The 120761-nt window shown below is 40.1% G+C and overlaps 23 non-coding genes across 23 annotated transcripts; all 23 read right to left on the reverse strand.

Moving 5' to 3' along the window:
- Window positions 1-306: 306 nt before the first annotated feature.
- On the reverse strand, window positions 307-413 carry LOC149780673 (U6 spliceosomal RNA). Its single transcript, XR_016415220.1, has one exon. It is a non-coding gene; the product is annotated as a U6 spliceosomal RNA (small nuclear RNA).
- Window positions 414-3419: 3006 nt separating this feature from the next.
- On the reverse strand, window positions 3420-3526 carry LOC149780674 (U6 spliceosomal RNA). Its single transcript, XR_016415221.1, has one exon. It is a non-coding gene; the product is annotated as a U6 spliceosomal RNA (small nuclear RNA).
- A 3006-nt stretch (window positions 3527-6532) lies between these two features.
- LOC149780675 (U6 spliceosomal RNA) lies at window positions 6533-6639 on the reverse strand. Its single transcript, XR_016415223.1, has one exon. It is a non-coding gene; the product is annotated as a U6 spliceosomal RNA (small nuclear RNA).
- A 3007-nt stretch (window positions 6640-9646) lies between these two features.
- LOC149780676 (U6 spliceosomal RNA) lies at window positions 9647-9753 on the reverse strand. The gene has a single exon (XR_016415224.1). It is a non-coding gene; the product is annotated as a U6 spliceosomal RNA (small nuclear RNA).
- A 3006-nt stretch (window positions 9754-12759) lies between these two features.
- Window positions 12760-12866, reverse strand: LOC149780677 (U6 spliceosomal RNA). The gene has a single exon (XR_016415225.1). It is a non-coding gene; the product is annotated as a U6 spliceosomal RNA (small nuclear RNA).
- Window positions 12867-15873: 3007 nt separating this feature from the next.
- LOC149780678 (U6 spliceosomal RNA) lies at window positions 15874-15980 on the reverse strand. Its single transcript, XR_016415226.1, has one exon. It is a non-coding gene; the product is annotated as a U6 spliceosomal RNA (small nuclear RNA).
- Window positions 15981-18984: 3004 nt separating this feature from the next.
- Window positions 18985-19091, reverse strand: LOC149780679 (U6 spliceosomal RNA). The gene has a single exon (XR_016415227.1). It is a non-coding gene; the product is annotated as a U6 spliceosomal RNA (small nuclear RNA).
- A 3007-nt stretch (window positions 19092-22098) lies between these two features.
- Window positions 22099-22205, reverse strand: LOC149780680 (U6 spliceosomal RNA). Its single transcript, XR_016415228.1, has one exon. It is a non-coding gene; the product is annotated as a U6 spliceosomal RNA (small nuclear RNA).
- A 3006-nt stretch (window positions 22206-25211) lies between these two features.
- LOC149780681 (U6 spliceosomal RNA) lies at window positions 25212-25318 on the reverse strand. Its single transcript, XR_016415229.1, has one exon. It is a non-coding gene; the product is annotated as a U6 spliceosomal RNA (small nuclear RNA).
- Window positions 25319-28324: 3006 nt separating this feature from the next.
- LOC149780682 (U6 spliceosomal RNA) lies at window positions 28325-28431 on the reverse strand. The gene has a single exon (XR_016415230.1). It is a non-coding gene; the product is annotated as a U6 spliceosomal RNA (small nuclear RNA).
- A 3005-nt stretch (window positions 28432-31436) lies between these two features.
- LOC149780683 (U6 spliceosomal RNA) lies at window positions 31437-31543 on the reverse strand. The gene has a single exon (XR_016415231.1). It is a non-coding gene; the product is annotated as a U6 spliceosomal RNA (small nuclear RNA).
- A 3017-nt stretch (window positions 31544-34560) lies between these two features.
- LOC149780684 (U6 spliceosomal RNA) lies at window positions 34561-34667 on the reverse strand. Its single transcript, XR_016415242.1, has one exon. It is a non-coding gene; the product is annotated as a U6 spliceosomal RNA (small nuclear RNA).
- Window positions 34668-37663: 2996 nt separating this feature from the next.
- On the reverse strand, window positions 37664-37770 carry LOC149780685 (U6 spliceosomal RNA). Its single transcript, XR_016415243.1, has one exon. It is a non-coding gene; the product is annotated as a U6 spliceosomal RNA (small nuclear RNA).
- Window positions 37771-40766: 2996 nt separating this feature from the next.
- LOC149780686 (U6 spliceosomal RNA) lies at window positions 40767-40873 on the reverse strand. The gene has a single exon (XR_016415245.1). It is a non-coding gene; the product is annotated as a U6 spliceosomal RNA (small nuclear RNA).
- A 3029-nt stretch (window positions 40874-43902) lies between these two features.
- Window positions 43903-44009, reverse strand: LOC149780687 (U6 spliceosomal RNA). The gene has a single exon (XR_016415232.1). It is a non-coding gene; the product is annotated as a U6 spliceosomal RNA (small nuclear RNA).
- A 3016-nt stretch (window positions 44010-47025) lies between these two features.
- On the reverse strand, window positions 47026-47132 carry LOC149780688 (U6 spliceosomal RNA). The gene has a single exon (XR_016415234.1). It is a non-coding gene; the product is annotated as a U6 spliceosomal RNA (small nuclear RNA).
- Window positions 47133-50147: 3015 nt separating this feature from the next.
- LOC149780689 (U6 spliceosomal RNA) lies at window positions 50148-50254 on the reverse strand. Its single transcript, XR_016415246.1, has one exon. It is a non-coding gene; the product is annotated as a U6 spliceosomal RNA (small nuclear RNA).
- Window positions 50255-53272: 3018 nt separating this feature from the next.
- Window positions 53273-53379, reverse strand: LOC149780690 (U6 spliceosomal RNA). Its single transcript, XR_016415235.1, has one exon. It is a non-coding gene; the product is annotated as a U6 spliceosomal RNA (small nuclear RNA).
- A 3005-nt stretch (window positions 53380-56384) lies between these two features.
- LOC149780691 (U6 spliceosomal RNA) lies at window positions 56385-56491 on the reverse strand. Its single transcript, XR_016415236.1, has one exon. It is a non-coding gene; the product is annotated as a U6 spliceosomal RNA (small nuclear RNA).
- A 3005-nt stretch (window positions 56492-59496) lies between these two features.
- On the reverse strand, window positions 59497-59603 carry LOC149780692 (U6 spliceosomal RNA). The gene has a single exon (XR_016415237.1). It is a non-coding gene; the product is annotated as a U6 spliceosomal RNA (small nuclear RNA).
- A 3003-nt stretch (window positions 59604-62606) lies between these two features.
- LOC149780693 (U6 spliceosomal RNA) lies at window positions 62607-62713 on the reverse strand. Its single transcript, XR_016415238.1, has one exon. It is a non-coding gene; the product is annotated as a U6 spliceosomal RNA (small nuclear RNA).
- A 3018-nt stretch (window positions 62714-65731) lies between these two features.
- On the reverse strand, window positions 65732-65838 carry LOC149780694 (U6 spliceosomal RNA). The gene has a single exon (XR_016415239.1). It is a non-coding gene; the product is annotated as a U6 spliceosomal RNA (small nuclear RNA).
- A 17722-nt stretch (window positions 65839-83560) lies between these two features.
- Window positions 83561-83667, reverse strand: LOC149780695 (U6 spliceosomal RNA). Its single transcript, XR_016415240.1, has one exon. It is a non-coding gene; the product is annotated as a U6 spliceosomal RNA (small nuclear RNA).
- Window positions 83668-120761: the final 37094 nt, after the last annotated feature.

A 120761-nucleotide genomic window follows, 5' to 3' on the forward strand; every position in this document is an offset into this window, starting at 1 on the left:
GAAAGGGACATTCATTCGGTTTTGGTCGCAATTCACTACTAGTGAACCATGGCATTATGGAGACTCACTAACACTTTACTCCGCGAAGTTTGCTCCTAGTCATTGGCCAATTATTTCGGGCAAAGGAATATTTATATTGCACCAAATTCCAATTATCAGACAAGTAATCACACAAATCTAAGAATTCCTTAAAACGGGGCGCTATAACCAAAGCGCATACTCCAAATTTATTACAATATGATCAAGTCGAAATTAATATGAAACTTACACGTTCCATACTGTTTCGTGAATTTTGATAATGAAATTAAAAATATGGAACGCTTCACGAATTTGCGTGTCATCCTTGCGCAGGGGCCATGCTAATCTTCTCTGTATCGTTCCAATTTTAGTATATGTACTGCCGAAGCAAGTACGATATACCATACCTGTTAATTTCCTTATTAAATGCATTTTCACGTAACATTTAAAGGAGAGGTACATGTACATTTGCATAACCGTGCACAGCGGGAAAACGTTGCAAAACGTTGGAGCAGTTAACTTCCTTTATTGCCGGTGGGGAAATATTCCAGGATGTCAAAAATAAAATAAACATACACATAAAAACCTTATTAAAATTACGTTGCTAGCATGAGTTTCATTTGCCATATAGCCTAATTTGAAACCACACGAACAAAAGAATCATTTACAATATTTTAAACATTCAAACACGGTCGTTAAGGTGACCAAAACGTAGATCTCTTTATTCTCCACTTACATCAATGGTTCTTCGTCTAGATGCATTCTGCGCCACATGCCGTTATATAGGTAGTCCGAATAGAATACGTTTCTTTTCTTGCGGAGACATTTAGGCATAACAAAATGTGTGATTTTACTGCGCCGGCATACATCTGAAGCGTACTTTCGTGACAGAAAAAGTCGAGGCCACTCCAACTGCGCAGTGACCGCAATTTGATTACAATTATATCTCCACTGGCCCACGTGAAGCTCTGAGAAGAACCGCTTAGGGGTCATGTTCCGGTGACATACGTTATTAGCATAATCGCTAATTTTATCAGCCAATCAGATGAAGGCTTTTACCTTGGCGTTTGGGAGACTGATTAGTACGGCAGAAGCTCATCAATGTGTTCCCAACGATTTGGTTTACTTTTTGAAATTGTATGAAAGCGGCATTTCCCTTGGCTAATTCAAAGGTCTCCAGAACATGGCCCCTAAGCGGTCGCTTTCAGAGCTTCACGTAGGACAGTGGAGATCTCATTCACATGAGACTGCAGTGACTGAGAAGCTGCAAATAAAAACAAGTAGTTCGTTGATTCGCATCCGCTCGGTTGATCTAACCTGGTTCACGGCCGCTATGAAGCTACCACCAATATGTGTCATTTTACGTAAAATTACTATAGGCGACCAGTCATCTTCGCTAGCCAAGGTTTCCATATCTTAAGCCTATCTACACCTTGGCGGATGGAGCAGGCATTTGTGTGCTCTGGGCGTGTGAATTTAATTGCATGCAGAGGAAAACCACCGCATCCTACCAAACCTAAATTGTTCAAGTTTGAACCTGTTCCTAGATGATCGAGACAAGAGGAGCACACAACTTAAATCGACCCATACATACGCAGTTTAACACTGTCGGTCTGTGCTTGTACAAATACACATCACTCAAATACACCTGTAATGGCTTTTCTTTGGTACGTTGTCATACCTTCGATGTTAAACTTCCAAAGAATCCTTTTGAAGTAAATTGCCTCCACCCTTTTCGGCCCATCTACAATGTACCACGGTTACACGCTATTGATTAGTTGGCATTACATCCCAAGGGAGGCAACTCACGAAATCCAGTCAATGTCCCTAGGACAAAGCACTAATATATCTGCTCGATCCGCCAAGGTGTAAATTGGGTTAACATATCGGAACCTTGGCTAGCGAAGATGGGGACCAGTTCATGTTGGAAAAAGTCGAGTGGCAGCTAAACGTTGTAAGTTTCGGTGTTTTTGAAAACACGTCACTTCTATTTAGGGGGCGCTCTACAGATATTATGAACTTATAAGAAAACGATTGGTGTATGGTGTAGTTGCTTACATAGGCAACATGCTCAGTGAGAGAATATTGGCATATTTCTGTGTTACGTTAATGTGCTGTGACTGAAATTTCTTTGTATATTGTCTCAAAATACCCCTCCCTCACAAAAACAGCAAAAAAAAAAAAAAAAAAAAAAAAAAAAACCTTACTGGTACTTATTTTCTTTGAAATACATTTCAACCGTATGCGTTGTGAGTTGGGGATATTTCTCTTCTCCCGAACATCGCTGGATTTAAATTTTTTTAATTGTTCTATACGGCAAAGTAACATAATCAAGAACACATTTACGCTAAATTGAAATGCAGAATATATTACAAGCCAGGGGTCATTACTTGACCGAGCGTTGTCAGACACTAGCGTGATACCCGATAGAAGTCATAAGTTTACCCCAAATTTACAAAGACTTCCATACAACTTCAGTTGTAAATTATAAAGCCCAACGTGTCCATTATATGCATAAATTTTACTTTAATCAATGCAAGACCACAGAGCTCACAACCTGCCAAATATATACTGTTACACGCACACGGGTATTTACTTGACCGAGCGGTTGTCAAACCCTGGCGCGATTCTCGCTAGAAGTCATAAGTTTCCCCGACTTTCCAAAGACTTCCATACAACCTCAGTTGTAAATCAGAAAGCCCGACGTGTCCATTCTATACCTAAATTTTCCTCTAATTAAATGCAAGACCACGGATAAACCAAACTGTCAACTATCTATCAACCGTACATCTGCGTGTTTTGGCTTCATTATGTTTCCGCACCACCAACCGTTCACGCCTTAGAACATATATGAGTACTCCCTAACAATGGGAACTATTTTAACTCCGCCACCTTAGGCCAGTCAATGTATGCTTTCCAGGCACATTTCGCCGATATAACTGCACCATATTCGCCCGCATGGCGACATAAACGGTCTCTGCCAAGTCCCTTTTTATTTATGCCCTTGTGTAATTTACCGGTTTAATACCGTAAGTGCTGTCCTTGCAGTCACACTACCAATGTATACCACTAGATTTTAATATGTACTATTTTACGAAAGGGACATTCATTCGGTTTTGGTCGCAATTCACTACTAGTGAACCATGGCATTATGGAGACTCACTAACACTTTACTCCGCGAAGTTTGCTCCTAGTCATTGGCCAATTATTTCGGGCAAAGGAATATTTATATTGCACCAAATTCCAATTATCAGACAAGTAATCACACAAATCTAAGAATTCCTTAAAACGGGGCGCTATAACCAAAGCGCATACTCCAAATTTATTACAATATGATCAAGTCGAAATTAATATGAAACTTACACGTTCCATACTGTTTCGTGAATTTTGATAATGAAATTAAAAATATGGAACGCTTCACGAATTTGCGTGTCATCCTTGCGCAGGGGCCATGCTAATCTTCTCTGTATCGTTCCAATTTTAGTATATGTACTGCCGAAGCAAGTACGATATACCATACCTGTTAATTTCCTTATTAAATGCATTTTCACGTAACATTTAAAGGAGAGGTACATGTACATTTGCATAACCGTGCACAGCGGGAAAACGTTGCAAAACCTTGGAGCAGTTAACTTCCTTTATTGCCGGTGGGGAAATATTCCAGGATGTCAAAAATAAAATAAACATACACATAAAAACCTTATTAAAATTACGTTGCTAGCATGAGTTTCATTTGCCATATAGCCTAATTTGAAACCACACGAACAAAAGAATCATTTACAATATTTTAAACATTCAAACACGGTCGTTAAGGTGACCAAAACGTAGATCTCTTTATTCTCCACTTACATCAATGGTTCTTCGTCTAGATGCATTCTGCGCCACATGCCGTTATATAGGTAGTCCGAATAGAATACGTTTCTTTTCTTGCGGAGACATTTAGGCATAACAAAATGTGTGATTTTACTGCGCCGGCATACATCTGAAGCGTACTTTCGTGACAGAAAAAGTCGAGGCCACTCCAACTGCGCAGTGACCGCAATTTGATTACAATTATATCTCCACTGGCCCACGTGAAGCTCTGAGAAGAACCGCTTAGGGGTCATGTTCCGGTGACATACGTTATTAGCATAATCGCTAATTTTATCAGCCAATCAGATGAAGGCTTTTACCTTGGCGTTTGGGAGACTGATTAGTACGGCAGAAGCTCATCAATGTGTTCCCAACGATTTGGTTTACTTTTTGAAATTGTATGAAAGCGGCATTTCCCTTGGCTAATTCAAAGGTCTCCAGAACATGGCCCCTAAGCGGTCGCTTTCAGAGCTTCACGTAGGACAGTGGAGATCTCATTCACATGAGACTGCAGTGACTGAGAAGCTGCAAATAAAAACAAGTAGTTCGTTGATTCGCATCCGCTCGGTTGATCTAACCTGGTTCACGGCCGCTATGAAGCTACCACCAATATGTGTCATTTTACGTAAAATTACTATAGGCGACCAGTCATCTTCGCTAGCCAAGGTTTCCATATCTTAAGCCTATCTACACCTTGGCGGATGGAGCAGGCATTTGTGTGCTCTGGGCGTGTGAATTTAATTGCATGCAGAGGAAAACCACCGCATCCTACCAAACCTAAATTGTTCAAGTTTGAACCTGTTCCTAGATGATCGAGACAAGAGGAGCACACAACTTAAATCGACCCATACATACGCAGTTTAACACTGTCGGTCTGTGCTTGTACAAATACACATCACTCAAATACACCTGTAATGGCTTTTCTTTGGTACGTTGTCATACCTTCGATGTTAAACTTCCAAAGAATCCTTTTGAAGTAAATTGCCTCCACCCTTTTCGGCCCATCTACAATGTACCACGGTTACACGCTATTGATTAGTTGGCATTACATCCCAAGGGAGGCAACTCACGAAATCCAGTCAATGTCCCTAGGACAAAGCACTAATATATCTGCTCGATCCGCCAAGGTGTAAATTGGGTTAACATATCGGAACCTTGGCTAGCGAAGATGGGGACCAGTTCATGTTGGAAAAAGTCGAGTGGCAGCTAAACGTTGTAAGTTTCGGTGTTTTTGAAAACACGTCACTTCTATTTAGGGGGCGCTCTACAGATATTATGAACTTATAAGAAAACGATTGGTGTATGGTGTAGTTGCTTACATAGGCAACATGCTCAGTGAGAGAATATTGGCATATTTCTGTGTTACGTTAATGTGCTGTGACTGAAATTTCTTTGTATATTGTCTCAAAATACCCCTCCCTCACAAAAACAGCAAAAAAAAAAAAAAAAAAAAAAAAAAAAACCTTACTGGTACTTATTTTCTTTGAAATACATTTCAACCGTATGCGTTGTGAGTTGGGGATATTTCTCTTCTCCCGAACATCGCTGGATTTAAATTTTTTTAATTGTTCTATACGGCAAAGTAACATAATCAAGAACACATTTACGCTAAATTGAAATGCAGAATATATTACAAGCCAGGGGTCATTACTTGACCGAGCGTTGTCAGACACTAGCGTGATACCCGATAGAAGTCATAAGTTTACCCCAAATTTACAAAGACTTCCATACAACTTCAGTTGTAAATTATAAAGCCCAACGTGTCCATTATATGCATAAATTTTACTTTAATCAATGCAAGACCACAGAGCTCACAACCTGCCAAATATATACTGTTACACGCACACGGGTATTTACTTGACCGAGCGGTTGTCAAACCCTGGCGCGATTCTCGCTAGAAGTCATAAGTTTCCCCGACTTTCCAAAGACTTCCATACAACCTCAGTTGTAAATCAGAAAGCCCGACGTGTCCATTCTATACCTAAATTTTCCTCTAATTAAATGCAAGACCACGGATAAACCAAACTGTCAACTATCTATCAACCGTACATCTGCGTGTTTTGGCTTCATTATGTTTCCGCACCACCAACCGTTCACGCCTTAGAACATATATGAGTACTCCCTAACAATGGGAACTATTTTAACTCCGCCACCTTAGGCCAGTCAATGTATGCTTTCCAGGCACATTTCGCCGATATAACTGCACCATATTCGCCCGCATGGCGACATAAACGGTCTCTGCCAAGTCCCTTTTTATTTATGCCCTTGTGTAATTTACCGGTTTAATACCGTAAGTGCTGTCCTTGCAGTCACGCTACCAATGTATACCACTAGATTTTAATATGTACTATTTTACGAAAGGGACATTCATTCGGTTTTGGTCGCAATTCACTACTAGTGAACCATGGCATTATGGAGACTCACTAACACTTTACTCCGCGAAGTTTGCTCCTAGTCATTGGCCAATTATTTCGGGCAAAGGAATATTTATATTGCACCAAATTCCAATTATCAGACAAGTAATCACACAAATCTAAGAATTCCTTAAAACGGGGCGCTATAACCAAAGCGCATACTCCAAATTTATTACAATATGATCAAGTCGAAATTAATATGAAACTTACACGTTCCATACTGTTTCGTGAATTTTGATAATGAAATTAAAAATATGGAACGCTTCACGAATTTGCGTGTCATCCTTGCGCAGGGGCCATGCTAATCTTCTCTGTATCGTTCCAATTTTAGTATATGTACTGCCGAAGCAAGTACGATATACCATACCTGTTAATTTCCTTATTAAATGCATTTTCACGTAACATTTAAAGGAGAGGTACATGTACATTTGCATAACCGTGCACAGCGGGAAAACGTTGCAAAACGTTGGAGCAGTTAACTTCCTTTATTGCCGGTGGGGAAATATTCCAGGATGTCAAAAATAAAATAAACATACACATAAAAACCTTATTAAAATTACGTTGCTAGCATGAGTTTCATTTGCCATATAGCCTAATTTGAAACCACACGAACAAAAGAATCATTTACAATATTTTAAACATTCAAACACGGTCGTTAAGGTGACCAAAACGTAGATCTCTTTATTCTCCACTTACATCAATGGTTCTTCGTCTAGATGCATTCTGCGCCACATGCCGTTATATAGGTAGTCCGAATAGAATACGTTTCTTTTCTTGCGGAGACATTTAGGCATAACAAAATGTGTGATTTTACTGCGCCGGCATACATCTGAAGCGTACTTTCGTGACAGAAAAAGTCGAGGCCACTCCAACTGCGCAGTGACCGCAATTTGATTACAATTATATCTCCACTGGCCCACGTGAAGCTCTGAGAAGAACCGCTTAGGGGTCATGTTCCGGTGACATACGTTATTAGCATAATCGCTAATTTTATCAGCCAATCAGATGAAGGCTTTTACCTTGGCGTTTGGGAGACTGATTAGTACGGCAGAAGCTCATCAATGTGTTCCCAACGATTTGGTTTACTTTTTGAAATTGTATGAAAGCGGCATTTCCCTTGGCTAATTCAAAGGTCTCCAGAACATGGCCCCTAAGCGGTCGCTTTCAGAGCTTCACGTAGGACAGTGGAGATCTCATTCACATGAGACTGCAGTGACTGAGAAGCTGCAAATAAAAACAAGTAGTTCGTTGATTCGCATCCGCTCGGTTGATCTAACCTGGTTCACGGCCGCTATGAAGCTACCACCAATATGTGTCATTTTACGTAAAATTACTATAGGCGACCAGTCATCTTCGCTAGCCAAGGTTTCCATATCTTAAGCCTATCTACACCTTGGCGGATGGAGCAGGCATTTGTGTGCTCTGGGCGTGTGAATTTAATTGCATGCAGAGGAAAACCACCGCATCCTACCAAACCTAAATTGTTCAAGTTTGAACCTGTTCCTAGATGATCGAGACAAGAGGAGCACACAACTTAAATCGACCCATACATACGCAGTTTAACACTGTCGGTCTGTGCTTGTACAAATACACATCACTCAAATACACCTGTAATGGCTTTTCTTTGGTACGTTGTCATACCTTCGATGTTAAACTTCCAAAGAATCCTTTTGAAGTAAATTGCCTCCACCCTTTTCGGCCCATCTACAATGTACCACGGTTACACGCTATTGATTAGTTGGCATTACATCCCAAGGGAGGCAACTCACGAAATCCAGTCAATGTCCCTAGGACAAAGCACTAATATATCTGCTCGATCCGCCAAGGTGTAAATTGGGTTAACATATCGGAACCTTGGCTAGCGAAGATGGGGACCAGTTCATGTTGGAAAAAGTCGAGTGGCAGCTAAACGTTGTAAGTTTCGGTGTTTTTGAAAACACGTCACTTCTATTTAGGGGGCGCTCTACAGATATTATGAACTTATAAGAAAACGATTGGTGTATGGTGTAGTTGCTTACATAGGCAACATGCTCAGTGAGAGAATATTGGCATATTTCTGTGTTACGTTAATGTGCTGTGACTGAAATTTCTTTGTATATTGTCTCAAAATACCCCTCCCTCACAAAAACAGCAAAAAAAAAAAAAAAAAAAAAAAAAAAAAACCTTACTGGTACTTATTTTCTTTGAAATACATTTCAACCGTATGCGTTGTGAGTTGGGGATATTTCTCTTCTCCCGAACATCGCTGGATTTAAATTTTTTTAATTGTTCTATACGGCAAAGTAACATAATCAAGAACACATTTACGCTAAATTGAAATGCAGAATATATTACAAGCCAGGGGTCATTACTTGACCGAGCGTTGTCAGACACTAGCGTGATACCCGATAGAAGTCATAAGTTTACCCCAAATTTACAAAGACTTCCATACAACTTCAGTTGTAAATTATAAAGCCCAACGTGTCCATTATATGCATAAATTTTACTTTAATCAATGCAAGACCACAGAGCTCACAACCTGCCAAATATATACTGTTACACGCACACGGGTATTTACTTGACCGAGCGGTTGTCAAACCCTGGCGCGATTCTCGCTAGAAGTCATAAGTTTCCCCGACTTTCCAAAGACTTCCATACAACCTCAGTTGTAAATCAGAAAGCCCGACGTGTCCATTCTATACCTAAATTTTCCTCTAATTAAATGCAAGACCACGGATAAACCAAACTGTCAACTATCTATCAACCGTACATCTGCGTGTTTTGGCTTCATTATGTTTCCGCACCACCAACCGTTCACGCCTTAGAACATATATGAGTACTCCCTAACAATGGGAACTATTTTAACTCCGCCACCTTAGGCCAGTCAATGTATGCTCTCCAGGCACATTTCGCCGATATAACTGCACCATATTCGCCCGCATGGCGACATAAACGGTCTCTGCCAAGTCCCTTTTTATTTATGCCCTTGTGTAATTTACCGGTTTAATACCGTAAGTGCTGTCCTTGCAGTCACGCTACCAATGTATACCACTAGATTTTAATATGTACTATTTTACGAAAGGGACATTCATTCGGTTTTGGTCGCAATTCACTACTAGTGAACCATGGCATTATGGAGACTCACTAACACTTTACTCCGCGAAGTTTGCTCCTAGTCATTGGCCAATTATTTCGGGCAAAGGAATATTTATATTGCACCAAATTCCAATTATCAGACAAGTAATCACACAAATCTAAGAATTCCTTAAAACGGGGCGCTATAACCAAAGCGCATACTCCAAATTTATTACAATATGATCAAGTCGAAATTAATATGAAACTTACACGTTCCATACTGTTTCGTGAATTTTGATAATGAAATTAAAAATATGGAACGCTTCACGAATTTGCGTGTCATCCTTGCGCAGGGGCCATGCTAATCTTCTCTGTATCGTTCCAATTTTAGTATATGTACTGCCGAAGCAAGTACGATATACCATACCTGTTAATTTCCTTATTAAATGCATTTTCACGTAACATTTAAAGGAGAGGTACATGTACATTTGCATAACCGTGCACAGCGGGAAAACGTTGCAAAACGTTGGAGCAGTTAACTTCCTTTATTGCCGGTGGGGAAATATTCCAGGATGTCAAAAATAAAATAAACATACACATAAAAACCTTATTAAAATTACGTTGCTAGCATGAGTTTCATTTGCCATATAGCCTAATTTGAAACCACACGAACAAAAGAATCATTTACAATATTTTAAACATTCAAACACGGTCGTTAAGGTGACCAAAACGTAGATCTCTTTATTCTCCACTTACATCAATGGTTCTTCGTCTAGATGCATTCTGCGCCACATGCCGTTATATAGGTAGTCCGAATAGAATACGTTTCTTTTCTTGCGGAGACATTTAGGCATAACAAAATGTGTGATTTTACTGCGCCGGCATACATCTGAAGCGTACTTTCGTGACAGAAAAAGTCGAGGCCACTCCAACTGCGCAGTGACCGCAATTTGATTACAATTATATCTCCACTGGCCCACGTGAAGCTCTGAGAAGAACCGCTTAGGGGTCATGTTCCGGTGACATACGTTATTAGCATAATCGCTAATTTTATCAGCCAATCAGATGAAGGCTTTTACCTTGGCGTTTGGGAGACTGATTAGTACGGCAGAAGCTCATCAATGTGTTCCCAACGATTTGGTTTACTTTTTGAAATTGTATGAAAGCGGCATTTCCCTTGGCTAATTCAAAGGTCTCCAGAACATGGCCCCTAAGCGGTCGCTTTCAGAGCTTCACGTAGGACAGTGGAGATCTCATTCACATGAGACTGCAGTGACTGAGAAGCTGCAAATAAAAACAAGTAGTTCGTTGATTCGCATCCGCTCGGTTGATCTAACCTGGTTCACGGCCGCTATGAAGCTACCACCAATATGTGTCATTTTACGTAAAATTACTATAGGCGACCAGTCATCTTCGCTAGCCAAGGTTTCCATATCTTAAGCCTATCTACACCTTGGCGGATGGAGCAGGCATTTGTGTGCTCTGGGCGTGTGAATTTAATTGCATGCAGAGGAAAACCACCGCATCCTACCAAACCTAAATTGTTCAAGTTTGAACCTGTTCCTAGATGATCGAGACAAGAGGAGCACACAACTTAAATCGACCCATACATACGCAGTTTAACACTGTCGGTCTGTGCTTGTACAAATACACATCACTCAAATACACCTGTAATGGCTTTTCTTTGGTACGTTGTCATACCTTCGATGTTAAACTTCCAAAGAATCCTTTTGAAGTAAATTGCCTCCACCCTTTTCGGCCCATCTACAATGTACCACGGTTACACGCTATTGATTAGTTGGCATTACATCCCAAGGGAGGCAACTCACGAAATCCAGTCAATGTCCCTAGGACAAAGCACTAATATATCTGCTCGATCCGCCAAGGTGTAAATTGGGTTAACATATCGGAACCTTGGCTAGCGAAGATGGGGACCAGTTCATGTTGGAAAAAGTCGAGTGGCAGCTAAACGTTGTAAGTTTCGGTGTTTTTGAAAACACGTCACTTCTATTTAGGGGGCGCTCTACAGATATTATGAACTTATAAGAAAACGATTGGTGTATGGTGTAGTTGCTTACATAGGCAACATGCTCAGTGAGAGAATATTGGCATATTTCTGTGTTACGTTAATGTGCTGTGACTGAAATTTCTTTGTATATTGTCTCAAAATACCCCTCCCTCACAAAAACAGCAAAAAAAAAAAAAAAAAAAAAAAAAAAAACCTTACTGGTACTTATTTTCTTTGAAATACATTTCAACCGTATGCGTTGTGAGTTGGGGATATTTCTCTTCTCCCGAACATCGCTGGATTTAAATTTTTTTAATTGTTCTATACGGCAAAGTAACATAATCAAGAACACATTTACGCTAAATTGAAATGCAGAATATATTACAAGCCAGGGGTCATTACTTGACCGAGCGTTGTCAGACACTAGCGTGATACCCGATAGAAGTCATAAGTTTACCCCAAATTTACAAAGACTTCCATACAACTTCAGTTGTAAATTATAAAGCCCAACGTGTCCATTATATGCATAAATTTTACTTTAATCAATGCAAGACCACAGAGCTCACAACCTGCCAAATATATACTGTTACACGCACACGGGTATTTACTTGACCGAGCGGTTGTCAAACCCTGGCGCGATTCTCGCTAGAAGTCATAAGTTTCCCCGACTTTCCAAAGACTTCCATACAACCTCAGTTGTAAATCAGAAAGCCCGACGTGTCCATTCTATACCTAAATTTTCCTCTAATTAAATGCAAGACCACGGATAAACCAAACTGTCAACTATCTATCAACCGTACATCTGCGTGTTTTGGCTTCATTATGTTTCCGCACCACCAACCGTTCACGCCTTAGAACATATATGAGTACTCCCTAACAATGGGAACTATTTTAACTCCGCCACCTTAGGCCAGTCAATGTATGCTCTCCAGGCACATTTCGCCGATATAACTGCACCATATTCGCCCGCATGGCGACATAAACGGTCTCTGCCAAGTCCCTTTTTATTTATGCCCTTGTGTAATTTACCGGTTTAATACCGTAAGTGCTGTCCTTGCAGTCACGCTACCAATGTATACCACTAGATTTTAATATGTACTATTTTACGAAAGGGACATTCATTCGGTTTTGGTCGCAATTCACTACTAGTGAACCATGGCATTATGGAGACTCACTAACACTTTACTCCGCGAAGTTTGCTCCTAGTCATTGGCCAATTATTTCGGGCAAAGGAATATTTATATTGCACCAAATTCCAATTATCAGACAAGTAATCACACAAATCTAAGAATTCCTTAAAACGGGGCGCTATAACCAAAGCGCATACTCCAAATTTATTACAATATGATCAAGTCGAAATTAATATGAAACTTACACGTTCCATACTGTTTCGTGAATTTTGATAATGAAATTAAAAATATGGAACGCTTCACGAATTTGCGTGTCATCCTTGCGCAGGGGCCATGCTAATCTTCTCTGTATCGTTCCAATTTTAGTATATGTACTGCCGAAGCAAGTACGATATACCATACCTGTTAATTTCCTTATTAAATGCATTTTCACGTAACATTTAAAGGAGAGGTACATGTACATTTGCATAACCGTGCACAGCGGGAAAACGTTGCAAAACGTTGGAGCAGTTAACTTCCTTTATTGCCGGTGGGGAAATATTCCAGGATGTCAAAAATAAAATAAACATACACATAAAAACCTTATTAAAATTACGTTGCTAGCATGAGTTTCATTTGCCATATAGCCTAATTTGAAACCACACGAACAAAAGAATCATTTACAATATTTTAAACATTCAAACACGGTCGTTAAGGTGACCAAAACGTAGATCTCTTTATTCTCCACTTACATCAATGGTTCTTCGTCTAGATGCATTCTGCGCCACATGCCGTTATATAGGTAGTCCGAATAGAATACGTTTCTTTTCTTGCGGAGACATTTAGGCATAACAAAATGTGTGATTTTACTGCGCCGGCATACATCTGAAGCGTACTTTCGTGACAGAAAAAGTCGAGGCCACTCCAACTGCGCAGTGACCGCAATTTGATTACAATTATATCTCCACTGGCCCACGTGAAGCTCTGAGAAGAACCGCTTAGGGGTCATGTTCCGGTGACATACGTTATTAGCATAATCGCTAATTTTATCAGCCAATCAGATGAAGGCTTTTACCTTGGCGTTTGGGAGACTGATTAGTACGGCAGAAGCTCATCAATGTGTTCCCAACGATTTGGTTTACTTTTTGAAATTGTATGAAAGCGGCATTTCCCTTGGCTAATTCAAAGGTCTCCAGAACATGGCCCCTAAGCGGTCGCTTTCAGAGCTTCACGTAGGACAGTGGAGATCTCATTCACATGAGACTGCAGTGACTGAGAAGCTGCAAATAAAAACAAGTAGTTCGTTGATTCGCATCCGCTCGGTTGATCTAACCTGGTTCACGGCCGCTATGAAGCTACCACCAATATGTGTCATTTTACGTAAAATTACTATAGGCGACCAGTCATCTTCGCTAGCCAAGGTTTCCATATCTTAAGCCTATCTACACCTTGGCGGATGGAGCAGGCATTTGTGTGCTCTGGGCGTGTGAATTTAATTGCATGCAGAGGAAAACCACCGCATCCTACCAAACCTAAATTGTTCAAGTTTGAACCTGTTCCTAGATGATCGAGACAAGAGGAGCACACAACTTAAATCGACCCATACATACGCAGTTTAACACTGTCGGTCTGTGCTTGTACAAATACACATCACTCAAATACACCTGTAATGGCTTTTCTTTGGTACGTTGTCATACCTTCGATGTTAAACTTCCAAAGAATCCTTTTGAAGTAAATTGCCTCCACCCTTTTCGGCCCATCTACAATGTACCACGGTTACACGCTATTGATTAGTTGGCATTACATCCCAAGGGAGGCAACTCACGAAATCCAGTCAATGTCCCTAGGACAAAGCACTAATATATCTGCTCGATCCGCCAAGGTGTAAATTGGGTTAACATATCGGAACCTTGGCTAGCGAAGATGGGGACCAGTTCATGTTGGAAAAAGTCGAGTGGCAGCTAAACGTTGTAAGTTTCGGTGTTTTTGAAAACACGTCACTTCTATTTAGGGGGCGCTCTACAGATATTATGAACTTATAAGAAAACGATTGGTGTATGGTGTAGTTGCTTACATAGGCAACATGCTCAGTGAGAGAATATTGGCATATTTCTGTGTTACGTTAATGTGCTGTGACTGAAATTTCTTTGTATATTGTCTCAAAATACCCCTCCCTCACAAAAACAGCAAAAAAAAAAAAAAAAAAAAAAAAAAAAAACCTTACTGGTACTTATTTTCTTTGAAATACATTTCAACCGTATGCGTTGTGAGTTGGGGATATTTCTCTTCTCCCGAACATCGCTGGATTTAAATTTTTTTAATTGTTCTATACGGCAAAGTAACATAATCAAGAACACATTTACGCTAAATTGAAATGCAGAATATATTACAAGCCAGGGGTCATTACTTGACCGAGCGTTGTCAGACACTAGCGTGATACCCGATAGAAGTCATAAGTTTACCCCAAATTTACAAAGACTTCCATACAACTTCAGTTGTAAATTATAAAGCCCAACGTGTCCATTATATGCATAAATTTTACTTTAATCAATGCAAGACCACAGAGCTCACAACCTGCCAAATATATACTGTTACACGCACACGGGTATTTACTTGACCGAGCGGTTGTCAAACCCTGGCGCGATTCTCGCTAGAAGTCATAAGTTTCCCCGACTTTCCAAAGACTTCCATACAACCTCAGTTGTAAATCAGAAAGCCCGACGTGTCCATTCTATACCTAAATTTTCCTCTAATTAAATGCAAGACCACGGATAAACCAAACTGTCAACTATCTATCAACCGTACATCTGCGTGTTTTGGCTTCATTATGTTTCCGCACCACCAACCGTTCACGCCTTAGAACATATATGAGTACTCCCTAACAATGGGAACTATTTTAACTCCGCCACCTTAGGCCAGTCAATGTATGCTCTCCAGGCACATTTCGCCGATATAACTGCACCATATTCGCCCGCATGGCGACATAAACGGTCTCTGCCAAGTCCCTTTTTATTTATGCCCTTGTGTAATTTACCGGTTTAATACCGTAAGTGCTGTCCTTGCAGTCACGCTACCAATGTATACCACTAGATTTTAATATGTACTATTTTACGAAAGGGACATTCATTCGGTTTTGGTCGCAATTCACTACTAGTGAACCATGGCATTATGGAGACTCACTAACACTTTACTCCGCGAAGTTTGCTCCTAGTCATTGGCCAATTATTTCGGGCAAAGGAATATTTATATTGCACCAAATTCCAATTATCAGACAAGTAATCACACAAATCTAAGAATTCCTTAAAACGGGGCGCTATAACCAAAGCGCATACTCCAAATTTATTACAATATGATCAAGTCGAAATTAATATGAAACTTACACGTTCCATACTGTTTCGTGAATTTTGATAATGAAATTAAAAATATGGAACGCTTCACGAATTTGCGTGTCATCCTTGCGCAGGGGCCATGCTAATCTTCTCTGTATCGTTCCAATTTTAGTATATGTACTGCCGAAGCAAGTACGATATACCATACCTGTTAATTTCCTTATTAAATGCATTTTCACGTAACATTTAAAGGAGAGGTACATGTACATTTGCATAACCGTGCACAGCGGGAAAACGTTGCAAAACGTTGGAGCAGTTAACTTCCTTTATTGCCGGTGGGGAAATATTCCAGGATGTCAAAAATAAAATAAACATACACATAAAAACCTTATTAAAATTACGTTGCTAGCATGAGTTTCATTTGCCATATAGCCTAATTTGAAACCACACGAACAAAAGAATCATTTACAATATTTTAAACATTCAAACACGGTCGTTAAGGTGACCAAAACGTAGATCTCTTTATTCTCCACTTACATCAATGGTTCTTCGTCTAGATGCATTCTGCGCCACATGCCGTTATATAGGTAGTCCGAATAGAATACGTTTCTTTTCTTGCGGAGACATTTAGGCATAACAAAATGTGTGATTTTACTGCGCCGGCATACATCTGAAGCGTACTTTCGTGACAGAAAAAGTCGAGGCCACTCCAACTGCGCAGTGACCGCAATTTGATTACAATTATATCTCCACTGGCCCACGTGAAGCTCTGAGAAGAACCGCTTAGGGGTCATGTTCCGGTGACATACGTTATTAGCATAATCGCTAATTTTATCAGCCAATCAGATGAAGGCTTTTACCTTGGCGTTTGGGAGACTGATTAGTACGGCAGAAGCTCATCAATGTGTTCCCAACGATTTGGTTTACTTTTTGAAATTGTATGAAAGCGGCATTTCCCTTGGCTAATTCAAAGGTCTCCAGAACATGGCCCCTAAGCGGTCGCTTTCAGAGCTTCACGTAGGACAGTGGAGATCTCATTCACATGAGACTGCAGTGACTGAGAAGCTGCAAATAAAAACAAGTAGTTCGTTGATTCGCATCCGCTCGGTTGATCTAACCTGGTTCACGGCCGCTATGAAGCTACCACCAATATGTGTCATTTTACGTAAAATTACTATAGGCGACCAGTCATCTTCGCTAGCCAAGGTTTCCATATCTTAAGCCTATCTACACCTTGGCGGATGGAGCAGGCATTTGTGTGCTCTGGGCGTGTGAATTTAATTGCATGCAGAGGAAAACCACCGCATCCTACCAAACCTAAATTGTTCAAGTTTGAACCTGTTCCTAGATGATCGAGACAAGAGGAGCACACAACTTAAATCGACCCATACATACGCAGTTTAACACTGTCGGTCTGTGCTTGTACAAATACACATCACTCAAATACACCTGTAATGGCTTTTCTTTGGTACGTTGTCATACCTTCGATGTTAAACTTCCAAAGAATCCTTTTGAAGTAAATTGCCTCCACCCTTTTCGGCCCATCTACAATGTACCACGGTTACACGCTATTGATTAGTTGGCATTACATCCCAAGGGAGGCAACTCACGAAATCCAGTCAATGTCCCTAGGACAAAGCACTAATATATCTGCTCGATCCGCCAAGGTGTAAATTGGGTTAACATATCGGAACCTTGGCTAGCGAAGATGGGGACCAGTTCATGTTGGAAAAAGTCGAGTGGCAGCTAAACGTTGTAAGTTTCGGTGTTTTTGAAAACACGTCACTTCTATTTAGGGGGCGCTCTACAGATATTATGAACTTATAAGAAAACGATTGGTGTATGGTGTAGTTGCTTACATAGGCAACATGCTCAGTGAGAGAATATTGGCATATTTCTGTGTTACGTTAATGTGCTGTGACTGAAATTTCTTTGTATATTGTCTCAAAATACCCCTCCCTCACAAAAACAGCAAAAAAAAAAAAAAAAAAAAAAAAAAACCTTACTGGTACTTATTTTCTTTGAAATACATTTCAACCGTATGCGTTGTGAGTTGGGGATATTTCTCTTCTCCCGAACATCGCTGGATTTAAATTTTTTTAATTGTTCTATACGGCAAAGTAACATAATCAAGAACACATTTACGCTAAATTGAAATGCAGAATATATTACAAGCCAGGGGTCATTACTTGACCGAGCGTTGTCAGACACTAGCGTGATACCCGATAGAAGTCATAAGTTTACCCCAAATTTACAAAGACTTCCATACAACTTCAGTTGTAAATTATAAAGCCCAACGTGTCCATTATATGCATAAATTTTACTTTAATCAATGCAAGACCACAGAGCTCACAACCTGCCAAATATATACTGTTACACGCACACGGGTATTTACTTGACCGAGCGGTTGTCAAACCCTGGCGCGATTCTCGCTAGAAGTCATAAGTTTCCCCGACTTTCCAAAGACTTCCATACAACCTCAGTTGTAAATCAGAAAGCCCGACGTGTCCATTCTATACCTAAATTTTCCTCTAATTAAATGCAAGACCACGGATAAACCAAACTGTCAACTATCTATCAACCGTACATCTGCGTGTTTTGGCTTCATTATGTTTCCGCACCACCAACCGTTCACGCCTTAGAACATATATGAGTACTCCCTAACAATGGGAACTATTTTAACTCCGCCACCTTAGGCCAGTCAATGTATGCTTTCCAGGCACATTTCGCCGATATAACTGCACCATATTCGCCCGCATGGCGACATAAACGGTCTCTGCCAAGTCCCTTTTTATTTATGCCCTTGTGTAATTTACCGGTTTAATACCGTAAGTGCTGTCCTTGCAGTCACGCTACCAATGTATACCACTAGATTTTAATATGTACTATTTTACGAAAGGGACATTCATTCGGTTTTGGTCGCAATTCACTACTAGTGAACCATGGCATTATGGAGACTCACTAACACTTTACTCCGCGAAGTTTGCTCCTAGTCATTGGCCAATTATTTCGGGCAAAGGAATATTTATATTGCACCAAATTCCAATTATCAGACAAGTAATCACACAAATCTAAGAATTCCTTAAAACGGGGCGCTATAACCAAAGCGCATACTCCAAATTTATTACAATATGATCAAGTCGAAATTAATATGAAACTTACACGTTCCATACTGTTTCGTGAATTTTGATAATGAAATTAAAAATATGGAACGCTTCACGAATTTGCGTGTCATCCTTGCGCAGGGGCCATGCTAATCTTCTCTGTATCGTTCCAATTTTAGTATATGTACTGCCGAAGCAAGTACGATATACCATACCTGTTAATTTCCTTATTAAATGCATTTTCACGTAACATTTAAAGGAGAGGTACATGTACATTTGCATAACCGTGCACAGCGGGAAAACGTTGCAAAACGTTGGAGCAGTTAACTTCCTTTATTGCCGGTGGGGAAATATTCCAGGATGTCAAAAATAAAATAAACATACACATAAAAACCTTATTAAAATTACGTTGCTAGCATGAGTTTCATTTGCCATATAGCCTAATTTGAAACCACACGAACAAAAGAATCATTTACAATATTTTAAACATTCAAACACGGTCGTTAAGGTGACCAAAACGTAGATCTCTTTATTCTCCACTTACATCAATGGTTCTTCGTCTAGATGCATTCTGCGCCACATGCCGTTATATAGGTAGTCCGAATAGAATACGTTTCTTTTCTTGCGGAGACATTTAGGCATAACAAAATGTGTGATTTTACTGCGCCGGCATACATCTGAAGCGTACTTTCGTGACAGAAAAAGTCGAGGCCACTCCAACTGCGCAGTGACCGCAATTTGATTACAATTATATCTCCACTGGCCCACGTGAAGCTCTGAGAAGAACCGCTTAGGGGTCATGTTCCGGTGACATACGTTATTAGCATAATCGCTAATTTTATCAGCCAATCAGATGAAGGCTTTTACCTTGGCGTTTGGGAGACTGATTAGTACGGCAGAAGCTCATCAATGTGTTCCCAACGATTTGGTTTACTTTTTGAAATTGTATGAAAGCGGCATTTCCCTTGGCTAATTCAAAGGTCTCCAGAACATGGCCCCTAAGCGGTCGCTTTCAGAGCTTCACGTAGGACAGTGGAGATCTCATTCACATGAGACTGCAGTGACTGAGAAGCTGCAAATAAAAACAAGTAGTTCGTTGATTCGCATCCGCTCGGTTGATCTAACCTGGTTCACGGCCGCTATGAAGCTACCACCAATATGTGTCATTTTACGTAAAATTACTATAGGCGACCAGTCATCTTCGCTAGCCAAGGTTTCCATATCTTAAGCCTATCTACACCTTGGCGGATGGAGCAGGCATTTGTGTGCTCTGGGCGTGTGAATTTAATTGCATGCAGAGGAAAACCACCGCATCCTACCAAACCTAAATTGTTCAAGTTTGAACCTGTTCCTAGATGATCGAGACAAGAGGAGCACACAACTTAAATCGACCCATACATACGCAGTTTAACACTGTCGGTCTGTGCTTGTACAAATACACATCACTCAAATACACCTGTAATGGCTTTTCTTTGGTACGTTGTCATACCTTCGATGTTAAACTTCCAAAGAATCCTTTTGAAGTAAATTGCCTCCACCCTTTTCGGCCCATCTACAATGTACCACGGTTACACGCTATTGATTAGTTGGCATTACATCCCAAGGGAGGCAACTCACGAAATCCAGTCAATGTCCCTAGGACAAAGCACTAATATATCTGCTCGATCCGCCAAGGTGTAAATTGGGTTAACATATCGGAACCTTGGCTAGCGAAGATGGGGACCAGTTCATGTTGGAAAAAGTCGAGTGGCAGCTAAACGTTGTAAGTTTCGGTGTTTTTGAAAACACGTCACTTCTATTTAGGGGGCGCTCTACAGATATTATGAACTTATAAGAAAACGATTGGTGTATGGTGTAGTTGCTTACATAGGCAACATGCTCAGTGAGAGAATATTGGCATATTTCTGTGTTACGTTAATGTGCTGTGACTGAAATTTCTTTGTATATTGTCTCAAAATACCCCTCCCTCACAAAAACAGCAAAAAAAAAAAAAAAAAAAAAAAAAAAAAACCTTACTGGTACTTATTTTCTTTGAAATACATTTCAACCGTATGCGTTGTGAGTTGGGGATATTTCTCTTCTCCCGAACATCGCTGGATTTAAATTTTTTTAATTGTTCTATACGGCAAAGTAACATAATCAAGAACACATTTACGCTAAATTGAAATGCAGAATATATTACAAGCCAGGGGTCATTACTTGACCGAGCGTTGTCAGACACTAGCGTGATACCCGATAGAAGTCATAAGTTTACCCCAAATTTACAAAGACTTCCATACAACTTCAGTTGTAAATTATAAAGCCCAACGTGTCCATTATATGCATAAATTTTACTTTAATCAATGCAAGACCACAGAGCTCACAACCTGCCAAATATATACTGTTACACGCACACGGGTATTTACTTGACCGAGCGGTTGTCAAACCCTGGCGCGATTCTCGCTAGAAGTCATAAGTTTCCCCGACTTTCCAAAGACTTCCATACAACCTCAGTTGTAAATCAGAAAGCCCGACGTGTCCATTCTATACCTAAATTTTCCTCTAATTAAATGCAAGACCACGGATAAACCAAACTGTCAACTATCTATCAACCGTACATCTGCGTGTTTTGGCTTCATTATGTTTCCGCACCACCAACCGTTCACGCCTTAGAACATATATGAGTACTCCCTAACAATGGGAACTATTTTAACTCCGCCACCTTAGGCCAGTCAATGTATGCTCTCCAGGCACATTTCGCCGATATAACTGCACCATATTCGCCCGCATGGCGACATAAACGGTCTCTGCCAAGTCCCTTTTTATTTATGCCCTTGTGTAATTTACCGGTTTAATACCGTAAGTGCTGTCCTTGCAGTCACGCTACCAATGTATACCACTAGATTTTAATATGTACTATTTTACGAAAGGGACATTCATTCGGTTTTGGTCGCAATTCACTACTAGTGAACCATGGCATTATGGAGACTCACTAACACTTTACTCCGCGAAGTTTGCTCCTAGTCATTGGCCAATTATTTCGGGCAAAGGAATATTTATATTGCACCAAATTCCAATTATCAGACAAGTAATCACACAAATCTAAGAATTCCTTAAAACGGGGCGCTATAACCAAAGCGCATACTCCAAATTTATTACAATATGATCAAGTCGAAATTAATATGAAACTTACACGTTCCATACTGTTTCGTGAATTTTGATAATGAAATTAAAAATATGGAACGCTTCACGAATTTGCGTGTCATCCTTGCGCAGGGGCCATGCTAATCTTCTCTGTATCGTTCCAATTTTAGTATATGTACTGCCGAAGCAAGTACGATATACCATACCTGTTAATTTCCTTATTAAATGCATTTTCACGTAACATTTAAAGGAGAGGTACATGTACATTTGCATAACCGTGCACAGCGGGAAAACGTTGCAAAACGTTGGAGCAGTTAACTTCCTTTATTGCCGGTGGGGAAATATTCCAGGATGTCAAAAATAAAATAAACATACACATAAAAACCTTATTAAAATTACGTTGCTAGCATGAGTTTCATTTGCCATATAGCCTAATTTGAAACCACACGAACAAAAGAATCATTTACAATATTTTAAACATTCAAACACGGTCGTTAAGGTGACCAAAACGTAGATCTCTTTATTCTCCACTTACATCAATGGTTCTTCGTCTAGATGCATTCTGCGCCACATGCCGTTATATAGGTAGTCCGAATAGAATACGTTTCTTTTCTTGCGGAGACATTTAGGCATAACAAAATGTGTGATTTTACTGCGCCGGCATACATCTGAAGCGTACTTTCGTGACAGAAAAAGTCGAGGCCACTCCAACTGCGCAGTGACCGCAATTTGATTACAATTATATCTCCACTGGCCCACGTGAAGCTCTGAGAAGAACCGCTTAGGGGTCATGTTCCGGTGACATACGTTATTAGCATAATCGCTAATTTTATCAGCCAATCAGATGAAGGCTTTTACCTTGGCGTTTGGGAGACTGATTAGTACGGCAGAAGCTCATCAATGTGTTCCCAACGATTTGGTTTACTTTTTGAAATTGTATGAAAGCGGCATTTCCCTTGGCTAATTCAAAGGTCTCCAGAACATGGCCCCTAAGCGGTCGCTTTCAGAGCTTCACGTAGGACAGTGGAGATCTCATTCACATGAGACTGCAGTGACTGAGAAGCTGCAAATAAAAACAAGTAGTTCGTTGATTCGCATCCGCTCGGTTGATCTAACCTGGTTCACGGCCGCTATGAAGCTACCACCAATATGTGTCATTTTACGTAAAATTACTATAGGCGACCAGTCATCTTCGCTAGCCAAGGTTTCCATATCTTAAGCCTATCTACACCTTGGCGGATGGAGCAGGCATTTGTGTGCTCTGGGCGTGTGAATTTAATTGCATGCAGAGGAAAACCACCGCATCCTACCAAACCTAAATTGTTCAAGTTTGAACCTGTTCCTAGATGATCGAGACAAGAGGAGCACACAACTTAAATCGACCCATACATACGCAGTTTAACACTGTCGGTCTGTGCTTGTACAAATACACATCACTCAAATACACCTGTAATGGCTTTTCTTTGGTACGTTGTCATACCTTCGATGTTAAACTTCCAAAGAATCCTTTTGAAGTAAATTGCCTCCACCCTTTTCGGCCCATCTACAATGTACCACGGTTACACGCTATTGATTAGTTGGCATTACATCCCAAGGGAGGCAACTCACGAAATCCAGTCAATGTCCCTAGGACAAAGCACTAATATATCTGCTCGATCCGCCAAGGTGTAAATTGGGTTAACATATCGGAACCTTGGCTAGCGAAGATGGGGACCAGTTCATGTTGGAAAAAGTCGAGTGGCAGCTAAACGTTGTAAGTTTCGGTGTTTTTGAAAACACGTCACTTCTATTTAGGGGGCGCTCTACAGATATTATGAACTTATAAGAAAACGATTGGTGTATGGTGTAGTTGCTTACATAGGCAACATGCTCAGTGAGAGAATATTGGCATATTTCTGTGTTACGTTAATGTGCTGTGACTGAAATTTCTTTGTATATTGTCTCAAAATACCCCTCCCTCACAAAAACAGCAAAAAAAAAAAAAAAAAAAAAAAAAAAAACCTTACTGGTACTTATTTTCTTTGAAATACATTTCAACCGTATGCGTTGTGAGTTGGGGATATTTCTCTTCTCCCGAACATCGCTGGATTTAAATTTTTTTAATTGTTCTATACGGCAAAGTAACATAATCAAGAACACATTTACGCTAAATTGAAATGCAGAATATATTACAAGCCAGGGGTCATTACTTGACCGAGCGTTGTCAGACACTAGCGTGATACCCGATAGAAGTCATAAGTTTACCCCAAATTTACAAAGACTTCCATACAACTTCAGTTGTAAATTATAAAGCCCAACGTGTCCATTATATGCATAAATTTTACTTTAATCAATGCAAGACCACAGAGCTCACAACCTGCCAAATATATACTGTTACACGCACACGGGTATTTACTTGACCGAGCGGTTGTCAAACCCTGGCGCGATTCTCGCTAGAAGTCATAAGTTTCCCCGACTTTCCAAAGACTTCCATACAACCTCAGTTGTAAATCAGAAAGCCCGACGTGTCCATTCTATACCTAAATTTTCCTCTAATTAAATGCAAGACCACGGATAAACCAAACTGTCAACTATCTATCAACCGTACATCTGCGTGTTTTGGCTTCATTATGTTTCCGCACCACCAACCGTTCACGCCTTAGAACATATATGAGTACTCCCTAACAATGGGAACTATTTTAACTCCGCCACCTTAGGCCAGTCAATGTATGCTCTCCAGGCACATTTCGCCGATATAACTGCACCATATTCGCCCGCATGGCGACATAAACGGTCTCTGCCAAGTCCCTTTTTATTTATGCCCTTGTGTAATTTACCGGTTTAATACCGTAAGTGCTGTCCTTGCAGTCACGCTACCAATGTATACCACTAGATTTTAATATGTACTATTTTACGAAAGGGACATTCATTCGGTTTTGGTCGCAATTCACTACTAGTGAACCATGGCATTATGGAGACTCACTAACACTTTACTCCGCGAAGTTTGCTCCTAGTCATTGGCCAATTATTTCGGGCAAAGGAATATTTATATTGCACCAAATTCCAATTATCAGACAAGTAATCACACAAATCTAAGAATTCCTTAAAACGGGGCGCTATAACCAAAGCGCATACTCCAAATTTATTACAATATGATCAAGTCGAAATTAATATGAAACTTACACGTTCCATACTGTTTCGTGAATTTTGATAATGAAATTAAAAATATGGAACGCTTCACGAATTTGCGTGTCATCCTTGCGCAGGGGCCATGCTAATCTTCTCTGTATCGTTCCAATTTTAGTATATGTACTGCCGAAGCAAGTACGATATACCATACCTGTTAATTTCCTTATTAAATGCATTTTCACGTAACATTTAAAGGAGAGGTACATGTACATTTGCATAACCGTGCACAGCGGGAAAACGTTGCAAAACGTTGGAGCAGTTAACTTCCTTTATTGCCGGTGGGGAAATATTCCAGGATGTCAAAAATAAAATAAACATACACATAAAAACCTTATTAAAATTACGTTGCTAGCATGAGTTTCATTTGCCATATAGCCTAATTTGAAACCACACGAACAAAAGAATCATTTACAATATTTTAAACATTCAAACACGGTCGTTAAGGTGACCAAAACGTAGATCTCTTTATTCTCCACTTACATCAATGGTTCTTCGTCTAGATGCATTCTGCGCCACATGCCGTTATATAGGTAGTCCGAATAGAATACGTTTCTTTTCTTGCGGAGACATTTAGGCATAACAAAATGTGTGATTTTACTGCGCCGGCATACATCTGAAGCGTACTTTCGTGACAGAAAAAGTCGAGGCCACTCCAACTGCGCAGTGACCGCAATTTGATTACAATTATATCTCCACTGGCCCACGTGAAGCTCTGAGAAGAACCGCTTAGGGGTCATGTTCCGGTGACATACGTTATTAGCATAATCGCTAATTTTATCAGCCAATCAGATGAAGGCTTTTACCTTGGCGTTTGGGAGACTGATTAGTACGGCAGAAGCTCATCAATGTGTTCCCAACGATTTGGTTTACTTTTTGAAATTGTATGAAAGCGGCATTTCCCTTGGCTAATTCAAAGGTCTCCAGAACATGGCCCCTAAGCGGTCGCTTTCAGAGCTTCACGTAGGACAGTGGAGATCTCATTCACATGAGACTGCAGTGACTGAGAAGCTGCAAATAAAAACAAGTAGTTCGTTGATTCGCATCCGCTCGGTTGATCTAACCTGGTTCACGGCCGCTATGAAGCTACCACCAATATGTGTCATTTTACGTAAAATTACTATAGGCGACCAGTCATCTTCGCTAGCCAAGGTTTCCATATCTTAAGCCTATCTACACCTTGGCGGATGGAGCAGGCATTTGTGTGCTCTGGGCGTGTGAATTTAATTGCATGCAGAGGAAAACCACCGCATCCTACCAAACCTAAATTGTTCAAGTTTGAACCTGTTCCTAGATGATCGAGACAAGAGGAGCACACAACTTAAATCGACCCATACATACGCAGTTTAACACTGTCGGTCTGTGCTTGTACAAATACACATCACTCAAATACACCTGTAATGGCTTTTCTTTGGTACGTTGTCATACCTTCGATGTTAAACTTCCAAAGAATCCTTTTGAAGTAAATTGCCTCCACCCTTTTCGGCCCATCTACAATGTACCACGGTTACACGCTATTGATTAGTTGGCATTACATCCCAAGGGAGGCAACTCACGAAATCCAGTCAATGTCCCTAGGACAAAGCACTAATATATCTGCTCGATCCGCCAAGGTGTAAATTGGGTTAACATATCGGAACCTTGGCTAGCGAAGATGGGGACCAGTTCATGTTGGAAAAAGTCGAGTGGCAGCTAAACGTTGTAAGTTTCGGTGTTTTTGAAAACACGTCACTTCTATTTAGGGGGCGCTCTACAGATATTATGAACTTATAAGAAAACGATTGGTGTATGGTGTAGTTGCTTACATAGGCAACATGCTCAGTGAGAGAATATTGGCATATTTCTGTGTTACGTTAATGTGCTGTGACTGAAATTTCTTTGTATATTGTCTCAAAATACCCCTCCCTCACAAAAACAGCAAAAAAAAAAAAAAAAAAAAAAAAAAAAACCTTACTGGTACTTATTTTCTTTGAAATACATTTCAACCGTATGCGTTGTGAGTTGGGGATATTTCTCTTCTCCCGAACATCGCTGGATTTAAATTTTTTTAATTGTTCTATACGGCAAAGTAACATAATCAAGAACACATTTACGCTAAATTGAAATGCAGAATATATTACAAGCCAGGGGTCATTACTTGACCGAGCGTTGTCAGACACTAGCGTGATACCCGATAGAAGTCATAAGTTTACCCCAAATTTACAAAGACTTCCATACAACTTCAGTTGTAAATTATAAAGCCCAACGTGTCCATTATATGCATAAATTTTACTTTAATCAATGCAAGACCACAGAGCTCACAACCTGCCAAATATATACTGTTACACGCACACGGGTATTTACTTGACCGAGCGGTTGTCAAACCCTGGCGCGATTCTCGCTAGAAGTCATAAGTTTCCCCGACTTTCCAAAGACTTCCATACAACCTCAGTTGTAAATCAGAAAGCCCGACGTGTCCATTCTATACCTAAATTTTCCTCTAATTAAATGCAAGACCACGGATAAACCAAACTGTCAACTATCTATCAACCGTACATCTGCGTGTTTTGGCTTCATTATGTTTCCGCACCACCAACCGTTCACGCCTTAGAACATATATGAGTACTCCCTAACAATGGGAACTATTTTAACTCCGCCACCTTAGGCCAGTCAATGTATGCTTTCCAGGCACATTTCGCCGATATAACTGCACCATATTCGCCCGCATGGCGACATAAACGGTCTCTGCCAAGTCCCTTTTTATTTATGCCCTTGTGTAATTTACCGGTTTAATACCGTAAGTGCTGTCCTTGCAGTCACGCTACCAATGTATACCACTAGATTTTAATATGTACTATTTTACGAAAGGGACATTCATTCGGTTTTGGTCGCAATTCACTACTAGTGAACCATGGCATTATGGAGACTCACTAACACTTTACTCCGCGAAGTTTGCTCCTAGTCATTGGCCAATTATTTCGGGCAAAGGAATATTTATATTGCACCAAATTCCAATTATCAGACAAGTAATCACACAAATCTAAGAATTCCTTAAAACGGGGCGCTATAACCAAAGCGCATACTCCAAATTTATTACAATATGATCAAGTCGAAATTAATATGAAACTTACACGTTCCATACTGTTTCGTGAATTTTGATAATGAAATTAAAAATATGGAACGCTTCACGAATTTGCGTGTCATCCTTGCGCAGGGGCCATGCTAATCTTCTCTGTATCGTTCCAATTTTAGTATATGTACTGCCGAAGCAAGTACGATATACCATACCTGTTAATTTCCTTATTAAATGCATTTTCACGTAACATTTAAAGGAGAGGTACATGTACATTTGCATAACCGTGCACAGCGGGAAAACGTTGCAAAACGTTGGAGCAGTTAACTTCCTTTATTGCCGGTGGGGAAATATTCCAGGATGTCAAAAATAAAATAAACATACACATAAAAACCTTATTAAAATTACGTTGCTAGCATGAGTTTCATTTGCCATATAGCCTAATTTGAAACCACACGAACAAAAGAATCATTTACAATATTTTAAACATTCAAACACGGTCGTTAAGGTGACCAAAACGTAGATCTCTTTATTCTCCACTTACATCAATGGTTCTTCGTCTAGATGCATTCTGCGCCACATGCCGTTATATAGGTAGTCCGAATAGAATACGTTTCTTTTCTTGCGGAGACATTTAGGCATAACAAAATGTGTGATTTTACTGCGCCGGCATACATCTGAAGCGTACTTTCGTGACAGAAAAAGTCGAGGCCACTCCAACTGCGCAGTGACCGCAATTTGATTACAATTATATCTCCACTGGCCCACGTGAAGCTCTGAGAAGAACCGCTTAGGGGTCATGTTCCGGTGACATACGTTATTAGCATAATCGCTAATTTTATCAGCCAATCAGATGAAGGCTTTTACCTTGGCGTTTGGGAGACTGATTAGTACGGCAGAAGCTCATCAATGTGTTCCCAACGATTTGGTTTACTTTTTGAAATTGTATGAAAGCGGCATTTCCCTTGGCTAATTCAAAGGTCTCCAGAACATGGCCCCTAAGCGGTCGCTTTCAGAGCTTCACGTAGGACAGTGGAGATCTCATTCACATGAGACTGCAGTGACTGAGAAGCTGCAAATAAAAACAAGTAGTTCGTTGATTCGCATCCGCTCGGTTGATCTAACCTGGTTCACGGCCGCTATGAAGCTACCACCAATATGTGTCATTTTACGTAAAATTACTATAGGCGACCAGTCATCTTCGCTAGCCAAGGTTTCCATATCTTAAGCCTATCTACACCTTGGCGGATGGAGCAGGCATTTGTGTGCTCTGGGCGTGTGAATTTAATTGCATGCAGAGGAAAACCACCGCATCCTACCAAACCTAAATTGTTCAAGTTTGAACCTGTTCCTAGATGATCGAGACAAGAGGAGCACACAACTTAAATCGACCCATACATACGCAGTTTAACACTGTCGGTCTGTGCTTGTACAAATACACATCACTCAAATACACCTGTAATGGCTTTTCTTTGGTACGTTGTCATACCTTCGATGTTAAACTTCCAAAGAATCCTTTTGAAGTAAATTGCCTCCACCCTTTTCGGCCCATCTACAATGTACCACGGTTACACGCTATTGATTAGTTGGCATTACATCCCAAGGGAGGCAACTCACGAAATCCAGTCAATGTCCCTAGGACAAAGCACTAATATATCTGCTCGATCCGCCAAGGTGTAAATTGGGTTAACATATCGGAACCTTGGCTAGCGAAGATGGGGACCAGTTCATGTTGGAAAAAGTCGAGTGGCAGCTAAACGTTGTAAGTTTCGGTGTTTTTGAAAACACGTCACTTCTATTTAGGGGGCGCTCTACAGATATTATGAACTTATAAGAAAACGATTGGTGTATGGTGTAGTTGCTTACATAGGCAACATGCTCAGTGAGAGAATATTGGCATATTTCTGTGTTACGTTAATGTGCTGTGACTGAAATTTCTTTGTATATTGTCTCAAAATACCCCTCCCTCACAAAAACAGCAAAAAAAAAAAAAAAAAAAAAAAAAAAACCTTACTGGTACTTATTTTCTTTGAAATACATTTCAACCGTATGCGTTGTGAGTTGGGGATATTTCTCTTCTCCCGAACATCGCTGGATTTAAATTTTTTTAATTGTTCTATACGGCAAAGTAACATAATCAAGAACACATTTACGCTAAATTGAAATGCAGAATATATTACAAGCCAGGGGTCATTACTTGACCGAGCGTTGTCAGACACTAGCGTGATACCCGATAGAAGTCATAAGTTTACCCCAAATTTACAAAGACTTCCATACAACTTCAGTTGTAAATTATAAAGCCCAACGTGTCCATTATATGCATAAATTTTACTTTAATCAATGCAAGACCACAGAGCTCACAACCTGCCAAATATATACTGTTACACGCACACGGGTATTTACTTGACCGAGCGGTTGTCAAACCCTGGCGCGATTCTCGCTAGAAGTCATAAGTTTCCCCGACTTTCCAAAGACTTCCATACAACCTCAGTTGTAAATCAGAAAGCCCGACGTGTCCATTCTATACCTAAATTTTCCTCTAATTAAATGCAAGACCACGGATAAACCAAACTGTCAACTATCTATCAACCGTACATCTGCGTGTTTTGGCTTCATTATGTTTCCGCACCACCAACCGTTCACGCCTTAGAACATATATGAGTACTCCCTAACAATGGGAACTATTTTAACTCCGCCACCTTAGGCCAGTCAATGTATGCTTTCCAGGCACATTTCGCCGATATAACTGCACCATATTCGCCCGCATGGTGACATAAACGGTCTCTGCCAAGTCCCTTTTTATTTATGCCCTTGTGTAATTTACCGGTTTAATACCGTAAGTGCTGTCCTTGCAGTCACGCTACCAATGTATACCACTAGATTTTAATATGTACTATTTTACGAAAGGGACATTCATTCGGTTTTGGTCGCAATTCACTACTAGTGAACCATGGCATTATGGAGACTCACTAACACTTTACTCCGCGAAGTTTGCTCCTAGTCATTGGCCAATTATTTCGGGCAAAGGAATATTTATATTGCACCAAATTCCAATTATCAGACAAGTAATCACACAAATCTAAGAATTCCTTAAAACGGGGCGCTATAACCAAAGCGCATACTCCAAATTTATTACAATATGATCAAGTCGAAATTAATATGAAACTTACACGTTCCATACTGTTTCGTGAATTTTGATAATGAAATTAAAAATATGGAACGCTTCACGAATTTGCGTGTCATCCTTGCGCAGGGGCCATGCTAATCTTCTCTGTATCGTTCCAATTTTAGTATATGTACTGCCGAAGCAAGTACGATATACCATACCTGTTAATTTCCTTATTAAATGCATTTTCACGTAACATTTAAAGGAGAGGTACATGTACATTTGCATAACCGTGCACAGCGGGAAAACGTTGCAAAACGTTGGAGCAGTTAACTTCCTTTATTGCCGGTGGGGAAATATTCCAGGATGTCAAAAATAAAATAAACATACACATAAAAACCTTATTAAAATTACGTTGCTAGCATGAGTTTCATTTGCCATATAGCCTAATTTGAAACCACACGAACAAAAGAATCATTTACAATATTTTAAACATTCAAACACGGTCGTTAAGGTGACCAAAACGTAGATCTCTTTATTCTCCACTTACATCAATGGTTCTTCGTCTAGATGCATTCTGCGCCACATGCCGTTATATAGGTAGTCCGAATAGAATACGTTTCTTTTCTTGCGGAGACATTTAGGCATAACAAAATGTGTGATTTTACTGCGCCGGCATACATCTGAAGCGTACTTTCGTGACAGAAAAAGTCGAGGCCACTCCAACTGCGCAGTGACCGCAATTTGATTACAATTATATCTCCACTGGCCCACGTGAAGCTCTGAGAAGAACCGCTTAGGGGTCATGTTCCGGTGACATACGTTATTAGCATAATCGCTAATTTTATCAGCCAATCAGATGAAGGCTTTTACCTTGGCGTTTGGGAGGCTGATTAGTACGGCAGAAGCTCATCAATGTGTTCCCAACGATTTGGTTTACTTTTTGAAATTGTATGAAAGCGGCATTTCCCTTGGCTAATTCAAAGGTCTCCAGAACATGGCCCCTAAGCGGTCGCTTTCAGAGCTTCACGTAGGACAGTGGAGATCTCATTCACATGAGACTGCAGTGACTGAGAAGCTGCAAATAAAAACAAGTAGTTCGTTGATTCGCATCCGCTCGGTTGATCTAACCTGGTTCACGGCCGCTATGAAGCTACCACCAATATGTGTCATTTTACGTAAAATTACTATAGGCGACCAGTCATCTTCGCTAGCCAAGGTTTCCATATCTTAAGCCTATCTACACCTTGGCGGATGGAGCAGGCATTTGTGTGCTCTGGGCGTGTGAATTTAATTGCATGCAGAGGAAAACCACCGCATCCTACCAAACCTAAATTGTTCAAGTTTGAACCTGTTCCTAGATGATCGAGACAAGAGGAGCACACAACTTAAATCGACCCATACATACGCAGTTTAACACTGTCGGTCTGTGCTTGTACAAATACACATCACTCAAATACACCTGTAATGGCTTTTCTTTGGTACGTTGTCATACCTTCGATGTTAAACTTCCAAAGAATCCTTTTGAAGTAAATTGCCTCCACCCTTTTCGGCCCATCTACAATGTACCACGGTTACACGCTATTGATTAGTTGGCATTACATCCCAAGGGAGGCAACTCACGAAATCCAGTCAATGTCCCTAGGACAAAGCACTAATATATCTGCTCGATCCGCCAAGGTGTAAATTGGGTTAACATATCGGAACCTTGGCTAGCGAAGATGGGGACCAGTTCATGTTGGAAAAAGTCGAGTGGCAGCTAAACGTTGTAAGTTTCGTTGTTTTTGAAAACACGTCACTTCTATTTAGGGGGCGCTCTACAGATATTATGAACTTATAAGAAAACGATTGGTGTATGGTGTAGTTGCTTACATAGGCAACATGCTCAGTGAGAGAATATTGGCATATTTCTGTGTTACGTTAATGTGCTGTGACTGAAATTTCTTTGTATATTGTCTCAAAATACCCCTCCCTCACAAAAACAGCAAAAAAAAAAAAAAAAAAAAAAAAAAAAAAAAAAAAAAAAACTTACTGGTACTTATTTTCTTTGAAATACATTTCAACCGTATGCGTTGTGAGTTGGGGATATTTCTCTTCTCCCGAACATCGCTGGATTTAAATTTTTTTAATTGTTCTATACGGCAAAGTAACATAATCAAGAACACATTTACGCTAAATTGAAATGCAGAATATATTACAAGCCAGGGGTCATTACTTGACCGAGCGTTGTCAGACACTAGCGTGATACCCGATAGAAGTCATAAGTTTACCCCAAATTTACAAAGACTTCCATACAACTTCAGTTGTAAATTATAAAGCCCAACGTGTCCATTATATGCATAAATTTTACTTTAATCAATGCAAGACCACAGAGCTCACAACCTGCCAAATATATACTGTTACACGCACACGGGTATTTACTTGACCGAGCGGTTGTCAAACCCTGGCGCGATTCTCGCTAGAAGTCATAAGTTTCCCCGACTTTCCAAAGACTTCCATACAACCTCAGTTGTAAATCAGAAAGCCCGACGTGTCCATTCTATACCTAAATTTTCCTCTAATTAAATGCAAGACCACGGATAAACCAAACTGTCAACTATCTATCAACCGTACATCTGCGTGTTTTGGCTTCATTATGTTTCCGCACCACCAACCGTTCACGCCTTAGAACATATATGAGTACTCCCTAACAATGGGAACTATTTTAACTCCGCCACCTTAGGCCAGTCAATGTATGCTTTCCAGGCACATTTCGCCGATATAACTGCACCATATTCGCCCGCATGGCGACATAAACGGTCTCTGCCAAGTCCCTTTTTATTTATGCCCTTGTGTAATTTACCGGTTTAATACCGTAAGTGCTGTCCTTGCAGTCACGCTACCAATGTATACCACTAGATTTTAATATGTACTATTTTACGAAAGGGACATTCATTCGGTTTTGGTCGCAATTCACTACTAGTGAACCATGGCATTATGGAGACTCACTAACACTTTACTCCGCGAAGTTTGCTCCTAGTCATTGGCCAATTATTTCGGGCAAAGGAATATTTATATTGCACCAAATTCCAATTATCAGACAAGTAATCACACAAATCTAAGAATTCCTTAAAACGGGGCGCTATAACCAAAGCGCATACTCCAAATTTATTACAATATGATCAAGTCGAAATTAATATGAAACTTACACGTTCCATACTGTTTCGTGAATTTTGATAATGAAATTAAAAATATGGAACGCTTCACGAACTTGCGTGTCATCCTTGCGCAGGGGCCATGCTAATCTTCTCTGTATCGTTCCAATTTTAGTATATGTACTGCCGAAGCAAGTACGATATACCATACCTGTTAATTTCCTTATTAAATGCATTTTCACGTAACATTTAAAGGAGAGGTACATGTACATTTGCATAACCGTGCACAGCGGGAAAACGTTGCAAAACGTTGGAGCAGTTAACTTCCTTTATTGCCGGTGGGGAAATATTCCAGGATGTCAAAAATAAAATAAACATACACATAAAAACCTTATTAAAATTACGTTGCTAGCATGAGTTTCATTTGCCATATAGCCTAATTTGAAACCACACGAACAAAAGAATCATTTACAATATTTTAAACATTCAAACACGGTCGTTAAGGTGACCAAAACGTAGATCTCTTTATTCTCCACTTACATCAATGGTTCTTCGTCTAGATGCATTCTGCGCCACATGCCGTTATATAGGTAGTCCGAATAGAATACGTTTCTTTTCTTGCGGAGACATTTAGGCATAACAAAATGTGTGATTTTACTGCGCCGGCATACATCTGAAGCGTACTTTCGTGACAGAAAAAGTCGAGGCCACTCCAACTGCGCAGTGACCGCAATTTGATTACAATTATATCTCCACTGGCCCACGTGAAGCTCTGAGAAGAACCGCTTAGGGGTCATGTTCCGGTGACATACGTTATTAGCATAATCGCTAATTTTATCAGCCAATCAGATGAAGGCTTTTACCTTGGCGTTTGGGAGACTGATTAGTACGGCAGAAGCTCATCAATGTGTTCCCAACGATTTGGTTTACTTTTTGAAATTGTATGAAAGCGGCATTTCCCTTGGCTAATTCAAAGGTCTCCAGAACATGGCCCCTAAGCGGTCGCTTTCAGAGCTTCACGTAGGACAGTGGAGATCTCATTCACATGAGACTGCAGTGACTGAGAAGCTGCAAATAAAAACAAGTAGTTCGTTGATTCGCATCCGCTCGGTTGATCTAACCTGGTTCACGGCCGCTATGAAGCTACCACCAATATGTGTCATTTTACGTAAAATTACTATAGGCGACCAGTCATCTTCGCTAGCCAAGGTTTCCATATCTTAAGCCTATCTACACCTTGGCGGATGGAGCAGGCATTTGTGTGCTCTGGGCGTGTGAATTTAATTGCATGCAGAGGAAAACCACCGCATCCTACCAAACCTAAATTGTTCAAGTTTGAACCTGTTCCTAGATGATCGAGACAAGAGGAGCACACAACTTAAATCGACCCATACATACGCAGTTTAACACTGTCGGTCTGTGCTTGTACAAATACACATCACTCAAATACACCTGTAATGGCTTTTCTTTGGTACGTTGTCATACCTTCGATGTTAAACTTCCAAAGAATCCTTTTGAAGTAAATTGCCTCCACCCTTTTCGGCCCATCTACAATGTACCACGGTTACACGCTATTGATTAGTTGGCATTACATCCCAAGGGAGGCAACTCACGAAATCCAGTCAATGTCCCTAGGACAAAGCACTAATATATCTGCTCGATCCGCCAAGGTGTAAATTGGGTTAACATATCGGAACCTTGGCTAGCGAAGATGGGGACCAGTTCATGTTGGAAAAAGTCGAGTGGCAGCTAAACGTTGTAAGTTTCGGTGTTTTTGAAAACACGTCACTTCTATTTAGGGGGCGCTCTACAGATATTATGAACTTATAAGAAAACGATTGGTGTATGGTGTAGTTGCTTACATAGGCAACATGCTCAGTGAGAGAATATTGGCATATTTCTGTGTTACGTTAATGTGCTGTGACTGAAATTTCTTTGTATATTGTCTCAAAATACCCCTCCCTCACAAAAACAGCAAAAAAAAAAAAAAAAAAACCTTACTGGTACTTATTTTCTTTGAAATACATTTCAACCGTATGCGTTGTGAGTTGGGGATATTTCTCTTCTCCCGAACATCGCTGGATTTAAATTTTTTTAATTGTTCTATACGGCAAAGTAACATAATCAAGAACACATTTACGCTAAATTGAAATGCAGAATATATTACAAGCCAGGGGTCATTACTTGACCGAGCGTTGTCAAACACTAGCGTGATACCCGATAGAAGTCATAAGTTTACCCCAAATTTACAAAGACTTCCATACAACTTCAGTTGTAAATTATAAAGCCCAACGTGTCCATTATATGCATAAATTTTACTTTAATCAATGCAAGACCACAGAGCTCACAACCTGCCAAATATATACTGTTACACGCACACGGGTATTTACTTGACCGAGCGGTTGTCAAACCCTGGCGCGATTCTCGCTAGAAGTCATAAGTTTCCCCGACTTTCCAAAGACTTCCATACAACCTCAGTTGTAAATCAGAAAGCCCGACGTGTCCATTCTATACCTAAATTTTCCTCTAATTAAATGCAAGACCACGGATAAACCAAACTGTCAACTATCTATCAACCGTACATCTGCGTGTTTTGGCTTCATTATGTTTCCGCACCACCAACCGTTCACGCCTTAGAACATATATGAGTACTCCCTAACAATGGGAACTATTTTAACTCCGCCACCTTAGGCCAGTCAATGTATGCTTTCCAGGCACATTTCGCCGATATAACTGCACCATATTCGCCCGCATGGCGACATAAACGGTCTCTGCCAAGTCCCTTTTTATTTATGCCCTTGTGTAATTTACCGGTTTAATACCGTAAGTGCTGTCCTTGCAGTCACGCTACCAATGTATACCACTAGATTTTAATATGTACTATTTTACGAAAGGGACATTCATTCGGTTTTGGTCGCAATTCACTACTAGTGAACCATGGCATTATGGAGACTCACTAACACTTTACTCCGCGAAGTTTGCTCCTAGTCATTGGCCAATTATTTCGGGCAAAGGAATATTTATATTGCACCAAATTCCAATTATCAGACAAGTAATCACACAAATCTAAGAATTCCTTAAAACGGGGCGCTATAACCAAAGCGCATACTCCAAATTTATTACAATATGATCAAGTCGAAATTAATATGAAACTTACACGTTCCATACTGTTTCGTGAATTTTGATAATGAAATTAAAAATATGGAACGCTTCACGAACTTGCGTGTCATCCTTGCGCAGGGGCCATGCTAATCTTCTCTGTATCGTTCCAATTTTAGTATATGTACTGCCGAAGCAAGTACGATATACCATACCTGTTAATTTCCTTATTAAATGCATTTTCACGTAACATTTAAAGGAGAGGTACATGTACATTTGCATAACCGTGCACAGCGGGAAAACGTTGCAAAACGTTGGAGCAGTTAACTTCCTTTATTGCCGGTGGGGAAATATTCCAGGATGTCAAAAATAAAATAAACATACACATAAAAACCTTATTAAAATTACGTTGCTAGCATGAGTTTCATTTGCCATATAGCCTAATTTGAAACCACACGAACAAAAGAATCATTTACAATATTTTAAACATTCAAACACGGTCGTTAAGGTGACCAAAACGTAGATCTCTTTATTCTCCACTTACATCAATGGTTCTTCGTCTAGATGCATTCTGCGCCACATGCCGTTATATAGGTAGTCCGAATAGAATACGTTTCTTTTCTTGCGGAGACATTTAGGCATAACAAAATGTGTGATTTTACTGCGCCGGCATACATCTGAAGCGTACTTTCGTGACAGAAAAAGTCGAGGCCACTCCAACTGCGCAGTGACCGCAATTTGATTACAATTATATCTCCACTGGCCCACGTGAAGCTCTGAGAAGAACCGCTTAGGGGTCATGTTCCGGTGACATACGTTATTAGCATAATCGCTAATTTTATCAGCCAATCAGATGAAGGCTTTTACCTTGGCGTTTGGGAGACTGATTAGTACGGCAGAAGCTCATCAATGTGTTCCCAACGATTTGGTTTACTTTTTGAAATTGTATGAAAGCGGCATTTCCCTTGGCTAATTCAAAGGTCTCCAGAACATGGCCCCTAAGCGGTCGCTTTCAGAGCTTCACGTAGGACAGTGGAGATCTCATTCACATGAGACTGCAGTGACTGAGAAGCTGCAAATAAAAACAAGTAGTTCGTTGATTCGCATCCGCTCGGTTGATCTAACCTGGTTCACGGCCGCTATGAAGCTACCACCAATATGTGTCATTTTACGTAAAATTACTATAGGCGACCAGTCATCTTCGCTAGCCAAGGTTTCCATATCTTAAGCCTATCTACACCTTGGCGGATGGAGCAGGCATTTGTGTGCTCTGGGCGTGTGAATTTAATTGCATGCAGAGGAAAACCACCGCATCCTACCAAACCTAAATTGTTCAAGTTTGAACCTGTTCCTAGATGATCGAGACAAGAGGAGCACACAACTTAAATCGACCCATACATACGCAGTTTAACACTGTCGGTCTGTGCTTGTACAAATACACATCACTCAAATACACCTGTAATGGCTTTTCTTTGGTACGTTGTCATACCTTCGATGTTAAACTTCCAAAGAATCCTTTTGAAGTAAATTGCCTCCACCCTTTTCGGCCCATCTACAATGTACCACGGTTACACGCTATTGATTAGTTGGCATTACATCCCAAGGGAGGCAACTCACGAAATCCAGTCAATGTCCCTAGGACAAAGCACTAATATATCTGCTCGATCCGCCAAGGTGTAAATTGGGTTAACATATCGGAACCTTGGCTAGCGAAGATGGGGACCAGTTCATGTTGGAAAAAGTCGAGTGGCAGCTAAACGTTGTAAGTTTCGGTGTTTTTGAAAACACGTCACTTCTATTTAGGGGGCGCTCTACAGATATTATGAACTTATAAGAAAACGATTGGTGTATGGTGTAGTTGCTTACATAGGCAACATGCTCAGTGAGAGAATATTGGCATATTTCTGTGTTACGTTAATGTGCTGTGACTGAAATTTCTTTGTATATTGTCTCAAAATACCCCTCCCTCACAAAAACAGCAAAAAAAAAAAAAAAAAAACCTTACTGGTACTTATTTTCTTTGAAATACATTTCAACCGTATGCGTTGTGAGTTGGGGATATTTCTCTTCTCCCGAACATCGCTGGATTTAAATTTTTTTAATTGTTCTATACGGCAAAGTAACATAATCAAGAACACATTTACGCTAAATTGAAATGCAGAATATATTACAAGCCAGGGGTCATTACTTGACCGAGCGTTGTCAAACACTAGCGTGATACCCGATAGAAGTCATAAGTTTACCCCAAATTTACAAAGACTTCCATACAACTTCAGTTGTAAATTATAAAGCCCAACGTGTCCATTATATGCATAAATTTTACTTTAATCAATGCAAGACCACAGAGCTCACAACCTGCCAAATATATACTGTTACACGCACACGGGTATTTACTTGACCGAGCGGTTGTCAAACCCTGGCGCGATTCTCGCTAGAAGTCATAAGTTTCCCCGACTTTCCAAAGACTTCCATACAACCTCAGTTGTAAATCAGAAAGCCCGACGTGTCCATTCTATACCTAAATTTTCCTCTAATTAAATGCAAGACCACGGATAAACCAAACTGTCAACTATCTATCAACCGTACATCTGCGTGTTTTGGCTTCATTATGTTTCCGCACCACCAACCGTTCACGCCTTAGAACATATATGAGTACTCCCTAACAATGGGAACTATTTTAACTCCGCCACCTTAGGCCAGTCAATGTATGCTTTCCAGGCACATTTCGCCGATATAACTGCACCATATTCGCCCGCATGGCGACATAAACGGTCTCTGCCAAGTCCCTTTTTATTTATGCCCTTGTGTAATTTACCGGTTTAATACCGTAAGTGCTGTCCTTGCAGTCACGCTACCAATGTATACCACTAGATTTTAATATGTACTATTTTACGAAAGGGACATTCATTCGGTTTTGGTCGCAATTCACTACTAGTGAACCATGGCATTATGGAGACTCACTAACACTTTACTCCGCGAAGTTTGCTCCTAGTCATTGGCCAATTATTTCGGGCAAAGGAATATTTATATTGCACCAAATTCCAATTATCAGACAAGTAATCACACAAATCTAAGAATTCCTTAAAACGGGGCGCTATAACCAAAGCGCATACTCCAAATTTATTACAATATGATCAAGTCGAAATTAATATGAAACTTACACGTTCCATACTGTTTCGTGAATTTTGATAATGAAATTAAAAATATGGAACGCTTCACGAACTTGCGTGTCATCCTTGCGCAGGGGCCATGCTAATCTTCTCTGTATCGTTCCAATTTTAGTATATGTACTGCCGAAGCAAGTACGATATACCATACCTGTTAATTTCCTTATTAAATGCATTTTCACGTAACATTTAAAGGAGAGGTACATGTACATTTGCATAACCGTGCACAGCGGGAAAACGTTGCAAAACGTTGGAGCAGTTAACTTCCTTTATTGCCGGTGGGGAAATATTCCAGGATGTCAAAAATAAAATAAACATACACATAAAAACCTTATTAAAATTACGTTGCTAGCATGAGTTTCATTTGCCATATAGCCTAATTTGAAACCACACGAACAAAAGAATCATTTACAATATTTTAAACATTCAAACACGGTCGTTAAGGTGACCAAAACGTAGATCTCTTTATTCTCCACTTACATCAATGGTTCTTCGTCTAGATGCATTCTGCGCCACATGCCGTTATATAGGTAGTCCGAATAGAATACGTTTCTTTTCTTGCGGAGACATTTAGGCATAACAAAATGTGTGATTTTACTGCGCCGGCATACATCTGAAGCGTACTTTCGTGACAGAAAAAGTCGAGGCCACTCCAACTGCGCAGTGACCGCAATTTGATTACAATTATATCTCCACTGGCCCACGTGAAGCTCTGAGAAGAACCGCTTAGGGGTCATGTTCCGGTGACATACGTTATTAGCATAATCGCTAATTTTATCAGCCAATCAGATGAAGGCTTTTACCTTGGCGTTTGGGAGACTGATTAGTACGGCAGAAGCTCATCAATGTGTTCCCAACGATTTGGTTTACTTTTTGAAATTGTATGAAAGCGGCATTTCCCTTGGCTAATTCAAAGGTCTCCAGAACATGGCCCCTAAGCGGTCGCTTTCAGAGCTTCACGTAGGACAGTGGAGATCTCATTCACATGAGACTGCAGTGACTGAGAAGCTGCAAATAAAAACAAGTAGTTCGTTGATTCGCATCCGCTCGGTTGATCTAACCTGGTTCACGGCCGCTATGAAGCTACCACCAATATGTGTCATTTTACGTAAAATTACTATAGGCGACCAGTCATCTTCGCTAGCCAAGGTTTCCATATCTTAAGCCTATCTACACCTTGGCGGATGGAGCAGGCATTTGTGTGCTCTGGGCGTGTGAATTTAATTGCATGCAGAGGAAAACCACCGCATCCTACCAAACCTAAATTGTTCAAGTTTGAACCTGTTCCTAGATGATCGAGACAAGAGGAGCACACAACTTAAATCGACCCATACATACGCAGTTTAACACTGTCGGTCTGTGCTTGTACAAATACACATCACTCAAATACACCTGTAATGGCTTTTCTTTGGTACGTTGTCATACCTTCGATGTTAAACTTCCAAAGAATCCTTTTGAAGTAAATTGCCTCCACCCTTTTCGGCCCATCTACAATGTACCACGGTTACACGCTATTGATTAGTTGGCATTACATCCCAAGGGAGGCAACTCACGAAATCCAGTCAATGTCCCTAGGACAAAGCACTAATATATCTGCTCGATCCGCCAAGGTGTAAATTGGGTTAACATATCGGAACCTTGGCTAGCGAAGATGGGGACCAGTTCATGTTGGAAAAAGTCGAGTGGCAGCTAAACGTTGTAAGTTTCGGTGTTTTTGAAAACACGTCACTTCTATTTAGGGGGCGCTCTACAGATATTATGAACTTATAAGAAAACGATTGGTGTATGGTGTAGTTGCTTACATAGGCAACATGCTCAGTGAGAGAATATTGGCATATTTCTGTGTTACGTTAATGTGCTGTGACTGAAATTTCTTTGTATATTGTCTCAAAATACCCCTCCCTCACAAAAACAGCAAAAAAAAAAAAAAAAAAAAAAAAAAAAAAAAAAAAAAAAAAAAAAAAAAAAAACTTACTGGTACTTATTTTCTTTGAAATACATTTCAACCGTATGCGTTGTGAGTTGGGGATATTTCTCTTCTCCCGAACATCGCTGGATTTAAATTTTTTTAATTGTTCTATACGGCAAAGTAACATAATCAAGAACACATTTACGCTAAATTGAAATGCAGAATATATTACAAGCCAGGGGTCATTACTTGACCGAGCGTTGTCAGACACTAGCGTGATACCCGATAGAAGTCATAAGTTTACCCCAAATTTACAAAGACTTCCATACAACTTCAGTTGTAAATTATAAAGCCCAACGTGTCCATTATATGCATAAATTTTACTTTAATCAATGCAAGACCACAGAGCTCACAACCTGCCAAATATATACTGTTACACGCACACGGGTATTTACTTGACCGAGCGGTTGTCAAACCCTGGCGCGATTCTCGCTAGAACTCATAAGTTTCCCCGACTTTCCAAAGACTTCCATACAACCTCAGTTGTAAATCAGAAAGCCCGACGTGTCCATTCTATACCTAAATTTTCCTCTAATTAAATGCAAGACCACGGATAAACCAAACTGTCAACTATCTATCAACCGTACATCTGCGTGTTTTGGCTTCATTATGTTTCGCACCACCAACCGTTCACGCCTTAGAACATATATGAGTACTCCCTAACAATGGGAACTATTTTAACTCCGCCACCTTAGGCCAGTCAATGTATGCTTTCCAGGCACATTTCGCCGATATAACTGCACCATATTCGCCCGCATGGCGACATAAACGGTCTCTGCCAAGTCCCTTTTTATTTATGCCCTTGTGTAATTTACCGGTTTAATACCGTAAGTGCTGTCCTTGCAGTCACGCTACCAATGTATACCACTAGATTTTAATATGTACTATTTTACGAAAGGGACATTCATTCGGTTTTGGTCGCAATTCACTACTAGTGAACCATGGCATTATGGAGACTCACTAACACTTTACTCCGCGAAGTTTGCTCCTAGTCATTGGCCAATTATTTCGGGCAAAGGAATATTTATATTGCACCAAATTCCAATTATCAGACAAGTAATCACACAAATCTAAGAATTCCTTAAAACGGGGCGCTATAACCAAAGCGCATACTCCAAATTTATTACAATATGATCAAGTCGAAATTAATATGAAACTTACACGTTCCATACTGTTTCGTGAATTTTGATAATGAAATTAAAAATATGGAACGCTTCACGAATTTGCGTGTCATCCTTGCGCAGGGGCCATGCTAATCTTCTCTGTATCGTTCCAATTTTAGTATATGTACTGCCGAAGCAAGTACGATATACCATACCTGTTAATTTCCTTATTAAATGCATTTTCACGTAACATTTAAAGGAGAGGTACATGTACATTTGCATAACCGTGCACAGCGGGAAAACGTTGCAAAACGTTGGAGCAGTTAACTTCCTTTATTGCCGGTGGGGAAATATTCCAGGATGTCAAAAATAAAATAAACATACACATAAAAACCTTATTAAAATTACGTTGCTAGCATGAGTTTCATTTGCCATATAGCCTAATTTGAAACCACACGAACAAAAGAATCATTTACAATATTTTAAACATTCAAACACGGTCGTTAAGGTGACCAAAACGTAGATCTCTTTATTCTCCACTTACATCAATGGTTCTTCGTCTAGATGCATTCTGCGCCACATGCCGTTATATAGGTAGTCCGAATAGAATACGTTTCTTTTCTTGCGGAGACATTTAGGCATAACAAAATGTGTGATTTTACTGCGCCGGCATACATCTGAAGCGTACTTTCGTGACAGAAAAAGTCGAGGCCACTCCAACTGCGCAGTGACCGCAATTTGATTACAATTATATCTCCACTGGCCCACGTGAAGCTCTGAGAAGAACCGCTTAGGGGTCATGTTCCGGTGACATACGTTATTAGCATAATCGCTAATTTTATCAGCCAATCAGATGAAGGCTTTTACCTTGGCGTTTGGGAGACTGATTAGTACGGCAGAAGCTCATCAATGTGTTCCCAACGATTTGGTTTACTTTTTGAAATTGTATGAAAGCGGCATTTCCCTTGGCTAATTCAAAGGTCTCCAGAACATGGCCCCTAAGCGGTCGCTTTCAGAGCTTCACGTAGGACAGTGGAGATCTCATTCACATGAGACTGCAGTGACTGAGAAGCTGCAAATAAAAACAAGTAGTTCGTTGATTCGCATCCGCTCGGTTGATCTAACCTGGTTCACGGCCGCTATGAAGCTACCACCAATATGTGTCATTTTACGTAAAATTACTATAGGCGACCAGTCATCTTCGCTAGCCAAGGTTTCCATATCTTAAGCCTATCTACACCTTGGCGGATGGAGCAGGCATTTGTGTGCTCTGGGCGTGTGAATTTAATTGCATGCAGAGGAAAACCACCGCATCCTACCAAACCTAAATTGTTCAAGTTTGAACCTGTTCCTAGATGATCGAGACAAGAGGAGCACACAACTTAAATCGACCCATACATACGCAGTTTAACACTGTCGGTCTGTGCTTGTACAAATACACATCACTCAAATACACCTGTAATGGCTTTTCTTTGGTACGTTGTCATACCTTCGATGTTAAACTTCCAAAGAATCCTTTTGAAGTAAATTGCCTCCACCCTTTTCGGCCCATCTACAATGTACCACGGTTACACGCTATTGATTAGTTGGCATTACATCCCAAGGGAGGCAACTCACGAAATCCAGTCAATGTCCCTAGGACAAAGCACTAATATATCTGCTCGATCCGCCAAGGTGTAAATTGGGTTAACATATCGGAACCTTGGCTAGCGAAGATGGGGACCAGTTCATGTTGGAAAAAGTCGAGTGGCAGCTAAACGTTGTAAGTTTCGGTGTTTTTGAAAACACGTCACTTCTATTTAGGGGGCGCTCTACAGATATTATGAACTTATAAGAAAACGATTGGTGTATGGTGTAGTTGCTTACATAGGCAACATGCTCAGTGAGAGAATATTGGCATATTTCTGTGTTACGTTAATGTGCTGTGACTGAAATTTCTTTGTATATTGTCTCAAAATACCCCTCCCTCATAAAAACAGCAAAAAAAAAAAAAAAAAAAAAAAAAAAAAAAAAAAAAAAACTTACTGGTACTTATTTTCTTTCAAATACATTTCAACCGTATGCGTTGTGAGTTGGGGATATTTCTCTTCTCCCGAACATCGCTGGATTTAAATTTTTTTAATTGTTCTATACGGCAAAGTAACATAATCAAGAACACATTTACGCTAAATTGAAATGCAGAATATATTACAAGCCAGGGGTCATTACTTGACCGAGCGTTGTCAGACACTAGCGTGATACCCGATAGAAGTCATAAGTTTACCCCAAATTTACAAAGACTTCCATACAACTTCAGTTGTAAATTATAAAGCCCAACGTGTCCATTATATGCATAAATTTTACTTTAATCAATGCAAGACCACAGAGCTCACAACCTGCCAAATATATACTGTTACACGCACACGGGTATTTACTTGACCGAGCGGTTGTCAAACCCTGGCGCGATTCTCGCTAGAACTCATAAGTTTCCCCGACTTTCCAAAGACTTCCATACAACCTCAGTTGTAAATCAGAAAGCCCGACGTGTCCATTCTATACCTAAATTTTCCTCTAATTAAATGCAAGACCACGGATAAACCAAACTGTCAACTATCTATCAACCGTACATCTGCGTGTTTTGGCTTCATTATGTTTCCGCACCACCAACCGTTCACGCCTTAGAACATATATGAGTACTCCCTAACAATGGGAACTATTTTAACTCCGCCACCTTAGGCCAGTCAATGTATGCTTTCCAGGCACATTTCGCCGATATAACTGCACCATATTCGCCCGCATGGCGACATAAACGGTCTCTGCCAAGTCCCTTTTTATTTATGCCCTTGTGTAATTTACCGGTTTAATACCGTAAGTGCTGTCCTTGCAGTCACGCTACCAATGTATACCACTAGATTTTAATATGTACTATTTTACGAAAGGGACATTCATTCGGTTTTGGTCGCAATTCACTACTAGTGAACCATGGCATTATGGAGACTCACTAACACTTTACTCCGCGAAGTTTGCTCCTAGTCATTGGCCAATTATTTCGGGCAAAGGAATATTTATATTGCACCAAATTCCAATTATCAGACAAGTAATCACACAAATCTAAGAATTCCTTAAAACGGGGCGCTATAACCAAAGCGCATACTCCAAATTTATTACAATATGATCAAGTCGAAATTAATATGAAACTTACACGTTCCATACTGTTTCGTGAATTTTGATAATGAAATTAAAAATATGGAACGCTTCACGAATTTGCGTGTCATCCTTGCGCAGGGGCCATGCTAATCTTCTCTGTATCGTTCCAATTTTAGTATATGTACTGCCGAAGCAAGTACGATATACCATACCTGTTAATTTCCTTATTAAATGCATTTTCACGTAACATTTAAAGGAGAGGTACATGTACATTTGCATAACCGTGCACAGCGGGAAAACGTTGCAAAACGTTGGAGCAGTTAACTTCCTTTATTGCCGGTGGGGAAATATTCCAGGATGTCAAAAATAAAATAAACATACACATAAAAACCTTATTAAAATTACGTTGCTAGCATGAGTTTCATTTGCCATATAGCCTAATTTGAAACCACACGAACAAAAGAATCATTTACAATATTTTAAACATTCAAACACGGTCGTTAAGGTGACCAAAACGTAGATCTCTTTATTCTCCACTTACATCAATGGTTCTTCGTCTAGATGCATTCTGCGCCACATGCCGTTATATAGGTAGTCCGAATAGAATACGTTTCTTTTCTTGCGGAGACATTTAGGCATAACAAAATGTGTGATTTTACTGCGCCGGCATACATCTGAAGCGTACTTTCGTGACAGAAAAAGTCGAGGCCACTCCAACTGCGCAGTGACCGCAATTTGATTACAATTATATCTCCACTGGCCCACGTGAAGCTCTGAGAAGAACCGCTTAGGGGTCATGTTCCGGTGACATACGTTATTAGCATAATCGCTAATTTTATCAGCCAATCAGATGAAGGCTTTTACCTTGGCGTTTGGGAGACTGATTAGTACGGCAGAAGCTCATCAATGTGTTCCCAACGATTTGGTTTACTTTTTGAAATTGTATGAAAGCGGCATTTCCCTTGGCTAATTCAAAGGTCTCCAGAACATGGCCCCTAAGCGGTCGCTTTCAGAGCTTCACGTAGGACAGTGGAGATCTCATTCACATGAGACTGCAGTGACTGAGAAGCTGCAAATAAAAACAAGTAGTTCGTTGATTCGCATCCGCTCGGTTGATCTAACCTGGTTCACGGCCGCTATGAAGCTACCACCAATATGTGTCATTTTACGTAAAATTACTATAGGCGACCAGTCATCTTCGCTAGCCAAGGTTTCCATATCTTAAGCCTATCTACACCTTGGCGGATGGAGCAGGCATTTGTGTGCTCTGGGCGTGTGAATTTAATTGCATGCAGAGGAAAACCACCGCATCCTACCAAACCTAAATTGTTCAAGTTTGAACCTGTTCCTAGATGATCGAGACAAGAGGAGCACACAACTTAAATCGACCCATACATACGCAGTTTAACACTGTCGGTCTGTGCTTGTACAAATACACATCACTCAAATACACCTGTAATGGCTTTTCTTTGGTACGTTGTCATACCTTCGATGTTAAACTTCCAAAGAATCCTTTTGAAGTAAATTGCCTCCACCCTTTTCGGCCCATCTACAATGTACCACGGTTACACGCTATTGATTAGTTGGCATTACATCCCAAGGGAGGCAACTCACGAAATCCAGTCAATGTCCCTAGGACAAAGCACTAATATATCTGCTCGATCCGCCAAGGTGTAAATTGGGTTAACATATCGGAACCTTGGCTAGCGAAGATGGGGACCAGTTCATGTTGGAAAAAGTCGAGTGGCAGCTAAACGTTGTAAGTTTCGGTGTTTTTGAAAACACGTCACTTCTATTTAGGGGGCGCTCTACAGATATTATGAACTTATAAGAAAACGATTGGTGTATGGTGTAGTTGCTTACATAGGCAACATGCTCAGTGAGAGAATATTGGCATATTTCTGTGTTACGTTAATGTGCTGTGACTGAAATTTCTTTGTATATTGTCTCAAAATACCCCTCCCTCACAAAAACAGCAAAAAAAAAAAAAAAAAAAAAAAAAAAAAAAAAAAAAAACTTACTGGTACTTATTTTCTTTGAAATACATTTCAACCGTATGCGTTGTGAGTTGGGGATATTTCTCTTCTCCCGAACATCGCTGGATTTAAATTTTTTTAATTGTTCTATACGGCAAAGTAACATAATCAAGAACACATTTACGCTAAATTGAAATGCAGAATATATTACAAGCCAGGGGTCATTACTTGACCGAGCGTTGTCAGACACTAGCGTGATACCCGATAGAAGTCATAAGTTTACCCCAAATTTACAAAGACTTCCATACAACTTCAGTTGTAAATTATAAAGCCCAACGTGTCCATTATATGCATAAATTTTACTTTAATCAATGCAAGACCACAGAGCTCACAACCTGCCAAATATATACTGTTACACGCACACGGGTATTTACTTGACCGAGCGGTTGTCAAACCCTGGCGCGATTCTCGCTAGAACTCATAAGTTTCCCCGACTTTCCAAAGACTTCCATACAACCTCAGTTGTAAATCAGAAAGCCCGACGTGTCCATTCTATACCTAAATTTTCCTCTAATTAAATGCAAGACCACGGATAAACCAAACTGTCAACTATCTATCAACCGTACATCTGCGTGTTTTGGCTTCATTATGTTTCCGCACCACCAACCGTTCACGCCTTAGAACATATATGAGTACTCCCTAACAATGGGAACTATTTTAACTCCGCCACCTTAGGCCAGTCAATGTATGCTTTCCAGGCACATTTCGCCGATATAACTGCACCATATTCGCCCGCATGGCGACATAAACGGTCTCTGCCAAGTCCCTTTTTATTTATGCCCTTGTGTAATTTACCGGTTTAATACCGTAAGTGCTGTCCTTGCAGTCACGCTACCAATGTATACCACTAGATTTTAATATGTACTATTTTACGAAAGGGACATTCATTCGGTTTTGGTCGCAATTCACTACTAGTGAACCATGGCATTATGGAGACTCACTAACACTTTACTCCGCGAAGTTTGCTCCTAGTCATTGGCCAATTATTTCGGGCAAAGGAATATTTATATTGCACCAAATTCCAATTATCAGACAAGTAATCACACAAATCTAAGAATTCCTTAAAACGGGGCGCTATAACCAAAGCGCATACTCCAAATTTATTACAATATGATCAAGTCGAAATTAATATGAAACTTACACGTTCCATACTGTTTCGTGAATTTTGATAATGAAATTAAAAATATGGAACGCTTCACGAATTTGCGTGTCATCCTTGCGCAGGGGCCATGATAATCTTCTCTGTATCGTTCCAATTTTAGTATATGTACTGCCGAAGCAAGTACGATATACCATACCTGTTAATTTCCTTATTAAATGCATTTTCACGTAACATTTAAAGGAGAGGTACATGTACATTTGCATAACCGTGCACAGCGGGAAAACGTTGCAAAACGTTGGAGCAGTTAACTTCCTTTATTGCCGGTGGGGAAATATTCCAGGATGTCAAAAATAAAATAAACATACACATAAAAACCTTATTAAAATTACGTTGCTAGCATGAGTTTCATTTGCCATATAGCCTAATTTGAAACCACACGAACAAAAGAATCATTTACAATATTTTAAACATTCAAACACGGTCGTTAAGGTGACCAAAACGTAGATCTCTTTATTCTCCACTTACATCAATGGTTCTTCGTCTAGATGCATTCTGCGCCACATGCCGTTATATAGGTAGTCCGAATAGAATACGTTTCTTTTCTTGCGGAGACATTTAGGCATAACAAAATGTGTGATTTTACTGCGCCGGCATACATCTGAAGCGTACTTTCGTGACAGAAAAAGTCGAGGCCACTCCAACTGCGCAGTGACCGCAATTTGATTACAATTATATCTCCACTGGCCCACGTGAAGCTCTGAGAAGAACCGCTTAGGGGTCATGTTCCGGTGACATACGTTATTAGCATAATCGCTAATTTTATCAGCCAATCAGATGAAGGCTTTTACCTTGGCGTTTGGGAGACTGATTAGTACGGCAGAAGCTCATCAATGTGTTCCCAACGATTTGGTTTACTTTTTGAAATTGTATGAAAGCGGCATTTCCCTTGGCTAATTCAAAGGTCTCCAGAACATGGCCCCTAAGCGGTCGCTTTCAGAGCTTCACGTAGGACAGTGGAGATCTCATTCACATGAGACTGCAGTGACTGAGAAGCTGCAAATAAAAACAAGTAGTTCGTTGATTCGCATCCGCTCGGTTGATCTAACCTGGTTCACGGCCGCTATGAAGCTACCACCAATATGTGTCATTTTACGTAAAATTACTATAGGCGACCAGTCATCTTCGCTAGCCAAGGTTTCCATATCTTAAGCCTATCTACACCTTGGCGGATGGAGCAGGCATTTGTGTGCTCTGGGCGTGTGAATTTAATTGCATGCAGAGGAAAACCACCGCATCCTACCAAACCTAAATTGTTCAAGTTTGAACCTGTTCCTAGATGATCGAGACAAGAGGAGCACACAACTTAAATCGACCCATACATACGCAGTTTAACACTGTCGGTCTGTGCTTGTACAAATACACATCACTCAAATACACCTGTAATGGCTTTTCTTTGGTACGTTGTCATACCTTCGATGTTAAACTTCCAAAGAATCCTTTTGAAGTAAATTGCCTCCACCCTTTTCGGCCCATCTACAATGTACCACGGTTACACGCTATTGATTAGTTGGCATTACATCCCAAGGGAGGCAACTCACGAAATCCAGTCAATGTCCCTAGGACAAAGCACTAATATATCTGCTCGATCCGCCAAGGTGTAAATTGGGTTAACATATCGGAACCTTGGCTAGCGAAGATGGGGACCAGTTCATGTTGGAAAAAGTCGAGTGGCAGCTAAACGTTGTAAGTTTCGGTGTTTTTGAAAACACGTCACTTCTATTTAGGGGGCGCTCTACAGATATTATGAACTTATAAGAAAACGATTGGTGTATGGTGTAGTTGCTTACATAGGCAACATGCTCAGTGAGAGAATATTGGCATATTTCTGTGTTACGTTAATGTGCTGTGACTGAAATTTCTTTGTATATTGTCTCAAAATACCCCTCCCTCACAAAAACAGCAAAAAAAAAAAAAAAAAAAAAAAAAAAAAAAAAAAAAAAAAACTTACTGGTACTTATTTTCTTTGAAATACATTTCAACCGTATGCGTTGTGAGTTGGGGATATTTCTCTTCTCCCGAACATCGCTGGATTTAAATTTTTTTAATTGTTCTATACGGCAAAGTAACATAATCAAGAACACATTTACGCTAAATTGAAATGCAGAATATATTACAAGCCAGGGGTCATTACTTGACCGAGCGTTGTCAGACACTAGCGTGATACCCGATAGAAGTCATAAGTTTACCCCAAATTTACAAAGACTTCCATACAACTTCAGTTGTAAATTATAAAGCCCAACGTGTCCATTATATGCATAAATTTTACTTTAATCAATGCAAGACCACAGAGCTCACAACCTGCCAAATATATACTGTTACACGCACACGGGTATTTACTTGACCGAGCGGTTGTCAAACCCTGGCGCGATTCTCGCTAGAAGTCATAAGTTTCCCCGACTTTCCAAAGACTTCCATACAACCTCAGTTGTAAATCAGAAAGCCCGACGTGTCCATTCTATACCTAAATTTTCCTCTAATTAAATGCAAGACCACGGATAAACCAAACTGTCAACTATCTATCAACCGTACATCTGCGTGTTTTGGCTTCATTATGTTTCCGCACCACCAACCGTTCACGCCTTAGAACATATATGAGTACTCCCTAACAATGGGAACTATTTTAACTCCGCCACCTTAGGCCAGTCAATGTATGCTTTCCAGGCACATTTCGCCGATATAACTGCACCATATTCGCCCGCATGGCGACATAAACGGTCTCTGCCAAGTCCCTTTTTATTTATGCCCTTGTGTAATTTACCGGTTTAATACCGTAAGTGCTGTCCTTGCAGTCACGCTACCAATGTATACCACTAGATTTTAATATGTACTATTTTACGAAAGGGACATTCATTCGGTTTTGGTCGCAATTCACTACTAGTGAACCATGGCATTATGGAGACTCACTAACACTTTACTCCGCGAAGTTTGCTCCTAGTCATTGGCCAATTATTTCGGGCAAAGGAATATTTATATTGCACCAAATTCCAATTATCAGACAAGTAATCACACAAATCTAAGAATTCCTTAAAACGGGGCGCTATAACCAAAGCGCATACTCCAAATTTATTACAATATGATCAAGTCGAAATTAATATGAAACTTACACGTTCCATACTGTTTCGTGAATTTTGATAATGAAATTAAAAATATGGAACGCTTCACGAATTTGCGTGTCATCCTTGCGCAGGGGCCATGCTAATCTTCTCTGTATCGTTCCAATTTTAGTATATGTACTGCCGAAGCAAGTACGATATACCATACCTGTTAATTTCCTTATTAAATGCATTTTCACGTAACATTTAAAGGAGAGGTACATGTACATTTGCATAACCGTGCACAGCGGGAAAACGTTGCAAAACGTTGGAGCAGTTAACTTCCTTTATTGCCGGTGGGGAAATATTCCAGGATGTCAAAAATAAAATAAACATACACATAAAAACCTTATTAAAATTACGTTGCTAGCATGAGTTTCATTTGCCATATAGCCTAATTTGAAACCACACGAACAAAAGAATCATTTACAATATTTTAAACATTCAAACACGGTCGTTAAGGTGACCAAAACGTAGATCTCTTTATTCTCCACTTACATCAATGGTTCTTCGTCTAGATGCATTCTGCGCCACATGCCGTTATATAGGTAGTCCGAATAGAATACGTTTCTTTTCTTGCGGAGACATTTAGGCATAACAAAATGTGTGATTTTACTGCGCCGGCATACATCTGAAGCGTACTTTCGTGACAGAAAAAGTCGAGGCCACTCCAACTGCGCAGTGACCGCAATTTGATTACAATTATATCTCCACTGGCCCACGTGAAGCTCTGAGAAGAACCGCTTAGGGGTCATGTTCCGGTGACATACGTTATTAGCATAATCGCTAATTTTATCAGCCAATCAGATGAAGGCTTTTACCTTGGCGTTTGGGAGACTGATTAGTACGGCAGAAGCTCATCAATGTGTTCCCAACGATTTGGTTTACTTTTTGAAATTGTATGAAAGCGGCATTTCCCTTGGCTAATTCAAAGGTCTCCAGAACATGGCCCCTAAGCGGTCGCTTTCAGAGCTTCACGTAGGACAGTGGAGATCTCATTCACATGAGACTGCAGTGACTGAGAAGCTGCAAATAAAAACAAGTAGTTCGTTGATTCGCATCCGCTCGGTTGATCTAACCTGGTTCACGGCCGCTATGAAGCTACCACCAATATGTGTCATTTTACGTAAAATTACTATAGGCGACCAGTCATCTTCGCTAGCCAAGGTTTCCATATCTTAAGCCTATCTACACCTTGGCGGATGGAGCAGGCATTTGTGTGCTCTGGGCGTGTGAATTTAATTGCATGCAGAGGAAAACCACCGCATCCTACCAAACCTAAATTGTTCAAGTTTGAACCTGTTCCTAGATGATCGAGACAAGAGGAGCACACAACTTAAATCGACCCATACATACGCAGTTTAACACTGTCGGTCTGTGCTTGTACAAATACACATCACTCAAATACACCTGTAATGGCTTTTCTTTGGTACGTTGTCATACCTTCGATGTTAAACTTCCAAAGAATCCTTTTGAAGTAAATTGCCTCCACCCTTTTCGGCCCATCTACAATGTACCACGGTTACACGCTATTGATTAGTTGGCATTACATCCCAAGGGAGGCAACTCACGAAATCCAGTCAATGTCCCTAGGACAAAGCACTAATATATCTGCTCGATCCGCCAAGGTGTAAATTGGGTTAACATATCGGAACCTTGGCTAGCGAAGATGGGGACCAGTTCATGTTGGAAAAAGTCGAGTGGCAGCTAAACGTTGTAAGTTTCGGTGTTTTTGAAAACACGTCACTTCTATTTAGGGGGCGCTCTACAGATATTATGAACTTATAAGAAAACGATTGGTGTATGGTGTAGTTGCTTACATAGGCAACATGCTCAGTGAGAGAATATTGGCATATTTCTGTGTTACGTTAATGTGCTGTGACTGAAATTTCTTTGTATATTGTCTCAAAATACCCCTCCCTCACAAAAACAGCAAAAAAAAAAAAAAAAAAAAAAAAAAAACCTTACTGGTACTTATTTTCTTTGAAATACATTTCAACCGTATGCGTTGTGAGTTGGGGATATTTCTCTTCTCCCGAACATCGCTGGATTTAAATTTTTTTAATTGTTCTATACGGCAAAGTAACATAATCAAGAACACATTTACGCTAAATTGAAATGCAGAATATATTACAAGCCAGGGGTCATTACTTGACCGAGCGTTGTCAGACACTAGCGTGATACCCGATAGAAGTCATAAGTTTACCCCAAATTTACAAAGACTTCCATACAACTTCAGTTGTAAATTATAAAGCCCAACGTGTCCATTATATGCATAAATTTTACTTTAATCAATGCAAGACCACAGAGCTCACAACCTGCCAAATATATACTGTTACACGCACACGGGTATTTACTTGACCGAGCGGTTGTCAAACCCTGGCGCGATTCTCGCTAGAAGTCATAAGTTTCCCCGACTTTCCAAAGACTTCCATACAACCTCAGTTGTAAATCAGAAAGCCCGACGTGTCCATTCTATACCTAAATTTTCCTCTAATTAAATGCAAGACCACGGATAAACCAAACTGTCAACTATCTATCAACCGTACATCTGCGTGTTTTGGCTTCATTATGTTTCCGCACCACCAACCGTTCACGCCTTAGAACATATATGAGTACTCCCTAACAATGGGAACTATTTTAACTCCGCCACCTTAGGCCAGTCAATGTATGCTTTCCAGGCACATTTCGCCGATATAACTGCACCATATTCGCCCGCATGGCGACATAAACGGTCTCTGCCAAGTCCCTTTTTATTTATGCCCTTGTGTAATTTACCGGTTTAATACCGTAAGTGCTGTCCTTGCAGTCACGCTACCAATGTATACCACTAGATTTTAATATGTACTATTTTACGAAAGGGACATTCATTCGGTTTTGGTCGCAATTCACTACTAGTGAACCATGGCATTATGGAGACTCACTAACACTTTACTCCGCGAAGTTTGCTCCTAGTCATTGGCCAATTATTTCGGGCAAAGGAATATTTATATTGCACCAAATTCCAATTATCAGACAAGTAATCACACAAATCTAAGAATTCCTTAAAACGGGGCGCTATAACCAAAGCGCATACTCCAAATTTATTACAATATGATCAAGTCGAAATTAATATGAAACTTACACGTTCCATACTGTTTCGTGAATTTTGATAATGAAATTAAAAATATGGAACGCTTCACGAATTTGCGTGTCATCCTTGCGCAGGGGCCATGCTAATCTTCTCTGTATCGTTCCAATTTTAGTATATGTACTGCCGAAGCAAGTACGATATACCATACCTGTTAATTTCCTTATTAAATGCATTTTCACGTAACATTTAAAGGAGAGGTACATGTACATTTGCATAACCGTGCACAGCGGGAAAACGTTGCAAAACGTTGGAGCAGTTAACTTCCTTTATTGCCGGTGGGGAAATATTCCAGGATGTCAAAAATAAAATAAACATACACATAAAAACCTTATTAAAATTACGTTGCTAGCATGAGTTTCATTTGCCATATAGCCTAATTTGAAACCACACGAACAAAAGAATCATTTACAATATTTTAAACATTCAAACACGGTCGTTAAGGTGACCAAAACGTAGATCTCTTTATTCTCCACTTACATCAATGGTTCTTCGTCTAGATGCATTCTGCGCCACATGCCGTTATATAGGTAGTCCGAATAGAATACGTTTCTTTTCTTGCGGAGACATTTAGGCATAACAAAATGTGTGATTTTACTGCGCCGGCATACATCTGAAGCGTACTTTCGTGACAGAAAAAGTCGAGGCCACTCCAACTGCGCAGTGACCGCAATTTGATTACAATTATATCTCCACTGGCCCACGTGAAGCTCTGAGAAGAACCGCTTAGGGGTCATGTTCCGGTGACATACGTTATTAGCATAATCGCTAATTTTATCAGCCAATCAGATGAAGGCTTTTACCTTGGCGTTTGGGAGACTGATTAGTACGGCAGAAGCTCATCAATGTGTTCCCAACGATTTGGTTTACTTTTTGAAATTGTATGAAAGCGGCATTTCCCTTGGCTAATTCAAAGGTCTCCAGAACATGGCCCCTAAGCGGTCGCTTTCAGAGCTTCACGTAGGACAGTGGAGATCTCATTCACATGAGACTGCAGTGACTGAGAAGCTGCAAATAAAAACAAGTAGTTCGTTGATTCGCATCCGCTCGGTTGATCTAACCTGGTACACGGCCGCTATGAAGCTACCACCAATATGTGTCATTTTACGTAAAATTACTATAGGCGACCAGTCATCTTCGCTAGCCAAGGTTTCCATATCTTAAGCCTATCTACACCTTGGCGGATGGAGCAGGCATTTGTGTGCTCTGGGCGTGTGAATTTAATTGCATGCAGAGGAAAACCACCGCATCCTACCAAACCTAAATTGTTCAAGTTTGAACCTGTTCCTAGATGATCGAGACAAGAGGAGCACACAACTTAAATCGACCCATACATACGCAGTTTAACACTGTCGGTCTGTGCTTGTACAAATACACATCACTCAAATACACCTGTAATGGCTTTTCTTTGGTACGTTGTCATACCTTCGATGTTAAACTTCCAAAGAATCCTTTTGAAGTAAATTGCCTCCACCCTTTTCGGCCCATCTACAATGTACCACGGTTACACGCTATTGATTAGTTGGCATTACATCCCAAGGGAGGCAACTCACGAAATCCAGTCAATGTCCCTAGGACAAAGCACTAATATATCTGCTCGATCCGCCAAGGTGTAAATTGGGTTAACATATCGGAACCTTGGCTAGCGAAGATGGGGACCAGTTCATGTTGGAAAAAGTCGAGTGGCAGCTAAACGTTGTAAGTTTCGGTGTTTTTGAAAACACGTCACTTCTATTTAGGGGGCGCTCTACAGATATTATGAACTTATAAGAAAACGATTGGTGTATGGTGTAGTTGCTTACATAGGCAACATGCTCAGTGAGAGAATATTGGCATATTTCTGTGTTACGTTAATGTGCTGTGACTGAAATTTCTTTGTATATTGTCTCAAAATACCCCTCCCTCACAAAAACAGCAAAAAAAAAAAAAAAAAAAAAAAAAAAAACTTACTGGTACTTATTTTCTTTGAAATACATTTCAACCGTATGCGTTGTGAGTTGGGGATATTTCTCTTCTCCCGAACATCGCTGGATTTAAATTTTTTTAATTGTTCTATACGGCAAAGTAACATAATCAAGAACACATTTACGCTAAATTGAAATGCAGAATATATTACAAGCCAGGGGTCATTACTTGACCGAGCGTTGTCAGACACTAGCGTGATACCCGATAGAAGTCATAAGTTTACCCCAAATTTACAAAGACTTCCATACAACTTCAGTTGTAAATTATAAAGCCCAACGTGTCCATTATATGCATAAATTTTACTTTAATCAATGCAAGACCACAGAGCTCACAACCTGCCAAATATATACTGTTACACGCACACGGGTATTTACTTGACCGAGCGGTTGTCAAACCCTGGCGCGATTCTCGCTAGAAGTCATAAGTTTCCCCGACTTTCCAAAGACTTCCATACAACCTCAGTTGTAAATCAGAAAGCCCGACGTGTCCATTCTATACCTAAATTTTCCTCTAATTAAATGCAAGACCACGGATAAACCAAACTGTCAACTATCTATCAACCGTACATCTGCGTGTTTTGGCTTCATTATGTTTCCGCACCACCAACCGTTCACGCCTTAGAACATATATGAGTACTCCCTAACAATGGGAACTATTTTAACTCCGCCACCTTAGGCCAGTCAATGTATGCTTTCCAGGCACATTTCGCCGATATAACTGCACCATATTCGCCCGCATGGCGACATAAACGGTCTCTGCCAAGTCCCTTTTTATTTATGCCCTTGTGTAATTTACCGGTTTAATACCGTAAGTGCTGTCCTTGCAGTCACGCTACCAATGTATACCACTAGATTTTAATATGTACTATTTTACGAAAGGGACATTCATTCGGTTTTGGTCGCAATTCACTACTAGTGAACCATGGCATTATGGAGACTCACTAACACTTTACTCCGCGAAGTTTGCTCCTAGTCATTGGCCAATTATTTCGGGCAAAGGAATATTTATATTGCACCAAATTCCAATTATCAGACAAGTAATCACACAAATCTAAGAATTCCTTAAAACGGGGCGCTATAACCAAAGCGCATACTCCAAATTTATTACAATATGATCAAGTCGAAATTAATATGAAACTTACACGTTCCATACTGTTTCGTGAATTTTGATAATGAAATTAAAAATATGGAACGCTTCACGAATTTGCGTGTCATCCTTGCGCAGGGGCCATGCTAATCTTCTCTGTATCGTTCCAATTTTAGTATATGTACTGCCGAAGCAAGTACGATATACCATACCTGTTAATTTCCTTATTAAATGCATTTTCACGTAACATTTAAAGGAGAGGTACATGTACATTTGCATAACCGTGCACAGCGGGAAAACGTTGCAAAACGTTGGAGCAGTTAACTTCCTTTATTGCCGGTGGGGAAATATTCCAGGATGTCAAAAATAAAATAAACATACACATAAAAACCTTATTAAAATTACGTTGCTAGCATGAGTTTCATTTGCCATATAGCCTAATTTGAAACCACACGAACAAAAGAATCATTTACAATATTTTAAACATTCAAACACGGTCGTTAAGGTGACCAAAACGTAGATCTCTTTATTCTCCACTTACATCAATGGTTCTTCGTCTAGATGCATTCTGCGCCACATGCCGTTATATAGGTAGTCCGAATAGAATACGTTTCTTTTCTTGCGGAGACATTTAGGCATAACAAAATGTGTGATTTTACTGCGCCGGCATACATCTGAAGCGTACTTTCGTGACAGAAAAAGTCGAGGCCACTCCAACTGCGCAGTGACCGCAATTTGATTACAATTATATCTCCACTGGCCCACGTGAAGCTCTGAGAAGAACCGCTTAGGGGTCATGTTCCGGTGACATACGTTATTAGCATAATCGCTAATTTTATCAGCCAATCAGATGAAGGCTTTTACCTTGGCGTTTGGGAGACTGATTAGTACGGCAGAAGCTCATCAATGTGTTCCCAACGATTTGGTTTACTTTTTGAAATTGTATGAAAGCGGCATTTCCCTTGGCTAATTCAAAGGTCTCCAGAACATGGCCCCTAAGCGGTCGCTTTCAGAGCTTCACGTAGGACAGTGGAGATCTCATTCACATGAGACTGCAGTGACTGAGAAGCTGCAAATAAAAACAAGTAGTTCGTTGATTCGCATCCGCTCGGTTGATCTAACCTGGTTCACGGCCGCTATGAAGCTACCACCAATATGTGTCATTTTACGTAAAATTACTATAGGCGACCAGTCATCTTCGCTAGCCAAGGTTTCCATATCTTAAGCCTATCTACACCTTGGCGGATGGAGCAGGCATTTGTGTGCTCTGGGCGTGTGAATTTAATTGCATGCAGAGGAAAACCACCGCATCCTACCAAACCTAAATTGTTCAAGTTTGAACCTGTTCCTAGATGATCGAGACAAGAGGAGCACACAACTTAAATCGACCCATACATACGCAGTTTAACACTGTCGGTCTGTGCTTGTACAAATACACATCACTCAAATACACCTGTAATGGCTTTTCTTTGGTACGTTGTCATACCTTCGATGTTAAACTTCCAAAGAATCCTTTTGAAGTAAATTGCCTCCACCCTTTTCGGCCCATCTACAATGTACCACGGTTACACGCTATTGATTAGTTGGCATTACATCCCAAGGGAGGCAACTCACGAAATCCAGTCAATGTCCCTAGGACAAAGCACTAATATATCTGCTCGATCCGCCAAGGTGTAAATTGGGTTAACATATCGGAACCTTGGCTAGCGAAGATGGGGACCAGTTCATGTTGGAAAAAGTCGAGTGGCAGCTAAACGTTGTAAGTTTCGGTGTTTTTGAAAACACGTCACTTCTATTTAGGGGGCGCTCTACAGATATTATGAACTTATAAGAAAACGATTGGTGTATGGTGTAGTTGCTTACATAGGCAACATGCTCAGTGAGAGAATATTGGCATATTTCTGTGTTACGTTAATGTGCTGTGACTGAAATTTCTTTGTATATTGTCTCAAAATACCCCTCCCTCACAAAAACAGCAAAAAAAAAAAAAAAAAAAAAAAAAAACTTACTGGTACTTATTTTCTTTGAAATACATTTCAACCGTATGCGTTGTGAGTTGGGGATATTTCTCTTCTCCCGAACATCGCTGGATTTAAATTTTTTTAATTGTTCTATACGGCAAAGTAACATAATCAAGAACACATTTACGCTAAATTGAAATGCAGAATATATTACAAGCCAGGGGTCATTACTTGACCGAGCGTTGTCAGACACTAGCGTGATACCCGATAGAAGTCATAAGTTTACCCCAAATTTACAAAGACTTCCATACAACTTCAGTTGTAAATTATAAAGCCCAACGTGTCCATTATATGCATAAATTTTACTTTAATCAATGCAAGACCACAGAGCTCACAACCTGCCAAATATATACTGTTACACGCACACGGGTATTTACTTGACCGAGCGGTTGTCAAACCCTGGCGCGATTCTCGCTAGAAGTCATAAGTTTCCCCGACTTTCCAAAGACTTCCATACAACCTCAGTTGTAAATCAGAAAGCCCGACGTGTCCATTCTATACCTAAATTTTCCTCTAATTAAATGCAAGACCACGGATAAACCAAACTGTCAACTATCTATCAACCGTACATCTGCGTGTTTTGGCTTCATTATGTTTCCGCACCACCAACCGTTCACGCCTTAGAACATATATGAGTACTCCCTAACAATGGGAACTATTTTAACTCCGCCACCTTAGGCCAGTCAATGTATGCTTTCCAGGCACATTTCGCCGATATAACTGCACCATATTCGCCCGCATGGCGACATAAACGGTCTCTGCCAAGTCCCTTTTTATTTATGCCCTTGTGTAATTTACCGGTTTAATACCGTAAGTGCTGTCCTTGCAGTCACGCTACCAATGTATACCACTAGATTTTAATATGTACTATTTTACGAAAGGGACATTCATTCGGTTTTGGTCGCAATTCACTACTAGTGAACCATGGCATTATGGAGACTCACTAACACTTTACTCCGCGAAGTTTGCTCCTAGTCATTGGCCAATTATTTCGGGCAAAGGAATATTTATATTGCACCAAATTCCAATTATCAGACAAGTAATCACACAAATCTAAGAATTCCTTAAAACGGGGCGCTATAACCAAAGCGCATACTCCAAATTTATTACAATATGATCAAGTCGAAATTAATATGAAACTTACACGTTCCATACTGTTTCGTGAATTTTGATAATGAAATTAAAAATATGGAACGCTTCACGAATTTGCGTGTCATCCTTGCGCAGGGGCCATGCTAATCTTCTCTGTATCGTTCCAATTTTAGTATATGTACTGCCGAAGCAAGTACGATATACCATACCTGTTAATTTCCTTATTAAATGCATTTTCACGTAACATTTAAAGGAGAGGTACATGTACATTTGCATAACCGTGCACAGCGGGAAAACGTTGCAAAACGTTGGAGCAGTTAACTTCCTTTATTGCCGGTGGGGAAATATTCCAGGATGTCAAAAATAAAATAAACATACACATAAAAACCTTATTAAAATTACGTTGCTAGCATGAGTTTCATTTGCCATATAGCCTAATTTGAAACCACACGAACAAAAGAATCATTTACAATATTTTAAACATTCAAACACGGTCGTTAAGGTGACCAAAACGTAGATCTCTTTATTCTCCACTTACATCAATGGTTCTTCGTCTAGATGCATTCTGCGCCACATGCCGTTATATAGGTAGTCCGAATAGAATACGTTTCTTTTCTTGCGGAGACATTTAGGCATAACAAAATGTGTGATTTTACTGCGCCGGCATACATCTGAAGCGTACTTTCGTGACAGAAAAAGTCGAGGCCACTCCAACTGCGCAGTGACCGCAATTTGATTACAATTATATCTCCACTGGCCCACGTGAAGCTCTGAGAAGAACCGCTTAGGGGTCATGTTCCGGTGACATACGTTATTAGCATAATCGCTAATTTTATCAGCCAATCAGATGAAGGCTTTTACCTTGGCGTTTGGGAGACTGATTAGTACGGCAGAAGCTCATCAATGTGTTCCCAACGATTTGGTTTACTTTTTGAAATTGTATGAAAGCGGCATTTCCCTTGGCTAATTCAAAGGTCTCCAGAACATGGCCCCTAAGCGGTCGCTTTCAGAGCTTCACGTAGGACAGTGGAGATCTCATTCACATGAGACTGCAGTGACTGAGAAGCTGCAAATAAAAACAAGTAGTTCGTTGATTCGCATCCGCTCGGTTGATCTAACCTGGTTCACGGCCGCTATGAAGCTACCACCAATATGTGTCATTTTACGTAAAATTACTATAGGCGACCAGTCATCTTCGCTAGCCAAGGTTTCCATATCTTAAGCCTATCTACACCTTGGCGGATGGAGCAGGCATTTGTGTGCTCTGGGCGTGTGAATTTAATTGCATGCAGAGGAAAACCACCGCATCCTACCAAACCTAAATTGTTCAAGTTTGAACCTGTTCCTAGATGATCGAGACAAGAGGAGCACACAACTTAAATCGACCCATACATACGCAGTTTAACACTGTCGGTCTGTGCTTGTACAAATACACATCACTCAAATACACCTGTAATGGCTTTTCTTTGGTACGTTGTCATACCTTCGATGTTAAACTTCCAAAGAATCCTTTTGAAGTAAATTGCCTCCACCCTTTTCGGCCCATCTACAATGTACCACGGTTACACGCTATTGATTAGTTGGCATTACATCCCAAGGGAGGCAACTCACGAAATCCAGTCAATGTCCCTAGGACAAAGCACTAATATATCTGCTCGATCCGCCAAGGTGTAAATTGGGTTAACATATCGGAACCTTGGCTAGCGAAGATGGGGACCAGTTCATGTTGGAAAAAGTCGAGTGGCAGCTAAACGTTGTAAGTTTCGGTGTTTTTGAAAACACGTCACTTCTATTTAGGGGGCGCTCTACAGATATTATGAACTTATAAGAAAACGATTGGTGTATGGTGTAGTTGCTTACATAGGCAACATGCTCAGTGAGAGAATATTGGCATATTTCTGTGTTACGTTAATGTGCTGTGACTGAAATTTCTTTGTATATTGTCTCAAAATACCCCTCCCTCACAAAAACAGCAAAAAAAAAAAAAAAAAAAAAAAAAAAAAAAAAAAAAAAAAACTTACTGGTACTTATTTTCTTTGAAATACATTTCAACCGTATGCGTTGTGAGTTGGGGATATTTCTCTTCTCCCGAACATCGCTGGATTTAAATTTTTTTAATTGTTCTATACGGCAAAGTAACATAATCAAGAACACATTTACGCTAAATTGAAATGCAGAATATATTACAAGCCAGGGGTCATTACTTGACCGAGCGTTGTCAGACACTAGCGTGATACCCGATAGAAGTCATAAGTTTACCCCAAATTTACAAAGACTTCCATACAACTTCAGTTGTAAATTATAAAGCCCAACGTGTCCATTATATGCATAAATTTTACTTTAATCAATGCAAGACCACAGAGCTCACAACCTGCCAAATATATACTGTTACACGCACACGGGTATTTACTTGACCGAGCGGTTGTCAAACCCTGGCGCGATTCTCGCTAGAAGTCATAAGTTTCCCCGACTTTCCAAAGACTTCCATACAACCTCAGTTGTAAATCAGAAAGCCCGACGTGTCCATTCTATACCTAAATTTTCCTCTAATTAAATGCAAGACCACGGATAAACCAAACTGTCAACTATCTATCAACCGTACATCTGCGTGTTTTGGCTTCATTATGTTTCCGCACCACCAACCGTTCACGCCTTAGAACATATATGAGTACTCCCTAACAATGGGAACTATTTTAACTCCGCCACCTTAGGCCAGTCAATGTATGCTTTCCAGGCACATTTCGCCGATATAACTGCACCATATTCGCCCGCATGGCGACATAAACGGTCTCTGCCAAGTCCCTTTTTATTTATGCCCTTGTGTAATTTACCGGTTTAATACCGTAAGTGCTGTCCTTGCAGTCACGCTACCAATGTATACCACTAGATTTTAATATGTACTATTTTACGAAAGGGACATTCATTCGGTTTTGGTCGCAATTCACTACTAGTGAACCATGGCATTATGGAGACTCACTAACACTTTACTCCGCGAAGTTTGCTCCTAGTCATTGGCCAATTATTTCGGGCAAAGGAATATTTATATTGCACCAAATTCCAATTATCAGACAAGTAATCACACAAATCTAAGAATTCCTTAAAACGGGGCGCTATAACCAAAGCGCATACTCCAAATTTATTACAATATGATCAAGTCGAAATTAATATGAAACTTACACGTTCCATACTGTTTCGTGAATTTTGATAATGAAATTAAAAATATGGAACGCTTCACGAATTTGCGTGTCATCCTTGCGCAGGGGCCATGCTAATCTTCTCTGTATCGTTCCAATTTTAGTATATGTACTGCCGAAGCAAGTACGATATACCATACCTGTTAATTTCCTTATTAAATGCATTTTCACGTAACATTTAAAGGAGAGGTACATGTACATTTGCATAACCGTGCACAGCGGGAAAACGTTGCAAAACGTTGGAGCAGTTAACTTCCTTTATTGCCGGTGGGGAAATATTCCAGGATGTCAAAAATAAAATAAACATACACATAAAAACCTTATTAAAATTACGTTGCTAGCATGAGTTTCATTTGCCATATAGCCTAATTTGAAACCACACGAACAAAAGAATCATTTACAATATTTTAAACATTCAAACACGGTCGTTAAGGTGACCAAAACGTAGATCTCTTTATTCTCCACTTACATCAATGGTTCTTCGTCTAGATGCATTCTGCGCCACATGCCGTTATATAGGTAGTCCGAATAGAATACGTTTCTTTTCTTGCGGAGACATTTAGGCAAGCAGCAGGGAGGGTGTACAGACCAGGTGGCTCAGATAAATTTAAGCCTCCCACACAAACTTTATCCGTAGAAGCCTCAGAAAGCAGAAATAACGCCTCCTACGCAAATTAATCCGCAAAATTTCAACCCAAAGTGCATTTTCAGACATAAAAAAAAACAGCAATTTTTTGGGGGGGGTATTGTAAAATTTGTTTGCCATAATTGAATTATGGTGCAAATTTGGGCTGCGGATATTAATTTTATTTCACAATAAAACAATATCTTTGAAAATAAGATGAGCCGGAAAACTAGCACAGTTGGAGAACCTGATTCTGCCAGATTAGCGCGAGAGCAATTAGCGGCATTAAAGAAGTTTATTCCGACAAAACAATTATTTAAGAAAAATGTTCGTGGTTACGAAGATATGCAACATGGAATTTTAGAAACTTCGGCAAAATGGTTGAAGCCAGTTACTAAAACAATTGAACAAACTGTATATGGTGACGAAAAAGATAAGGAAGATGAGGAAGCCAGAAAACGTGGAATTTTTCGCGCGTTGAAAGGTATTGAGGAGCAATCACGAACGTTACCCGATCGATTAGCAATAGCAGCAGCGGCAGCGCAGCAGGGTGGACAACCTGCAATTGCCTTTAAAGTAGGTCGTAAAGGAAAAACTGAAGCAAGACCTAGAGGGAGAAAACCTGGAGTAAAAAAAAGGAAATTTGATATCGATGATTTAAGAGAAAATTTCACTGATGAGGGATGGAATATAATATCACAACCGCTATCTACGATATATAGTTTAGATCAATTTGGTCAACTTGCTGAAGATATGTTCAGTATTCGAAATGACTATTTGTCTGATATAGGAAGAGGAAGATATCCAACTCGTAAAAGTTGGTTTAGTATGTTATTTAGAATTTATGATGGAAAAACGCAAGCGAGTGAAAGGGATCCATCTTTTAGAAGATTTATGGCAGCAGCAGACGATAGATATGATCATAATAAACAAATGGCGGAAGAAAGAAAACAGCAAGAGAAAGAAAGAAAACAGCAAGAGAAAGAAAGAAAACAACAAGAAAGAAAAGAAAAAACTAAAACACGAGGGAGAAAAGAAACATCACAGGAAGATATTCAACCACAGGAGCCAATATTTCAACCAGAGGAATTAGGAGCTAGACCAAAGGAAGATATTCCACCACAGAAAAAAGAAAGAAAATCAAGAAAGAAAAAAGATCAGAGTGATGAACCGATAATTGTTCCCGAACATGTATCATCACCGGCTATTAGTGTGTTTAGAATTAATCCTAATATAACAGCGGATAATTATTTGGATAACTCGCTTTTGCATTTAACCAGAGATTATAGATCAAAAATTATGGTGGCTGCGGATGATTCTCCGGCCAATAAAAGATTCATTTTACGCAAAGGTATTGATGCTGATAACGTCGGTTTTATGGATTGGCATGCAATAATTTATTTCGGTAATCCAGGAAAACCAGTAAGATATGCTGATGAAAAATTTTTAGATTTTTTATCGGATGTTTCTAGGTACAAAACAGAGTTATCAGAGGGAACGGCAAGGGCAGCATTTTTAGAAACACATAAAAAGGATATTCCTGCATCAGCATACCCCATAGATGTTTCTACTTTATCACTACCTCTTCCTCCTCGCCCCACTCCTTTTTCATTACCTACAGGTAAGAAAAGTTCGCCACCTAAAAGTTCGCCACCTGAGAGGAGTGGTACTCCTGAAAAAGCTGAAATAAGTCCTTATCTTACTATAAGGGAAAAATATCCTAAACAAGATAGTCCTACAGGGGATTTGCCACCAAGGTCATTGTCAGGGACATCTTCAACGCTGTCAGGGTTATCGTCATTAGGGACATCTTCAACGCCGTCAGACGATTTATTTTACGTAACGCCATTGGAATCTCCAGAAACAAAAAGGGAAGGAAAAGGATATGGATATTCAGTTTGTCCCGACAGTGTTGTCAATGATGTATCTCGCCTCGAAGTATTAATCGGAGGAAAGCGAGCCGGAAATAACTCCCGTGAGGTAGTCAACGAAGCATCAGATATTTGTCAGCGATTATTCCGTGGTGGTATCATCGATTCTCACATTTATAAGGAGTTTGTCGATGAGCTTATCGATTAAAACAACATAATTGAAATAATATGATTATTCACAAAAATCAACGCAGACCAACACTGGTTCGCGTAGTAAACTCTAGATTGCCAGTATATAAATATGTTCACGGTAATGGATTCGGCGATATCGTTGGAAGTCTTGTCACGCGAGTAATACCTAAAATTGGACCCGTGATTAAGCAATTTGGGTTGAAAGCGATAGGAAAGATCGGCGAGACTGCCATTTCTGGTATCGGTAATTTGGCCAGTAAAGGCTTCAACGCTATCAAAGATAAAATATTAAGTTTAGTACGTAAAAAGCAACCCGTCAAATTACCCATTACCAGCGAAATGCCACCTGAAGTCAGTAAGGCCATAAATGATGCGGCAAATAAAAAAATAAATGATCTAGCACAGGAAGCTGCTATAACAAATCTAGCGCAGGAAGTTGCTAAGACAAATCTAGCGCAGGATGTTGCTAGGACAAATCTAGCAAATACAAGTTTTGTTTCAGGTGATGGTCTTCGTTTTAGACGATATTATTAATAATAAATGTTCTCACAAGTGTCAAATGAAGTATTTAACATGGATGAACCAGTAGGTAAGGACACATCATTGCGAGATTTTCAGTATTTCTCGTACGAGGTAGTTGAGCCAGATTCAAGAAATCGAAAGGAAATTCAAGTCCACGATACAACAAGATATTTTCTTCCATCTGAGGCGTATATCGAATTTGTTGGAAGGCTTGTTAGGACAAACGATACCAATTTTGGAGCAGATTTTGAAGTTGGGTTTGTTAATAATGGAATTATGGCACTATTCAAGAGCTTCACTTACATGATCGACGGAAAAGAGATCGAATCAATCACAAATAACGTTGATATAGCAACGACGATTATAGGATTAGCAAGATACTCTGATGATTTTACCAGATCGGCCGGTCCTAGCATGATGTTTGCGAAGGATAACTATGATCATCCTGGTAATAAACAATTTGTCAAGAGACAACCAACTGATCGCCAAAATCCCGGTGTTCTCAATCCTAATGTTGAAGATATGATAATTGACCTTGATCCCAATTACAACCTTGGATTTGCCACACGAACGAAAATGTTAAAAGACGCCGAACGAAGATTTTCCTGTGCAATTCCGTTATCTCATATTTTTGGATTTTGCAGACATTTCAGAAAAGTTATTTACGGAGCGAAGCATACGATAGTTTTTGTTCGAGATTCCAATGATGATAGAGCCATCTGGCGAGATGCAAGTGCAGATCCCCTTGATATCGGCAAAGTTGTCCTTGAAAGAATTACCTTATGGATGCCAGCAATAACACCGTCGATGATCATAGAAGAAAAATTATTGTCATTTATGAATCAAGGTGGAAAATCCGTCATGGCTTGGCTCACAACTATGACTGACTCTTGTGATGTTAATATTAACGGAATATTTACCTGGCGAATTGCCTCACAACAAGGATCCTCCGCGCCAAGACATATCTTTGTTGCTCTCCAAAATATGAATAAATACGATCAAGAACATAGTCACATGATATTTGATCAATTCGGGGCAACAAACGTATCATTAAGAATAAATGGCCAACAGGAGCCAACCGAGGAAATAGCCATCGATTATGCCACCAATTCCACGGCACGCGCGTATCATCGATTATTAACTTATATGGGTCGCGATCAAAATATTGATACCGGATTGCAAATATCACAATTAGATTTTAATAATCTTTATCCTATCTATTATTTTTCCCTGGAACATCTTGATTTAGTAAAGCAGTCGGTTGTCGATATTCATTTCAAAGCCAGAATTAACACAGGAGGAAACGCAAGAGCAATTGCAGTTATTCTCAGCGATAGAACAATGATCCTGGAGGGTATCAGTGGTAGAATGAGAGTCATCGATGCACCCGTAGAGAACATGTAACAAATTCTAAATTTAGATAAAGTGATTATTAATATGCCATACGATCACGTCAGCGTAACTCTGACCCCCGGTCAGGTGAAAAAACTTCAATCAGCAACAGCAGCGCGACGAGGTTTAAGTTTAACTTTGAAAAGTAATCAACTTCACGGTGGACCTAACAAACTATCGTTAACTAAAAATCAACACGGACATTTCACCAAAGCCAGATCGGCAAATACTGGTATTCGTCTGAATATCTCGATAGGCGCAATCAGAGATATGATCAAAGTAGGCGGTTTTTTTCCATTGGCCGCGCTTATACCAGCGTTAATAGCAGGTGCGAAGGCAGTAGGATTAGGTGCACTTGGTGGGGCAGGTTCTGCAATAGCAGGAAAAGTTGTTGGAAAAATTATGGGAAAGGGATATCGTAAAAAAAAGGGCGGACTTCTCCTACCCCTTCTTCTCGCAAAAATGATGACGCAGCAACAACGACAAGGATCCGGCCTTTACCTAAGACGACCCCCGTACGGATCCGGGTTAAATCGAGCCTACCAACCTCAAATTTAGATTTAATCAGTGAAGTAAAAAAAAAGAAAATAAAATTTTTTAGAGGCGTATTTATGCGAGATCAACTACCGGACAAACCAAATTCAACCGAGACAGGAATAATAAATCTCGATAAAAATTCCGGTCCTGGCACTCACTGGGTTGCGTATGCGATTAATCCTCGCGAAATCATCTATTTCGATTCATACGGATTAGCACCGCCGAATGAATTTATCAAATATGTGTCAAAATTAAAACTTCCAGTTTGGTATTCAACACTTCCAACACAAACACTAGTAGATCCACCAATATGCGGCCGGGAGACAATTAATGTCCTTGATGCAATTTCAAAATCATCCAATCCTTATCGCAAAATTTTATTTGAATATACCGTAGATAAATATCATGGTTGACATTTACGGTAGATCTCTCTTCAGAAAAGAAAAAAAAGATGCAGTCGACATCGATACATCAAAGTTTGCAACCAAGAGCGATATTAACAATCTTTTATCGCTGTCAGAAGTTGATCCTGGTGAAGTTGCTGTTTTTCAAAATACCGAAGGGCGATTACAAACTAGCAACGTTAAAATAACTGATATAATCAAGCGAGACGAATACCGCGATCACATTAGTCAATTTACTCGCCAATCGGAGATGGTATTAAAATCTATTGCTGATATCGCCGATATTATAGCAAAGTTACCCCTGAAGGCCGATAAAGCATTACACGACGATCTTCAGGATAGAATGACAAAAAGACTTAACAGGCTAAATAACGACCTTAAAAAACTTGACGATGCTTTAGATAAATTTAGCAAAAAATTTGACGAGAATATAAAAACATCCAGTGATACTTCCTCCGCATCAAATAAGAAAGCCGATGACGATCTCAGCGAGAAAATAAAAAAAATCAACGAGGAAATTACTAATATTCTTGCCGAAATTAACGAAGTAAATATCTCGATGAGTCAGAAAATCGATAAAACATCAATCGACGATCTCAACAAAAAAATAAAAAAAATCAACGAGGAAATTACTAATATTCTTGCCAAAATTAACGAAGTAAATATCTCGATGGGTCAGAAACCATCGATCGACGATCTCAACAAAAAAATCAACGAGGAAATTATTAAACTCGGTAATGTTGTTGTTCCTGAATTTACCAGGGGGATTAACGCGATGCAAGTACAAATAAAATCCATCAACGATGAAATTAACGTGGTACGTGAATTAGCGCGTCAAAAGTTAGATACATCAACGTACGATGAAAAAATTCAAGATTTAAACACGAAACTTCTTGCTGCAACAACAAAAATTGATCAATCCGCCGATAAAACTGGTCACGCCACTGACGTAAAGCAATTAGGTAAAGAAATTGACGATATCAACACAAAAATATCGTCAATGAACCTTGAAAGATTATCGCGAATTTCGATACCAAAAAAAGTAGAAATAAAAAATGTTACCTGCAGTGTGCCATTTGTGGTAAATACACATAAAGATATATGGACACCTGGGGTTGGCCCATTTTTCCTTCAAGCGCCAATTACGGGTATTTATCGAATATATATTATCTCCAGGATAAAATTTAATGCAAAAACCACTAATGCAATTTTCATTGAATATTATCCTGGTTTTATTATTGTACCCTTAAGTGAAGGGCAAATAATTTATACCGAACTGGTACCACCAGATAGAACCATAACAACCCCAATTCATTTTTTTGTAGTTTTCGAATATTTATCAGAAACATCCCCAGAATTATTCAGAGAATTATATTATATATGAACGCATCGGATTACCGTTACAATCAGGCGCGATCATGGCAGGATTCGTTGCGAAAACAACTTGACGATTATCAAACAAAAATAAATAAATACCAGCGCAAATTAGTTATCATTGATGTTGCAGTGTACGCAGTATCTGCTGTGGTCGCTGGTGCAGGAATAATTCTATCCGCGGTAACAATGATAGCGCCAATCGTTGCAACAATAATAATCTCGTCAACAACAGCAATCGCTGGTGTTTTAAATATAATTGCGAAGAAAATATCCTCTTGCACGAACGAGAAATTATCCCTGTACAAAAGTAAACTAACTAAAATCAATGACGCATACTCGAAATTATCATTGTTACTTTCTGAGAGCCTCAACGATGGTATTATATCCGATCTAGAATTTTCTGCAATGATTAGTATTTACTCGGAGATTGAACAAATGAATATTAATAATGTCCGAGTTAGCCCAGATCGTGACAAACACGACGCCGCCGACAACAACGTTAATATCGCTAAGTTCAACGAAACCCGAGTTTAGTATTAATTTTTCAACACCAATTAGCGTCAACGAAATTGCATTAACACAATTGCGCGTCTACAATAGCTGGCCTAATGTTAGATCGAAATCATTTGGTAATTTGATGCCAAATAATTCACTTGTTTTTGCAAATAAGAATAAACCCGATGGAACACCCGATTGGATCGTCGTTGGTATACCAACCGGTAGTTACGAAATTGATCAGCTGAATAATGAGTTTACCACTAGAATATCAAATTTAACCGGCGATGCTACTCCGGGAATAAAGATATCTTCACATGATCCAACACTATCGTCAATGATAGAAGTGAAATCACCGTACGTGGTAGATATTTACCAATCATCGATCAGGAATATATTAGGTTGGCCCGAGGTCGCACCTCTGATAAAACCAAAGAAATCGGATGTTATTATTCCAGGTTGGTATGATGAAACTCTTCCAGAACTACCGGAACCAAAAAAGGAAGATTTTACAACCGACGAAGGATGGTATGGAGATATCAAACACAAACCTTTGATCCACAGCGCCATCAATCTCATGAATAACCACAAATTTAACCTGGTAATGTTCGCTTTCACTTTTATTAACGAAAGAATTCTCTCATGGTTGCCTCTTCCTAAAATCCCCCCAGATGTGAAAATCTTCGACGCTACCCACATTAACAGGATAATAGCCCCCATAGACGGTATCTTGGTAAGAAGAACTCTAGACGAGTTTATTCAAGAACACGAATTACAATTAAATTTATTGCGCGGATCATTTCATGAATGCATCCTAAATAAATCTGGTTCATGTAGCGAAATTATAAAGCACGTGAAAATTTTAAATCAACTCGCGAATGATATTGAATATTATCATGATATGTTTATTCGGGCGATAGTCGACGATATATCAATTGCCGAATATGTTCTTCCTATTAGCAAATTCGAGTTGATCAAGAACTCGGGTGAGAAACAAAAATTCATGAGAGTATTTGAATTAACCGAGGAAACACTGCCAAATTTCAAATTTCCCAATTCTGATTTTGATGCGATGAGAAAATCCGTCATTGATACCATCGATGATTTATTTCCGAAATTACATGCCGCATGGACCAAAAAAATACATTCAGAATTAATTCTTAAACACAATAACGATCCTGACAAAGGTGGACGACATATATCGCCGGGTATCGTTAATATAACGGAAGTTATCGCGATTTATCTTCACGCGGATGTTGTCGAGGGTAGTTACAATGTTGATGCGTCAGAGTCAAATCAAGCCCATCAGGGTTTTATATTGTATTCATTTTCACCTAGCGCATCTCCTGGTTATTTGATAATCAAGGAGCCAATGAATCCGTTTTACCTGCGATGTCATAATCGATTTTTATCAAGAATAAATTTCAAATTAACGGATCAGAAAGGAAATTTACTTGATATACGAGGAGAAACTGTGAGTATCAATCTTTTGGTGAAATCGTGAGAATCTCTGATTCTTGATTTTTAAATCGCAAGTGAGATTTTCCAAATCTGTATCCCAGAAATATTTCTGGGGGAAAAAAATAAATAAAATCCAGGGAAATTTTCAAAATTAATCTTTTTTTTTGTTTTGCGGAGATATTCAATTATTCTTCGTCACTCTCTGAATCAAATATTATTGGTACATAGGAGAATTTGATCCACGAATCAGCATCATAAGAAAATGTTGCGTTGTATTTTCCTTCTGCCACTCGTTTTACTGAATGCGAGTCAATAACGAAATATTTTGCTGCTGCAGACATCGATGTAAACGCGATTTCCTCACCTGTTGCTTGATTCACTGATTTAAAAGTCCTCGAATAATTAGGAAATCCACGGTTATTACCAAATCTTGAATTTTCACTCTGGGTTACCGCGCGCAGATTGGAAAGTTTATTGTTAAGTTTATTACCGTCAATGTGGTCGATAACAAGTCCGATCTCTATTGGTCCTTTGTAGCATTCGAACACAAATCTATGATTCGAATAACATTCTGTTCTTTCATTTCTTTTATGGACTGTAAATTTGAGATATCCCGAATTACAAATACTACCAACACGTTTCTTTGTTTTGATGTTTCTGACATTACCATCCTCAGATGCTTCGTAACCTTCGATGATGGGATGCGATTTATATTCACTCATGGGAATCGTTGATTTCATTTCCATATATGATATTCTCTTTGTTTAAATCGAAATTTGCTTTGAAACGATTAATATAATCTTCTTCGCATTTTATTACCGAGGAGGATCTTTTTTCATAATATCTTCGTAACTCACGATATTTCTTTCCTCCACAGGAGAAACACAATCTTGTTTTTCCTCGAATGCCAACTTGACAAATTAAACATCGCTGTGGTCCTTTGTTACCTCGTCGAATTTCGTATATATGAGCGCCACAATATTCACCTCTGCAGGATTTGTTACATGATTTTGTTGATCCAACTGTTATCCACGCGCATTGCTTCATTATATTTAGATATTTGTCTAAAATATAATAATGGATTTATTTGATCTCGATGAGGCAGAATATATCATTCCTGAAGTTGATAGTGCGAAGAAGGAATTTTTTGATGATGGAGCGATTCATACCTGGTCAACTTGGAAAACTAACTTTGTTGATGCTACGATGAATTTGGAGCGAGCGAAAAAGATAATCGAACATATAAAAAACTCACACAAAGAAGAGAGATTTATTTTCGGAATAAAATTTATTGCACAAATGCCCGATGACATTTGGATTATTCGTGATAAACGAGATCCGGTACGCGGCGGTAAGAAAAATGTTGTTCTTGATAAAAATTCGAAACCGGGATTGCTGCTGGGGATTGATGGTCCTTATTATGCTAGGGCGTATCCTTCTAGTGCTGTTGTCTATGGAATTTATCGGCTGAATAATAATCCTGATGTGAAAAATCTACCTGCGATGAGGGAATCGCCGATAATAAACTGCGTAGCTGAGCGAGTTATCGAACATATGAGGAATGCCCGTCGCGGATCTGGTCTGACTCAATTGAGATTGGATAAAATTAATTCATGGGCAAAGACAGTTACTGATGGCGCATCAATCGATGATGTTGCTGCGTTAAGTAAGAAACTTAAATTTCCTATTACGGTTAAAACACTATCGGGTGAAATATTATATTCATCGCCGTATAATTCTCGAGGAACACCAATCGAAATTGTTGATCATAATTCACATGCGTGGAGTCAGTCGGTAATGATATTCCCACGAGATCGTGTTGTTAAGTTTTATCCCGTGGAATCCAAAGATAGTTCCGATGCAATGTTTAGGTTTATCAAACTATTAGCCAAGTCCGATCCAATATCGATTTGGTTATTTTCTAGCGAAGAAAGATACGATCAATTTATCTTACCACGCGGAGATATTTACCGAGATGAAATATTACATGAATCGATGAGAAATATCGCGGAGAAGTATTCATCAAATCCAGATCGATTACTGACAAATTGCTTTACTGTTCCGTCTGTTGCTGCTCACGCTGCTAGAGAAAGAAATTCGTGGAAACCTACAAGAAATGAATTTCTTAATGATATTCAACTTAGCTGTATCGAATACGGCCATGGAGGATTATGGAATACCAAGTATTATTTCGAAGATATGATTTCCGTTGATATGAGCGCATGCTATCCTGGAAGTTTCCTTGGGTATGGTGATTGTGCAAATTACTTTGCTAAATTTGGCCATCCTACCAACGAGATGACGAGAGTGGCAATTAACGGACCGTTACCCGATTTTGTAATGACAGGATTCGCTCATGTTACTTCATTCGAACTTGCTGAAAATTTGCATAAAATTTGTTATATTTGGTTTGGTCGGCATTTATCTCAGCGAAGATGGGTCCCTACGGTATTGTTGAGATATATGCTGGATTCGTCGATGTTAATATCACTGACGGTAAGTGAAGCAATTATATCGTATAGAAAGCAGACCGAGGTGTGGTTGCCGACAGATTGTGAGAACGCGAAAGATATTGGAAGAAAAATAATTGGTAAATTTACTCAAGGAGGATCAGTTGATCATAAACACAGACACGCTAGGTTATTTATCAATGATGCTGAGATGGATTTTATTATTGCTGATACAGTGTCGCGTGGAATATTTTGCAACAGAGAAAATATTATTATTGATGGAACGAAGTTAGGTACAGTGATAACTTATCTTGATGGAGAATCAGCACAGTATACTCATTTAAGATCATCGATGCTAGCTTATGTGAGTATTAATTTGTTGTCAATGATAAATAAATTTGCTGATATCGCGGTGAGGGTTGCAACGGATTCATTTTATATCGATAAGAAATATCAGTGCAGATTAGAAAATTTAATCGCCAATGGAGATTGGGGAACCTGGAGAATAAAAAATGAGGATATTCTAGATTATTGTGAGGACGCGGATGTAGAAGATTGTGATAAGTTTCACAAAGACCAGCGCGATGAGGTATCAACGGCCGCATCTGCGTTTGATCCGATTTCACGAAACAAATTCGTTTATCTTAATGGTCCTGGCGGTAGTGGTAAAACAACACGAGCAATAAACTTATTTTCAAATTCTGATATGATCGTGTTAACTCCAACTCACAGACTAGCAAGAGAAATAAAACAACGTGGCGTTAGTTCTTGTACTTATCACAGCTATTTCAAGTACAGCGGTGGATTGTGGGATCCAGCTCGAATGGGAAACAAATATATCAACAAGATTATAATATTTGATGAAATTTGCACAGTAAATTTAGTTTTGTTAAAATCATTCCTAAGTTGGCTAGAAGAAAAAAATACCGCAGTAATAATGTGCGGCGATCATGGACAACCTGATCCTATTGATGGTGAATCTCCACATGGATGGCTTAGAAACTTTGTAGATTATTATGAAGAGATTGATGCCGATTATAGATCCAATGATAATTTACTGACTGAGTTTAAAAAACTAATTCGGTTGCAACCTAATAAAATTCAATGTGATGTGATGAGAAAAATAATTGATGAGACTTCGATGGATAATTTTCTAAATTTGTGGCGTCCGGATCATTTGATAGTTGCTAGTAGGAAAATTATTCGCGATGCTATTCAGAAAATATTATTTAAGCTTCACTGTGAGAGATTTCCAACGTTGCAGGTTCCGTTGTGCTATAGGCCAGCTGATACTAGAAAACAAAATATTAATGTTACTTTGCCGTGCGGAGAAGAAAAAATAATGGTTTTAAATGATATTATTTTCGTTGATATTAATCTTGTCAATGATGCGATAAAAGCAGAAAGATCGCCATGGAAACTCGGATACGCAGCAACGATACATTCATCACAGGGATTAACAGTAGATGGCCAGGTCTGGATCGTCGATGATAGAATTTCCTGGTCAAATTTAGTTTATCTAGCCGTGTCTCGAGTAAGAAAATTATCTCAGTTAGGTAGGATTAAATTTCACATTAACGAAGATGGCGGTAATTGAGTATCCTTTGGTATTATTTGTAATTCTTCTTTGGTAAATCCGCGTTGTGGCGCTAGTGAATCTAGAAAATAAATCGCTGGCCTTCCTGATGATCTTGTTACAGCTGATATTTTATGCGTTGTAACGCTCCAATTTGGATCAGTTGCTCTTTTTCTGCCACCTTCGGCTTCTCCCTCCTTATATAAATATCTGACCGTGACGCTACCTAGCACAGGTGGAATAGTAGAATCTCGCTTTAGTGGTATTTTTGTCTTTGTAATTGCAATTGCGGGTTTCATTGATATTGTTCGTGTTACTTCGTTATTTAGCGCATTAATCACGTGAGGTAATCTTGTTACCCAATCGTGAGATCGTTTATCTTGGATAAATTCTCTCGCGTATTGATATCCGAATAATCGTTCTGCAAGAGTTTTATTGAATCTCTCAACGATAGCTTGATTGTGATGAACACCTACAATACCGCGACGGATTTTAACATTATTCTTTTTCATCAGTGAAGTAACCGCGCCAAGAAATTCTCGACCTGGATCAACCTGGAGAAGCTTCGGCCATGTTAATGGAGATCGTGAATAAATTTCGCTAAACGCCTTAGCAATATCTGTTGCTGTTTTATTCGATAACGGTTCCGCTTCCTTGTATCTGCTAGCAATATCAACAACCGTCAGAACATATTTGTATATAACTCCGTCGACGGTATCGTAAGGAAGAAACATAAGATCAGCCTGATGGACTTCATTAGGGACGCTGACAGAGAAACTCGCATATGATATTTTCTTAGGCGGAGGAAGATAAATTTGCCAGACTGCTTGCCTCGATAGCCACGATTCAGCGACAGATTGCTTTACTTTTGCTGCCTTAGCAAGTTTGGCTATTGCTGATTTTCCTCGCCAAAATCCTCGCGGAGAATAATATATTTGCTCCATTATAAATTACCAGCACCTAGTACTAATTTACCTTTCATTGCTCCTTTTATCAACCAAGTTGCCAATTTCTCTTTGAAATTTTTATCAGGAATAGCATCTATTGCGTGAATTAATTTAATATCAGCGAGATGTCTTTGTTGTAAATCTCCGCTGCGATATGCAAGATCGTGATAGTAGCATGCGTTATCGATGGCGTTTACTGGATCCTCGCCAGGATTTGGTTGATTATTATCGTTAAGTCTTATATCTAGCCTTGTACCAGGTCCGCAGTAATTATATCCTGGTAAATGTTTCTCTCCGGGATATTTCGCCCAGGGAGTTCCAGGTAGATTTGTTAAGGAGGTTGCGATGTCTCCTCCGGTTCTACTTTTTTTTTTACAAATCTAAACTTAATTGTCTTACAAACCGCACATTCTCCCTTGATTGCATTCCTGTTGTTGCGCGTGACAACTTCGATTGGATTTAGCGTGGCAGTTCGAGTACGACACTTAACACAATATGAATCCATAATATTCTAATAACATGAATGTAATTGATTTTTCAGCCACGAAAAAACGCGAGCAAGTGAAACACGTCGACGCACTACCAAATTCGATTAGAATGATAATTATTGGACCATCTGGTTCTGGAAAAACGCAATTGTTGCTAAATTTGATTATGCGATGGTTAAAATGGGATAAATTATATTTGATTGCACCATCTGTTGATGATCAGCGATGTTATCAAGTACTGAAGGAATTTAGTGATAATACTGAAGATGGCACAATAGAATTTATAACAGATATCAATGAGGCTCCATCAGTGGAAAGTTTAGACGGCGATACTAATAATCTTGTTGTTTTCGATGATGTGATGCTGGATAAGCAAACTAACCCAGCTAGGATATTCTCGCGTGGCCGACACAAGAACACCGATGTGATTTACGTGACACAGCGATATACGCAAATTCCAAAGGTGATTAGAGATAATTGTAATATTTTATCAGTTTTCAATGGCGTTGATACTCACACACTAAGAAATATCCATCAAACTTGGTGCAACGGCGATATGGATATAAATAAGTTTAAAAATTTCTTCAGTCACGCTCAGGCAACACCGCACGGTTTTGTCACGATTAATCTTCATGATCCACGTAGTAGGTATCGAGTCGGTCTTGATCAAATTTACTCATAAAATTGCAGCCCACCATAATTCAATTATGGCACAAACAAATTTTACAATACCCCCCCCAAAAAAATTGCTGTTTTTTTTTATGTCTGAAAATGCACTTTGGGTTGAAATTTTGCGGATTAATTTGCGTAGGAGGCGTTATTTCTGCTTTCTGAGGCTTCTACGGATAAAGTTTGTGTGGGAGGCTTAAATTTATCTGAGCCACCTGGTCTGTACACCCTCCCTGCTGCTTAGGCATAACAAAATGTGTGATTTTACTGCGCCGGCATACATCTGAAGCGTACTTTCGTGACAGAAAAAGTCGAGGCCACTCCAACTGCGCAGTGACCGCAATTTGATTACAATTATATCTCCACTGGCCCACGTGAAGCTCTGAGAAGAACCGCTTAGGGGTCATGTTCCGGTGACATACGTTATTAGCATAATCGCTAATTTTATCAGCCAATCAGATGAAGGCTTTTACCTTGGCGTTTGGGAGACTGATTAGTACGGCAGAAGCTCATCAATGTGTTCCCAACGATTTGGTTTACTTTTTGAAATTGTATGAAAGCGGCATTTCCCTTGGCTAATTCAAAGGTCTCCAGAACATGGCCCCTAAGCGGTCGCTTTCAGAGCTTCACGTAGGACAGTGGAGATCTCATTCACATGAGACTGCAGTGACTGAGAAGCTGCAAATAAAAACAAGTAGTTCGTTGATTCGCATCCGCTCGGTTGATCTAACCTGGTTCACGGCCGCTATGAAGCTACCACCAATATGTGTCATTTTACGTAAAATTACTATAGGCGACCAGTCATCTTCGCTAGCCAAGGTTTCCATATCTTAAGCCTATCTACACCTTGGCGGATGGAGCAGGCATTTGTGTGCTCTGGGCGTGTGAATTTAATTGCATGCAGAGGAAAACCACCGCATCCTACCAAACCTAAATTGTTCAAGTTTGAACCTGTTCCTAGATGATCGAGACAAGAGGAGCACACAACTTAAATCGACCCATACATACGCAGTTTAACACTGTCGGTCTGTGCTTGTACAAATACACATCACTCAAATACACCTGTAATGGCTTTTCTTTGGTACGTTGTCATACCTTCGATGTTAAACTTCCAAAGAATCCTTTTGAAGTAAATTGCCTCCACCCTTTTCGGCCCATCTACAATGTACCACGGTTACACGCTATTGATTAGTTGGCATTACATCCCAAGGGAGGCAACTCACGAAATCCAGTCAATGTCCCTAGGACAAAGCACTAATATATCTGCTCGATCCGCCAAGGTGTAAATTGGGTTAACATATCGGAACCTTGGCTAGCGAAGATGGGGACCAGTTCATGTTGGAAAAAGTCGAGTGGCAGCTAAACGTTGTAAGTTTCGGTGTTTTTGAAAACACGTCACTTCTATTTAGGGGGCGCTCTACAGATATTATGAACTTATAAGAAAACGATTGGTGTATGGTGTAGTTGCTTACATAGGCAACATGCTCAGTGAGAGAATATTGGCATATTTCTGTGTTACGTTAATGTGCTGTGACTGAAATTTCTTTGTATATTGTCTCAAAATACCCCTCCCTCACAAAAACAGCAAAAAAAAAAAAAAAAAAAAAAAAAAAAAAAAAAAAAAAAAAAAAAAAAAAAAAAAAACCTTACTGGTACTTATTTTCTTTGAAATACATTTCAACCGTATGCGTTGTGAGTTGGGGATATTTCTCTTCTCCCGAACATCGCTGGATTTAAATTTTTTTAATTGTTCTATACGGCAAAGTAACATAATCAAGAACACATTTACGCTAAATTGAAATGCAGAATATATTACAAGCCAGGGGTCATTACTTGACCGAGCGTTGTCAGACACTAGCGTGATACCCGATAGAAGTCATAAGTTTACCCCAAATTTACAAAGACTTCCATACAACTTCAGTTGTAAATTATAAAGCCCAACGTGTCCATTATATGCATAAATTTTACTTTAATCAATGCAAGACCACAGAGCTCACAACCTGCCAAATATATACTGTTACACGCACACGGGTATTTACTTGACCGAGCGGTTGTCAAACCCTGGCGCGATTCTCGCTAGAAGTCATAAGTTTCCCCGACTTTCCAAAGACTTCCATACAACCTCAGTTGTAAATCAGAAAGCCCGACGTGTCCATTCTATACCTAAATTTTCCTCTAATTAAATGCAAGACCACGGATAAACCAAACTGTCAACTATCTATCAACCGTACATCTGCGTGTTTTGGCTTCATTATGTTTCCGCACCACCAACCGTTCACGCCTTAGAACATATATGAGTACTCCCTAACAATGGGAACTATTTTAACTCCGCCACCTTAGGCCAGTCAATGTATGCTTTCCAGGCACATTTCGCCGATATAACTGCACCATATTCGCCCGCATGGCGACATAAACGGTCTCTGCCAAGTCCCTTTTTATTTATGCCCTTGTGTAATTTACCGGTTTAATACCGTAAGTGCTGTCCTTGCAGTCACGCTACCAATGTATACCACTAGATTTTAATATGTACTATTTTACGAAAGGGACATTCATTCGGTTTTGGTCGCAATTCACTACTAGTGAACCATGGCATTATGGAGACTCACTAACACTTTACTCCGCGAAGTTTGCTCCTAGTCATTGGCCAATTATTTCGGGCAAAGGAATATTTATATTGCACCAAATTCCAATTATCAGACAAGTAATCACACAAATCTAAGAATTCCTTAAAACGGGGCGCTATAACCAAAGCGCATACTCCAAATTTATTACAATATGATCAAGTCGAAATTAATATGAAACTTACACGTTCCATACTGTTTCGTGAATTTTGATAATGAAATTAAAAATATGGAACGCTTCACGAATTTGCGTGTCATCCTTGCGCAGGGGCCATGCTAATCTTCTCTGTATCGTTCCAATTTTAGTATATGTACTGCCGAAGCAAGTACGATATACCATACCTGTTAATTTCCTTATTAAATGCATTTTCACGTAACATTTAAAGGAGAGGTACATGTACATTTGCATAACCGTGCACAGCGGGAAAACGTTGCAAAACGTTGGAGCAGTTAACTTCCTTTATTGCCGGTGGGGAAATATTCCAGGATGTCAAAAATAAAATAAACATACACATAAAAACCTTATTAAAATTACGTTGCTAGCATGAGTTTCATTTGCCATATAGCCTAATTTGAAACCACACGAACAAAAGAATCATTTACAATATTTTAAACATTCAAACACGGTCGTTAAGGTGACCAAAACGTAGATCTCTTTATTCTCCACTTACATCAATGGTTCTTCGTCTAGATGCATTCTGCGCCACATGCCGTTATATAGGTAGTCCGAATAGAATACGTTTCTTTTCTTGCGGAGACATTTAGGCATAACAAAATGTGTGATTTTACTGCGCCGGCATACATCTGAAGCGTACTTTCGTGACAGAAAAAGTCGAGGCCACTCCAACTGCGCAGTGACCGCAATTTGATTACAATTATATCTCCACTGGCCCACGTGAAGCTCTGAGAAGAACCGCTTAGGGGTCATGTTCCGGTGACATACGTTATTAGCATAATCGCTAATTTTATCAGCCAATCAGATGAAGGCTTTTACCTTGGCGTTTGGGAGACTGATTAGTACGGCAGAAGCTCATCAATGTGTTCCCAACGATTTGGTTTACTTTTTGAAATTGTATGAAAGCGGCATTTCCCTTGGCTAATTCAAAGGTCTCCAGAACATGGCCCCTAAGCGGTCGCTTTCAGAGCTTCACGTAGGACAGTGGAGATCTCATTCACATGAGACTGCAGTGACTGAGAAGCTGCAAATAAAAACAAGTAGTTCGTTGATTCGCATCCGCTCGGTTGATCTAACCTGGTTCACGGCCGCTATGAAGCTACCACCAATATGTGTCATTTTACGTAAAATTACTATAGGCGACCAGTCATCTTCGCTAGCCAAGGTTTCCATATCTTAAGCCTATCTACACCTTGGCGGATGGAGCAGGCATTTGTGTGCTCTGGGCGTGTGAATTTAATTGCATGCAGAGGAAAACCACCGCATCCTACCAAACCTAAATTGTTCAAGTTTGAACCTGTTCCTAGATGATCGAGACAAGAGGAGCACACAACTTAAATCGACCCATACATACGCAGTTTAACACTGTCGGTCTGTGCTTGTACAAATACACATCACTCAAATACACCTGTAATGGCTTTTCTTTGGTACGTTGTCATACCTTCGATGTTAAACTTCCAAAGAATCCTTTTGAAGTAAATTGCCTCCACCCTTTTCGGCCCATCTACAATGTACCACGGTTACACGCTATTGATTAGTTGGCATTACATCCCAAGGGAGGCAACTCACGAAATCCAGTCAATGTCCCTAGGACAAAGCACTAATATATCTGCTCGATCCGCCAAGGTGTAAATTGGGTTAACATATCGGAACCTTGGCTAGCGAAGATGGGGACCAGTTCATGTTGGAAAAAGTCGAGTGGCAGCTAAACGTTGTAAGTTTCGGTGTTTTTGAAAACACGTCACTTCTATTTAGGGGGCGCTCTACATTTGCGTGTCATCCTTGCGCTCAATACAGCCTGATCTTCGAGTCAAACATGGAGCAAACATGGGACAAAAGTCGCAATTTCATTGTTCCAGGTTTGTTTAAAGTTGTTCCAAGTCTTCACCAATGAAAATGAACCTCAATTTGTGCCGTATGTCATTGTCCCACGTTTCAAGAGGTTTACAGTATACGCCATACTGGAGAAAGAACAATCAAGCTTCATGAAGTTTGATTCATAGATTTTCTTAAATTCTTATTCAGGTTAGTGGGATATGAAATAAACTATAAACCTGCTCACCCTGTCTACTCGCCGTTTCGCGACATTGGCTTATATCGTGCTATTACGACATTTTACCATGTTTGAATCTTACGCTTTTCATCGATTCATTTTAGATACCTTTCACCAGACTGTTCCCAGTCTTGGCAGTTTTCTTATATTTGCACTCTTTAGTGAACTCGTCTAATGAAATGAATTAAATATTGATCAGATTTGGAACATATATGGCCTTGTTCCTTCCATAAATCGCTTTTAGTGAACTGAATCGTACGACGATCAGACAAATGTGTCATATAAGAAATCTGTGTCCGGAAATATTTGCAGTCAGAGTTATTGCAATTTTATTTAAATTTGTGTACTATTTGACATTGTTATCACACAAAAATAAACTATCATTGATTTGTCTTCTTGTAAACATAATCTTACGCCAGTGTGTTATTGCCTGGTAAAGAATAGACAGTTCCTTGGAACAGACAAATGTGTTGCTACGGATTTATTCAAAGTCTTAATATATGTAATCTGTCCTCAAGGAATGATGCATCTAAAAAATATGTTTGTTTTTCATTCTTTGAAATTTATGTAGCTTTGCATATTTGTGTCCCTGATTTCTCCATGAACAGACGAAAAGATTAACAAGACAAATTTGAGCTTCATAAACATGCTTGATACAACATTTAGTGAATAAAATATAGCCTTGAATTGTATGCAGGATAGTTGCATGTGTTCTAAAGTCCTTTTTTATACATGTATTCCTTTGAGATATTATTCTATTCGTTTCTTCTATATTTATCAATATATCTGTAGGGCAATGAACAAAGTACCAAACGTTAGCGCTACCTCAACTGGGTATATCTTGTTTAAGGATAGTCAGGAGGTCGTGAGAGGCCCAATAAAATGTCAAAAAGAACCGGTCACAACACAGGACAAAGTACACTAGATGTCATTGAAGTAAGCAGAGCAGAGTAGCATACACCAACCTGATCTGTTTACTTACAATTAGGAACCAACACCAGTCATGGTATTACGTACGAAGATTATACAGGAGGCTACACTTTGTAGGCTTTTGATTTCACTCCGGAACAAGGCAGCGACGAGGGACATTTCCACGCTATAACATCCGGCCAATTTCGTGTGGAAATTCAGTTTGCAAATCGAGATCCTGATGAAACGGTGAACGTCATCCTGTATGCCGAATTCGATAATACCATAGAAATCAACAGTTTGAGAGAAGTCTTTCTAGACTATTAGAAGCCATGGAAGAATGGAATGTGAGGAGCCTGTGGAAGTAGAACCCCATGACAAAGACGAAAAGGACATCGTGATCAAGTCGAGATGGCCAGAACAAGAACAGCATTTAGTCTCCTGTTTTGCTACATACCTGCCAGACAAAATTAAGGAATTGATCAAGAAGGATTGCTATGGATGTCAAAACGATCATCCCAGTCACATTCAACACGATAAATGTCTGATGCTGAGTCAAGAAGAAAATTTGACGAGTATCTGGAAAAAGCTTGGAGTCTCATCTCAAAAGAAGACGTGTTTCATCAGTGGTATAAAGGCTTCCGTGAATGTTCTTGTCCTCCATTAACGCCTCTGGAGATCCGTCGCATCGGAACTCTCTTGGTTCAGGGTACTAAGGCGGAGCTAATACCCGTTTACTTGTCAGGCATTTTCCAAGAGAAAGTCAAGATCGAATTGATCACTTATTATTGCCTGTGAAGAAAAAAAAAACACACAAAAATGGATACCTGGGAACTTTATTATCTTTTGAACCACAGTTCGTACACTGCTTCTTGGAAGCCTGTCGTATGTGCTAAAGATTTACTACCTCATAGCAAACCTCAAGACCATCAAGCTTATGTGATCAACACGGACGACAGTCATCTCCCAGGAACCCACTGGGTAGCTGTCTACTTTCCTCAAGAAGGATGTGTGGAATATTTCGATTCGTATGGATTGCCCCGTTTGGAAGACGATAGCATTGACTTTATAAGAAGAAATGCTCAGACAACACGATTCAATAATGTGAAAGTACAAGGCACATTTTCTTTGGTGTGTGGACAATATTGTGTGTATTTTCTACATCAACGTAGTCTGGGATATTCTTTAGAACATTTAGTGACTTATTTTGATCGTCATTCTTATAGAAACGATGAGAAAGTAGATCGATGGTTTTGTGACCATTATGGTTATGTTTTGTTTTTAGCTAGGAAACGCAGTGTACATCAATGGCCCAATGACTTCCAACAGTGGAAATCTCAATTTAATTTACAACGTTGTCAGCCATGTCCAAAATAGTTATTGAAAAAATGTTTATTGTTGAATTGAATGGTTAATTTTTTAAAATTTGTTAATTGTTAGTTGTGAGTTATTTGAATAAAAATGTTGTGTTTTGAGAGAAAAAAATGTGTTTGTCATTTGTTTGCCATGGGTTTCATGTACCATGCTCTTTGACTTCTCTCTATCCCTCACATCAAACTATTTTAGCGTTCAGACTCGAAACCGTGTAGGGATGTTTTAGTTCGCGTTAGCGCTTTTACCATAAAATAGGGGTAGTCTCCAGTCTGATCATCCATTGTCGACTCGTCCTCCTACGAAGATGTGCTCAAGACTAGCCAAGCTGAACGAAGCCAACGTGATAGAGAATGTCAGAATGTTGAAAGTAACTAAATACCTGATAGAAGAGCTCTTCAGAGAGGAAATTAACAGGGAGAAAGAAGAATGGACGGAGAAGTACAGACTTCATAAACAGCAGAGAGAGCAGTAACAACAGCAGGAACCTGACAGAGGCTTGTCGACTGTCGTGTTGACACCAAAGAGTTCTCCTTCTCTTTCCGAAGAAGCAGACCTTATCATTTGAGAACGTCTGCTGCAAGAGGAGGCCACAATCTTAGACCATAAATTATATCAATAGCTCCAAATTCACAAAAAACAGCCCTTTTCAGGGCTACCGAATATTCTAGAAAGGAAAAAGACATTCATTTGCCAATGTTGTTAGAACAAATAGAAGTGCGTCTATAAGCACATTATTTCTTTATCTTGGTTAGAAAGTGTGACTCTAAGCCCTTCGTTTCCGTCGCTTATTAAAAAATGTTCAATGAGCGATTGTCAGTAAAATGTGAGTGAGTGTTTGTTTTAGGTCCGCGCTTTTTTGTTGATAATATGGATAATGTAAGTTTTGGTATTAGGGGATGTTTTCCTTCACGTCCGTGCTTAAAGTACTTACAGGAAAGGTCGTCAGTCTGGCTACCCATTGTCAATGAGACATCAGTGAAAATGAGTAGCGGAATCGCCAAACTCTTGGAACGTCAGATGCACATGGAGAATGCACGAATACTCTTGGACGAGCTGGCTATGGATTCCATAGCCGAGGAAGCCAGGATAGAGGAGGAGGAGGAGGAGGAGGAGAAGATGGAAAAAAGAGGAGGCAAACAAGTGAAGTCAAGCCAGTGGTAAGGACGCCTCCACAGGTAGCACCAGTACGACAGCCGCAGCCACAAGAACGACAACAACCACTAGTACCACAACCTGTAACAGTACCACAAATTCGCCATCCACGGGTGTGACACAGAAGGCAGGAAAACTTCAGAATCCCACAAACGGAAAATTGCGATCCCAGCCACACATATCAATTGGGATCACGATTGAAGTCGTCGATGTGTTTGCGGGGCTATACCTGAGAGATGTCATGATTAGCCAGGAGCATCTGATGTTCCAGAAAAACAGTCCTTTACAGGGCTAACCAACGCTCTAGAAAAGAGTGTGGGGTACAGTGATTATAAACACTTACTCCTTTAATAATGCGGTTATGTGTGTGTGTTTGTATAAGCTCACGTACGTGTATGTGGATAGTAGATTATTGGGTTTTGTAGATAGAAGAGTGTGTAGTTTTTTTAACTTTCCCTGCTGTGTGGATGGTATGATTGGGTTTGTTTTTTGTACTTCGCTTGTGTGGATAGTATATGTGAGCTTAATTTAGCTTTTTAGCGTGTGTGAATAGTATATTTTGGTTATGTTTTTTATTCTTAGCCTGTGTGGATAGTATAATTTGGGTTAGTTTAGCTCCTTCACGTGTGTGGATAGTAGACTATGGTTATGTTTCTGCTTCTTCGTGTGTGTGGATAGTATAGTTGAGGTTTATAAGTGCCCACGGACGTTCGTGTGGACAGTAGAATGTGTGGTTGTTTCCTTCTGTGTGGATGGTATAATTGTTGTTTTGTGTGCTTCTTCCCGTGTGTGGAAAGTATATAATGTGGTTAGTGTTTTGTCTAATTACCTATGTATGGATATTAGATAATATGAGAAGACAAAAGATGGGAATGTTTTCATTCAAGCCCGTGCTTGACAGATCAAAACTCAAAGCGTTCGTCGTTCGCGCCATTCTACGGAATAAGTGAAGAAGATGGTAGCAGTGACAACTTTATTCAACGATTTGAGAGATAGCTATTTTTGGATATTGGATGGGACATACGTGGTGGAAAGATTAAATAATGAAGGGAGATTTCCAGGTAGCCTAAACAATGTGAAGAGTCTTGGTGTAGCGAAATACCTGGTAGAGGGAATAATAGAGGAGGAAGTGGAAACAATAAGAGGATTCATTGACCTACCCTATGTGAGAGTGGGAAGTTTAAAGGAGGCACTGGATCGTGTCATCGAACTCCGGTGCTACCTAGAAGACAGCTTTTATTGGATCAACTGGTGGTATGTAAAGCGGGGTATAAACAAGCTGATAAAAGCAGAATAACTCATCAGAAAAGTAATGAAGGTAGAAGTGAGGAAGATTAATGAAAAATGGAGTAAAGAAAGAAAGGAAGAAGAGAATATGAAGAAGAAAGAGTAGTTTGAAAGACTGAATAATAATTGGATGAAGATACAAGAGACGTTTAGAGCATTAGGTCATCCAGACGGGATTCAAGAGTTGGAAAAAGAGAAGAAGAAAGGAATAATTGGGAAAGTGATGAGATGGATGAAAAAGTGGCGAAAATAGAAGAAGAACACAAAGGCCCTTTTCAGAGCCACTCATTTGCCTCGAAAAGAATTGACTTTCTTGCTAATCCCCAAATTTGTATTTTTTTAAATGTTGTGTCAGTATTTGTCTCTTGTCTGTGTTCTCTCTGTACACCCCGCTCTTGCTGAGTACTGTGACGTCACCTTCCCTAGTTGCAACATTGTTACCAATCTCCCCTACCGTGACGTCAGACGCTATATTTCCCTTGTCGCTATACAAACCCAATAGTCCCATGTTCATTTCCCTTGTCGCTATACAGTCCCAGGGTGTATTTCAATGTCTTGTGGCTAAACAGTCCCAAAGGGTCTGGTGATGCTAATTCACACTGTCGTTATAAATCTTGTCGCTAAACAGTCCGGTTGTGTGTGTCCGTATTGTATTTTCCCATTGTCGCTGAATCGTCCCACTACAGTACTCACATTGTTCCGTGTTTGTTCCAAGTTTGTTCAAAGTTTGTTCCAAGTAGTTCCAAGTCTTCCCCAAGAAAATTAACCTCTGTCTGTGACATATTGTATTGTCCCAAATCTCAAGGTATAACGGTACCAATTGAACAAACCCAGTTGGGCGGAGCTTGACGTGTAGGGAACATTGTATTCAGAAATAGACAACACAACTAGGTTGGTGCATTATATAAGAGCTGTACTTTCTGTTAGGCTTAAAAAGTTAAGCCTCTTTCCAACATGTGAGATTATGTTAATTCATATCTAGATCATATTTTGTATCTTTTATGATTTTTTAAAATGTGATACACATGGCTGTAAATGTGCCTGCTGTGACTAAATAACTCTTACCCCTGTCTAGTTCCAGCGGGATTATCTCTCTTACATGCAGTGGAGTATCTGGCTTTGTCCTTTTCAAATTGACAATCCTACATATTTCTCATTGTCATTGTGTGATATGTATGATGTTATGTATATTTGTTGTTCCCCAGAGGTGCTTGAAGTTCCAGACTCCTCAAATGATGATGACTTCCCCATTCTCAAAGAAGAGGTGGAGTCAGCAATAAGAGCACTGAAGAATGGGAAGGCAGCTGGAGTAGACAACATCCCAGCTGAACTTATCAAGAATGGGGGAGAATCAGGGAAAGAGCTACTAACAAAAATCTGCAACAAGATCTGGCAGACAGGTGTATGGCCAACACAATGGACCCAGTCACTGATTATAACACTTCCCAAAAAAGGCAATCTCCAACTGTGTCAAAATTACAGAACTATCAGTTTGATCAGCCATGCTAGTAAGGTAATGCTGAAGATCATCTTGAACAGACTGAAACCACAAGCACAAGAAATAATCGCTGAAGAACAGGTCGGGTTCCGCAGTGGAAGAAGCACAACAGAACAAATATTCAATCTCAGGGTTCTGTGCGAAAAGTACTCGCAACACCAACAAGACATCTATCATGTGTTCATAGATTTCAAAAAGGCCTTTTGACAGAGTGTGGCATGAGGCATTGTGGGCCACAATGAAGAAGTATAACATGGGTCAAAAGTTAACCAATACCATCAAGCAGCTGTACGCCAAGGCTACCAGTGCAGTAATTGCCCAAGGTGCTGTGGGGGACTGGTTCCAGACAACAGTGGGAGTGCGTCAAGGCTGTCTCCTGTCACCCACGCTTTTCAACATCTACTTAGAGCGCATCATGAGCGAAGCCCTGGAAAACCACTGTGGGACAGTCAGCATTGGAGGGCGTAACATCACCAACCTCCGCTTTGCAGACGACATTGATGGGCTGGCAGGCAGTGAAGACGAGTTATCCAGGTTAGTGAAGAACCTAGATGAAACATCTTCCAGATTTGACATGGAGATAAGCGCTGAGAAGACAAAATTGATGACAAATAGTGGCAAACAAATCTCAGCCAAGATTAAAGTCAGAGGACATGAACTAGAAACAGTGAGCCAGTTCAAATATCTTGGTTCCATAATCACTGAAGAGGGATCAAGAGCAGAAATTTTGTCAAGAGCAGCACAAACAATGGCAGCTATGTCAAAGCTAAGACCCATCTGGAGAGACAAGAATATCTGTCTGAAAACTAAAATCAGACTATTGCGAGCTCTAGTCATCTCAGTCTTTTTGTACTCATGTGAGGCATGGACCCTGACAGCAGAATTACAACGAAGAATCCAGTCACTTGAAATGAGATGCTACAGAACCATCCTTGACATCTCTTACATGGATCACATCACAAATGAAGAAGTGCGTAACGCCAACAGGCGTGAAGTAGGCCAATATGAGGACCTCCTCACCACCGTCAAAAAAAGAAAGCTGAAATGGTATGGCCATGTCACTAGAGCCAACAGTCTATCCACAACAGTCCTGCAGGGCAGCTTCCAGGGTGGCAGAAGGAGAGGTAGACAGAGAAAAAAGTGGACTGAGAACATCACAGAATGGACCAGGAAAAGTTTTGCGGAGACACAGGCATTGGCACATGATCGAGAAAAGTGGAGGGAACTGGTCAGATGTTCAGCAGCACAGTGCCTCAACGACCACACTAGGTCATGAGACTGATGATGATGATGATGATGTATATTTGATTTAATTTATATCTGATTTAATTGTTTGTAAGCTTTAAAAAACATTTTTGTATATAAATTTCATTATATGTCGAACTAATGTAGTTCTGTTTACTATGAACTGGATATTTTTCCAGAAAATAGTTTGACCGTTACTGTTCGTTTTGCAAACACTTAAAGCTGACCTAGCTTCCGACCTTAATTCAAAATTAGTAACTGTCACGTAAAACACTTTTTTTAAAAATTTAATTTTATTATGGGAATAAAAAGGTTGAGATCCAGGCTGTGTTGGGTACTTGACTCTCGACTTGTAAATATATTTTAGCAAAGTAACCAACCTTTTTATTTTATTCCCGGAGTAAAATGATTATTTCTTATCAAGTACATATACGGGCTACATGATTTAATTTGTATATAAACATGATCACGTGACCCTTGTCAGTGTATCTGTTTTGCGCAATATTCAAGTTTTAAACCATTGTTCAGAGAAAGAATCTCAGTCGGGCTTCTAAACTCTGGGACGTAAAGGTATTTTTGTTGTTGTTGTGTCATTTTGGGAATTCCTTTTTAATGTTTTTTCGAATTATTTGGATTCAAAAAGGCTTATTCGTTTCACTGGAAATATGCTTGAGTGCTAATACAGAATTCTTGAGCAAAGGCATTTCTTAAAATTTTATTCGGATTTCCAAACCCGGAGTGTTATTTCTGGTGTTCCTATAAGGACATGTGACATCCGCACTAAACAGGATACAGCATATCTTCATCGCGTTCCATTGTGGATACTTCTTCGGGACTCGAACTTGATTTCATTAGAACATTTCATTATTAGGACTACTAAAATTTTATTCGTGGATTATTCTTCAGCATGCATACTTGTTCCAAAACCAGATAAAACGTTCCGTATGTAACCTGAATACAGGAAGGTGAATATTGTGACAAAAATATTCACTTCCATTACCATGAATCGATGACTGTATTGATAAGATCGGGAAGGCCAAGCATGTCACCAAATTTGACCTTCTGTAAGGATTTTGTCAAATTCCACTAACAGAAAGAGCAAATAAAATTTCGGCATTCGTGACTCTAAATGTGCTTTACCAGATGTACGTTTGGGATGCAAGGATCGCCAAGTACATTTCAAGGTCTCATGAATATGATTACCTATGGTCTAGACAATTATGATATCATCATCTACAAAGACACCTGGAAAGAACATTTAGTAACAATTCGGAAATTCTTTGACAGACTCACAGATTCAAGTTTAACAATTAATTTATTCAAAAGCGAGTTCTGCCATGCTAGTGTAACCTTTCTAGGGCATATTGTGGGACATGGACAAGTTAAAACCTATAGATGCTAAGGCCAAGGCTATATCTGAATTCCTTGTGCCTGTAAATAAAAAGCCACTGATGCGATTTTTTAGCTATGGCCAGTTACTATTGAAAATGTTCCAATTTTCTATAATTGCTGAACCCCTGAAACATTTATTGAATAAGACAAACAAGTTCCTTTGGACTGAAAAATATCTGGAGGCTTTTGACAAGTTAAAAGCCATACTTAAAAGCGCGCCAGTTCTTACAGTTCCAAATTTCAGCTAATCATTTAAATTGTCTGTTGATGCAATTGATGTTGCGGTTAGAACAGTTTTGATTCAAGAAGATGAAAATGATATTGATTATCCAGCGTGCTCTTTTTTTAACAATCAATAAAGAATGTTTGGCTTTGATATTGGCATTACAAAATTTTAAAGTTTACATTAGTTCAGCCGTTTTACTTTCATCGGCAAGAGGAAACAAAATCAAAGACAACTAAGGTCGAGTTTGTTGTTATAGGAATATGGTATTGCCATCAGGCACATCAAGGTAAATTGTAATGTAATAACATACAAACTTTTTCTTGTATAACAATGTATTATTTTATGCATACTGTGTGTAATTTATAAGAGTTTTTTAAGTTCATAATTCAATAGTCTGTGTTAGAAAGAAAGCTTTATCATATAAATATTTCTTTTTTATGGGGTAATCGTTATGTATATTTGATTTAATTTATTCTGATTTAATTGTTTGTAAATTTTAAAACAATTTAATTTTTTTACTTTCATTATAAGTCTAACTCTTTTAATTATGTTTACTAGGAACTCGATACTTTTCCAGAAATTAGTTTGTTTATTTTGCAAACACTTAAAGTTGACATAGTTTCCCACCTTAATTCAAAATTAGTAACAGTCAGGTAAACAAAATTTTTAAATTTATTGTTATTGTGGGAATAATAAGGATGAGATCGAGACTGTGTTGGATACGTGACCCTCGACTTATAAATAGATTTTAGTGAAGCAAACAGCCTCTTTATTTTATTCTCGGGAGTAAAATGATTGGTTCTTATCAAGGACATACAGGGGCTACGTGATTTGTTTAAAATGTAATCATTATCACGTGACCCTTATCCGGGCATCTGTTTTCCGCAATATTCAAGTTTTAAAGCTTTGTTTAGAGAAATAATCTCAGTCGGGCATCTAAGCACTGGGACGTTAAGGTGCTTATTTTGTTGTGTCATTTTGGGAATTACATATTAATGTTTATTCGAATTTTATGTATTCTAAAAGATTAATTCGTTTCTCTGGAAATATTTTTGAGTGCTCATACAGAATTCTTGAACAAAGACATTTTCAAAAAAATTATTCGGATTTCCAAAACCGGAGTGTTATTTCTAGTGTTTCTACAAGGAACTGCAGACAACCACACTATACAGGATACAGCATACTTCATCGCCTTCCACCTTGGATTCTACGTCGGGACTAGAACGTAATTTCATTAGAACATTTCATTATTAGGATATCTAAAATGTTATTGGTGGATTATTCTGGGATTATCTTTGGATTTGATTCTTAAAACCGTAAGTTCCTATTTTTTATTTTTACAGTAATTTTTCAGAGAATTTTTTTGGGTTAAATTCTTTCAAAACTTGTTGTTTTCACTCTTTCTTGTGTTACAGTTTAATCGATCATAAACACGTATCATAAGAATGCTGAGGTAGTATAGCAAGTATATTTATTTCACAATTCATTAGCATTGAGGTCTATGAAAAAAACAATTGGTACCATGTTACTTGCTAGGTCAGTCTACTGCAAGTCGTGAAAAAAATTAATGCAGATGAGACAATTATCTAGAAAAATAGAGTGTGCTTGGTTGGGGATAACGCCTCTCTGAAATGCCTTTTGAATGCACTCATGTCAATCATGTCGACTGCCAACTGCGTCTTTACTTTGAAGCTTCTAAGAATGCATTAAGGGTCTAATTATCTATGCATGATTTACAAATAATAGCAAAATAAAAGGCACTATATATTAAAGGAACGAGATAAAATGATTTTAAAAGGCTGAAAGAAAACTACGAAGCCGTTGAACCCATATGTGCGATTCCATCACAACACTTTTATGTTCATAATAGGCTTCTCGTCAATGTCTAGCTGGACAATATTTTCTGTGTGTTGAAGTTTCATAGTTTGCAGAAAATGAGTTCTACATTGCACCTTGCCAATGATTTTAGAGGATAGCATGATTGTAAATTATGATTAAGGTATTCGTTTTTATTCCCTTTACAAATGATACCTCTTACAATGAACCAACACTGTCCCCATCCCTCATGTATGGTGTTAATTTCCGACAGTCACGTGCTTTTTACTATTTCCTCCGATACGGCGCCTCATGCATGATTGAAATTTACTGTTATACTCTAATAACAAAATGGCATACTTCTCCTTGATTACCCCAACCATCTGTTGTTAAATATTTTTATTTATAGCAGTCATACACAAACACGTACACCAAGATGGCCGTTCATTTGAAACCCAAGTTTTACGCATTTCATCTCCTGTGCTAGTTTAATTCAAAGGTAGGAGCCTAACAAATCAATATATTTCTCAAGTTTAACTTAATTGTTGTTGTTGTTGTTGTTGTTGCTGTGGGGTTTAACGCCATTTTTCAGCACACGATAGGCTATGCATGGCGATCAGTATTAATGGTGGAGGAAGAACCCGGGAAAACCCCGGGAAGAACCACCGACCCACGAGGAGCTACTGGCAAGCTTTCTCACATACCCACATTGGCCAAATCCTAGACTCGAACCCCGCAGACAGGTGAGATGGCAGTGATCCGTAACGGAGAGCGATTTAGACCACTCGGCCACTCGGGGCCCCTAACTCAATGTAAAAGTGAAACTAGTTACAGATTAAGTTTTGTATTCATTTATAAAGACAAAGATCATATTTCTTAGACTCATGCCTCTACCTTTAAAATTGGAGTGGGTGTTGTGGCGTCGAGATGTGAAAGTACCAAACTATCCGATAATATCCAAGACTTCGAGGTCAGTTGTATGGATCATACCGAGATTGTGTGCCTATATATCCCATTCGGACTACCTCTGATCTTTATGAAACGAGAATTTTCCGAGAAGTTGTGAATGCATCGAGATATGTTGTCATTCGTACCTAGTCGGTCAATCATTCGGTCAATAGGGTCAGTCTAATCGCATAAATGGTCGCGTTCGTCTAATGTTACGGAATTCTGTATGTTTATTGTTTATGTGTATTTGGAATAAAACTCAGGTTTCGTTTCTGCGTGCATAGCCTCTGTACATATAGGCTCATGGTACATGCTAAATTCACATTACGGAAAGTCTTAACAGTAAGCGTCCACTTTACAGCTAACTATATCTAGCTGTAGTGCTGTTTGTGTTTTGGGGGCAGCAATCGTTTTGACTGTGAGAGAGTTAGGTGTGTTTGTCAGAGTCAACCCTGTCTTTTTGAGTTGACTGTGTTGGACAGTGTGGCAGCTGTAAAGCTGTCAATGCTGTCCGTCTTTGTTACTGAGATGTGTCTGTGCTGTGATGTCATAAGGCTGTTGTTAAAGCCAATGGCTGTCCGTATCGGATGTGTGTGTGTGTGTGTGTTCGGCCACTGTAGAGCTGATGGTGTTGTCCATGTTGTGAGCTGTGGAACTATGTGTTGGTGGGGTGGTTTTAGATGTAGTGCTGGTTTGAATGTCTACTTACGGTTCTTTGTGACTTGATATGTACCTAATGTGCTGCTGTCGATGGTAGCGTTGGCACGGAAGAAAATAATGGTTATTGTGGTGAGGAACCAAGGCTTCAGTTCCAACTGGTCTGCAGGGTACAAGAGTCTCTACTGATCGTTAGGCAGGCTGGATGGGGCGGGCCTTTCGTGCTGGCTCCTTGCCTACTCGACAGTGGTGGGACTGATGATACCATGTGCATTTCATCCGGACATCACAGTTTATCTCCCATCTTTGGGTTTAATATTAATATCACTAGTCGAGCCGAAACAAACACCGTCATTGGTATTAGACCAGAAATATAATTATTATAGCTATTTGAGTTAACATCATTATCGCTATCCGAGTGACAATTTTTGCTGTTAATGTGAGCATCATTATCATTATTTATTTGAGATAACGTCATTATCGCTATTTGTGCGAAAATCGTTTTTACTTGTGTTAACATTTGCAAAATCACTTATCATTATTTGAGTAAAATCTTTTTGCAAAATCATTTATCACTTTTTGAGTGAAATCACTTTGTTTAGTCATTAATATTTGTTTCTTTTTGGGTTTAATTTTTGTTCAAAGCAGTTCATTTTTTCATTAAAATTGAAATTAGTTCTAGTTGGGGACTGTACTATTTACATCAGTAACTCAGTGTTTATCATTGTGCTGCACATACAATATCTAGATGTTTGTGGCGCACAAGTCTGGCATAGGGCTTTTCTACCTTTTAATCATCTATAAATAAACATCGTATTTTCGTTACCATTCTTATTGTCTTCGTTGTGATCTGACCCCATACCAGTTCATCTTGTTACGTCTAAATAGATTGTTGTTTTCTGGGTGCGAAGACATTTCTGGGAACAAAATACAAGTATATTTTGGCTGTAAATTACTTTGACCATATACATCAGAGGTTTATTTTTGTATCGCAGAAATGGCTGAGATTGTCCTTATGCCAAAGAAGGGCTTATTCAGACCATCTCGGCTATTTCTGAGACTGAAAAATATTTATCGGGTTATATTTTTAGAATTGACCTCGAAGTCTGGAATGGGAACGGCTTGCGCATAGATCACGAACAAAACCACGCTCCTTGCAGCCCATCTTTTATATTATATCTCCGCCTTAATGATCTTTTGACCATTGATTCATATAAGCTTTATGAGGCACTCTACAGATTTTAGACTTCTTAGAGCATGGCGGGTGTAAGGTGAAGTTATTTACATTCGCTACTCGTGAAGGCCTGGGGCTGGCTTTGTTTGTCAGAGGCTCTATCAGACGCAAGTCATTGGGAGATTTACAAGGGAAGTGGGTGCTTATCTCCCACATCCGCCCCCGGCGATGACAACACTTGGAACCCAAGGTGTGCTGCAAAATGAAGCTTCAGCCGAAGAAAATCCACCACTCTAGGCAAGAGGGTAAACCAAGCATTGATGTGAACAAAACATCATATCCAGACAAGGCTGAGGAACAGGGTTGCCAAATACTTTTTTCAATTCCCGCACGTGTACATTTACAAAGCAGCCCAAAAACCGCCCAATTTATATATTAAAATCTGAAAAGTAAATAAGAACCAAATACCATAAATTAAGTATCATTACAAACATTTATTCATCTGTAACTTCAAAGAATTCCTCAGGTAGAACGTCCTCGTCGTGATCAGCAGATTCATTTGTCGCATTAATTTTCGAATTGAAATTACTAAGCATTGCGGTAGATGGACAAATCCGTTGGAACAGATCCCGTTGCGCTTCAGATACCTTCGAATGCGTAACAAAGCTTCCATCGTGCCTTGCCTCATCCTGTTTCTTACTTTAGTTTTAATCAGATTCATTTGAGAGAAAGTTCTTTCGACGGCTGCATTACTGTACGGCAACGCCAACACACATAAGACGAAATGTCCCAGTTGTAGAAAGTCAAAAACTCCACAAGCGTCCATATGATTTGTTACAGTTATCCAAAATTGCTCAACTTCGTTATCACTATAGTGTGGCCAAGAGATTAAATTTATTCGCATCCACTGCTGCTCCAGGTCTCCCAAATTTCCCTTGTACAGAGGTAAAAAGGACAACTTTGACAACTGCGGTTTCTGTGCTCCAAGAACGACAGAAGGTGAGAGATCAGCCACAGATTCAAGCTGCTCAACATTTGCCGGCAATCTCTGACGCAGTTCCCTTAGTAGTTCCAACAGATAATGACGACAGCACTCTTTTATTTGGTCTGCCAAAGAGCACTTAATTTTGGAGTCGTTCAGCAGCAGGTTGAATTCAATGCCAAAGTTGATCGCTGCTAAACGTAAATGGTTAGACCTGTTCTCTAGATCAAACGCTATTATTGCTCCCCACGACGGAAATGTGGTTGGAATTAGAAGCGCTCTTCGTTCTTCCGGTTCCGGAATTTTTAAAACAAAATTAAGTATGTGAGATAACATCTATGGAGATACGTCCAGAATAATGGATTCATTAAGATTTTTAGATATTATCGTCACTAGCACCAATTTGAAATTGAATGCGGAGAATTTAATAGCAATTTAATGCAGCCCAAATTACGGCGACACAAATCAGAAACCAGCCCAAAAAACCGCAACCCGCAATCTCCAAATTTTTTACGCAACCAAATTTCGAAAGGAGCCCAATTGGGCGAAAAAACCGCGTATCTGGCAACTCTGCTGAGGAATTCACCTATGCTTTTTCCACGACGTTTGATTCAGAACCCCTCAACGGCAGTGCCAAATATAGATGGGATCACGTCAGAGAGACTGTGTACAGCGTAGCCACATTTATCTTTGGTAAGAAGCAAGCAAAGAACAATGACTGGTTTGAAGCTAACTCTGCCACACTCATGCCAGTCATAAAAGAGCGTCGCAGTGTTCACCTGCAATACAAGCGATCCCCCTGCCAGAAGAAACTACAGGCATACAGGTCTACCAGAAGCAAAGTGCAGAGATTAGCACGGCAGTGTACCAATGAATACTGGCTTCAGCTCTGTCAGAGCATCCAGTCAGCAGCAGATATTGGAAACATCAGAGGCATATACGATGGCATAAAGAAAGTAATGGGTCCCACGAAGAAAGTGACAGCGCCACAGGCGATACCATCCACAACAAGGGCAAGCAGATGGAGCGTTGGGTGAAATACTACTCCGGACTGTACTCCAAATAGAATCACACGACAAATTATGCCCTCAACGCCATTGAATACCTCCCTCTCATGGCCGAACTGGACGAGAAACCTAATGTAGACGAACTAAAGAAGGCCTTAAAAAACTGTCCCAAGGTAAAGCCCCAGGGAAGGATGGCATTACAGCATAACTCATCAAGTGCAGATGTAGCATGCTGCTTACACACCTGCACGAAATCCTCTGCCAGTGCTGAGACGAGGGTGCAGTGCCTCAGGACATGAGAAACGCTAACATCATAACCCTGTACAAGAACAAGGGCGACTAAAGCGACTGCAACAACTACAGGGGCATATCACTTCTCTGGGGAAAGTGTTCGCACGCGTCATCCTGAACAGACTGCAGACGTTTGCTGACAGAGTGTGCACAGAGTCACAATGCGGGTTCAGCGCAGAGATGTCAACAATCGACATGATTTTCTGTCAGGCAACTGCAGGAAAATGCAAAGAACAACACAGACCCCTCTTCCTGGCCTTTATAGACCTCACCAAGGCATTAGAGCTGGTCAGTAGAGACGGACTCTTCACAATCCTGGCGAAAATTGGTTGCCCTCTAAAGCTGCTAAGCATGATCCTGTCCTTCCACGATGACATGAAAGCCACAGTGCAGTCGATGGCTCAACATCCAAACGTTTTGACATCCGCAGTGGAGTTAAATAGGGCTGCGTCCTTGCCCCCACGCTCTTCGGCATCTTCTTCGCAGTCCTGCTCAAGCACGCCTTTGGGACGTCCACAGAAGAGATTTACCTGCACACGCGATCAGACGGCAGACTGTTCAACCTGGCACGACTGAAGGCAAAGAGCAAAGTACGTGAAGTGACCAGGTTGTCGCAGAGAGTGTGGAACAACAGAATGCGACCCTGAACACTAAGATCGCCGTGCTAAGCACTCTCATGTACGCCAGTGAAACCTGGACTTTGTACGCCTCACAAGAGAAAAGACTGAGCGCCTTTCACATGCGATGCCTCCGACGCACACTCTGGATCACCTGGAGCGATCAAGTAACAAACAACGAGGTGCTCGAGCGTGCCAAGATTCACAGCATGATCACACTCTTCCGCCAACGACGCATCAGATGGCTGGGTCATGTACGTCGGATGGATGACGGACGGATCCCCAAAGACATTCTTTATTCGGAACTCGCCTCTGGCAAAAGGTCGATCGGACGGTCACATCTCCGCTTCAAGGATGTCTGCAAGCACGACATGAAAGCCCTTGATATCGATGTCAACACGAGGTTTTATTTTAAATAGTCAGTATAAAGAGTGACCAAAACCGGGGAAATTATTTTTCTTTAAATTCTAACCTTATACAAAATACAAAACTATAGAACTCCACCTTAGAAGATAGTCCCTATGCATTGGTACATGAACCCTCTGAATATATCGCCCCTTGCTTCCCTAATCAGACTGAAATACAATCAAGAAAGAACATTTGGCAAAAAAAGTTTTTGCACTAAATCTATTGTAGAGAAAATATAGCAAACAGCAAATGCAATATACATACAGTGTGATGCAATTATCAAAGCGTACGGTTTTCTCCAGGTGGTATTTGCGACGAGCATTGTGTCAAAGATATTAGAATAGGCGAGGCAGCGAAGGTAACACACTGTACTGAGTGAAAACAACGGGATAGAATCAGCCTGACACAAGTAATTGGCTCCTAGTCGCCCCAACAGCGGTGATACATTTATGTAACATTATAAATATACCAGGGCGCGCAATGGGCATTTGATCATAGAATCTAAATTTGCGATACCTCTATATTTAGTCTATTCTAACTTGTACACTTAGAACCTAAAGTTCCCACCATCATGTTATATTGCAGAGATTACTTTAGCTATGTATGTCACTTGCCATTTTGTTAACGGCGGATAGCTTAGAGTCGGAATTCCTCGCCATAAACACTTCTAAAAAAATTGTTTTTCGAGCGTTACCTTTTGATAAGGGGTTGGATCGTCGCAGAAACGATGTTGGCCAAAGAGCGACATTCTTTGGGAAACTGTTGGGCTTATGGACCGAATACAAACTTGACAAGTTCCTGTCCTTTTTTCAGAAGAAAGTCGATGACTTCCTTTTGGCATTATGGGATCGCGCACTACATGCAATATTTACTTACTGCCAAAGCTGAAAACTTTGACAACGTGCAAAACCTTGGCAACTCTGAAAATGAAGATTGGACAAAGCAAGTGTTCCAATAAGCATGGGCAATTTCATGTTTTGCAGAAACAATCGTTAACACAAGTTTACAAGAATGTTAATGAGTTCATATTATAATGAAGACATATATTAGATTAGCCTTAGCAAGTCATAACAAATAAAGTATAACGGTCAAGTGTTTGGAACGATGTTACTGGACTCTTCACATACATTTGTATCCGTCAAGCTGGTCAGTAGTGAATAGGGACGATAGCGGGTCAAGGGGACTTTAATGTTAAAATAGTGTCCTTGCACTATAGGGTCTATGTAAATTTAACATGGGAGCACAGGATATGGAATATAGGGTCAAGGGGAATTGAACATGGGGGAATGGGACTGTTGAGGGTCAAGGGGAATTTAACATGGTGGGACTGTATAGCGTCAACGGAAATGGAAGATGGTGGGACTATATAGCACCAAGGGAAATTGAACATTTAAAAAAGAAAAAATATATTGAGGCATGAAAGTTAATTTCTTTTCGAGGCATAGGATTGGCCCTGAAAAGGGCCTTTGAGTTTTATGTTAACATGCCATACTGTTAACATAGAGGGCACCGCATAGGTCTCCTTCTTTTCCTTAAATTCTGTCTCACTTCTGGACCGTAAATCAAAACCCTCTTTAAACAACCTTGTCTTTCTACGTATATTCTTCTTTTCCACACACATGTATCCGTCATCTTGACAATAGTCCATGAGAATCGTTCGTACATGGGTAAATCCGTTCTAAACATCATTGAAGAGACAAGAGTAGAGGATTCCACGTCGGTCTACATCTTGGTGACGAGAACAGGTGAAGGAATGCAGCGAACTGCGATTATTTATAGGGAAGGGGAGGACGGAAACGGATTGAGTTCATTTACCAATCCAAACACGCGTTACAAAATTCAGTCACCATCCGTCCAATCGGAAACAAGCAGTCAGTGACGTCGCATTCCCTATATAGAGGCACGAGCGTTTGTGCGCAGTCAATCCATGTGACACAGCATAAACATGGGTGCCTTATTAACAAACAAAAAATGGAAAAGGTGTTAACCAGCATTTACTACGATCCGTCCCATCCTGCAGGTTACGGAGGAGTTCAAAAATTGTATCGTGCTGCCAAAACTCGACTGAAAAGTCTCCTTTTACCTCAAGTACAACGATGGTTACAAGAACAAGCTACCTACACTTTACACAAACCTATTTGAAGCAAGTTTTCCAGAAGTCGCACCCAAGTGGAAGGCATAGATCATCAGTGGCAAGCCGATTTAGCTGATGTCTCTCATTTAGCCACTTACAATCGTGGCTACAAATATTTGTTTTGTGTCATCGACGTCTTTTCCCAATTTGCACTGGTCGTGCCATTGACTTCCAAATCGAGCAACGAGTTAGTGCGAGCCCTGCAACGGGTGTTGAAAGAAAGCGGTCGTCAAACTCGTTTTCAACGCACTTTGAAAGAACGCATGTGGAAATATTTTACGCATCAACACACTCGGAAGTACATCGACATCTGACCGCATCTGGTGCAAGCATATAACCAATCCTAACATCGAAGCATTGGACGTGCCCCCCCCCCCCCCAGAGGTGACTCTCGACAACGAAGTGCTGTTTCTGATCGCCTGTTTGGTACGTCCCCGACAGGGACTGTCCCCAAGAAAAGTGGAGAGTTGGCCGTAGGAGATTGGGTACGCATTGGCAAAACCAACCGCACTTTCGACAAAGGTTACTTACCTAACTGGACTACCGAATTGTTTCGTGTCACTGGAAGAGTGCATGGCCGTCATCCTGCCGTCTATAAATTGGAATACATGAACGGAGAAGTGTTAAAAGGAACGTTTTATTTGCCCGAGTTACAACGTGTCACCAAAAAAGAAGACGACGTGTACGACATCGAAAGCATTATCCAACGCAGAACCCGTAAAGTGGGCCAACGACGTGTCAAAGAAATTAAAGTACGTTGGAAAGGATATCCACCCAGTTTTGATTCTTGGATCGACGCCTCGCAAGTCATTGACTATAAAAAGAAGTGACCATCATGCCCTTTCACACAGACTCAGCTACTGCGACCACTCCTTCACCCAGTTCTTCTCTGCAAGATTTACAGAAACAGCCCTTGTGGGTGTGGTGTGGAGAACGTGTGCCTAAAACGCAAATCATCTTTTTCTACCAAATCTTTGTGGTGTATTGTGTCATCGGTGGAGCCATTGCCAATTTGAGTTTGCAACAAGGAGACAAACAATTGTGGACCATTTTACTGGGCAGTTGCATTGGTTACCTGCTTCCCAATCCCTCCCTGAAATTCTCCTCGAACGGGAACAACGGGAACCTTGTGTCCAGTGCCAGTGCCAGTCACCACTCCAACAACAATAACAACCCCATTTTGGGTGAAGACACTCCTCTGACTTCCAGTAACCCCTCGGACAGCCACAGAACTCTGGAATTATGAACAATAACAACCAATTTTACTTAACCTTACCCAGTGACAGTTCCATGGAGGTGTTTCCCAAGAACACTTTGTGCTGTTACACGGCCAAATTACCTCAGGCCATCCAATTAGATCACGAAGCCCATTGGGAAGTGGCTTTGGTAGAAATGATTCACCCGTCCCAAGTCCTCAATGTCCTTCCCAGTCAAAAATGTTTTCAGTGGAAGTTCATGACAAACAGTTGCAACAGTACTTGAATACCCATGTCAAATATGATAAGAAAACACATAACTCAGAAACACAAAAGTCGACCTATTACTTGATCATTCCCCCAGGCTAATATTTTAGTGGGCAACATTTGGTGAGCACCATTACCTCCAGGTTTAATGTCGTGTTTCTTAAAGCTTTGGAGAGTGTCAAAAAATGTGTAACCCTGGAGTACCACAATGTAGCTCGTCGCTTTCTAATGAAATTTCCTGAGGGAGTCAAAGTGTTGTCCATTTTATTTTGTCCTGAATTGTTTGACATGTTGGGTGTGGACATGGAGATGAGGATGAAAATGATCAGGAAAAACGAATTACCAGTCATTTCCGACAAAGATTTTTTTGCCAAGTTTTTTCGTGCCGAGGTAGAACTGAACCAAAGACTGAATTTGATCTTTGTGTACTCCGATGTGGTGGAGTATAACGTAGTAGGACACACCTCCGTACCATTACTGTGTGTCATTCCTTTTCAAAGTGGATTCTGTCACGAAAGCTGACGAGGAAGGTGGAAACACTTATCACGTTCACCGCGAATTTGTACATCCTCACTATTTGCCTGTTAGCAAGTCTTATTTGGACACTGTCAACATTGCTTTAAAAGGAGATCTGGGACAAAATATTCCATTCACCAAAGGGAAAGTCACGGTGAAACTCCATTTTCGAAAACGGTTCTCTAACGAGTCGTAATAAGTCATGTATCCAGTGTACCAAGGCGTTGCTTGACAGCGAGGACACGTTTTAGGAGATATGCTAAAATCAGCCTTTCGTTCGGTGGCCCCGGTGTTGAAACCGATGGTGACACGAGAATTGAACGCCTTGAAAGATGCGGCATTGACACATGGTAAAGAATTTCTCCAAAATGTCATCACCGACAAAAAAAACCCTAAAGAAGCCTTCTTGAGAGCAGGTAAAAATGTCTTGTTGCAAACGGGCAAAGACCTTTTAGGCCGACGAGAAACACCTATAACTGCCATGCACGCTGCCGAATCAGGCATTCCTGCTTCCCTGACGCCGCAATAAGGACAAGGCAGAAAGAGACGACGAAGAAAACACCCTTTTACCAGACTTGACACTTCTAAAGCTAGAAAGACAAAGAAAAGAAGAACTTCTCGAGACTTAGACATTTTCGATTATTAAGTTATTGAGAAACAGGAAAAAATTATGCACCGAGAGTCTTGCGCCTGTTCCAAGTCGGAACTGGATCTGTTTGCCATGCCACCCACCATGATGACCATGCAAGAATCCCGTCTCCTCTTTGACGGATTCAGCTCCCATCCTGAAATCAAAGGACAAACCGAAGATTACATCGATCTGAACAGCAGTTACTTGTACCTGAAAGTCAAAGTCCTAGATAAGACTGGAGGTACTATAGACACTGAAGCAGTAGCTCCCGTCAACAATTTCATGCATTCCTTGTTCAGTGGAGTGGACTTGTAACAAACAAGTCAGTATCAGCATGGATACTTACCCCTATCGTGCCTACCTGGAAAATCTCTTGATGTACGGAGTAGACGCCAAGAACACTCATCTCATTGATGTGTGGTATGGGAACCTGACGATGCAGGCCAGTTTGAAGAATTGGAAACTGATACAACCAAAGCACACAATGAGGGATTTGTAGAATGAAGAGACAAAGTCAAAGACGGAAAGAGTTTAGAACAGATGGATCGTTTGCATTTGGATATGTGGTTGCAGGTAAAGTATTTGCTGAACGGGGTAAATGACCGCTTGAGACTGAATAGCAGCAGTGTCACTTTCCATTTAATAGCTGATAGTGCCGATTAGAAAACCATCATCCAAGAAGCCAGACTGCGTACGACGCGTGGAAGTGTTACCTAAAGTGGGAAACGACATCAGTCAGTCGTTGAGCAGAACGACAGCTAAGTATCCAATACGGCGTGTGGAAGTAAAAACCTTTACCATTCCCACTGGACAGCATTCCATGATCGAAGATTATCTGTTCCAAGGACAGCTACCCAAACGTTTAATCCTTGGTATCGTCGAGAATACAGCCTTCAACGAAGCCTACAATAAAATCCTTTCTACTTTCAACACTTTAACGTGTCCAAGATTGGAGTCAGTCGCGATGGCAAGACCTTGTGTACCCGACCTTTCGAACCTGACTTTAGTGACACGAAGAAGAATTACTTGAGGTTGTACTTGACCCTGTACGAAGCCACCGGGCAGTTATGAACCAACACCAGTCATGGTATTACGCACGAGGATTATGCAGGAGGTTATGCTTTGTGGGCTTTTGATTTCACTCTCGACCAAGGCAGCGACGAGGGACATTTCCACCCTATAAAATCCGGCCAGATTCGTGTGGAACTTCAGTTTGCTAAACCTCTACCCCACACGGCGAACGTCCTCCTGTATGCAGAATTTGACAATACGATAGAAATCAACAGTTTGAGAGAAGTCATTCTAGACTATTATAAGCCCCGGAAGACTGTTATCCCTCTTTACGTAGTGGAGAAACTTTGGACATGGAATGTGAGTAGACCATGAATACTATAGGTATCATGATTCATGCTCTTTGACTACTCTCTATCCCTCCCATTACACTATTTGAACGTTCCGACTCGAAAACCGTGTAGGAATGTTTTCCCTCACGTCCGCGCTTTGACCATAAAAACGGGGCAATCTCCAGTCTGACCATCCATTATCGACTCATCCTCCTACGAAGATGTGCTCAAGACTAGCTAAGCTGAACGAAACCTACGCGAATTTGCATGGGGTCAGACAAAGTCTGATACCGAAGCCTGAAGAGATAGCGAATGTTAGAATGTTAAAAGTCACTGAAGACCTGATAGAAGAGCTCTTCATAGAAGAAATTAACAGGGAGAAAGAAGCATAGACAGAGAAATACAGACTTCAGAAACAACAGAGAGAACAGCAGCAACAACAACAACAGCAGCAGCAGCAGCAACCTGAACCTGACAGAGGTTTTGTCGACTGTCGTTTCGACACCAAAGAGTTCTTCTCTTTCCGAAGAAGCAGACCTTATCCTGTGAGAAAGCCTGTCGTCAGAGCAGGCCGCAATTTTAGAACCTAAAAGATTGCCCTAGCTTCAAGTTCACACAAAAAATAGCCCTTTTCAGGGCTACCCTATACATTAGAAAAGAAATAACAATCCATTGCCTATCATAAGATAGAAAAAATTAGAAGTGCGTGTATAAGCACATGAATTCTTTATCTTGATTAAAAAGTGAGTGCATAAGCGTTTTTCTTTAAGGGGTTAATGAAAAATTTTATAAATAGTAATGGGTAGTAAAAAAGTGAGTGAGTGTTTCTTTAAGGTGCGCGCGTTTTTGGGTCATGATCTAGGTAATATAAGTTGTGGGTCTTTAAGGGCTAAAAATGTGCCTCTTATCTAATAGGGAAACCTAAATTGGCTTGGTTTCCCTCCTTGATTTTACCAAAAAACTTACAAATTTGAACCATTGGACCACCGCTCAAAATTCACAACTGCCAGAAACCTAACAGTGACACAGCTTTTAAATGTCGCTTAGACATATTACTTTAAATAGGGTAAGTAGGGACTTCACATGTACACCCTGTACTAGATTAGATAGAGTAACTAGAAAAGTAGGAAAATTATACGACTTGTATGAATTTTAACTAATTGCACAGGTGGCTAACACATTATTGCTATTATCAACGTCCATTAGTATAATTGGACTTAATTTGAAATAAGTACGGGCTGGCGTTCCAGGGAGTAAACAACATCCATTGCTGGCTTTCCGAGTGCCTTTTCCTCCTTCACCACGCTCGGATATCGTACACGTGGCAAGATGTGGAACGATTTCCACTTGCCACACGACCAGGTGTCCTAGTGTGACGTCATCGCTGCCGACCAATCTCAGCGGACGTTACATACTGCTTGGCTTGACACCTGGGGAAATTTTAATGCAGACTGAACTTTTACTAACATGAGAGCGTGCTTTCACTGTTCCCACTCATGTAAGAGCCTTACATTTAGGTTGTTAAGAACATAATGTTTCTACAATCTAACGACTACAATCAAGAAGTACTCTGTGAGTACATAAATGCACCATTCCTTCCACCAGGAGTAATCAAAAAGGTGCCATTGGCACCATAAACAAGAGGTACATGTCTAATGTAGACGAACACCTCTATAATTCAACGCAACAACAACAAGTTGTGGGTCTTAGGGTGTGTTTTCCTTCACGTCCGTGCTTTTCATATAAATACAAAAATAATCGTCAGTCTGGCTACCCATCGTTGACCTGTTAACAGCAAGACAATGAACACAAGAATTGCAAAACTTCTTGAACTCCAGATGCAACTGCAATACGCCAGGTGCATACTTAATGAACTGGCAGCTGAAGCCATCGTCGAAGAAGGCAGAATGAAAGAGGAGAAGGAAGAGAGAAGAAAGAAAGAAGAGGAAGAAAAAAGAGAGGGATCAGGTCTCACATAATGATGAACTCTGTGTGCAAGGTGACACCTGAGGCAATGGCGCCTCCACAGGCAATAGCAGCACCACAGCCTGTAGCTGCACCACAGCCACAACCACAACAGGAGGTAAGGATGCTAACTCATCCTAGAGTTAGAAGTAGGAGAAGAGAAAGTGAAGTCTTCACTATCCCAGAGACAGAAGATTGGAATAGTGAAGCCACTCAACCAGTCTCTGCGCTCCCAGTGAAAAAGAAGAATTGGCAAGGAAACTGGAGTTGGAGATGCGTGTGCGGTACCAGACCTGGAAGGTGTCGTCATTAGATCGACGCATCTGGAATTCTAAAAACAGCCCTTTTCAGGGCTACCCAAAACTCTAGAAAAGAAATAGTAATCAATTTGCCAATGTGTGAATGTGGAGTAGTGTGATTATAAACACTCACTCCTTTCCTGGTGTGATTGTATGTGTTTGTGTGTGTGTGTGTGTGTGTGTGTGTGTGTGTGTGTGTGTGATTGTAAGCGCTCATGTACGTATGTGGGGATAGTAAATTATGGTTATATTTTTGCTGCTTCGAGTGTGTAGATAGTAGATTATTGGATTTTGTAAGTACTATAGTACGTTTGTGTGGATAGTAGATTATGGTTATGTTTTTTGCTGCTTGGCGTGTGTGGATAGTATATTTTGGTTTGGTTTTGCTGCTTCCCTTGTGTGGATAGTATATAATGAGGTTAGATTATATGGCTTATTACCTTTGTGTGAATAGTATATAAGTAGGTGATGTTTTCCTTCACGTACGCGCTTTTGTATATAATAACCCATAGCGTTTGTCCTTCGAGCCATTCTACGGAATAACCGATACAAAATGGCTCAAGTGTCTATTTTATCTAATCTATTGAGAGACATCTATTTCTGGATAATGGATGTAGAATATGTTGTAGAAAGAATAGAAAAGGAATGGAGGAATGGAGATACGAAAGACTTGGTAACTGGTCAAGTTAAAGGTCTAAAGGCAGCCAGAGATCTCATAGCAGGGATGATAGAAGAAGATGTCAATAAGTCGAGAGGATTTATTGACCCACCTTATGTCAGAGTGGGAAGTTTGAAGGAAGCACTGGATCATGTCATCCAAGTCCGGTGCTTCCTAGAAAACATATTGTACTGGACGGAGTGGAGGAACGTAAAATGGGGGTTGGACAAGATGAAGAAAGCGGAAGATCTTATGAGAAAAGGGATGGAGGAAGAAGTAATGAAGATTAAAGAGAAATGGAGTAAAGAAAGAAAACATAAGGAAAAGAAAAAGAAAAAGGAAGAGTTTGAGAGGTCAAATAATAATTGGATGAAGATACGGGCCAAGTTCAGAGCATTGGGCCATCATGACTGGTTACCAGAGTCAGAAATAAAGAAGAAGAAAGGATTATTAGGAAAGATAAGGGAGTGGATGAAGAAGTGGAGGAAATAGAAGAAGAACATGATGGGGAAACACAAAGGCCCTTTTCAGGGCCAATCCTATGCCTCGAAAAGAAATTAACTTTCATGCCTTAATTTCTTTTTTTCTTTCTTTTTTAAATGTTCAATTTCCCTTGACGCTATATAGTCCCACCATCTTCCATTTCCCTTGACGCTATACAGTCCCACCATGTTAAATTCCCCTTGACCCTCAACAGTCCCATTTCTCCATGTTAAATTCCCCTTGACCCTATATTCCATATCCTGTGCTCCCATGTTAAATTTACATAGACCCTATAGTGCAAGGACATTATTTTAACATCAAAGTCCCCTTGACCCGCTATCGTCCCTATTCACTACTCTGGTCGAGGTAATAATTAATATCTAGAACTGTACTGTATGATGGCTGATAGTGGCCAACAGAACAAAACAACAAAGTAGCATGAAATTGTACGCGACGAACTTATATTCTATAGCAAGAGAAATTTGTACACGTACACATTTTTGATCAAATGTGTACAAGTACAATGTTTCTTACAAGCAAATTAACGACATTCATTGCGCAGGAATACATTAGAAAGAACAATTCGCATTTTTAGTAAGGACTTAACCTCTCGTCTTAGACATTTGAGCAAAATGTGTACATGTACAGATTTCTCTTGCTTTATTATGTAAATCGTCACATGCACATTTCACCGCTTCCGTCCTACTCAGATGCGAGAGGTCGCGGGTTCGAACTCAGGCAGAGTCATGCCAAAACCTTATAAAAATGACACTAACAGATGCCTCACAAGGCGTTCAGCAGAAAGAGGTTAGTGTTAGGATTGGTCGGCCTGGTGTCAGGATAATGTGACTGGGTGGGACATCATGCTACGTGTCTGCGGCATGATGCCACAGTGCTAGACATCACTATAAACTGCCACACTGCAGACATCGTAGCGATATGACTGCAAAATTGTTTAAGCTACGTTTAACGGTGACACACACACATACACAGTGCTGGAAATTAAACAATCAAATAAGGGGCATTCAATAAGTATAATATAAATAAATTGAATATAAATACTGCATTAATCTCACTTGATACACATAGTTCCCACCCATATGAATAAACTAAATTAAAATTATCATGTTGAATCTTTATATAATGTTTGTTGGATATATAAGTAGAAATGGTGACCAGGAGTTTGAAGAAGTTGAATTGTCAGAATTGTGTGAAAATATAAAGAATGTGTCCCTTTTTTAAAATGAAATAATCAAAGATCTGCATGCCAATCTTCAGTTAAAATAATTTTATTGGCAAGACTACCGGCTTATAATTTAAAATGTCCCACACAATAACACATTTTTAACTTTGGTGTACAAAAAAAATCCATTTTAGTGCAATCCCCTTCATTAATACGCCATTGCATGATAAGATCTCTTCAATATGAAACACACCAAAAGTTTATTTTGTATGATGGCATGGTTTAGTTTTAGTTAGCTCAGGTCAGAGCCGCGTAAGTGTCCCTTTCGCCAATTAGTCCCTATTAAAATCTAATTGTGTGCATCGATTGTGTGACGCCATGTGCAGTATTCATGATAGTGACTGGTAAATCGTAAACTTGAACGATCGAGAAGGGACTGTCCCGTTATCTGGAGACGCCTTTTATTCTTACTATGATGGTAGATATGGCGTAGAGTTACAGGCGAAAAGGGCATAAGTAGTAAATGGGGATACCCTACGTACAATGGGAATTAGCATTACAAACCACCCTGGGACACTCTACGTACAATGGGAATTTAACATGGCGAAAAATCGTGGGTCAGATTACGTACAATGGGAATTAACATGGGAATAAATCGTGGGTTACTTTACGTACAAGGGAAATTTAACATGGCGAAAAATCGTGGGTCACTCTACGTACAAGGGGAATTTAACATGGGGAATAGAGTTTGGGCTTGTTTAGGGACAAGGGGAATTGAATAAGGGATTATTTTTTTTTAAAAAAAAATTTTTTAAAAAAGGGTAGGCAATGGAAAGGCTATCTCTTTTCGAGAAATATGGCTGGCCCTGAAAAGGGCCTTTGGGTTTTCTTCTTCTTCTGCTTCTAATTTCTTCTTTTTCTCCACCAAGTTCTTATTTTATCTCCAACACCCTTTCTCTTCTTCTCTTTCTTTTTCTCCTGCTCTTCTTTCTTCTTCTCTTCCTCCTCTTCTTTCTTCTTCTTCTCATTTTCTTCTTCTTTTTCAATCTTTTCGTTCCATTTGCTTATTCTTATTCTTTCCTCTTCATCCTCCTTCTCCTCCTTTATCTCTTTCATGACACCACTAATCTTGTCCTTTACCTTTTTTAAGTTATTAATTTCCATCTTTACACGATGGGGACTATAGGAATAATGGTCTTCAACCAGTCTTATCAACATCTGCTCCATCATTCCTAAGTTGTCTAAAACGTCTTGTAATGTTTGTATTTTGTCCATTTGGTTAGAAGCCAACTTCTTTTTTTATTCTTTGCAGAATGGTTTGAACGACGAATACTGTGGGTTCTTATACTTAAAGCGCGTACGTGAAGGAAAACATCCCCCTAAAACGTAAAATTGATCTTACCTAGATCATGACCAAACAACGCGCAGACGTGAAGGAAAACATCCCCTACTTTTTCATTTCATATAATAAAACCCAAACTATACTTTCTCATTTCATATAATAAAAACCCAAACTATACTCTCCACATACGCTAAGAAACAATAAACAAAATCCATAATCTACTATCCTCACAATCGTACGTGAGCGCTTACAAAACCCAAACTATACTCTCCACATACGCTAAGAAACAATAAACAAATCCATAATCTACTATTCACACAATCGTATGTGAGCGGGTACAAACACAAACACACAAACACAAACACACAAACACATACGCTAAGAAACAATAAACAAAATCCATAATCTACTATCCACACAATCGTACGTGAGCGGTTACAAAACCCAAACTATACTCTCCACATACGCTAAGAACAATAAACAAATCCATAATCTACTATCCATACAATCGTACGTGAGCGGTTACAAAACCCAAACTATACTCTCCACATACGCTAAGAACAATAAACTAATCCATAATCTACTATCCACACAATCGTACGTGAGCGCTTACAGAACCCTAACTATACTCTTCACCTACGCTAAGAAACAATAAAGAAACCCATAATCTACTATTCCCACAAACATACCTTAGCTCTTACAAGCACCAACACACAAACACATACCCTCACACTATCTTAAAAAAGAGTTAGTGTTTATAATCACACTACTCTACCTACACACATTGGCAAATCGATCGTTATTTCTTTTCTAGAGTATTGGGTAGCCCTGAAAAGGGCTGTTTTTTTTGGAACTTCATGGACACCTGGTTAATGGTGGCACCTTCCAGGCCTGGCGCCACATACACATCTTGTCCCCCAGTTACATTTTACCTTTTTGGGGGAGAGAGCAGAGGCAGGATATGTCGCTTCAGAATCTCAATTTTCGCTCTCTGGGATTCTGAAATTTCTTCTTCTTCTCTCCTTTTCCTCCTCCTCCTCTTCTTTGTATCTTCTATCCTCCTCTTTGTATCTTCTTTCCTCTTCTTCTTTATATCTTCTCTCCTCCTCTTCTTTCTTTCTTCTTTCCTCCTCCTCTCTTATCCTTCCCTCCTCCACAATGGCTTCCGCGGCCAGTTCATTTAATATGCGCCTGGCATATTCCAGATGCACATGAAGTTCCAACAGTTTCTCCAGTCTCGTGTTCATTTTTGGTGTTGATCAATCAACAAGGGTAGCTGGACTGCCGAACGAGTTTCAATTTATAGTGAAAGCGCGGACGTGAAGGAAAACATCCCCTAAAAACATAAAATTGATCTTACCTACATCATGTCCAAAAAACAACAACGCGCGGACCTAAAAGAAACACTCACTCACTGTTTATGCTACCCATCACTATTTTAAAATTTTTTTTAAATCACTTCAATAGACTATCCACATACGCAAAGCAATCCAATCTAACTCCAAATATACACCTCAAACACCAAAAAAGACATCATTTTAATCTACTATCCATACCAACTTACTTAACCACTTACAAACACAAACACACAAACACATACCCTCACATTTTTTAAAAAAAGAGTTAGTGTTTATTTTCACACTACTCTACCTACACACATTGGCAAATCGATTGTTATTTCTTTTCTAGAGTATTGGGTAGCCCTGAAAAGGGCTGTTTTTTTTTTTGTTTGCTATGGCATTCTTTTTAGTTTCTAAGAATGCGATGTCCTCTGAGGATAGACTTTCTGGCGATAGGTCTGCTTCTTCGGAAAGAGAAGAAGAACTCTTTGGTGTCGATACGACAATCGACAAAGCCTCTGTCAGCTTCAGGTTGCTGCTGCTGCTCTTGTTGTTGTTGTTGCTGCTGTCTCTGAAGTCTGTACTTCTCTGTCCATTCTTCTTTTTCCCTGTTCATTTCTTCTCTGAAGAGCTCTTCTATCAGGTCTTCAGTGATTTTTAACATTCTCACATTCTCTATTTCTTCTGGCTTCGGTATCAGACTGTGTCTGACCCTATGCAAATTCACGTAGGCTTCGTTGAGTTTAGCTAGTTTGGAGCACATCTTCTTAGGAGGATGAGTCGACAATGGATGGTTAGACTGGAAACAACCCGGTTCTTAAAGTCAAAGCGCGGACGTGAAGGAAAACATCCCCCACACGGTTTTTGAGTCGCAACGTTTAGTGAGTGTCATGAGAGGGATAGTAAGAAATGAAAGAGCATCAATCCAACATTCTTATAGCTAAACAAAAGACAAAGGCATTTTTTTCAAAACACAACAGTTTTTATTCAAAAATCACTTAACACTAAACAACAACTCTAACATTTTTAACAATAATCCAACAATATAACATCAAACAATTTTTTCAAAACACAACATTTTTTATTCAAAAATCACTTAACACTAAACAACAACAACTCTAACATTTTTTAACAACAATGCAACACTAAAAGTTTCTCCACTAGGTCAAGAGGGATAACAGTCTTCCATGGTTTCTAGTAATCTAGGATGACTTCTCTCAAACTGTTGATTTCTATGGTATTATCGAATTCTGCATACAGGATGACGTTCACCGTTTCATCAGGGTCTCGGTCTTTAAACTGAATTTCCACACGAATCTGGCCGGATTTTAAAGGGTGGAAATGTCCCTCGTCGCTGCCTTGGTCTGGAGTGAAATCGAAAGCCCACAAAGCGTAGCCTCCTGCATAATCCTCGTACGTAATACCGTGACTGGTATTGGTTCCTAACTGTCCGGTGGCTTCGTACAAGGACAAGTACGATCTCAAGTAATTCTTCTTTTTAAAGTCAGGTTCGAAAGGTCGGGTACACAAGGTCTTGCCATCGCGACTGACTTCGATTTTGGACACGCAAAAGTGTTGAAAGTAGAAAGGATTTTTTTCGGCAGCTCCGTTGAAGGCTCTATTCTCGACGATACCAACGATCAAACGTTTGGGTAACTGTCCTTGGAACAGATGATCTTCGATCATGGATGGCTGTCCCTTGGGAATGGTGAAGGTTTTCACTTCCACGCGTCGTATGGGATACTTGGCGGTCGTTCTGCTCAACGTCTGACTGATGTCGTTTCCCACTTTAGGTAACACTTCCACAAGGCGTACGTAGAGTCTGGCTTCTAGGATTTTGGTTTTGTAACCGTCACTATCAGCCATCAAATGGAAAGCGGCACTGCTACGATTCAGTCTCAGGCGGATATCCACCCCGTTCAGCAAATACTTTTCTTGCAACCACATGTCCAAATGCAAACGATCCATCAGTTTTAAACTTGTGTCGGCTCCCGTGATTCTCTTTCTTCGTTCTACAAATCCATCATTGTTGTCTTTCTTTTCATCAGTTTCCAATATTTCAAACTTGGTAGGTTCGTCAGCTTCCCATACCACACAGGCATTGAGATGAGTGTTCTTGGCATCTATTCCGTACGTCAAGAGATTTTCCAGGTAGGCACGATAAGGGTAAGTATCCATGCTGCTACTGACTAGTTTGTTATTCAAGTACAAGTCCACTCCACTGAACAAGGAATGCATGAAATTGTTGACGGGAGCTACTGCTTCATCGTCTATAGCACCTCCAGTCTTATCTAGAATTTTGACTTTCAGGTACAAGTAAATGCTATTCAGATCGATGTAATCATCGGGCTGTCCTTTGATTTCAAACTCGATGGGAGCGGAATAGGTCAGTGAGGAGACGGGGTGAAATTCCACCCAATGGGATTCTTGCATCGTCATCATCGTGGGGGGCATGGCAAACAGATCCAGTTCCGTCTTGGAAAAAGCGCAAGATTCTCGGTGCATCATTTTTTTGTCTCTTTTCTCAATAATCGAAAACGTCTAAGTCTCGAACGGTTCTTCTTTTCTTGGCCTTTCGCGCTTGAAGTCTGGTGAAAGGGTGTTTTCTTCGTCGTCTCTTTCTGCCTTGTCCTTGCTGAATGCCTGACTCGGTAGCGTGCAGGGCATTTATAGGTGTTTCTCGTTGGCCTAAAATGTCTTTGCCCGTTTGCAGCAAGACATTTTTGCCTGCCCTCATGAAGGCTTCTTTAGGGTTTTGTTTGTCGATGATGACATTTTGGAGAAATTCTTTGCCTTGCGTCAGTGCCGCATCTTTCAAGGCGTGCAATCCGCGTGTCACCATCGGTTTCAACACCGGGGCCACCGAACGAAAGGCCGATTTTAACATATCTCCTAAGCCGTGTCCTCGCTGTCGAGCAACCCCTCGGTACACTGGATACATGACTTAAGAGTCGTGAGAGAACCGTTTTCGAAAATGGAGTTTCACCGTGACTTTTCCTTTGGTGAATGGAATATTTTGTCCCAGATCTCCTTTTATAGCAATGTTGACCGTGTCCAAATACGACTTACTGACAGGCAAATAGTGAGGATGGACAAATTCGCGGTGGACGTGGTAAGTGTTTCCACCTTCCTCGTCAGTGTTCGTGGCAGAATCCACTTTGAAAGGAATGACACGCAGTAACGGTACGGAGGTGTGTCCCACCACGTTGTACTCCACCACATCGGAATACACGAACATCAAATTCAGTCCTTGGTTCAGTTCTACCGGGGCACGAAATAACTTGCTAAAAGACTCGTTGTCGTAAACGATGGGTAATTCGTTTTTCTTGATCATGGTCTTTCTCATGTCCATGTCTCCACCCAACATGTCATACAATTCAGGACAAAATAAAATGGACAGGATTTTACTCCGTTCAAATTTCATCAAGAAGCGACGAGCTGCTTTGTGGTACTCCATGGTGACATTTTTGTTGACATGCTCCAAAGCTTTCAGAAACACGACATTAAACCTGGAGGTTATGGTGCTGACCAAATGTTGACCACTAAAATAATAGCCTGGGGGAATGAACAAGTGATAGGTGGTGTACTTTTGTGTACGGGTTTTCTTGTCATATTTGACATTGCTATCCATCCACTGTTGCATTTGCTCGTCATGAACTTCCACATCAAAAAAATTTTGATTGGGAAGGACATTGAGGACTTGGGTCGGGTGAATCATTTCTACTAAAGCCACTTCCCAATGGGCTTCGTGATCTAACTGGATGGCTTGAGGTAATTTGGCCGTGTAACAGCACAACGTGTTGTTGGGAAACACCTCCATGGAATTGTCACTGGGTAAGGTTAAGTAAAATTGGTTTTGGTGACTCATAATTCCAGAGTTCTGTGGCTGTCCGAGGCGTTACTGGACGTCAGAGGCGTGTCTCCGTCTAAAATGGGGTTCTGGTTGTGATTGAAGTGGTGACTGGCACTGGCACTGGACACAAGGTTCCCGGGGTTCCCGTTCGAGGTGAATTTCAGGGAGGGATTAGGAAGCAGGTAACCGATGCAACTGCTCAATAAAATGGTCCACAATTGTTTGTCTCCTTGTTGCAAACTCAAATTGGCGATGGCTGCCCCGATGACACAATACACCACGAAGATTTGGCAGAAAAAGACGATTTGCGTTTTAGGCACACGTTCTCTACACCACACCCACAAGGGTTGTTTTTGTAAATCTTGCACAGAAGAACTAGGTGAAAGAGGAGTGGTCGACGTAGCTTCGTCTGCTGTGTGAAAGGGCATGATGGTCACTTCTTTTTATAGTCGATGACTTGCGAAGCGTCGATCCAAGAATCAAAACTGGGTGGATATCCTTTCCAACGTACTTTGACTTCTTTGACACGTCGTTTACCCACTTTACGGGTTCTGCGTTCGAGAATGCTTTCGATGTCGTACACGTCGTCTTCTGTTTTGGTGACACGTTGTAACTCGGGCAAATAAAACGTTCCTTTGAGCACTTCTCCGTTCATGTCTTCCAATTTATAGACGGCAGGATGACGGCCATGCACTTGTCCAGTGACGCGAAACAATTCGGTCGTCCAGTTAGGTAAGTAACCTTTGTCGAAAGTGCGTTTGGTTTTGCCAATGCGTACCCAATCTCCTACGGCCAACTCTCCAATTTTCTTGGGGACAGCCCTCGTCGGGGACGTACCAAACAGGCGCTCAAACACCAACACTTCGTTGTCGGGAGTCACGTCTTGCGGGGCACGTCCGATGCTTCGATGGTAAGATTGGTTGTACGCTTGCACCAGGTGCGGTAAGATGTCGATGTACTTCAGAGTGTGGTGATGCGTAAAATATTTCCACATGCGCTCTTTC

This window comes from Sinohyriopsis cumingii, chromosome 16 (genome assembly GCF_028554795.1).
Source record: "Sinohyriopsis cumingii isolate HCF-2022 chromosome 16, ASM2855479v2, whole genome shotgun sequence".
Taxonomy (NCBI): Eukaryota; Metazoa; Mollusca; class Bivalvia; order Unionida; family Unionidae; genus Sinohyriopsis; species Sinohyriopsis cumingii.